This window comes from Anopheles marshallii, chromosome 2, assembly GCF_943734725.1.
Source record: "Anopheles marshallii chromosome 2, idAnoMarsDA_429_01, whole genome shotgun sequence".
NCBI lineage: Eukaryota > Metazoa > Arthropoda > Insecta > Diptera > Culicidae > Anopheles > Anopheles marshallii.
Genome location: NC_071326.1, coordinates 40,550,241 through 40,692,670, shown reverse-complemented (window position 1 = coordinate 40,692,670; position 142,430 = coordinate 40,550,241). Strand labels below are relative to the sequence as shown.

Below are 142,430 nucleotides of genomic sequence, written 5' to 3'. Positions count from 1 at the left end.
AGAACACCCGGGTTTTTTGCTGGGCTTCGATGTGATCAATAATACAGCCAATCGGTCGCGTAAATTCGCACGCGCACTGCGGCTGCTTACCCGGCGGACGCACAGCGAGGATGTCACGCTATTAAATCGGGTTCGTTTCTTACGCCAGCGTACAGCTCTAGCGAGCAGCAGGTGGTTTGATACCGTTACGGGAGACGGGGACGCTGCGTGACGCACTACCACCCGGCATTGTAGCAGCTCAATCGGTGCTGATATACCGGTTGATGTCATCTAATCTGTCCCATTAGTAACACAACCTGCCGGCAAGTCACAGCAGCGGACTCTGTGCCTATTACCTCCAAAATTAGTCAACGAAGCGGGGAACGAGCCGGGATGAAATATGTTAAATTTGTGTGTGTGTGTGTGTGTGTGGTTGAATCCACGGAATGAATTTTTATTCATCCCGGGGAAAAGTGAAATCAATCCCATCAATGGCTTCACTCACCCCGAAGAAAACAGCTCATCCGCTAATTTTGTGCCGAGTGTGAATTTTAAATCGAGGAAAACCGAAATCGAACCAAATCCGCTGCCTTACCAGAGCATCCCTGATTAGATCGGTCGTTTGTTTTCGTCGAAAGGTTTTAGCGTTTCACACTCGTTGTGCCATGGTGTATGGGGCGCTTCGATCTTCGAAGTTTTTTAAGGTGCTGGGTGGTGCTAGGGCAGCATCTGAAATTGCTTCGCCAAAGATTAATGATGACGCACCCGGGACGAAGGCACGACCGCGGTTGGAATTTCGTGCTGGATGCGAAAGTGTTGGTTTCGCAAAATAGTAATTTCTTCACCATGCTCCATATAGCGATTAGGGGTGGGAAGTTCATCAGCAATGGTTGAAGGGAAGAAACGCCGAAAAAATGCGATGGTCTTAGGTGCAAAAATTAACTCTTTCCCCTGCATTGGGTCGGTTGCCAGCGAAAAGGGCCGCACTCGTTTAGACAATGGAGTTTCGTTCGATTTCCACACCCATTTCGGAGGGTAACAACAAAGCCATTAACCCTGTCGGCCACCACGCTGAGACCGTCGATTTGGGACAAGCAAATAAGTTTGTGCAAATGCAACGTTTGCGGGGGGAAGTGAAGCTGCCGCTCCGTACTCTCGCGCACGCTTAAAGAACGTTTTCTCTCTCAAGCTGGTGCCGTTAAACATGCCGGCCAGCAAGATATGATAAGCTGCCGGAATTTGTAATGGTTCCGCAACGGCTAAATGGCTTATCACACGTACCAGCATTGACCTTATTGCTTCCCCTGTTTGGTTTCACCAGTACCGCGGGCACGGTGCAATCCGATAAGACAGCCGGTATCCGGTTCGGAACGTCCGAGCATGTCCCCCAGACAGTACTAAGCGTGTGGCCGGGGGGAGGCTTTATGCCTTATATTGCTGCAAAACACTTTTTGCACCGAAACGACCACGCCGTGCCACGTGCGGCGGGGATGCATATGAATGGAAATTGGTTTTTGCCCCCGTTTCATCGGGACACACGGTTGGAACACCGAAAGTAACACCGTTAACGAAGCGATAAACTGCTTTTGTTATTTCTTTCCTACAGGGGAGGAACGATTTTTTTTTCTCCTGTGTGTATGTGTGTGCATATGTGTTGCCATATGCAGGCTCATTAATCGGCTCACTTTCTTGTGTCCCACCGAAAGTGAGCTGAGGCGAAACAATAAGCCACTGTGCAAGCAACAGCAGCAGCAAACATAAAGGGAATAAGCAAGAAAAATCACCTCTCCCGGGAATATGGTTATAATTCGTTAAGTGAGATTGCGCCAGTCTGTTACGGAAACGAGGCGGCATGCTTATTGCATACAGCCGGATGGAAAAATGACCTTGTTTGGAATTGGACTCTGTTTGGTCGCGTTTGCTGTTCGAGATAACATTACATGCGGTAGAGGATGTTTAAATGTCAAAGTCGCTTAAATATTGTTCCATAATTTATTTCAGCCGGCTTATAATGAAAATGTTATTCTTTTATGTACTTCTTTATAACAAACTATACGAGTGGAACAGTTATTTATCTAATTGATCTTTGACCGAATGTTTTGTAGAATATTAGTTGTTTTAATATTTGGTTTTGCAAAGAAATTGTTAAAAATACGTAACAGTAGTCATTTTTAAATTGTAATTATTAAACTAAAGTGTCCAGCTTGTGCATAATGGTATCAGATGATAATTTAAGGCTACCTTTAGTGCCAGGAATACTTCGTGGGTAGATAAGACAAGCGTTTAGAATATATTTTAGACAACATTCAAAAATAAAATTGAAAATTAAACATTTTTTTTATGGATAATTGTACTTTAGACTTCAGGCACCTTGAGTTTTGAAGATGGTCCAGTAAAATTATTTTCTTGCCGTTTTGAGGTCATTTTGAGATGGACGACAAAAATTCATGCCACTCATGTATTAAGTTTTCGCATCCCTGGGATGTAATGGTTTAATACAATAATAATTTATTATTATAGTTTTACAAACAAATATAATAAAGTAACAAAATTGTGTTAAAAATATTTAATTTTAGAGTTACAAATAAGTTAATTTTTTATTTTTATAAATAAAATGTTCAGAAAAGTGCCATACAAAGGCATTTCCCACTGTGTATCTCCTTCAACTTTTATGGCGTCATTACGAAATCCACCAAAACGGTGCAGTTTATCATCGGAGTAAATACCATACAGGTAGATTAATTTTGTTCAATTAACCAGATAACCGAGACCATCTTCGGTTCGCCCGGTTTGCTAAGTAATGACAACAAAAAGGGGCAACCCGCATATCATATATCTTCCGCACCGGAGATTTATACGCCGGATAGGAATTAATCAAATCATTGTCCACTCAATTAAACGCACGTTGCGTGAATATCGTGATACCGTTAAGCAAACACACCGACACACTGCTGACGGGGTACAGTTTCTGTTCCGCCGAACAGCCAACACGGACCCGTGACAAGTGGCCAGCGAGGCCAGTAAAAATAACACTTGTTTTCAAACAAAACGTACCACAAATCGCAAACATGCATCAGTACCGAAAATGAATGACTCGAGATCGCTTGTCGTCGGATAGTGTCATCGGTATGATAACATCCCACTGAAAAGCCGGTCGTTCGTCCCGGTGACAGGTTTTCGCAGCGCTGAGCTTCAGAGTGCTTTTTTTTCTTGCTAGCTGCTCTACGCGATCCATTTCGCCGAACCGCCGCACCGTGTCGTATGGTCGCCCGCCGTCGCACACGATCCAGCGTGTTGGCAGATTTTCCGAACCAGGCTGATCGACGGCAACGGTATAAAATTACCACGGCTAGCTCGATCCAATTATTCGGGACACACCGGCACACCGGCTGGCTGTGGTGGGGGAAAAAAAAAGTTGTACACTTTCTAATTTTCGTACCGTTTTCGATCATCACGCCCGGCCGTTACTGTAATCGGGGAATCGGGGGTTAAACAAGAAAAAGTGAACGAATTTTAGCAACGGCCTAGACCCGAACCATATTTTCAAGTGCAAGCGTACAGCCGGCCCTTCGAAATTCATATTTCACGGACGTGTTTTGTGCTTCCGCCATTCCGGTGGGGCAAGTTCGAGGGCAAGTTTTCCGACCACGGACGGACACGATCCCACGTCACGTTCGTTTTCACACCTGAAGCAGGCGGCACTAATTAGGTTTCGTTTAGCCGCGGTGCTAATTGGTCTTTGAATGCGGGCAAATCGGACAGGGGGTAGAAAGAGGCAGCATGGTTCGCTAACTGAATCATAAAACATAAATTTATATGCCCGTAATTAAGACGTGCTCCTTATTCCCTCGGGTCGATTTGTTAGTTTGTTTTTCAGTTGATTAATGGTTTTGCAGCTTTGATTGGGGTGCCGATGGTACGTGTTTTTTCTTCTATATCCAAACGTGACGGTGACCTTGAACGGATGAACCGTGCAATTAGATAAGAGTTTGTGGGAACACGGAAAGAGGTCATGAAATTAATTAAATAATAAAATATTGCGCAATATTTTATGTCTGAACCCTTTTGAAAAAAATGGAACTGCATCTCCTTGTTGTTCTTATGCGCAAATATTATTAAACTAAGCTATTGATTTTTGCTTTTGCTATTGAAAATTGCCTGGCTGAGAGGATTTACTCTAACGCTAACACATGAACGTCCAAGATTTTAAATGACCTTAGATGTCAAACGGCTACTTTTTATTTCCGAATAACAATGTAAGTTGAGTATGCCAAAAAGGAACAATTTTGAATAATAAAATTCAAATAACACAATATAATATTGAACTTGTGAAGCAATATGGCTTTATAAATGAACAAAAATATTTAAATTCAACATGCCCTCCGCAATACTTACATTTCAACTCTGCAAGTGTAAGACGTTTGTGTAAGAATCTGATTCTGTACTAAGCTCCGACTATGTCATATTAAACCTCAAACACTAAAAGCAAATTGCTTTAATACAGAGTTTTGGAAATTCAATTGAGAAGGCTGGAATCATATCTCAATTCTTTTCAAACTTAATTGGAACATGTTAGGTTATAGGTGGAGCTCTCTCAAATGAGACTTCCGTCGTATCAGAATGCTTTAAAATTGTGCGGATTGAGAATGTTTCAAGCAGAATCCTTTAACAGCTGGAAAAATGAGCAAAATTCTACAATGAGCTCATCATATTCCACTTCAACTTGAAAAGCATTCAGTAATGAAATTGAAATTATCATTTTAATTTAAAAAAACTTATTGATAATTCTAAATTGAAAAAACTCTCTTAACTATTTGCACAAATTTTCCATCCGCTCACCTCAACTCGTACATTTCAGTTCCGAATGTGTAATTGTTAAAGATCCACAAGTTCTGAGAGAAAACGTTTATTTATATTCTTTCAAGCGTTTACAATTCCAATCCAACACATCCAATGAAAGGCTTGTTTGGTACGGAAGACGCTTGTATAGAAATGTTTACCTCTTCCCAAGCATCTAATCGACCTCTTTGTTAATGCTCCAGATGCAACGCGATTACAGCCAAACCATTAGAAGACCCAACAAAATGCATGTTATTCCGAAACGAGCGATTAGCCCTATCGGTTAACATTCCTGTGCCCTATAAACGCGTTCCAGCGCGATTACCGATAGTGTGACAGGAGTGTGTTCTGCTGGTAAACGATTTTATTGATACACCTCTTCACTGCCATCCCGTGTGTAATCCGACGTTCAGCCCCGTTGGTGCGAAGGTGTCCTCCATCCGAGTAATTCGTGGCCCGAGCTAAGCTTAGAAATAACAGGCGGAACTGAAAATTAGCGCCATAAAGTGGTGTGCGCCACGGAAAGTGCGGGATGTTAAAGAGACGGTTATGCATGTGGATTGCATCGATAGTGAAAGACGGTTTGGATGATTGGAGAGCACGAAAGTCTGGTGCTTTTAGCGCACTATCTAGCATTACGTTTCCGAGATACATTAGGAATGTTTACGACCGATCCGATCCGCGCCCCAAGACGTAGGAGCGAAGATCATCACCTTCGATTGGCGGGCCGGTGTGGTGTATAAGACCACCACCACCGGACGGGAAATCCACCCATGGAGATACGAGAGGTTTTCGAACGATGCAGTCCACTTGACTTGGCCACTCGCTGCGGTCGGTGTGTTATGTGGTGCAGATTGCGAGATCGATTGCCCATTTCCTGTAGCAGGTAGCGGGTTCTTGCAGATAAATTTATTCCACAGCGCACGGAGTCCCACGGCTGCGCAGGATGCTGCGACGGCTTGGCAACAGGTTGATCGGTTGTTTCATTCGCTCGCGCTCGATTCGGAGCACCCGGAGCGGTACCATGAGAAATCTATACTAGATCGTGCCAGGATCTAAATTATATGAATCGGGCCCATGGGTGGGGCGGCGGAGGTAGGGTGCGTCATGTGATACGCTTGTCCCGGTGCCTACCGCAAATGTTTACCATCCATGCGGCAGCGCAGTGTTCTGGCGTATCTTACACGCTGTTTTTCTCCTCCCGATACCCCGGGTACGACCTTTCAACGTTCCCTTGTCGGTCAATAAATCGTGCAAGCGTGGACCGGTTCACTTAGACCGTTCACTATTGAAGTAAAACAAAAACATTAAGTGTGCAGGAGCAGCGGCAGGAGAAAAAAAAAACAGACTAACAGGAATGCGTCGCCCAGATCGCTCGGACATTCTGGAGCTATTCTCGGCTCAACACGCTCTCGGTCGTAGGCAGGCCAAGCCAAGCCAAGTAGGGAGGGGGGTTTGAAAGTGGCGGATAAAAAAAGAAATTACCTGTTCACAGGTCGTCATCGTGGGCACCCGGCTCCAGCGCTCTGACGCGGCGACGAGTGCCTCCAGGTAACGAAGGTACGTGCAATGATTAATTAATGGTGAAATGTTGATGAGCGAACACCACCGGGATCGATCTCGAGCAAATGAACGAGCTGTACACGATCCCCGATCGACGTTCGACCTCGACACCAGGGCAGAGATTGAATCCCAATAGCCAATCTCGATCACATCCAATTTGCCTGCGATGCCATGAGCAAAAAAAAAAACGGAAAAGAATTTCATAATCAACCCGTTTCAGAGTGCAAAATAGAAAAAAAGGACGTTGAAGGGAAAACTAAAGCAACAAAAGAGCCGACCGTGTTTCTCTCCGCACACAAAAGAGAGTACATCATGAATATCTTTTTCTTTAAAATAAGCGGCAGAAGTAAAAGACTACTTACAGCGTTCTGATGGTGTTTTTTTGTCGGGGGAGGAAAAAAAAAGCACAACGGAAGCTACTAAAAACACCCACCCCGAACTTGATGTGGCGTTGGGTGAAATCAGCATACCAAAACAGGCAGCTTTGTAGCATCTTTAAAATCAAACAGCAAAACGAAAAAGAAAGTTCACAAAAAATTCGAATGTTTTATGTGCACAGAACACATCGTAAGAATAAACCCATATTTCTTCACCGATGGAGGTTCGTCGCTTTGACCGGCGTTGAAGTCGTTTGTACTGTTTGACCATATACAGCGCTCGGATCCTTTCTACCACGCAGCTAGAAAACCTGCACGCACGAAAACATCTTTTTTCGCACGTTCGTACTGTTTGGTTCGTTGTTCATTGGCGGAAATGGCAAGAAAGAATTGGCGTGCAAAATGTTATTGGTTTGTGCCAAAAAAAAAAAGGCACAACCAGATGATGCTTTGATTATATGCATTCAGGTCAGGGACAAGGTACCACGATAGGGTATAATTTGGTTTTTGGACGGCTTAAAAATCGTGTTAGTGTTTATCTTTCCTCAAACACTCTCACACACGCACACATATATACATATATGTAGGCATATTCCCGTATTGTGCACACTTCCTACTTTCTGCGTTTATCTATTGCTTCGCCAACCCAATGCCAACCCTGCCGTGGCAATCCGCTTCGTAAGGCGGGTTCGCGCCTTGTGCATTGAATGCGATTTTCGCCGTCCATTTCACCATTCACGCGTTGTGCGCCCCGTTCGTTCCGCGTTTAACGGAACGCAGCTTTCGTCTTCGCTGTTGGTTCTCCCATTTCCGCACCGATACAGCTCCATTTACGTGCACGGAGGCTAAAAATAACATCGTTCTGTACCGGGGTCTGATGGTTGATGATCCTCCGTGCTTGCTTGATGTCAGTGGATCACGCTGCTGGACGTGAAAGGGCTCGTAATCATACGGCACAACTTCCAGAGCGTCACTCGCCTGTTAATCTTTCTGCTTCCTGCAAACCATCGGCCATTCCCGCTTTCCCTCGGTATGGTTAACAAAGACCAAAAATTAAGGAAATGAACATAAATATAAAGGGAAAGGAAGCAACATTCACCGCGTGACGGAAGCAAACGAACCCTGCTTATGGCTAGGATAAATTTCATTGCGCGTTGCGAAAGGATTCCATTTGCACCTAAAAAGGAGGCGTGTTGTGTATCCAATTTCCAAACACCGTCCGATGAATGGCACGCAAAAGTGACAGGAGTGGGCCATCACTGGTTTGAGGTTAGACAGCTCAAATCGGATCATGTCCAGACGCCCAGACAACTGTCTGCCTGTGGTGTCCCGGTGGTTAGGCGGCCGACATCACGATTCGTGTCTGTTGTCCGGCCGAGTGCGCGTGTGTGTGATGCGATTCCAAAAATTTCCTTCTGATCCAATATGGGAATGGTTCATCTCGTGCCATTCCATTCAATACACATACACACACGCACACGCTTCAGCAAACGCAGATGGCTTCCGTTTGCGCTTAGTCATGATCTTTCCGCTTGCCTCACTGGGCGATTGCATCGGCAATCGGCTACCGCAGAAGCCAGTACATGATGTACATGATGTTCCGTTTTTACCGTGGTACCGCACCGGCTTCGCCCGTTCGCCACCCCGTTTCCTTTCGATCGTTCCCGTGCCCGTAAACCATTCCGGGATCGTAATTTCTTCTATTTATTACATTTTGCCCTACCCGCACCACTGTTGCTGCTGCTGCCTCCCTTGCACACCCGTAGCGTGCTCGAGCATTTCCTGAAAGGCCATCACACCAACCGCCGGGCCGGGATAGTCCTTTAGGTTTGGAAAACCGCACAAGGGAGCGAACGCACGATTTAATCCACTTTTCTTTCCACTATTTGTGTGGGAAAATGGCGTTCGGCATTTATCAATAAACCACTTTGCTGCCGTTGTTCCGTGGGATGGGAGGAGGGATTTCTTCGTTTTTTTCTTCTTCTCCGCATCTTTGTATTCTTCGTAATCGCCCCCCCAGGCAGCAGAAGGAAGCAGGAGTGGGATAGTTTAGGGAGGTAAGCGAGAGCAGTACGGCACAGCGGTAAATGTGGTGCATTTGCCTCGCAATGCAGCAATGATGACGCAAACGATCGGTTCGATCTTGTGCCGCTATGATGCTGCGCTATTGTTGACGGTTATCGGGTAGATGGGTAAGGAGTGCTTTTAATTTTTATTTCACGAGCTGTTGCCGCTTTTTTATTCGATACAGTATCATTCATGCGAGTGGGGAATGTAGCGAGGGGCAAACTTTTTAACCCTTCAGAACTTTGTTACATTTTTTGTAGTGAAATTGGTAATTATACTTTAATGGAAAAATCTTGTCTGAATGGGTCATCATCGACATCAACATGATTTTAAATTTCATTTTACAAATTCCAATTTAACCATCATTTTTCATACGGGTAAAACTAAATCAATAGATAAATAGATAGTGCAGGGAAATTTCATGAAAGTCGTTAATAAGAACGTAATTTAATTTATGTATTATATTTTACTATACGATACAAAATTATTCTCACTTCTTCTCTCCTGTCATGGCCTTATCGAATTGCAAGAAGAATATTTGAGATCACTTTCCAAATTCTGTACAGTGTTTAGAGAACATCTTCTATCGTCTACATCGTATCACAACTTCGACTTGAAGAATTCAATTCAAACTTATTATTATCTGACGTAAATTAAAGTAAAAATAAATGCAATAAAATTGAATCACTGGGAGCGCAATCACTCCAAAGTGATGCGCTTATAATGGATGATTTATTTTCCTTTTCGTCACATAAATTATGCTATCATTTGCGACAAATGTGATATCAACTTTGGTAACACTCCCTGTGTCATGTATTATGGGCATTATATTTAAAGCTTTTTCAATAACATCTGCCGCAATTGTGGTAAATAAAGACAAAGTTGCTTTATCCTGTGAGTCAAATAAAACTAGAATAACTTCAAATCAAACCTCTAGAAAGTACAGTTGAAGGCTAAAAGCTGTGTAAAAGCATACTGATCGAATCCCCTGCACTATTGAGGGTTATTTTACACTGTTGGCAAAGTTTAGAATAGCACGAAAAAATATAACTAGAACACTTCTTTGGCCCGACCATCTGCTGCAAGACCGAACGCAAAGAATGGGGTGTAATGAAAGTTTTAATTTCGTTCAAAATAGCGGTCCGTTTCGAGGCGACGAATCTTGGCCGATGTTCGACCGATCTTGACCGCGAACCGAGAACCTAGCCTAGCGCTAGCAGATGAACTCTCCAACATCCGTTAAATTCATTTCACGCTTGAATTTTTGCCCACCCCATTCAGTGGTAGCAAAAGGGCCAAACAATTGTATCATTCCCTACCTCGCTACCCCCCTTTTCAACAACAAAAGGATTGTAATTTCCTTCCAATTTAGTGCGAGTTTCGTCGTCCGTGTAGGAACATCATACGGGCAGCATCGGGGATTTTTTTTTACTACCGTTCGCTATTTTTCCGTTCTTGCCCTGGGTACGCTTCAAAACGGTACGGTTCCGGTACGGGAACAGTGATGGGCTGTGGAAGCGGGGCAGGGAGTTGGAGCGGTTGGCGATCACTCTATTATCACCATCATCACACCGCACCGGATCGTGAGCGGTCCGTCCTTCGCGGTGGCTCCCGGCCTTTTTGACGTAAGCGACGCCCGTAAATAGGGGACCGTGGTTGGGCGGCACGTCCGGAATTTGACCGACTTCCGAAACAGGGCCGGGTCGAGGTTGACGGCTAAATGAGCAACTCCCGCGCGTTGCATGATCGCTTTTGGGAAGCGTCCAATTCATTACGCCGACATCTTCATCCTCATCATCATCATCAGTGTCGGTGGTGGATTTTTTGGGGGAGTGAGATGATTGTTACACCTCCGAACCGCGCACCCGCTTGCAGTGCAGTTTGGGGAAAGTCGGACCCTTCGAACATGGTGGACCAGAGCGAAACCATTCAGGGCAGAGGGTGGGACGGTCCAAGTTTGACCGCTTAATTGACTCATTTGGGAATTTCGAGGCAAAAAAAAACGAATCGCTCGTTTAGAGCGGTTCCCACGTGGGTTCTCTCGTCTGCATCTTCCTTCACATGCTCGGCTAGCCCTCTCCCCCAACAGGAAAAGCTGTTAGCGTGCAGATGCGTGTTGCAACGAGCGAGCAGAAAAAGCAGAGCATTTGAAGTAACAAGAAAATGTTTCCTCCCCCCCATCGCCCCACAACACAACTGCATACAAAGCTCTGTTACAACCTCCGGCACAAAAAAAAAACACCAACTCAAAATCGAATTAGGAAGATCATTTCTCACGGGCGGGAATCCACTGTTAGGGAAGCTATTAAAGCCAACCGAGACGGCGACAAGCGAAACTCGGGAACTGGAGCAAGCGGGTTGCCGTGTCCGTACCCCCTGGAACGATGCAGCGAACAACATCAAAGCGCAAGCAGTTTTACAATTATGTAAACGTTTGTAAGAGAAACAAGCAATCGAGAACATTATTAGGGGGTGTAAAATGTCGGGCGCGGAAGTTTGTTATGAAGCGAAATAAAACCTATAAAAAAAACAACCCCTCCCGAACCGGCCGCGAGAGCCAGCTATCTTTACAACCACCCCAACTTTATATGGCAATAACCATTTCAAACTGCAAATGAAAACCGTTTGCCACATGCCTCCATCGGTAAGGTGGTGAAAGAGTCTTCCGGGAACTTCCACGCGACAAGTTTTGGAAGGCCCAGAAAACAATGAGAACCCAAACAACCTTGCTTTTCACCACCATTTTGCCACTCAATAAAAGATGGCTATCGCAATACTAGCGCGAAAAAGAAAATAGACAAGGGGAAATAACAGCAGCAAGATCTTTGGTTTTTAGCAGGGCCGAAAACCGACTGGCATGCAAAAAAAATAAAGGCAACATGAAGCCGAAAGAAACATCTCCGACCCAATTCCGATTAGCTTTGGCTGGAGTGTGGTTTGGGAAACTTTAATTTTATCGCTATTCTATTTTATGGTTTCGCGTCGTTTGGTGTTCGGTCGACTGTATTTTTTTGTTGTTTTATTTACTACACCCAAGAAGTCATCGAAGAGGATCCGTCTGTAGGCGCGATTTCCTTCCAGACGGTAATGTGAGTTGTTGTTGTTGTTTTTTGCCCCCTATTTCACCTCACCTTAAACGATCGATCAATTTTAGCGAGAATTTACAACGCGACCACGAATCCGTTACTCAATATTTAACCACAGCGCCAAGGGTGCTTTATACGATTGACACGGATGGCTATGCGCCATCCGCGAGTACCCCAAAACATCGGCAAATTAACGTGACGGGCTGGGGGATACTTTTTTTGGTTTTTGTAGTTATTTTGAACAATTCCCAATTCGTGTGGTTCTTTATGGTGATTTTAGCCCATCAATCAGTGTACCGTTGACCTACCTGCGAGGGAAGGTGTTTTTGTTCTAGCAATCGCAAATCGCGAGTGCATTGCGTGCGAAGTGTGTCGACGCTCTTCACCATCTGCACTGACGTTCGAGGACAAGGACAGGATGCAAATTACTTCCTCTTAAGGCTCTGCGTCATTCTCGACAGCATTCTGATGGTTGGGAGAGAGATAGGGTGATTTAAAATTATTATAATGTGCATATAATGAGCTATCTACAAAATATAGTCTGTAATGAGATTGAAGAATTTTTGTTCAATTATATTACGCAGACAGTCAATGTTCAGTAGATGGTTAATGTTAACGATCTACACTGTCGGAAAGAAATGTAGGAATTAAAAAAAAAACTGCATTATTACTTCATATATATAATGGATGACAAAAAATCAGTTACTTTTCAAGCATTTAGCGATTTACGAACTTGTCGAGTAACTCAGGTCAAAAGACGTCAAAGCAGTTGTGTAATGCATTAGAAGAATACGTATATTATGGAATAGAGTTTTTTCTTGTGCAACGTGTTTCACCAACGTAATGAGTTTCAGAGTCAAACTTGTCAATTTTGATAGTTTCGTCGCGAATCGCAATATCCGTGCCAATTAATTAGGGTCAGAAAAATTACCAATAAATAATATTAATAATTTAGTTCAATTTAGTATCTAAACACCTAACTGAACTGTGCTTCTGACATTTAAGGATAAACTTTTGTCGCAGAGGTTTTGGGGACAAGATGAAAATGATGATCCAAAGATGCATAATTCTTGAATAATATTCCCCTTTTACTTTTATTTCCACCACTGTATTTTTTTTTGCTAACACCTGTCATCTACTATTAAGTCTTTTCTATGTCACACGAAGCGAACCTGAAGGCAGCTTGGTATGGACATAAATTTACGCTGTATAAAAAGATCACCCTGAGAAAGATTGTTTCTAGTTTCCAGCGAAAGCGAAGCGAATGTTTTTAACATTCATTTTCTAAACGATCACGGGAAAGATCGCCAAAATGTTCATCGATTTGTTCCGGTGTCGGGGGCCGGTTTTTTAGTTGTTGTTTTGTTTTTCGTCTATCAAAATGACTACACAGCTAACCTGTGATACCGGCTTTCGAAAGGCACCAGCACTGTCCGGCCGTTTGATCTTTATGCGCTCAATTTATGCACAGCTTCGGGACGGGGCGGATCAGTATTGCGTCCCACTGCGGAAACTTCCCTGCGGTCGGCTAGTTTTCGGGGAATGGGGAGGATGAACGCGATGTTATTTTTTGACTTGCTTTCTTTTCGCTCGCAGCTCATTGTTGCTTCAGTCATCACCGGCCGCCGTTAACCAATGTGGCCCCTCGCACACCGGTAAACCGGTAGATCGAAACGATGCCTAGTTGTGGCCTAGGTTGAGCAGTCCGTGCGCATTTCGGTATGCTCCAGTTTAAGGCAGGCACATGCGCGTTTTGGGTTGCTGGCCTCCACACAGTGTACTGCCCAGCCCTGTGATTTGGCCTTGGGTTATTGTTTTTAGGCGCCACACGGTAGCGGCAGCAGTGGAAATGTATGGCAATACAACCACTTTACGCATGTAGTTACAGTGTGCTGTTGCTACCTGAACGCCTAAAGACACGCGGGAAGCTTTTTTGATGCCTTTTTATTAGTGGAAAAATAGCAGTGTGAGCTTAGCTGCCTAACGAGGTGGGAAAGAAAATCACCCTCATTTTTAAATATCCACGTCAACCATTTTCCCGCGCGTATATGGATCGGTCGGATCGTATGCGCGGTAGCATCAAGGTCAAAGAAATGAATGAACACGGACGTGTTAAATTAAAAGGAGCGGGAAACAAAATCCTAATTTTGCATATTTTTTACAAATGGAAATTAGTTTTTGATTCAACCTAATAGTGTTGATAATACGAAATATGAAACATGATCGTCTACAGGTGTTTATTTGCATAATTTAATCAGCATAGCGTTTTTTTAAATACAAAATCACTCTCTAGTGTTGCCCATTAATAAATTAACTCATCTAGATTTCGCTTGTCGTTTAATCTTCGCAGCTGATGATTTTGCAGCCGTGAAACGAGTTATGGCTGTTACTAATTTGACCACAGCTAATTCAAATCATAGAGTTGCTTTTGTTTTGCATTTCGTTTTGTGTTTAAATATTTGCTTCGTCCTATTGCCCATGGCAGGAATGAAATTTCAAAATACCTCACAACAAACAAAACATGTTTACTTCAGCCTTTCAAATAGTCTTCGGCGATGTCTCTTTTTTTCCTTGATGTTTAAATGTTAAATGTTTAAATGTATTGTTTTGTTTCGGGCGCGAAGTATGCTTCAGGATATTATCCTCATCACTGAAAGGATGAAATGAAAAAATTTCAAATTGAAATTTGACACATAACTAATCAACAAATGACATTTCGAAGGGACACGGATAAACCACACCCCGGATAAACGGCATGTTTCCGTATTTTTGTAATCTCGTGATAAGTAACTCGCATTGAAGCTTGCTTTTGTCACTCTGAAATGATATTTGTTTGTCTAATTTAACAAAATTCTTTACACACAGAATCTGCTTATTCAATAGCTGTTATTATTTTATCTTCATTAAATTTAATTTATTAGGAGCTTGATTTTCATTTTACTTGATTCCAAAATTAAACATTCCCGATTGAAATGTCTACTTTAATGAGATATTTTACCGATCGTGACACACAAGCTCAATTAAATCTCCTTGAGCAAAGTGGTAAAACATAAAGAAGATGACTCATTTAACTGACCGGTTAGCTCCACACATCGTTCCGAAAGTCCAATTAAATGCCCGGAATGCGCAATGCAAGCGGAAGAACCTTTTTAACAGAACTAGCACAATAACCTCGGCACAACAGAGCTGATTCCTTCGCTTAAGGTTTTCTGATTATCGCTTAGTAGGTTGGCCCCGTACCCGCACACTACCGCTACCCGACTGATTGGCCAACCACATCCTTCCCGATGACCCGGGCCCGTTCACTGCCATCATCACCCCGCTGGCCAGCATTGGCCCCCGGTTGCTTCCTGAGTCAAAGATGAAATTAGACGCCACAATGGACAATGTTGTGCATCATTATCTCTCCCGACAGGCCGATCCGATTTGTTTGTTTGCTACGCTCCTGCTTTCAGACCGTCCGTTTCCACAAAACGGCCAACTAAACGCCACAACCCGAACGCAGCGAAGCGGTACCGATTTCCGTGCCCAATTCTTCATGCGCCCAGCGAAGAATGTGTGCAAAGAAAACCCCGTGCGCAGGCTACTATGTTGCTTGATGGTGGAAAAATAGCAAACGCCCGAGCAGAAAGAACAAACCTAATAAATCAATCATACGGGCGCACACGCGGACCCCAAACGAAACCCGTGATGGATAAGGCAAAAAGGCTTCGCCAGCTGAAATGAAGAAAAGCGTATTCGATTTGGCATGTGTGTGTGTGTGTCGGTGTGTATGTGTGTTTGGTTTTTCACAATGCGAACACAAACGTGGTGAAAGAATCGTTTCGCCTGCCGATTTCCCGCTTCCCGATAACCACACATTCCCTTGGAGATTCTGACCCCTTCCCTTTCCTCGCCCTGTGTGCTTGCGGGGTGCGAGGGCTCATCAGCTTCCACACATCACCCGCGATCGGCCCGGATTTATTTCTGGCTCTGCTCGAATGGCCCACTTCGCATGCGCCTCGTGGGAGGGTGTTCAGGATGGTCAGCTGGGAGGAGAGCGCCAACCGTATGTTCTTTTGCTGGCCCAATGACCGGTGTACGGTGGTGGGATGCGAACGGTGGGAAAAAGGGGGAAGGGAAAGAGGGGGAACGGTACCACCGGATGGATGCACACCGACCGGCGCTTCTGGGCCGGTATAACATAAGAATCAAACAGAAAACATAGCCACACGCACAAGCGATGTGTGCAATTTTGACAAAACGACTGCTAATGAGCCCTCGATGATGGTCCTGTTAGGCAGGCCGATTCTATTATCTTCCGCGCATTGGTTCCGGTAGAACGAAAGGGAGAGGGGCGGTAAAGATGAGGCAAAGCGGCTACCCCAACGGTTTGGAAAGGGGAGTATGAGGGGTGGTAGAATTGGGTTATCCGAAGGCAGCCTACCTAAAGAGTGCGAGATTCGGCCAGCGGTATTTTTGCAAGGCAAATTTACAGACGAGAAAGAATGAAACAAACGTTAACTTTGCAGGCACAGTATTGATTTCACATGGGTTTTTTTTTCAATGTGTTCGCTTTTGTTTTGTTTAGAGAATTGAGAAACGAAATTCCGATGTTCTTATGTTTTTATGTAAACTCTGCTCACGTACGGAATGCTACATGAGAAATTGGCGTACACAATAGTTTTGGTGCGATCAGGAACCGCCAAAAGGTTATTATCCAGGAGGTTTTCTCTCGTTTCTGCATTCATGTTCGAACTAATTTGCTTTCTAAACATAGAGAATGGAAATCCGCAATTGATGTAATTGTGATTATCTTTAAATTTATGCTGCAATTTGGTTGCATTTTAACCGACAAACTACTGTGTGCTCGATTTACTATAATAAAAGAATAATTAAAATCTATGTTATCTATTTTTCAATAGATAAAATGCGGAATTGATAGAAAAATGTATCGTCAGACTCATTTATATGCCGTAGAAAAATATTACCTTAATTACTTTATTTCAAAGTATACAAGAATTAAACGGAGTTAATTTCCATTGTAATTGTGATTTTGTATAAAATTTGCCTACCTTTGGGCGCATAATATAATTGAGTGACTAATAAGGATTTTTCATCTCGAATTTTCTAATTTAACACTTAACGTCAGTTTATCAACCCCAGGAGACATTGACGACCTTTAAACACATATCCAACCGACTCCATAAGACAAAAAAGCTTCTCGAACACAAAACGCTCTTATGCTGGGCTTTGTCTTATTCTCATCCTAAAACTTGACCCTCTAGGAAAACCCATCCATGCACGTACGGTCGGGGCACACTTTCGGGGCACACTTACACACGCTTGCCAAACGGTTCACGTCAAACGGTGCGCGCGATCTTCACTCGCTTTTGTTCGTATCAGCGTCCCGTCATCAGCGTGTTATTGTCGGACGAGATTGATTGCAATAAATCTTCGCCTCGTCAGCACCAGACGGGCCCGGACCATTGGGACCACTATTAATGTTCTCGCGAATAGAGGTTAGCTTCCTTCACGGTGCTCGTAAGTATGTAGGCCGGGAAGGTTCGACGAGCAGGGAGAACAGCGTCGTGAGATGCTAAAATTATTTATTTTTCTTCTGTCGCTTACCAATAAATTCTTCAGCCCCATCGTGAGCGCTTCTGGACGGGGGTCTTATGGGATGATTTTTATGGGAATCTTAATTTTATGGCCCTCCTACCGAACGTGTGGTGTGGTGATCGATATCTAACACATTCCGATTTGAGCTTCGCCGAACACCCACTGGACATCGGACGATCGAAAGGGCATCAGTTTCAAATGTTAAGATCGTCATAATCCACTCGCTTTATGTGCTTCTTTGCGATTGCTTAGATTGATCAAATCAAAGTAAAAGAGCTGCTAAACAAAGCGAAGAATGAATGATCTATAGGGTATCATGCAGCAGCGACCTTGCGATTGTTACACGATCATTTCCACATCAAGAAGCTTCGGATCGAGTCAGTCAATAGACATATTGTTCGAATGTAAATTCAATCGCGATCACAAGATTAAACCACTCACGAGAAAATTCATTGAAGTATGGTCAGTTTATTGATTCAATTGAATCGTGCGCCTGATGTTGCACAGATGATCGACGATTGTCTGAAGGTCTTCTGCCTTTTACTGCGCCGATACACATCTGGATTTGCGTACGCGAGCCTCATACAATGTGTTACTGATGATCTAGAGAAAAAAACCCTTCGTTTAATAATACCACCCGATATAAAGCTTATTTGATTATCTTTCCGTCCATCAAAGTGAGGATCACTTCCTTCTCTAACAACATGTTTACCTACTTTGCGTTGTGTTTCGGCTTCTCACCTTGACGAAAAAAAAAACTACACATATTTCCGCTATAAATTGCACATTTTCGCTTTCGCTAACAAAGGCAGTTTATCGCACATCAAACTTTCCCAACTTGGGACACTAATCATCTCACCGCAACCGAAATTTTTCCAGCTCTCATTTTAAGGGTTTCAACTCCCTCCCCGGTGAACTAGCAACAAGGGAAAAAAAACGAGCCAATCAAGTTCCAGAAAAGGCGGCCACGATACCACGATTTGTGTCGATTAATACGAATTAGTGGCAATATTGCGCACCGCACACAATTGGATCCGATTCGGAAATGGCCAATCGGAATCATCTCGTTTGAACGTGATCCACCGGGAAATTAACCGCGTTCGTAGGGGCCAATTAGGGTGTGTTTATTAGTAACTGCAGCTAAAGTAAAAACCGCCGCCGGTGAGATGATGATTGGCCCCGAAAAGTGGTCGGGAATGTGTGTGTGTGCGTTTTGTTTCGGGGCGAATGCGAATGCAACGGCAAGGTGCACACTTTCCCCAGTTTGGAAAATGAAGAAATAACGAGTCAAACTAAATGTGTTTGATAGGGGCTAGGTGATGAATGTTTCGCTCTCGTTGTTGCTGGTGACGTTCAGGAAGAAAGTTTTCGTGTTGTTGTTGAACAGCTGCTAACGCACTGTTCGATTCGTGACTCCACCACTGCACCACTAACGGTGGAGTTGCTGAGCTGTAATTTATGGCTCGTTTTGGGGGTTAGATTGATTACCGGAGATGCCTAAGGCATTCGGATTCTGACAAACTTCACACTCAAACAGTAGCGTCTAGGAGATGTGAATGATGTCGGCAACACCACAAGAATTACCGCACCACAATTCGATCGATCTCCAATACTGCTCCTGGTCGGCAGGTCGTTCTCCCCTCCCCAATTCGTCATGCATCAGTGCAAATTGTCGGTTCTGCGCTATGTTTGACAGTTGGAGGCGGTATGTGCGTGTATTTGTATAAAGCGGCACGATCATCAGAACACCAGTACCACCGTTTCAAGATCGCACGATTCCACCCGACATTTTGCCCACTTTCTCCGCTTCGCTGCACCCTAATCCAATGGTGGTTTTGTTTCGCCATGGTTTCGTTTTGCAAAAAAAATTGAAACCCACCGAGTCCGGTGGGAAAACCTAATTGCCTTCATTAGCTTTTGGAGCGTCGGGCTTCAGCGTGTACAAGGAAAGCGACCAATTCGGCACAGTAATCGCGCGGTTGGTTAGCCGGTTGACGCTTCAGTACCTTCAGGGTGTGGGAAGGTTCTGCCCGGTCTCGCATAAGGTCGTGCGGCGGTACTTTGCGGAAACATGATCATGCCCGCAATGGTTCGAGATGAGAATTTTCGATTATGAATGCACCACCACCTTAACCTGTGATTTGTGTGCAACCTCGCAGAGGGAAAGCCCACAGGGTCACATTTAACGAGCAACCGCGTGCCTTTCTTCGGCGAATTGCGAAACCAGGCCGCACGTCAAGCGGCTTGACAGTTTATGGCGGATTACTGACTTCCGTTTCAGGTACGGGTGCTGGTGCACCCTTTTTGAACCGTGACAGCTCATTTGCTCTCCGTCCGTTTTCTTCTGCTTAACTCCTGCTTAACACACAGCCGGTGCTTAACACCCGACACAAAAGTCTTCTACAAGATGTTAAGCAATCTCTGCATCTCTTTGGGCAACATTGGGCGGACAACAGAGAAAAAAAAAGCGGAGCATGGGTGCATGTGCAACGGGAAACTCGTGCCCTGTCAGCTGAAACACCTGTACCGGCTAGCAACGACCCGACGCACAGGTGGGTTGAAAGGCCGCCAGAATATTTGCCCCGAGGGAACGGTTCCCTCAAGGTGATTAAACTGCCACCTCACCTGTCGTGTTGCTCTCGTTCGAGGCTGTCTGTCAACTTCCCGCACGGCGCCTGCACGTTGACGTAAGAATGCATACCAACCGAATGGGGGTTTTGAGAGAAAGGATTTACGACCGTTGCCCCCTTTTGTCAGTGTCAAACCGGCGGGGGCGGCGGGGGTGGGAGTGCTGGTGTACTGCATCGGGCGCTTTACGTTTGGTGAAATGTACTGAAAATGAATGCAGCATTGGGTTGAGATGAGCTCGGTGGACTAACGGTTGTACACACAAACACAAAGTGTCGATCCAGTTCCTGGTGGTGGTTCAATAGTCCCGTCAGAAGCATTAATCTGACAGTTACGACCAACCGTTCTAGCCGGTTTCGAACGAACGCTATTCCTCGTGCGACCATTCTGGGAGCGTGCGTCGTTCACCATTAATCATGTATGATTTATGGATGGCTATCTCAAATGAATAAACGATTTATAACACTTAATTATTACCAGTCTAAAATTGGATTTCCACAAATTCCTCCCCCAAAACGGATCATTTAACTCGTCGCTGGGTATCTTGATCCCGTACGATCGGATTCCCGGCTTCTTCCCTTCGCCGTGAAAGGAAAGTCTTTGTTTTGGTTTTTGGGGAATCTTATGAATTTTTATCATCTTAACGCTTAGTGAAATGTTGCTACGGTTCGCTGAAGACGTTTCATGGGAGAGGCGTCAATCCGCGACGGCATGACCACTGCACCGGACACCGGACCCGCACGGAAGACGTTACATTCGCGGAGGTTTTGTGTGCGAGGGTTAGCTTTGGTAGTTAATTAACCCCAAACTACGCGGAAAAGGTCATCGCTGATCGACGGCGGTACGATCGGAATGGACCATTCTGAATGTGATGGCCATTTAATGCTGTCCTCTTACGAGGTCCGTGCTGGGACGATGTTCAACATTTCCGTCCCCCCCCGGTTGGACGGTGGTCGTAAAGCAAAACAAATGCTGCTGCTTGCTGCTTGGTAATCAAATATTTCACGATGCACGCGACATTTACGAGCGAATCCTGATGAATCTTGCGGCACGGTGGAACGGGGCACCAAGCGGAGGAAGATTTAAACATTAGCCTCGGAAGGCAGAACAACCGCATCAGGTGTACGGATGGTCCGGCATCGGAATGGGCTGTCGGCATGCTAATTACGCTTACGAACGTACCGTAGGGAATGTGGCCGGCCGATGCGTTTCGTGGGGATATTTGTGCGGTTTGCTTCAAAAGCATCGCAACCTATCCCTATCCCAGAAGGAGAGGAGGTTCCGCTTCCCGATGGGTGCAACACATAATAACATGTGTTATTTTATGCACTGTTGAAGCGTGTCCGAAGGGGGCCGGGATAAATGTGCTGCATCAATCGAAACCCCGCACGGTTCCCTTTTACGAGACACGAGCCCGGGGAAGCTGCGAAGCTGTTGCACGGACGCGAAAGGTGCGTTCAGCCCGCCAAAGACCTTGGCAAAACGCATAGACGATCAATGGAGGATCAATGTCGTTCCCGGGGGATTGGTATGGTGCGATCGCATGCAACTATGTGTAATGCTGCCCTGCCGCATTACCAGGACGCGTTCCGCACCGTGCCAGGTAATTGATAGCGGTGATGATCCACTTTTGGCAGGTTCCGGGCCGTAGGATGGTTTACACACGCAACCCGGGAGTGCTGGCACGAAACGATGGTTTTACGAGTGCGGACAACTTACCTGGAAGATGTACGCTGTTCGTGTGCGAGCGCGTCAACACAATTTGTACAAGTTGTTGCCTTCCCTTCCTGCAGTTCAGTGACTTTGGTCGGGCGCACGAACCGCATGGTACGGCACACAGTAGGCATCGGCTGGTTAGCGAGCTGTCAGATTTCGGATCGCTCTGTTTGCTGAGAGTGAGTGAGAGAGAGCTGAGCTGTATGTTTACTAGATTTTAGTATGTCTGCTATTGTCATTAGATGTACTTAATCACGTGCTCCACACGTCATCACGCTCAGTTCCGCAGTTTCATTAGGCATCAGTTCCAGCGAATAAGAAACTGTCCAACCGGGACTTCTATGCTTTATTAGAGCAGATTTGCAGAAAACTACTATACCACTCACTAATGATAGTTGTATTTGTCACCCGGAAGTCATCAATCCGTTCGTGATGGTCCCGTGATACGTTTGTTGATTCTTGGAATAGGATAACAACTCGTCTAATACGGTTGTGTCTGGTGATTCCTGTTAATCTGACTACTACACACTTGTTCCCTTTGGTGAGCCTTCTTCAACGCCTTCCCGGGTGTTTAGTTGTCCGCTACCACAGATAGGCTCTGTTTGATAGATGTGTCGCGGTGTTCCCTCCACACTGCCGATACCTTGGGATTAGGATGGATGATGAAGCGCTGCAATGTGGTCTAAAAACTCCAGGCGAAGCTATTCGGAATGAGATAAATCGCTCGAGCGTGCGTCAGCAAACCTGCTATCGATGATGCACTAATTTCCCCCATCCTCTTTGCCGGCTGTGCGGTGGCCTGGTGCGAAGCTGATAAGCGTGGAATACAACACGCAAACGAGTCTCGGAAGTCTCATTCCAGTAGCCGAAGAATGTAGGGCTTTCGAGCTACTTGGCAGCTACTTACCTATGATCACCATGAACTAGAAATCTGAATTCCATGCGTAGAACGTTTTTTTTTACGAGCTATTGTTTTCGGCTCAAAAAAAAAAAACATCCCAAATTCCCAATCCCTTTACAGTTTTTGTTTTTGGGGGGGGAAAATAAAGGTTTCTCGCGAAGAACTCGCGGGCCCGGGCGGTGTGTTAGCTTATCTAAATTAATCAATTGAAATCGCTCCCGGTAACTGTTTTTCCTCCATTTCCATTTCTGCCCATTGTTACCGCCCATCTGTTGGGCCATGGTGCATTTGGGGTGGCTCATTCGTGCGCAGACAAACAGAGCATCGTGATCGTTCAATTAAAAGAAATTAAGAAAATTCAGCCCCAGATAAATGCTCAACACCCCACCCGCACTGCTTGAGGACGCTCGTCTGGATTGGACGATTATTTCCGAGCGAAGCGCAAACCCACACCTTCCTATGGGCTTTATGCTTCACTTTTCAGCCGGTGGGCCTGGGGAAATGGTCATAAAATTGTATTTTATTTCGCAAGCTTCAACACAACATCCGGTCTGGGCGGGTAATGATCCTAAAGAAGCAGTTCAATCGATCCGATCCCGTGGTTGGTAGCGCTCAAACGTTCAAATGCAAATTATACGGTACACAGGCTGAAGATCTGGATCGTAGTAACATTGAACTTTGGTTTCGATTTATCGTTTAAAGGTTACGCTTTAAAACGCCCAGCTCGGCGTATGGCAGCTCCACAAGCTGGCTACTGTTTTAGCTGCGTATGGGCGCAGTGTATCCAGTGGGAAGCGGTGGTAGCGATACATTTTCGCCTCACTTGGTTGATTGCTGCCCATTTGTGAGCTGTTAAGGTGAAACCGACGCTAGAGCAGCTACGGCCGCTAACAGAAGAAAAAGGTTACTAAATCGTTACTTACCGCTCCAGATTAAGATACCTGGACGGTCGGTACCATCTGTCTGTTTGCACTACGCCACCAGCGCCCGGTAGGTGATGCATCCGCACACGCCCACTACAGCCCTCAGCGCAAGGGCACCGACCGCGAAATGTTGCGATCGGGTGTCATTAAGCCCTGAAAAAAAAAAAAATAATACGGGCAAATGGTGCCCCGGGAAGGGATGGACAGCGCCCAGCGCCTGGTGATAATTTCCGAGCCTGCACATAATCCTGCTGCATGGGATGCGCCACAAAAGGGTTTTACGTTTACGGCGGATCTCATTAATCAGAATGTGGCAAATTATTAGGTAGCGGTAGCTTTATTGGCGGTTTTGCGCTCATCAGCCGTCACGAATGCGCGTGGCCAGGGCGTGTTCCAGCTGCTGCGGGGGAATAAGGGTTTTCACTCCCGATACGCGTGATGATGTACGGGACGGATCGGAGATAAAAACATAAACGATCACACGATCGCGAACCGGTGGTTCGTGTGCCCCGTCAGGTAACAGGGTGCTTTGCGCCCTCGCCGGGCTCGAAATGCACTCGCTGAATGGTGCAAAAATAAATAGAATAAAAGAGACGCACACATATATTGACAACACCCCACCAATGATTCCACGTGGAGATCGGGTTACGGTTTGGGTCGGCGCCATCACAGTCTTCACACCCGACTCCCTGCCCCAACACCCCCGCACAACCCAATCCGTCAATCCGTGCCAGCATAATGAGCGGTTTGGAGGTAATTCAATCACACTTGATTTCAATTGTCACGTCACGCCAAGGTCGTTATGGTCGAGTTATCTCGACCGCTTCTCACACTCCATGTGGCTTTGTGTGTGTGTGTGTGTGTGTGTGTTTTTTTTTCTTCTCATTATTTTCCTTTGTCCACGCCAACGATCTGCGCCAACGGAATGCCACCTCCAGAACGAAATGGGAAAAGAAAAGGAAATTATATATTTATTTTGTTTTTCTCTAACACCCTTGCCGCCGGGGCACCCTTACGACACGGGGGGCGAAGAAAACGAAAAGAAACACACACACACACACACACCCATCCCCCTCCGTAGGGAATCCGTTTTTATCGCAAAGAATAAATCGAAATCACAATTGCCATTTTACGGCTGAGGTCATAATCGGAGGGTGGAAAACAAGCTGCAGCTCCCCGCTGGTAGGGTGGAAAGGCATAAAATTGCATCGCGGCCCGTAATGATAATGGAAATGTGCGGTAAGGCTAGGTCGGTGGTTGTGCCAAGGTTGGCCACAAACGGTGGCAAACTACGGTAATGATGATGGGCACAATTAATTGGCTGCGGAAATATAATATTTTAAAGTAATCAATTATCGTAAATATATTCTATCGGAAGCGCACCGGTGCTGGCGTGCTGAGGGGGAGGGGGGTGATTTTGATTGGAAGGATATAAATATAAAATTAAAAAAGAGGAGATACAAGCGAGAATGCAATTTGCTACACGGCAAACGACTTCCAACAGAACATCCAAGCGGTTTCATATCAATCAAAACGATGAAGAACTGCCCACGTGGTGTGTGTGTGTGTGTGAGTGGCGTGCAAGATTTATAAACTAGAGCACCACGCTCGGGTCTGTTTATTGAAAAACGGTTTATTGATGAGTTGTTGAGGCTCTTGGAAGATGCGCAAGCAAAACGGTGGATGATTCCCGTGGGAAATAGGGAGTCCCTAGAGGGGGAGGGAGGAGATTTATGGGGGCGTTCCCTACCGTAACCGGCACAATTTCTAACAAATGTCTTCTCTTGCTCGTCCAATTACAGAAACAATTATCCACCATGACGCAAACGAGCCATCTGATAGCACTGTTCTGTCTCGTGTCGGCTGTGGCGGCCATCCCCGTACGTCAAAGCCACCTCCTGTCGGCGATGCAGAACATGCAGCGACAGTACGACGCACGAACGGGCAAGGGGTCGGCCGACTACCTACAGGAACTGGAAGGTGAGGCCGCCGGCCAGCAAGCTGACAGCGGGAAAGCATCCCCGGATGTGGACCAGAGTTCGTCCGCTTCTGCCGGAAGTCCCGAGCCACTGCCCACCGCCGTTCCTGTGCCGAATCTTCGCAAGAACAAGATGTTGGGTTACTTTGGGCTGTATTCGCCGGCGGCCCTGAGTGCGGCAGCAGCGGCGGCATACGCACAACCGTACGGTTACCCGCTGTATCACTCGATGCTGGACTACTACGATGACTATCTGCCGGTGGACAACTATCCGAGCTTAAACATGCTGGCCAACATGCAAACATACCCGCAGAATGTGTACGCCAACATGGCGAACGGGTTGGGGTCGTACCAGACGATGAGCAACCTTTCGCCCAACCTGCAGCAACAGCTCAACAGTCTCGTTCAGCAGCAGCAGCAGCAGCAGCAACAGCAACAGTCGGCTAATCCGCAGTTGGCCAACTTGGCTGGTTTGGATGCGAATGCGGCCTCGCTAGGAAGTTTTCAGAGCCTGGCCGCTAGTTTTGCCGCCGGCAATGACAACTTCCAGGGGTTGGAAGATGAAGACATCCTGTCCCGCCACAGTCAAGCCGGCCGGCGTCGTCCAACCGTGAAGAACTCACCGATCTACTACATCCGGTTGCCTCCCACGCCGTACATGTTCGTTCCGGGCGTCGGTTACATCTCACAACCCCCAACGATTCAACCGATGGCCGCACCGGTTCCACAATATCCACAGCTTGCCCCACCGCCCCCTGTAACGATGAGCCCGTTCTATCAGCTCCCGATCAACTTCGTATCGAACGGCAAACCTTCCGGCATTTACCAGTGGAATGGTGCTCCGGCAGCACCGGCAGCTCCGCCACAGCCAACGTTCGCCCTGCCCTACCCGCGCCCGCAGCGACCCGCCTTTGCACCGTCTCCGTTCATCCAAGACTCGAAGATCACGCACCTGAAGGGTCCGTTCCTGTTCAATGGACGACCGGAAGAGATTTTCCTGCTGCAGAACGCCTTCAACCCACTGTTCCAGAGTCCTCTGAACTCCTACTACTAGACATCGGAGAATCGATACAGCACCGGTACGGAACGACTGACGTCCACCATCTTGTGGTGGACCGAACTTTAGCTCGGAATGTTCATAGAAACGCATTTGGCAACTAGGGCCAGCTACGCGGCATTATTGCAATATCACAACTATCAAGCAAACTATACACACAACTAAGACGCCCGAGGATCGAGTGTGTCCCGTTGCGATAGCTTACATACTAGCGCTCGTTTAGGTTAGGCACGTAAGGGAAAAAAAAACTAGCCGTAAGGACTCTAAGCATCGCAACTAGCTTAGGAACTTCAGCGTACGGTTCCTAACACGTGAGTTAGCGGATGGCTTGCTGTATAATGATTTACTTGGAGAAACGTTTCGTCGATGGTTTGCCTGCTTGCTTTCTTACCAGTGTGGCAACACTGTTTTTTTTTTTTGGAAGAAATAAGATGAGACTTGACTGCAGTGTATTGCACTGTTTGACGGCCAATTTGTTCGAAGCGTGTTGCCAACTTTCCATAGAAAGCCACCTTTTTAAATTCACCCCCACACACAACACTTGGGCGCACCGCACACTATCGATGAAATGTTTCTTCGACATGACGGTATTCACCTTATTTAGCAGAAAAGACACAAACAAAAATACTCGTACTCGTGATCGTCAAACGAAGACAGCAAAGCGAGACTAGTGATTTAGAAGCGAGGGTAATATAAATTCGATAGCAATTAATATTAATAAACTAAAATTGAAAATAAACAACTGAACAAAGGAACAATTTGTATCCTGAATCATTTATTATTAAGAAAGAAACATTTTTCAAATTTTGTAATGGTAAGATGCAGGTGGATTGAACTGTTCCAGTTTGACAACCCGAAGATTTACAGTCCAGGGAGTTTATTATAATTTCAAAATAGTGTTGATAATAATGCTATCATTCTTTCAACTCACTTACGCCTCTGAGTCATTAAATCTACCCAAAACTGATGAAGTTGCACTCGAAGCTCAGAAGAATTCCCTGAACATGAGATTAATTCTATAGAATTTAAAAAGAAGATGAAAACTTAGAAGAAGTTCGTGAAGTGTACAAACAAATCTCAATCTTGTGCTCTATTACTTCAAACTCGATTATTGTGGTTATGTCAAGAAAATGACACCCAACAATCAATTTCGTAATAACATCAAACAAGTACGGAAGCGGCATGTCTGGTTCAAACTAGAAGGAATGAGGAATGAAAATGATTAGCGGGCAAAGGCACTCAACACTTTCAAACAACACTACTTAAAAAATGTATTGTTCGATTAGTATGTAAAGAAGAAATTTACTGAAAACTCCTCTCCGTTTGTCTAAGCGTAATAAGAATGAATTGAGAAATAATTGTGCACGAAAAATTAAAGTTGTTTTTATTATCCGAAAAATCATTCAAAATATTTTATAAAACGAAATAAAAAACGATAAAAATAAATAAAAAATAGTATCAAATATCGCATATAACAGAAAATAGCTGCGTTTTTCTCTTCATTCTGGCGTATAAAAACCCTTTCTATCAGAGTACATCTGCGTAGGCCTCTTAGTACGCCTAAAGGTATGCTATTGAAAACAAATTTTAAACATCCTGAAGCTAGGCAATTCGAACGCTTCGTAATTACCTACATGAAGCGTTTTTGCATTGAGTCGTCTGTATTGCCGATTGCATACCTCGTGGGAATCAGGAACACAGTGTAAGACACAGGTTTGTTGTTTAACATTATACTTACTGTAAGAAAAATTAGAAATTTTGTTTTAATTTTCACTAACTTTTTAAAATTTTAGACAATATATCATTGTTTCTGCATTTTTTGTACATTCATACACTGTTAAATATTTACTCATTTCCGCATTTTTGATATTAATTACTTTTTCATATTAATGATCCTCCAACATCTATCTGCAATCATGCACCAATAATCTCTTACGAGCATTTGCATTCAGTTTGGATGGTGCTGACATTTGTTTTAACGCACATTCAGCACGATCGAATAAACACGTTTGTCCGGTGATTCATAATAATAAACAATGAGCATGGAGAGCATCAAATTGTAAACAAATAGTTGATCTAAAAATAAAGAACATTTTGCATGATCTGCTGATTCAAAATACACAGACTTTTGCATGTTTCAGCTTCCGAACACATTGGATCTCTTACTTCCATTAATGCTAAGTAAAATATTATGGCTATGGTGTGCACAATCAGCTTCAAAACTCGCCCCAAACGTCGCCTACATAATTACCATTCCATCGAATGGTTAGCCTGCACCGCTTCCCACGCTGCCACATGCGGTTTTGTGTTTTGCTGTTTCCATCCATTATGTTCTTAACATTTTTGCGCGTTTTCCGCCGTGCTGGGTGTTTGTGCTGTCAGCATTGATCGCACACACACCAACACACGCGTTAGGGGATGTTTTTTTTTTTTAAAGAGATGCCGCAGTTTCGAGTGTGCCGGTTTGGGGAGCTTGCGCAGAACGCATTTTTGGTGCAATCTGCTTCCCGCACACACGATGGACGGTCCAAACTTTATTGCGTGTAGTCGTCGTTCACTAGCGGTGGTCACGGCACGAGAATCGCGGCACGGTTTCGGTGGCTAAAAATAATGCCAAACATGCTCGTGACTGTACGGCAACGCCGGAATTCATAGTTCGTAGCTGACCATGCTGGTGCGGAGTGTTTCGTTTCGTTCGTTTAACCGGTGGTGTTATTCGATGTAAGGTGTTTAGAGCGGTGATGATAACTGTTAGCCAACAACGCGGGTAGCAGCAAAAGTAATTCGCGAAAGTAAACGAAAGGAAACGGCCGACTTACTATCAACAAACAAAATCTTCGTACGATTACTTCACACTAGTGTACCGATGCACAATTATCGCATCTTGTAAACATACACTCACACACACTAACGCGGTGAAGTGCATCTCGGTCCTAACGCTGAAGAGCGACAGCCCGCGGGTGAATTGGTGTAGTATGTTTGTGTACAATCGGCCTGGCCTGGCTCGTCGTAGTTCGTGATGCTGCCAGTGTCTGCCACTGCTTATGGGCATCGTCCGCTGACACGCGATAATCTATAGGGGGAGGACGAGCGCAAAGCGCGGAACGATTTGTTTTGTGCAGAGGCGGACGCGCGCGCACACACAAATTGCCCGATCCACCAACCCCCCATTTACATCCCCCCCTTTGTTGTTCGGCTCCCTGCCGACGAGTAGCAGTACATGCGGCCCGGGCTGCCTGTGTCTAATCTTCCCTTGTCCGTTTTGGAGTCCTTCGGCGTGCTGGAGTAGGTCTGACTCATGGAAGGGAGGCACACGTTCGCTCCCCATGCGGCTATCTCAGTCTTTCCTACGCCCGCGGGAGCAGCAACCTTCAAACCAACAACCAAACCAACCCCCTTTCGCACAGACTGAACAGCGTTCATTGTGGTAGTGGAGCGATGCGCATTTTGTGTTGTTTATGCCAGTGGTGCTCAGTCGTAATGGCAGGCCTAATTTAAAACCTTTTACTGGTAGTACATTTTCAATAAAAAAAAGTTGAACAATTTATTGTTTATGTTTCGGGTTCAGTTTTACGTTACAAATAAACGTTAAAGAACAATTCATGACAAGAAAAAGTTTAAGACATCACTCGTAGTACATATTTTTCTTTAATACTGGTTTTGCTCCATCTATCTGCTGAAAAACACCTAAATCACGTGTTCACGTAAATGTTGTTAAATTAACATTAAATTTGTACACATTTTAAAATTGAATGATTCACAAACGAAAAAAAGTGACCAAATGGACCACAGACATTTTCAGTCATTTTAGCGAGTAGATCTCTTTGGAATTACATTTATCTTCGGGATTAAACAATGATACCGAAATTGTTGCATGACATTTACAAATATTTTCTATTGTATGAACTTCAAAACTGATATGAAAAGTCGATTAAATTCTTTTAAATTAATTTGGAAATAATCTATCAATAAAACATCGCTCAAAACGCTAGGTGCTTTTCTTTGATTATTGGATGGAATAAAATCTTAATTGTGATAATTAATTGCATAAAATCTTAATGTCTCCTACTTGCAAGAGTAACAACTCAGTTAGGGACAAGTCATGCCGTTTTTGGACTGTAATAAAATCTTCCAAATACATAAAACTTCCAATTGAACCAAGCGTCCTCGTGAAGACCCCATGCGAATAAGATAATATTTGTAAGTGCTTTCTGTCCGCGACTCACCTCGGTTGACGCCCACTGGCGCACGCTATTTACGTACGCGACGCGCCTATGTACGCAGCAGCTGGCAGGCACGAACAGTACCTACAATTACACTCATTGCATGTAGTAGCATGGGAGCTCGAGGGCAACTCGAAAGTAACATACATACCATTTCAATGCGCACCGCGACCATTACCGTGCAGTGCGAGAACGGACGAGCGAGAAACCAGTCCCGCCAGTGGTCGTCCCAGTACGCGCAGTTGCTGCTTTGATCCCACCAGGTAACGAAAACATCTGACAGTAGCGGTGGAGACGCACCGTACAGCACACCGAAGCCGAACAAAAAAAGATAAACGGCAGAAGCGCAACACGGCTCGAGAACAGCTTGCAATAAATATTTGTCCAACTGCGTCCGCTTTTGTGTGTTTGTGTGCTTCCTGTTGTTGTTGTGTTGCTGGAACGGGCCGGTTCTCATCCATCCGAATGAGGTTGGAGGTGGTCCAGTCCGGTACGAGTGCTGTCAATTCCGCTTGTGCAAGGCTGGGTGGATGTGTGAGTTTATAACGTTGGGTCTCAATTTCACAGGAACGTGAAGATCCTGTCGTGTAGCGCGCTTGACAGAGCCGCTCGGGTCCCAAGGTTTATAGCATCGGGTGGTCGGCACCGTTGGATCAGTTCGTTGCTCTTGTTCTAAAGATTGCTTACCGGGAGATGTCTGTGTGTACTAAGTGATAACCTGTACGGTAGAACCGATAGCATCTAGCAACGCGTGTGTGAATTTACGCGAGTGATTGTGTGAACGAGCCCGCAATTATATGTGCTGTAGTGGACGTGCCCGAAAGCCCGCAATAAGGGGCTACAGTGAGTTGCATACATCTCTGCATAAAGAATGTACCAAGACCGCACTGGTGCTGTTGGCGTAGTTTTTGGCCCCTGAGCGTACAAAGAACCGTTCAAGTGAAAGCAAAAGCGGCGAGGTGCGTAAAGAGTGGGTCGCAACGCTGTGTACCCGAGTCCTTTCTAAACCGAAGAATCACCAACCGAAAGTTCCAGCGCGTGTGGTACCAAGCGCGCGCGAGTGTTGCATTCAACGGTGCGCATCATGGCGGTGTGAGAAATTGGCTGGCGGTAAAAAGGTAAGTGCATTTTTGCGATATTTAAACCACAGGAAGCAGCTGAGCGTTACCCTTGGCGTTTAATGGCAGCGGTGGCGTTCGTGTGTGCGTGCTGCGGACCGAAAAACCGAAGTAGGCCGCTGAGGTGCAGTTCACTCCAGGTTTTTTTTTTTTCGAGGCGTCGCTTCAAGGCTTCATTCAGGCGTAAAGACGACGGCTTTGCAGGCGACTGGGGCCGTGTGGCAGAAAACAAACAGGTTCGCACACTGATCGCTTTTCTTGTGAAATTAGACCGCGCACAAGATGCAACTTCCTCGTTTGAGATTGCAACACGTGCGATCAGCTGTTCTCGCCTACTGAGATGGAACGGGAACAAGCCACGATTACCTCATCGCATCTTGTGCGAAAACGATGACGGAGGTAGGCTACTAAGCCCTATGCAAAACGGGTACGTTGGAACTACCTACCTCCTGCTTGAATGAATGCAATTCGCATGAATGCATCGCGTCTCACACGGTGTCTTATGCAGTATGTCATGATCGTGATGTACGACTGATGATCGTACATATTGTTGCTGATACTTTCCCCAACAAAGACACACGCTGCCAGCGGTTTGCTGTGCACAAATGGATCGTATGCAATAAGTCGTTGTCGGAAAGAGAGAGTAAGCGCTCGATCGCGTGGAATTGCTGTACCAGCTGGAAGGGAACCGAAAGGAAAGGAAGTCCTGAGGTGGGTCCCATTATCCCAAGACACTCCATGGGGCACCGGTTCGCTTTAATAGAATAATCGTTTGCTGGGCCGAAACATTGAATGGCCCACGCAGCTGTTGCGAACGTCGGTCTGGGTGGTTGGGGATTGCGAGACACATTTGTAATGCTATTTACCATCTACGATCAGACCCGCAAGGCAGCATAGGTGCCAACGGACAACCTCACCCCACATCCAGCCCGCACTAACGAACGTTGCAGCGCTGTTGCAGCCGTAATGTAGAAGCGACTGGGTACTAACCGGCACTAGCCGTGGTAATGGAGCTTTGCAAGCTCGTCTAAGTTCCCCATTCGCACGCGGCCGTGTCTTGGGTTGCTTTCGGTGTGCCGTCTTGCGCAACCACGTACGTACCACTCACGATCGCAGTGAACTCGAGTGTTCCTCTGGAGCATTCGAGTTGGAGGAGAAAAGCCTTTTAGGTCATCGAAACCGCAAGGCCCATCCCAGTAGTTGGGACCGCAATCGAAAAACGTTCTCGAACATGTACGATCCACTCGAACAACGCGAAACAATGGCAAACAACCGAAGCCGTACTTGCTGTAAATCCGGGACGAGTGTAAAGTTCGACCGCTTATCACAAAACTCAATGATAGAGTGTTAGCTATTTTTTTCACATTCTCCCGCTCTGTTCGCCCCCGTCCAGCATAAACATAAGAAACACTTCCACCAGTGGGACTCACATGTCCCAAAGGGCACACGTCTTCTCCTCGCTGCGTACTCCTTTATCGTGTCTAGGGTTTTGCTAATCTAGGCGGCGATTACGATTGAACAACCCCGCGAAGGATGTACTTTGGAGTTTGAAAAGCGCTTTAAATCCCGTCCGCTAGCGCTTTTCGCTCCCGCGGTGGATTACATCGGACCACCGCCTGTCACTGGCAGCCGTCGCCAGTTGTATCACCAGAAATAAAGCAATAAAGATTGGGGCTGGGAAACACAGCAAAAACTAAACCGCGGACATAAGCGGGCGATAAACGACGCATGAACAGGCCGGAAAAGGTGTACACAAAGTACACCGTCGGCAACTAGCGCGGTAATGATGACGAACGTACAGAGCACTGGGAGGAAAATTAAAGAAAGAGAAAAAAAACATCACCCCCAGTCAGATATCCAACGGTGGACGGAAAGGTTAGAAGTCATTTGGTGGACGGCTGCACCAAGGAGGGGCGCCTTTCTAGAGTCATCGAGTCATCGCATGAGTCGTTCGGTACTTGGCGCGCTCAATTGCAGAAGGATCTCGAGTGTTTGTGTACGTGCAAGGCTAATCGTGGCTGACCGAACCGGACCGTCACGTGGCCATCTTAGAGGCGCGTTAATGTGATTCGGAATGAAGATGATGATCGAAAGACGCAGCGTCCTGGGTAGCGTGCCGTTTTTGCCAGGTGAGACACCGGACCGGTGGACGGAGTGGTGGTGTTTCTAATTACGCTGGACCTTGAGCGCCTCCTCTTGCGGAGTGGTGGTCCGCTTCAATGCTGTAATGCGACTCGTTGGCAAACGGTATACCCCCAGCGTGAATGGTAATGTGCCGAACAAATGAGCATACATGCAATCCACCATTGCTTTCCACCGACAGAACCGTACGAGCCTCGAAACGGCAGCGTTACCCGACATTGAACGGTGTGCGGCCCAGCCGGTTGACACATTGTGCGAGAAATTTGACGAATATAGGCTCGTTCGGTTCTTCGGGTCGGGGTGAAGGTGATTCGGACCCGGCGTAGCTCCGAACCTCCAACGAAAGAACACGCGGCACGCACATTTACACATCGCGATTCGTGGCTAATTGCTATGTAAAACGGTGTTAGCAAATGTTCCTCTCCGTCTCGCGGTCCGCCACAACGGAAGCGTAATGGTTACAGTTCGGACGGAAGGCTCCCCATTTGCATTTAACAAGCCAAGAACAACGCAAGAGAAAATCGGTCCGAGCACATCGATGACGGCGGCGGTTGGGTTTCGAGGTTAGGTGTGACCCGTGCGCACTGGGACATAAATCAATTACGCTTATTAAACTGTCCCGGGTCTGAATCACCGACTCCTTTGCCCACCGGCACTGGACGGGGCGGTCTAACAATGGTTATTGATGGGCTTGGTGTTATTGAAGTTGTTGCGTAGAGGCCATCACAACTCAGCAAGGGAAGATTTATAAGAATGCATTGATGTGTTTTGAAGATTTAACGAGTGACTTAATATTTGCCACAGATTACAAACAACAATGTGCATGAAAGTGACAATGAGACAAACAGCAAATATGGTTCTATGTTTGCGTGACACCACTATCGAGGCAACACAACAACTACTGATTCACATTTGTAGATTTACTATCAGCTTAATAAGCAAAAAGGACATGCCAACTTTTGTTCCATGCAATATACTCAGTTATGACAGTTTTGTTCACCAGATTGCATACATTTGGGCATACATTTTTGAAGTTTAAACAGAATGGAGAAAAAACAAAATGAAACGGCGTGCTTTAGATCGTATTCGGTTTCTAAATAATTAATTATTTTTGTTATAAAAATGTACGCTAGACCCTGATTAATAGATAGATATTCAACAACAATTTGTTTTTATAGCTCGCTTCTGACATTTCCACCACTAAACTCCAACCTCCTAAAGCTATACTAACACTAAAAATAGTTTAAAGCTGTTTCTATTACTACTTCTTGATTATTTATTACTTGTTAAACCATTCGATGACAAATCTGGTTTTATATTGCATGCCACAAACACGTGCCATGCAACAAAGGTTACAAAGTACAAAGTTTAGTCATAAAATTCATCCCTAAGGTATTCGTTCGTTTTTTTCATATTTGAGTACCGTTTGTGATACAGCACAATGCTCAATCGCTTGAAAAACGGTGTTATCAGTGGGATGCATATTGGTACTTGAGACCGCTTATCTACTACCGCGTTGTTGCGACCGAACATATGTTGTCTCAAGTGGCTTTGCAGGAATGAGTCGTCTTAGCACACAAAAATAATCAAAATGGGGCATCTACACCACACGACGTGGGGAATGTGGAGGATCGGTATAATTAGCTGAAATGTTGGAAATTATAATATTTGATAAAAGTACAAACTACCACAAACTATTCGAGTTGTATTCGAATGTCTTTGTCTAGACTTTGAAGTTCATCCACGTCACTCCGTAGCGCACGTCATGCATCAGACCACACTGGGCACGGCTTCGACGGTAATAGCTCAACTCGTTCGGTTAATTACACCTTATCACTACACGCTCTATTCGGGTACGAGATTTCCTGAATACTTGCCACCAGACCTCATGCATACAATCTCGCTGAGAGAACTGATTTTTTCACGTAATGCTCGGTGGCAGACCTTTGAACACGTGGGGGTAGGCGTTGCAGGTTGCTAATACAGATTGGTGCCTCATTGGTAACAGCCTGCACGCTGCCGGGGTTTACCGGGTATTAATAATTTGTGCGAGAGCAATCAATGGCTTCATTAAACTGGATCGACTGCATCGACTGGATCCTGGGACATAACACGTGCGTTGTAAGCTGGCTAGATTAAGAGGAAATCTGGCCAGGCTTAACACGTGTAACTAACCCTTGCAACCTTCAGCATTATTTGTTGGTACGGGGAAAAGTAACAACTGTGCTTAATTGATACTGCAACGTGTCTTGTACGCTGCTTCCACACATTTTACTGCACTTACGCTTTCTTGAACTGGGCACCATATGTGGCAGATGTTAATTTTTGCATCTTCCCTACCGTGGCCGTCCATGACTTATGTTCCCGGCTCAACAACGAACCGCCTGCAACACTAGAGGTCATTGCCGTGAGGTTAAGTACACCGTGCCCAGTGCGAATAGGTCGGAATGCACTCTTGACCCATGAGCTGCACGAGGGGTCATTGTGTTGCGTGTTTCCCTGGTGTCGTCCCACGGAAACCGAAAAAACCGGACCAACGGACCTGCTACTGACCTAGACAGTGACCATTTCTCCCATGCAGTCCGGTTTTGTTGTGTTGCGCTTTGTGGGCCTTCTCGCGTTCTAGCATGGTTTATCTTTGGTTCGATTTCACCCCGGTGGGGTATGGAAACAGTGAGGTTTAATGGAGGGAAGTAATAATTAATAAATACACTTGTTGTAGTGTTTCTCCGTTTTAACGCATACGCACGGGGTCCTATGTTACCGGTGATCGTTTCTGCTTGTTGGATCGTTAATGTTGTGCATGATCGATTGTGTAATCAACCGCATGTAGCTATTATCGCGCAATCAATCACATCGGGCCATCCGACAAGTGCAACTACATGTCTATTTCAGGAAATGACTTTTTTTTCGGCAAATGTTGAAAGGTTGCAAGGCAGAAGTACTGGGCGTACTGGGGTAGACGTAATCGAATGACAATATGACCCAAATTCTAGTTCTCTTCTCAAAACAAAACTGCATCAACACAATAAATCAGTTTTCTGTCGTTGTACTTTCGAAAATAAAACGTAGAAATGTTAAACACAATGCATCATCTTACAAAATACACGATTAGAAAATGGTTAGACTTCATAGCGCCTGAAAGTATACTTATTTCACTTATCGATAAGCATAAATCTAGTAATCAAAGACAAGTCAACCATAATCTTGAGCAACTTTTTATCAGCCAGTCTCCGGCAGTAGCCTGGCTTTTTGTATAAAAATAGTAATTTTCAAATTAACATTGCCTACCTTCAGGCGTTTACGAATGGTACGAACGATAAGCACGGCTTATGTTTAACAACCCTGTTACAAGGTGTGTTGACACCAGAATTACAGATCATTTTTGCGGTTTTATTGATAGTTATAATTTTAATTTAACAATAAAAGCTACATTTTTATTATTTTTTGTAAGCACAAATGTGATTGTGAAGCAGAAATGCTTAATCCCAAAAGTCTTCTTATTATTCTTCTTTTTGGTGCTAAGACCTACTAGGTCATGTAAGCTCGTTTTTGGTTTAGTAGACTTATTTTAGTCCTTGCTAAGGGGGACCGGTGCTGTCCAGTAAAGACCGGCGCTGCAGTTTTAGATTAGAATGGGGAGTGCGAGCTAAAAGAAACGACTGGAGCGATAGGTGTAGTGTTAATTGACGTTCACTACATCAAATTGTAAACCAAGCATCGTGCATTATTAAATGTAATTGCTATAATCGACTAATGGAACAGAATAAAATAATGAACGATGGAACCTGATGACTTCTGTTGTTTCAAAACAATTCGTATCGCAGCAATAAACTTCCATTTTCCCCCATTTCCAAAGTATCGTTGTCATGATCACGTTATATGTTAGATAATCTGAACAATAAACGGTGGAAAATAATTACCCTCGCACACATTAGTTACCCAACGGTTCCGAACATCACGCCTAAACATTTATCTATTTGTTTATTCCCCTTTCTACTGACCTTTAACCCGGTCTTTGTGGGCAACATTGTTTCGAGGAAAAGCGGAGATAAAAAGCCTCGTTGAATGAACGCATTACCAGCACTATTTACGACGAAGATAGTCACTCGTGAGTTGGCATCGGTACGGTATTTGCATACGCGTTCTTGCATAATGTCATCGTCTAGCTTATGACAGCATACCGCGCGCCCCGGGCACGAAACAAAAACGAAACGGCTCAATTAGAGAACGGGAGGGATAAAATACAGCCAGCCAGCAAATGTTGCCTTTTTGCCATGCCAAAAACACCTTCCTACGAAAAACGTGACTCTGGCCGGCCGAATCTTGCGCAGCGCAATCGGAAGGCCATCTTTCCTATTGTGTGCGGTTTGTGCATTTCGGTGGCAAAAATGCGTCGTACCGCTTCCGCAAGGGTACAACAGGTACTTTTCGGTGTGTCGGCCGTGAGGTTTCCCTTGCCAACCCTTGCTAGCGTACCAGAAGTTACCGCGATGGCAACGCGATTTGGAGACAACAATGCCACCTTTGTGCGGAACGTTATTTACAGCTGGTGGAAGAAAAACAAGGAACTGCAGAATGGCAACATGCGCGGGAAGCATGCATGCGGACGTGTACACCAACCGTTTGACGAATGTGTTCCATTCTGGGTGACGCAGGAAGTATAAAGTTGTGAGCCATCTGTGTGTGTGTATGTGAGTCATAACGGCGTGTCGCCAATGTTGACTATACTCACCGCTCCCAACAGCCCAGTTCTGAAGGAACTCGCCCCTTATTTATTGCGCGTGTTTTACAGAATGTGTACCGAATAACTCTGCCGCTGAGCACTGAGCACCGGATAGGTTCAAACAGCAAACACACAGCCCCGTGATTCGCAAGGCCGGTGGGATTGTAGGGCAAAAAGAAATTAAACGAATGACTACACCGAGAGAAAGGGCGTACGAATACGTACGATCTGCGTAGTCTGGAGATTTTCGGGGAGCACATTACTGAGCAGTACTCTTGCGGTGTCAAGGTTTCGTTTGTCGAGCGATCTGAAATTGCTGCCTGGCGAATCTGTGTCAAGGCTTGCGAGATGGTAGTTTTCCGAATGCAGGGCATCAACCACAGTATGAAGTGGTTATTGATTAATTTAAATATTTCACAATACCTTAATTCCCCACCTCGTTTTTATCAGCTGTGAGAGAGTTTAATATGAGCTTTGCAATTGAATCAAGTGAGTTGAACAGGTGATTTGGTCGTTTGACAAGATCCCTGAGGCACTGAACGTGGGCATAACAAGTGCTTTTGGAGTACACCGCGTGAATTTCATGAAAGACCACGGACATCTCTTTCAATTTTTGACATCATTTGAGGTTCTCAGCATGCGAGAAGTCGGGTGCGGGAATGAGATTTATTCTCAAGGCTTGCTTTACCTCAGACCCAAAGCAATATTCCGTTTTACCGTCTCCGTTACCTTGTTAAATTATTTGTCTACAAAAGTGGTCAAAACGTGGAACATCGCCGGAAAAATGTAATAACAAACTATTCGGTGTACCATTGGTACAGATTTTTCTTCAAAAAGCTTATTGTCTTGGGTATCGATCGCCTAAAAGTATGCAATAATTTGGAGTAGGATAAGTCTTCCGTAGCTGGCTGAGTACATCCGGGCTAAGGTGACCTTTCACTGTTTGGAGAAGCAAATGTCTTCAAACGAATGTGAATTGTATCTTAGATTAAGCTACTTTTAGTTATAAGCCATACGGCCTGGTCATTCTTGTTGAATAAAAAAAGTCTTCCGTAGCCGACGGATGTTCAGGAATCTTTTGAGATAATTTTTGACGTTTCGTTCTGTCAAAATGTCTTTGCTCGTGGGATGACAATAGTCAAAAATGCCTTCTCGGGACTTCACTCATACATAGATTTGTCAATGATAATTATATTTATTTAATTATTTATCTCACATTTGCTTTCTCTTTTCCAGATGATGGGTTGAAGAGTGTGCTAAAGGACAAACAGCCTTTTTATACGCTTACTCCAACCAAACCGATACAATCTACACAATCGAATGTGGGTTGTGCCAATTCACCATACACACCAGCGCTAATGCCCTCCCGGTTGTCTGTCTCTTCACATCGGGTCGACCGTCACCAGCAAGATGCCAACCATCATATCAAAGTTCGCCAAGCGATCGTTCGACACGCTCGAGGGTCTCGGCTATTCGAGAGAACTCGTGTCCAAGGGTCTGATAACAGGTGCGGTCGCACTGTACTGTCTGCGCCTTACCTATCCCGTGGTGCGTGACAAACTAACCAGCGGTAAAGGGTCCAACGACGCCCGTACCGATGCGGCCCACCATCGCAATGAGAACAATAACCTCACCAAACAGCCACCGGACGATCCGGAGGCAAAGAAGGAACAGATCATCATCGCCAAGCGGAATCGGAAACGGCAGGCTGGCCGCCAGCCCGGACTGAACCTGGACTTCCTGTTGCAGCTGCGCCAGCTCGTGCGCATCATGGTACCGCGGGTGCTGTGCGAAGAGTCCGGCCTGCTGGCCGTCCACACGCTGTGCCTGGTGTCACGTACCTTTCTCAGCATTTACGTCGCCTCGATGGAGGGTGCAATCGTCAAGTTCATCGTGCGGAAGGACGTGCGTAACTTTGTGCTGATGCTGCTGAAATGGTTCGGTATCGCTATACCGGCCACCTTCATCAACTCGATGATACGCTACCTGGAGAACAAGCTCGCTCTCGCCTTCCGGTAAGTGGTTTCCCTTGGGGGCAATCAGTGTGAGTTCATTAGCGGAAAGCAATTGAGGGGAAAGAAACAAAAAAAAAACGACGCAGAACTGACCACAACCGCAGAGTAGCAGATTGCAGCACAAATTGCGTTTGGCGTAATGAGTAGCAGAGGTGCGATGTGATCCGGTTGCACATTTCTTGTCAGTTTCAGTCGAGGGACAAACAGTGCAAAAGAAAATGCCTCCAGTAGAATTGCAGTGTGTGTAGAAAGTCCGCTCAGGAGAAAGTCCTCCACACGGTGCTCCACAACTGTTGCGCCGGTAAGAGTTGAAATCTTTTGCCGTGAGCACGAGATAATGAGGTGGTTTGGATGTAATCAGCGTTGAATTTCAAGCTGACAGATAATGGGTGTTATCTACTAATCACAAACTATTGCCCCTATTACAGAATGGGAGCGAAGGTTACGCGAGCTAAAATTGCACGTCATTACATGCAACTTAAAATCTAAAGATTCGTATGATAAAACCCTCCCCCCACAGCACCACACACGTTTTCTATTTGCGTTAATCGGGAACTGCTTTATGCGGGTTTATTGCAATAAAGCATGCTCTGCTAGATAACGTGGGCCGTATGCTTCTGTTTAAATTTGGTACGTTATCGTGCTGATAAGAATTATGCGCTTGTGCCGAATCCGATCGATAAGAATAATCGTTTCTTTTGTTTTCGTGCCCGTCTATCCAAAACATTGATTAGAAATTCTCACCTTCAAATGATTTTGTTGATCAAATAAAAGCACGGTGTTGCCTTTATCATGAGATTACAGAAGGGGGTTCACGTTAATTGGAACTTTGACCTGAACCATTGTTGTGCTGAAATATTCATTTATTACTTCGGCCAGTGTGTTTTTCATGCGTGTTTTCCCCTTTGTTGCACTGATAAAACATTAAAAAGAACATCCTCACACGCATTCCCACATCCTATCCGTAAAATTTCTTATTACTACAGAAGAACGTCGATTATCCGGGTGGCCTGATTAACCGGCGGACGGATTATCCGTGACTTTAAAAATGGGATGACCCGGTGGTGTATTGGAAGCGGCGGCGCCGATCTTCACACAACAGGACCGGTCCAAAATCCCATCGGAACCAATCCTTCGTACGCAGAACTTACTATTCGGCTCGACCTCTTGAGGTTGTTGTGCCGAAAAAAAACATTGACAGCTGATAGTGTAATGTTGACTTTTTAACCGTTTAACCGCTTGAGCGAAACTTGAGAGTATTCTATAAAGAATTCATAAAGTTAAAGCGGCAAGTGGGATATTGATAGCAGCACCGGTCTTCACAAGACAGGACTGTCTGTCAAGAATAGACTTAATTTATTTATTTTATACACTTTAAGACGAAGCATTAATCACAAGCTTTTAAAACCATTCAGTTCTTATGCATACCACAAAAGCCTTCACACCTCAATACAATGTCAGAATGTACTGTTGTGGTTATTGTATCATTAACAAGGCTATTTCTGGTACAAGATCAACACTATTAATCTCAGACTTTACAAGGGCTATCGCATGGTTTCGCCGGTCTCACGACCATTCGGTTAATGAACGATCGTGAATCGTACCTCATCAAACTAACTGACCGACTACTTGCCAAATATAAATCATATAAACCATTATCAGTTCAATATTTGCTAGTAGGCGGTTGTCAAGAAGAATGTCATCCATTTGACAAGTATAATAGCTTCTAGACAGGGTCATGTTGTGGTTGATGTCAACGATTGTGTAGAACAGGGGTCTCCAAACTTTTCAGTCCGCGGGCCGCATTGGTTGAAAGTATGATAGCGTGAGGGCCACTTATACATTACAGGGTTTTACATTAGATAGGATATGGCGAATCCAACTTACTGAATCGCACGAACAGACAAGATCAGACACAAAAACTGCAAACTTTAATTAATCGCTAAAATTGGATATGGAATCGCATGCGCAATTTAGTGAATGCCAAATCGCTTGGCATGTTTACGTACAGGCGGATTCAAGTGTTGAAATACAAAATGAAGTTGTAAATTAATCACAAGTATTTAACATCATTAAACCTAAGTTTTAATGGATAATTTGAACAAACTTTGTTTAAAATGTCGTACATTAAATTTGAATATTCTATCTCAACTCTTGAATCCGGCAGATATGGAAACAGCCCGGCCGGATTTGACATTCACTAAATTGTGCCCGCGACTCCATATCCAGCTTTTGCGATTCAGTAAATTGTGTTGTGTTTCACTATCAATCTCCCAGTTTATCTTATAAGCTTACGCGATTCATTAAGTGGCGCTCATCAGATTCTATCTATTGCAAAACCCTGTATCTTCCGGGTAATTTAGAGAGATGTTGCGCTCGGGGGATTTTTATTTCACAATTTCTATTATTAAATATTGCTAACTATTTTAGTAATTAAATTGAATATTTAAGAAATATTACAACTTTCCCAAAATAGACATTTTCATTACAATGATAATATTAGCAATAGCGTCGCGGGCCGCACTGGAGACTCTCGAGGGCCGCATGCGGCCCGCGGGCCGTAGTTTGGAGACCCCTGGTGTAGAGGATCATTAAAGGATTTAGTGTTCAGTAAGGACATTGCTAATGTCTGGAAGTCGAAAAATGATACCTTTACCTGTTCCAGTAAAGGTTATAACCGTTGTATTTCAAAATGGTGGTTGTATTTCATTTTTTGTGGATTATTGCTCTGTCAGATATTTAAAAGATATTGACAAAACCTTCCTCGTATCTCCTTACAAGCTTTACAAGACAGCGATCGTGATCGATCAGTCAAGCTAAACCGAACGGCACAGATTTCTTTCTGCATACAAATCCGGTTTCGATGTACGAAGGTGTTTACTCAACTGCACTTTTCGAAGAAGAAGGAAAACGCGCAAAAATGCAAGTGCAGCAAGCGAAAAGCTTGTGTCTTGCAAAATCCCAATACACAGCTGGCACATGAAGTCACATCGCAACAAAAAAAAACGATTTTTCCTCCCATGAACGGTTCGTTAAGCCGCGGGAGAAGCTGAACAACCCGAGCCTATGGCATTTAGCCTGTAGTAAAGATCGCGTATGCTTCGGTATCTATCTGGTTTGCCAAACGAGCGAACGTGATCTAACCACTAATAAGCGTTCGCTTCCAGTTCGTTACTGCCAAAACCATAAATTCTCGAAGGCTGTCCACATTTTTTCCGCATCGATTGCAGTTCTTCGTGTTGGTGGTCTGTCGAAGTCAGCGAACGAACGGCACCAAGAGCATCAAGCCATCTAAACAAACTGAAACCCTCCTAACTTGCTAGGATTTCGTAACAAGCAACCGTTTGCAAAGAATTCTGCCAGAATCCGGCTCACCTTGTAACTCCGGTACGGGTAACGGAGCTGAGCGAAGACAAACCGTACGTCTGCATTCTGCCGCACAAGAAAGTGGTTTATAGGCGCGGGTTTTCTTTTGCTTTTCTTTTTGTTATTTCCAATTCGTGTACCAATTGAGCAATGCAGAAACCCCAGCTGATCCGATGGTCGTCGCCAATCACGGCAATGAAGGATATCTGCTGGGCACATGCATTTGGAGGAGGTGTTAAACGCTCCGTCGCGGTCAAAAACGATGCTGTATAATTTCTCACTAATGCTCACGGTGTGTTGATTTACTTCGCTTACCCAAAGAACAGAGACGCGTTTGTATTAGACGTTTGACTTGGTGTGGCATTAACTGCCGGGTATTATGGCTTCACAGCTGTTCTTTTGAAGTTGGCCAGCGGTGGGTTCGACTGGACACGTTCGAATCTAATGGATTGTCTGTCTTCGGAAGGTGTGAATGAATTGAAATGCCGTATCCAAATTGCTGAGTTCGAACAGGTCTGAATAGAGCTAATGTTTGGTGTGTAAACTTTCGCTTCTTTGGAATTATAATTATGCACGTCATAGGAATAACATACCGGTATAATAATTAGGTCAGTAGTGATAGTTCAGATGCCATTAGCAGTCACAAAATGTTCATTTGTGACGATCTCACTACGAAAAGTTGAAGGTCATGCGTGGTTTCCTGTTGCTGGGTTGACCAAATGGACAATAACCATAAACGCTGGAGTTTTCTCTGCGTCGGGCAACACTTACACGATAATTAATGTTTTATTTGAATGAGTAGGGCTTCACTTGTACCTTCCCTTTCTGTGTCCCTTAGGAAAAAGCTATATCTTTAATGAAAGTCCATGTTAATAGAATTTGGGTAATTTATTACGCAAAATCAATATTTCAAAGCCAATGCATGTTTTGTGGTTTAGTTTTCTGGGTGTAAGTTTTTCATTTTGTGCCCGAAAAGCAAAAACGGAATATAAAAAATATATTTCACTCAACAACTGAATATTTTCAGACGCGAAATTTATTCCAATTCTTGTAATACTCGGTTTAATGCATTTCACGCCTGGAGTTATGCAATTGTTTTCGCAAATCTACCGAATCTAAGTAATTCAAGCCTAGAGTTATGCAATTCGCTTTTCAAGTCTCTAGCTTTATGATCCGTGCAACTATGTACCTTATTCGCCAGGTTAGCTCTTTTTTTCGGGGAAAATATGCATAAATAGCTACCGTATACTTTCTTTTTATTTATTTTTTATCCTTTTATTATCCTTTCCAGTACACGGCTAGTGAAACATGCGTACGGCATGTACTTCAAAAACGAAACCTACTACAAAGTGTCGAACCTGGACGGTCGCATCGAAAATGCGGACCACCGGCTAACGGACGACATCTCGACATTCTCCAGCTCGGTGGCACACTTGTACAGCTCCCTTACCAAGCCATGCTTCGATTTGCTGCTAATCGGCATAGCAATGGCCCGTTCGTCCCGCCGAATGAAGGCAAACATTGTGATGGGTCCAGCGCTGGCAACGATCGTCATCGGTACGACAGCTCACATCCTGCGGATAGTGTCACCCAAGTTCGGACAACTCGTTGCGGAGGAGGCCAACCGGACGGGCTATCTACGCCACGTGCACTCGAAGATTATTACCAATGCGGAGGAGATTGCGTTCTACGGTGGTCATAAGGTGAGTCAGTGCAGATTGTTCGATGAAGGATGGATTTGAACGGTTTGTTTCTTTCCTTCCATTCAGGTGGAACACTCACAGCTCCAGGAAGCGTACTCTCGGCTAGTGAGTCAGATGAACTCGATCTTCACGCAAAAGCTGTGGTTCATTATGTTGGAGCAGTTCTTCATGAAGTACGTGTGGTCCGGTACGGGTATGGTGATGGTGTCGCTACCGATTCTGACCGTTGGTGCAGCGACCATGCCGGTCAGTCCCGAGCACAGCAACTTGATCAAATCGGACGAACAGGGCGTGAGTGAACGCACACAGTACTTTACCACCGCTCGCAATCTGCTGCTGAGCGGTGCGGACGCCATCGAGCGGTTGATGTCTTCGTACAAAGAAATTGTAGCACTAGCTGGCTACACGAGCCGTGTCGCCGGCATGTTCGAGGTGTTCGATGAGGTAAACCGTGGTATCTATCGTAAAACGACGCTCTACACCGAGGAGCGCAACCTGAACGGCATACTGGAGTTCCGCGATGGACAACCGGTCGCCAAGGGGCAGATAGTGTTCTCCGTTGACGCCAACGATACTAGCATCTCGCTGGAAAATGTGCCGGTGGTGACGCCCAACTGTGACATCGTTGTGCCAAGCATTAGCCTTACGATCGAGGCCGGTATGCATCTGCTCATTACCGGTCCGAACGGATGCGGCAAGTCGAGCCTGTTCCGCATCCTGAGCGGACTGTGGCCAATCTATGGTGGAACGTTGCGCATCCCGAAGTCATTCGGTGGAAGGCCCAGCATGTTCTACATTCCCCAACGTCCGTATATGTCGTGTGGCACGCTGCTGGATCAGGTGATCTATCCGGATACGCGCAAGGACATGGAGGCGAAGAAGATCAGCGAGGCGCAGCTGCGGGAGATTATGCGCATGGTGTCTCTGGAGCACATTCTTGATAGGCAAGTACAGTAGGTTGGTGAAATTCCAGTAGTTTCAAGCTAATGTAAATGCTCCATACACAACAGGGATAGCTTCGACGAAATACGGGACTGGAAGGACACGCTCTCTGGAGGCGAAAAGCAACGAATGGCCATTGCACGACTATTTTATCACAGGTATGCATTGAGCACTGACAAAACTTCTAAAGATCACTCATTTTGTACTTTATTCGACTTATTCTTTTAGACCAAAATACGCGCTGCTAGATGAATGTACGAGTGCCGTATCGATTGACGTCGAGAGCTGTATCTACGAAACGGCTAAATCGATGGACATCACCCTTTTAACCATTACCCATCGTCCTACTTTGTGGTACGTATCGATAATGTCTGCAATTCTCTTGTTACGTTCTAACCGCAACCTATTCGACCCACTCACCTTCCCACAGGAAATTCCATACACACATCCTACAATTCGATGGACAGGGTGGATGGGTGTTTGAGAAGCTAGAGGAAGGTGCCCAGCAAAAAGTTCCTACGGTAAAAGCCAACGCTTCGGCCCCCAGCAGCTAAAGGATCTTGCATTCAAACGGAGATACGAATGGAAATTTGTACCGACAGCAATGGGCCGGCAAATCAAGCGATACACATACGAACGATGAGATTATTTGAAAGTATTGCTATTAATATGTTTCCTTTCCGTTCGGTTGTAAAATAATACAAACAAGCATTACGCCAAAAATGAGTTAAAAAAAAAAAAGCAAGCAAACACAAATACTTGCGGACCCCTGTTCGCGGTTGGATGGTGTGTGATTAACGAGATAAATGGAATATGTTTTAGCAGTAAGAGGACTTTTACACGTTTCAAGTTCGCTGGGTGAGCCACTGTTTGGCAGCGGCGTTTTAGTTTTAAGGGCAGGTTGGGTTGATGTTTCGGCTTAGACATGCTGCAAACAGGTGTAAACGAAACATTTGTGAATAGGTACAATAGGAATGTTACGCGTTTTTTTTTACTGTTCGTACTTAGTGCAATGGAAAATAAAGATAACCAAATGAATAGTATGAAATTTTAAGCAACGTTTACCATTGTTTGCTTTTAAAAGTAGTAAAAAACGTTCTGTAACAATGGATTGTATACATTTTATGATTTCGTATGTATGAGCGCCTAAAGTTATGCAATGCATTGTACAAAATCAAAAACAAAGGTTGCTGATGATTTTTTTATCCGGTAACGTATTTGTTAGCACTATTATTTTGAAATTCTTAACAACTTCGTAATATACTTTCTCATATATTTAGTATTACAATTTAAACAAACACTTTATCCTGTTAGCTGTGGCAGCGGTTCTTCTAACATAAACGGTACTTCGGATATATGTCTTGTTCAACCATGACCAGCGTTCACCCCATTCGTCCAATAAGATTAAAGATACCTTTATTTACAAGCACTTGCTTAATCAACCCAAATAAGCACCACAGCGTTCTGCGAAACCCCGAAAGGCACACCGTGAAGAGTTTGTTGCGTGTGGTTTCGTTTGCTTGGAATGTTTTGCCACCTGTTAAAACAATCGCCCTCATTTGTTCGCACCTGAATACCGATTTGTTCGCTGAACAAGCCATAGATTCTCCCTAGCCATAGATTGGCCAGATTCGAGAATGTTTAAGTTTAAAATATAGACAGTTTACATCGTAAGTAATGCATGTTGCTCTTAACGATTCTAAAGATATGAGGAAGCATTTTGCAGCTCTGCACATTTCATCACACCATGCGCACAAACGCGCACTCCATACGCAGCGCTCCCATGCGGAAGGGATGTGATTGCGGGCTTAACAATAATTTAAGTACAGTAAATAGTAAAGCAGCACCAGTGCGTTTAGCATACGGTGCGTAAAGCGATAGACTGTCGTCAACTCCGGCCTGCTAGAAATGAAGCGATGGAGGAGCGATATTAAAACCTACAGTACTAATATTCATTGTGTTTTCCGTTTTCTTCTGTTTGCGACAGCAATAGCTTGGAGTATTGGTTAAGATATACAGTGTAAGTTTTCTTTAAAACAAAATCTCACTTCCTACACAATCTATAAAACGTTGAAGAAATGTTGGACAGTCCTTTGGAAGCAGTTTGAAAGCGATCACTAATATACCAGCGATCCGGCCCAGTGTGCGCCCTCTTCCGGCAGCGCAGTGTTTGGTTGTGGTCTGCCTTATTTAATCTCTCCCTTTCTCTATCTGTCTCGCTCTCTCTCTCTCTGTTAGTGTCAATCTTAGCACCTACTTCATTAGTCCTCTACTAGCACCAAACCCCGTTTACGCACCAACCACCGGGTGACTCATGATCTTCGTTCGGCTGCTCTTATCGCCCAGTATGTAGAAACTTTGCGGTTTGCCATTGCTACCGGTGTTGTATTTGCCACCGGTGTGCTTCTTCGCTTTTGCTCCACCGGTTTGCTTCTTAGCCGGTGCGTAATACGTGGGGAACTTGCGTTTGGCCAGCCGCGATTCCGATTCGCGCTCGTGCGAACCCATCTTGAGCAGTGACTTTTCGCGCGGTGCACCCTCCCACGGTTTGCTCCAGGTAGGGATTTCCTTAATGTCAATCAGCTCATCAATGTCATCATGGCGGCGCGAGTTTGGATGACGGCTCTGTTTCGCACCGAGCATCTTCTTCAGCACCGGAATGTTCCAGTGGTAGATGCGTGCCGGTTTGCCATTCGATTTAAATCCAACCGGGACCTACAAAACCGAGACAGCCAAAGAGATAGAGAGACTAGGTTAGCAAATGAGGACACGATGGGAGGATGGCAAACAAACAACAGCAAAAAAAGCAACCACACATGGCTAGAAATTGTGGGACTTCCTTCCTTACCTGTTTGCCAACGTCCGAAATGCTGTTGAGTGGGGCGTTATTTGTGTAGTAGTACGGGTTCGGGGGCAGCTTGATGACATACATGTGCGAATCGTCCGGCCGGCCGTAGTGCCGTGACTCCTCCGCCAGGCGCTTCTTGTGATGATTGGTAGCGGGACGTACCTTACCGAGGCCAAGTTTGCTGCAAAATCAAAACACCAAAACTACCGCAGTTAGCACACGCCATAGCAAGAGAAACTATTCACAATTGCTGTCATTCGTCCCAAAAAAAAAACGGTCGAAAAAAAGTTCCACCACGAAGGAAACCAAAAAGAAATGACGCACTCAGGGGTACGAGGCTTACGGGCAGGATGATTCTCGAACAGAAAATCAATATTTAACGACTTGTCGAAGACTCGAACCGTGCGCAAGGAGGCGATCTTTTGATGATGTGGTTCATGCGAGGAGCATTGATGCTACCGAGGCAAACGAAAACAAAAAAATGGCTCGCATGCCACCGAAATTCGAACCCATATCGTCAATCCACAGCCAATGAGGCATGAGTGTGCGGAATTTGTAGATATGATGTTTTCTCCATTTTTTTTTCCACCTCTGCCATTTTTCTGTTCAACGATAATTTCATGCAAGGTAAGTTTTTTTTTTTTGAGCATGAAAGAGGAGCTAAAAATGCGAAATCAAAACAAAAAATAAGCACATTTATGTCTGAGAGTTTTGGATCACACCGAGGTAAAGATCGATTCCAACAGGGAAACGGATAATTGTTGAACCATAGCGATCAAGTGTGTTTCTTATGGGCTTTAATATATTTTTATTCGCTTACAACTGTATGGAAAATAGTAGCAGTGGCAGATGCTTGATTACCTACCCCGGTTTAGAGCATTTGTGATTAGCAGTACCATACATGCGTCCCAGAACTCCCAACTGAACTTCTCTACTTTGTGCGGTTCTATCGCTTTTTTGTACTCTGTTAGTGTTATTGAATGTTATCAGACATTATTCTTGAATTAAAATTCATAAGGCCGTATTGCCAAAGGTTCATAATTTATATTTTACAAATTCATAAGAGTTTCGAGTTCAATTGGGAAAATTGAAGATCGTTTTGGATACTTTTTAAGTTAAAATTAAATCTTCCCAATTTCTGGACTTCGTTCACGTTGAAATAAGTTCTGTCCAAAACAAATTCAACTAACAAATGCTCCATCTTTGCATTTGTGTGAGTTGAGAAAGTTTTTTTTTTGAGAGAATCCTTCTCACTTTGCAAAAACTCCACAAGGTCGAGAAGATGTCAGTTTGGAAAGAATCTCGGAACAGGTTAAAATTTACAACTTTTTCTCAAATGATCTGCAAAAGATATAGATATTAACGTCTAATAAACAATTTCTTTAAACTCACCTCACCAGAATGCTTTCGAGTTCGAGTAATCTCCATATAATATTCTCTACAACAAAAACCCATTCCACTGTATGATGTCAAATAGTGAATCATTAAGATCAATTACCGTCCATACACACAAAAAAAAATCTACTCAACATGAATGGTACCGGTTTTGCACACAGCTGTATCGTGGCTTAAGAAAACGCTTGGCAAAACACCGGATCTGTTCTTCAACACGCCACATCAAACCGTCATAATGATATGTTTGAAACCTCCCGACGCATGCGGATGGATCGAGAATTGGTCAGGAAATAAACTGATTTACTGAGGCCTACCCCGAAAAGGGATACGGTTGTAATAATAGATCCAGTCCGTCCAGTTGTGCCCAAGTGAGCCGCGCAGAACCTGCCATCGTGTAGAATAATTTCCAGAAGAACACCACGTCCTAAACTTACCCGAACAGCTCGGCATTACTCAGGTCCTTCTTGGACGAAACGTCAAGCGATTTCGGCGCGAATCGATTAGCGTTCTTGTGCAGAGCGTGGTGACCGTCCAGCTCGTTGGACGCGCCGTCCATGGCGAGCGTCTTGATGTACGTAATAGGAGTGGACTTTTTGTTCGCCTTTCCCAGCCGGATCGCTTTTCCGGCCAGCACCGTCTGGGAGGCCGTATCCGCTTCGTGCGCCTGTATGGATTTGGTGCTGGCGGACTTTTCTGCCACAGCGCACCCGACCAGCACTATGCCGAACAGCAGCAGCCTGTATGGGGGGTGGAGGGAGGAAAGAAAACGATTGGAAAATAAATAACTTGAGCATATGAATAAATTTTGCTAGCTGTCGAACGGAAGAGGACGAACACGGCATACCACACGGCGGACGGATGGGAAATGAACACTTTACTGTCTTTAGGGCCTTAAATGGTACTAAATAGTGGCGGTCGTAGGTATCGCGGGCTTAGCCCGTCCCTTACGGGCAGGTGCGCATTCGCGCTCGATCTTTGCGCACCGTGCGTCGTCGAGGCACAAGGGCAGCATCGCAACAGCGCTGCGTGCCATTCGCCCCGGAGGACGGGAAATTTGCCATTTTACGCCACTCGTTCGGAACGCATCGTGAAGCATGGCGATGGCGTCTGCGAGACGATGACGAACGCAAGACGATGTCCACCTCGCACTCGACGACCGTTGCCGGCGACAGGCGCTGGTGGGGGGTTTGCGCTGACACGGTCGCTGGTTCCACACGGTACCGGTACCGTTAGTATCATTTGCCTCGGTCAGCTCTCGCGCGCGATAAGCGGCTTGCCGTGTGCAAGGTTCGTCTGCGTCGGCCGTGTTCTTTCCGTTCCTCCTGAAGACCGTCATTAAATCAGCCAATGTTCAAGAGGGGGTGGGGGCTGCCGAACCGGTGGTGCGCTGATAGCGGATTCGCAAGTGCAAAGAACCTGCACGGCGAAGAACCTGCACGTTCTGTGCGCCCGGGCGCGTGTCTCCGGCGAGCGTATAATCCGTAGCTGTTGTGTACTATTGATAAGCTGCCGCTTGTCGCACACACAGGACATTAGCACCTCGAGCGATGGAACTAAACCGAACGCTCGATCGGAATCGATCTGTAGATCGCGATCGGGATTTTTAGGTGCCCGGCGCAGGGATGAGGTTGTTACAATGAAGGAGGACGTTCGCAGCGATGGATGGAGACGGGTGCATTCCAAGCGCTGACCATTTGTGGTCATAACACCGCCTTTTTTATATGTGGGAAAAAAGGCACCCTTTCGGCCTCGGACGACGGGGGTTCCAGTTTTGGTCCCCATTCGATATGGGGTGGGAAATGCCCGGTATGGTACCGAACTGGGCGGTATGGCGGTCTAGGGCCGTTTCGAAATGGGAGTGAGAAAAAAAAAAGCATCCCATGTACCCATTTCCATTCCCGGATCTTCTTCTGCCCGTTGGTACGTGATCGCGATCAATCTGTTTCACAACCGCCGGACGAAGGAAGAAAAAAAAAATGCTAACCACGAGCCATAAAACCTTCCAGCGGAGAGAAGCAGAACTCCACTGTTCTCTTCGCCCACTACCGGGTCCCGCCAGAAGCCACCACAACCTGTCAGCATGTGCCGAACCACCCGCGTCCAACGTTCTTACCGGAGCTGCTTTTTTATCATCCACGTTTACACGATGGATTTTCGCGCTTTTCTGGCAATTATCGCGATACGGTCCGTGCGCGAAATCGCCCCGTAACGAGTTCGGCCGTTCTTGAGCGGCAAACCACTCACGTTGTCCATCGCCCCCTCGGGTGGGTGGGTTTGGTTAGGTGGTTGGTTGGGTGTATTGTTTAGACGCGTGGCGTTGTGCTTTTCTTTCCTTTTTTTTGTTACCATCTCGCGCTGAACCATGGAAGGAATTGTGGTTTTTTGTTTCTTCGTGCCTGTTTTTTCGGGTACTGTAAACTAGAAAAATCAGTCATCTTCTCCTTTTTCGAGAGTGTTCGCTTCTTCCATTTTTTTTCCCCCATCGCAGTGTTTTTCTCACTCGTGGAGCTTTTGTTCTTTAGTTCGACTTCATTTTTTATGGCTGCTGGCGCAGAATAATAGGAACTAGCTTCTTCCTATTTCTAATTTCAAACACCGCTCGCGGGAGTTTCGGGAGTTTCGGGAGTAGTGCCTGCCGTTCTTTTGACCTTTCGGCCGGTACTCATCTGCAAAACCGGGCACACGCTCCTCTGTGCCAGGTGGAACGAGCCCGGTGGAATAAGAATGTCAGGCTTTTTACAGGCATCCACCACAAACCGGGTGAACCTTTTCATCATGCTGTACCATTACGCGCCGGCCCTGCTTGGGTGGTTCCGTAAATGTGCCCGATCTGTCAGAGAGGTCGATGCTACAGCTACTCCACTGCCTCACCGGTACAGTTAGCAAGCACAGGCAACGCAAGCATGACACATTTGGAAGTGGAAGATTGCTGTCGTTTTCAGGCTTGATAATTGCCTCGGGACCCGAAAATCCTGACCCGTCATCGTTTGCCAACCGGCCGCGCGGGGTCCAATTTGTTCGCAACGAAGAATCAATTTAGCTGCACGAGGCACCGATTGTGTGTTTGCTGCGCAATTTGCCACATGTACCGGTTCGGTTTCGCGTCCTTAACTTTATTTCTGTACATTTTATAGTCCAATTTGTGCTGCGGTGATGTCATTTGATAAAAATTGACCACAGCCAGAGCCATTGGGTGAGTAATGCGAGTGGAGCATAATAGGTTTTACTACCGTTCAATGTGCTTCCCAGTTCCGCTGGGGAAACAGAAGCTGTGCTAGTGATGGAGTTTTATCGTTTCGAAAAATAACCGACGTAAAATATTCAGGAAAATTGACATACATGACTTACATCCTAAGGCAAATGATGACTAACGCTGCGTACAAAACCTAGTTGAGCAACCCGAAAGATGGTAATTACGATGATTTACTTGATATTACTTGAAATAAATAATTATGAAGCAATACTGCACGCAGACAATTAGAGCCAATTGGTCAACATTTAAACAATTAAGTAATTTGTAAATATTGAACGGCGCATACAGTAGAACCCTTGAACTTTTCACACTTTGAGAGTTTTGAATAATTACGGCCCCTAATTCTCTCATATCGGTTTATTTTTATAATTATTATTTAAATTTATTACGTTCTTTGTATTAAACATTTCTTCATTTGTTTATAAAGCATAAGCACACAAATGTGTATGTTTTTGTCTAGAAGAAAAGGGTATAATATTTTCATACATCTTTGTGCACTAAAGGATGAAATTTATAGTGCATTGCTTCTAAGTGCTAACGCCTGAATATATGCAACAAAAATTATAAATGACAAACAACGCCTTTACCCATTTCTAATTCATTTTAGTGAATTAGCTAGGAAGATGAAGCTAAAAAGTTGTAACACTATGGCTTAGTGCAACAAAATTATACAGAGGGCTATGCGTAGCAACTTCTAGATACTTAAAAGTGGAGACGCCATGACTTATAGACTTAACCCGTATTTTTTTTAGCCTCTAACAGTCTTAACGCATAATATCGCAGCGTAATATTTTTTTCCACAAAAATACACCATTTTAAGCTGTTTTTATTACACTAAAGTGACCAGCAAGTGTTGATTAGGGTCAGATGATAATTTAAGAGTGTCGTTCGTGTTAGGAATATTTAGTGGATTAATATTGGGTAGTTTATGTTGTGGTTTTTTAGTGTTCAAAGCTCGGGAAAAATGGGGTCGAAAAAAAGAGCATCCTAAATTTCGAATAATTGCATTATAAAAGATTAGCTTTAGATTAAAATTGTGATAAAATAATTGAAGACAAACCTTACAATAATATTTTTGCTAAGCAGGATTATAATTTCGTATCTCCAGGATGTGATGGGTTAAAGTTTTATCTATCAAGTTTCCTATTAGCATTTATTACAGTTAAAGCAATGTACAAGAATATTTTTCTTAAGAGCCAGAAGAGAGTTAAAATAATAAATAAATTTCATTGATACTTATGTTCTATTCTATGATACTTATATTCTATTATTCTATTCTATAGTTTCTTAGTTTAACCTTAACACAATATTAATAAACTTTATTTATTAGCGACGTTATTTGATTTCGTTCTATAGTGAATTAATGATGTATGTCGCAGGGAAAATTTGATAAAAACAATCCAGGCTGCTTTGGCTTTGCTTACAAGACAAAAATCCGTCGGCAATATGCGTAAGAACCTAATTATGCGAAACATTAAAACACATGTTGCTGGAAAAACAAGAAACCCTCGTGAACAGGAGTAAGAACTTAGCTATGCGAACGAAATTCTAATTGAATAGAATATAAATAATCTAATGTTCCTAGACAATCAAGAGTCGGACAGGTCAAGAGTACAATTCCGGATATCGTAAAGGAACAAGTTTAAACCCTGATACAAGGAAATTTATGAAAAAAGACGCCTATAAAAATGAGCTGATTTATTTTTGCACAACTATAGAGTATCGGAAAAGGTCCTTCTTATAAATCCACCTAATTAAAATCCCAAAAAATCGCTAAAATAAATAACCAACCTAGCTAATGAATTATAACCAACACCAACTCCAAACACTCCATTAGCTTGGTGATTAAAATTTCTTCTCTCCGGCAGCAAACAATTTACATCTGTCATCATTGTTTGAGCAATGGTCACACGATCACCGCGAAACAGCATCAGAAATAACATTTCTATTTAGCGCCAACCCCGATTCGACTGTGTCACCACCGCAACGCGGGATAGATTTCACCCCGGTTCTTCCACCATTAGATCCCATTCTGGTTGCCTCATTAATTGGGGACAAGAAGCTCCCAAGCAGACAAGACAAGCAGAAAGAAGCAACACGCCAAGGTTTCTCCTTTCTTCCTCGCTTCTATTGTCCAAAATGCTAAGCTAATCTATGCTCATTCATTAGGCCAATTAACGGACGACGGGCCTCCGGGGAAGAGAAAGGGATCTTTTTTTTGCGTGATTTCCTTCGTCGATAGAGAACCACCCCGGAACGGAAGGAAGGGTGGGCCGGATTTAGTGGCCTGGGAAGGAGAGGGAGGGATAGTTTTTCTGCCCGACCAGAAAGTGGAAATTTCTTCCGTTAAATAAATCATTTCTCCACTCACTTTTTTTTGGGCAAAAAAAAAACAATAATAAAGCGAGAAAAACTTTACTCCACTTTTACTGTGGTTTATGCTTAGCCGGCGTACGATGATTTTCGTACGCACTTTATTGCCTATTTCGCCAAACATAGACAGCAACAAAAAAAGCACGCCTGGGAGAAGTAGAACGACAACGTGAAGTCGGCGAGAGAAAGGAAGGAAAAATCAATCAAACGATCCCATCCCTCAATCGACACAGATTTCCACCGGTTTTCAAAGACAAATAAATAATGGAAAACGAACCACAACTTTTTCCTCTCGCTAAATAGGCAAGCACCGGCCCAACCGTCCCACCGATTCGGGACCGAAACGATCGATCTGGTGCCGCGTTTTAGTGCTTTCTCATTAGGTTTAGCTCGAGTGAGTTGTTTTATTATTTTCACAATTAACAAACGAACCATTCCTTTCGTCAGGGAATCCGGTTCGGCTGGGCGCATTGCGTTTGTCGACGGGAAAAAAGGGGCTTATTATGCTCGCCAAAGCTCGTATTTGATTGGTTGTCTTGCGACAGATTTTTGATAAAAGCCTCGAATGAGTACATGCCGAAGGAATTCGCTACCGAAATTCTATTCCCGAGTCTCGCACACTCCCTCAGAACTGGGCACGATCAAATCAAAGCTGTACCGTAACAATCATAAGAAGGGACGGGCTCAATTCGTCGGTTCACTCCTCTGATTTTCACTTAACGATCGAACCGGCCATAAAAATATTCCATCACACCGAAGATGCACTTTGGCGCATCCTTCGCCATCTTCCCAATCTTCCCAACACTGATCACTGTTTAATGACTCATTTTACTCTTCGGAGCCAATAAATTAAACGAAACCCCTCGATGGTGAACAAATAAAGCGATCGGCTGGAAAACGGGTCAATGGGGTTTGGCTTTTCCGCCGGTTTCCCCGGCCCGTCCGACCCACCGGCACCCACAAGGAAGAACGCCCGATAAGTATGCTTTAATGAATCTTGCCGATCGTAAAAAAAAAAACGCTCTCCCATGGTCTACCTACCATGGGATACCGTCCTCCGTCACGGCCACGGTGTCCCGTTCCTCCTGCCAGATGCTTCATTCTTATCTTACGCCGGCACACCTCTGTGTATGTCGCCCCATCACGCCGCCATGCGTTCCGAAAATCCGTTAGCGGCGTTCTCGTGCTTATCTCGTGAAGATCTCTGCCGCGAAAAGCGCGGTACTCCAGCCAACTCGACAGGCATCGCAAGCAAAACACAAAAACAGGCTACCATTTTTGCACGCCTCACCGTCTCACGCGGGGCGGCTAAACAAACGGGAGATAATGGCGAAATAATAATAAAAAAACACGGGAAAGATTCACGATTTTAGCCCGCAAAATAATAGATACAAACAGCCTGCGGGTGCTACTAAACGGGTGGGCAGCGGCTGAGAGAACTGCTAGAGGGCAGGATCAGCACACGATGGCGGGGTTTCGGTGTTTGGAGGCGAAACGCAACAAGCTCTGGCTAGCTTGTTGCAATTAGGCGATGAAATTAGGATGAGCTTATAAACGATCTCGCGTCACAGCAGGTGCGTCTAATGGAACTTTTTTTGTTCCCCCGATCGTCATCGTCACCAGCTGGCAATGTGTTGTTCTTTACCGGCGTTCCGTTGGATGGCGATGGCGGACGGTGTCTGTGCCCTTACTTGGCCTCCCAGAGATTTACAGTCTGACACCTACTACGCATCAAAAAGCGCGCAATTACCGATCACATGCGTTTAGTAATGAGGTCGTTGATCGGTCGTAAGCTTCAAACGAGCAGATGGGAAGGGTAGGGCGAGAATTGAGGTTGCTTAACTTGTAAGCAACCCTTCATTTTTATTACATCCATTTTTTCACTCAAAAGAAGTTATTTAAATGAGAAATTGATTGCTACTCTCCCACCATGCATTACAATTCATAACAAGAATTTTGTTGCTCTAACCGCATTGTTAGTAGACAAAACAATTTTTTATATATAATACTCTAAAAAGTAGTATTAAATATATTAAGAAAGGTTCATTTATTTTATTTTTATTTTTTTAATATAATTATAACGGCCGTATTATCAGTCCTAAATTAACAGCGGAGAGTACAAATTCCTTAAGGCATTTCCTCCTTGGCTAAGGAAAGGTTTACACTGGGGGATAAAAATAAAATCAGTAACTTTCTTCCATGGACAAAGATATTCTAATGCAATTTATATAGAGCTTAATGTAATGAAAGTTCTTTTAAAGGTGCTTCTTGTGTTGACGCAATCCACAATAGACCGTATCTGACACCTGACACAATGTAATATTAATTTCTTAAACTACTATCATTACATAAAAAGACTGATGTATTAGCAAACCTTTAAAAATTAAAGTTCTAGCGAGATTCGAACCACCATCTTTAGTGCCATAGAATGGCATTTAAGGTACGATGCTATAGGAGCGTCTTCTACCTCGATAGCTAAGAATAAATAAAAGTCCTGACAAGTATAACGCATATTATTGTTTAATTTTTGAGAAGATATAAATTCTACTGCACGATGGAAAGTTTTCGATCATAAAAGTGTTAGATATTCATTAATAAAAGGCTAATAAGCAATGACACTCTTTTTTTTGTATTTAATCATCTAAATCTGAATAGAAACTGGACGTTGCCAACCAACGAAGCAAATCGTATTATTAGAACCCAACAAAATGTCACTCATAAACTTTAAAATTGCAAAAAATCTTTCCAAACGATTTCAATTAACTTTCTAATGTAATAAAGAACATTTATGAAAATAACGTTTGCTTCGAATTCTGTCTCCTTTCTTCTGCGTTACAGAAGTGTTATTGTATGGTGGTGCGATATTGAAGACATTCAACGATGTTTCAGATACACGCACAATATTCTCATAATGTTGTTTAATTTATTCCATTAAAATGTTATCAGCTGAAACCGATTGTGAAATTTGTGTCCCGTTTTGAGCAGATGTAAAGTCGAACGAAAGATGCTTAACTCGTGCTGTGCTTCGTTCTGTTCCTTTCTTAATCCCATGCGAACCCGATCTACCGGGCAATGATTAATGCTTTCGCGGGTGAAATTTCGGTGTCAAAAATAATGATTCACGCGAGTGTGTGTGTGTGTGCTTTTTTTCTTAATTCGTTACCTCCCAAAAGTGATCCCCAGCCACCCAGCGGGGTGTGATGCCCTGAAAGCCAACATCCAGCGCCTAAATCCAAATACTCGATTAACCACAGCCGAGCAAAAGGCCCCAACCTGCAACATAAACGGGACACAGTTTCGCATAGTTTGTTTTACTCCAATTTATTCCACCGCGGGGTTGGTTTAATTTCAATTCTTTTATTTCTCGTTTATTTGATCGCAATCTCGTGGCTAAAATTGCAATTGCGGCCGATTTTTATTATGCTCTCCCAGGTCGCGGTGCGTGCAAATCTGCACCAAATTGGGACACACGATCGATGCAGTTTTTCGGTGGGGTTGGAAAAATCACGTTTTGACCGTGAGACACGGAACGGAACGGCAGGCTGTGGAGGATGTGGAGTGGAATAAAAAAAAACCACCCCTGTTGAATGCTCGATTCCGGTGTCTACCCCGCCGAGAGAAGATGCTATGAGCTGTCGATGGTTGGACGCGAGATATAATTGGCAAATGTTTCACCGCGTTCGGCAAGGCGGGGAAAAAAAAGGCACACGTTTGCTCCCGTTCCCGACCGGCGGTGGCAACTCCCCCCCCCGTGGGGTTGAAGGGAAATGTTATCGGGAGCCATCGGGCGATACCCCACGATCATCATCATCATCATCCGACCGGTTGTTTTCCTTTTTAAAATCTCAAACGATTTTCTATTTAATTCTAGCGTCCCGAAATGCGGACGTCGTGATGGTCGCCGCTTGCTGCCCGATCGGACTTCCGATTGCTTTGCGCGCGTTCCGTTAGGCTCTGGCAGCTCGTTAAGGGTGTTGATGCACCGCGGGAAAGAACCGGAGCGAGGGTACGGAAAACACGGGACGTTTAAAGGCCACAACGAAATGAAGTGACGAGATGGATTAATCATGGGCCGACTAATAGGGTGACGATCCACACCAGCCGGGGCGACTAACAAAGGGAAAGATTTGTGGAAAAAGGTACGCTTAAAAGATGGTAGAGCAACAAACAAAAACATGTGATCACACAACAAGAGATCGACAGTAACGGTGGGGTTCCTTTCTAAGCAGATCACTAGCAGGAGGACAATTTGCAACCAAATGTGGCCAGAAAAAAGTGCGCGAAGAAGAAAATGCCATTAACAAAATAAAACATTTAGTTAACCCATCAGAATTACAAATGGAGCGCGCGAGAAAAGTGTTTCGAGCTAAACAAACAAAAAACGCGTAATTGAAAAAGATAAAACAAATTCCAACCAACGTTCCCGTTCGGTGCTTTTGAAAGAAACAAAGCAAACAAATAAAAAAAAAACAAAACTCAACCCAAACTGCCCACAAAATTTCGCTTTTCTCCTCAGGCCTATCCGTGCAGAAAACAATCACTCTTGTGCAAACGTTATCAGAAAAAAAAAACATTCGAGTTTGCTTAATAGAAAATGGAATTCATCCGTTCACGGTGAACGTTCGTGTCTTGTGCATGCGTAGAAATACTTATAAATGATTCAAACAAGTCAACACAAGTTTTTTAACGCTTCAACGCAGCAAGCACAAACCCCCATAACCGAACACTTTAAACCGACCTCCACGTCACGAGCGCAACGCATTATTCCAGCGAATTCCCATCGTTTGTTGCGACTTCCGTATCTACCAGCCTACCGGCGCATCTTCACCGAACAGCACCGCCCGAATGACCCTCGCACGTGGGAGGGCGAAAGATTGTGGGTTCGTGGCGCGCTGAGAACCTTCAACCTTCGCCCGGCGTTCGGTACATTTCCACCATTGGTCGCTGCTCCGAATTCCGTGCATACACCGTGGCGGCGGGGGTTCGTCGCTTGGGTAATGTTTCCGGAACAGGCAGGAACAGGCCGGTGCACCCTTGGACAGTCAACCCCTATATCTCGCTTATCTAATTGACGACCAGCGAGCAAGACGATTATCAAAACGCCATCAGCCGCACACCGCTTGCTGTGTCCCCGTCCCTGGAGGAGGATATGGTTAAGGGGAACGCTTTTATAGCAGGAAAATTGGGTGGGAATTTCTATGGGGGCCCATTCAAGTATGGGTATGTGTCTTCCAGCGTTCAAAAAATTCACTTTTCCACCACATTAACGCACGGCGACGGTTCATCTTTCTTCATGTACTTTTATCATTCTTGCAACCCTCGCCCATTCTGCCGCACTTCTGTCTGCGACACCAACCACACCGTGGACCGGGTTTTAACTTGTCAACCTGTCCTCTGTGCCGGATTGCCGGACCTGAAACCTGAAATCCGCCCGAGCGCACACCGCTCATAACCATTAAACCCGCCCAGCACATCGTCTCCGTTGCCACCTGCCGGCCTGAAAACGGTACCGTTGGGTTCGAAACCGTCCAAGGAATGCGAAAGAAAATGGCAAATACGCAAAGAGGGTGCCCTCGCATGCCTTCGATATGTGCCTTCTATTCTTGCGTGTGGTTTGTCCCTCTTCCTCCCCCCCTCCCCCTTCTCCCATCATTTTTTTTTTATTCTTGGAATAACCCCAACGCTCTCACCCATCGGCAGAGGGAGCACGCAAAGAAGAAGCACGGTGCATTCGTTCCAACGCAGCCAGCGGGATGCGCAACAACGTCATAAAGGAAGCGGGCAACAACAACACAACCTCACACACTAAGATCTAATGCCCTTCGGCACCGGACATTCGTTCCAGTCGTTTGACCGTTGGTGCGAAAATTTATGGATTTCGTTTGTGCATTTCGTTTGCGCTTTCGGTACGGTCTCCGCTGCGGTACGTTGGTGGATCGTTTGCTTTGGCGTTTTTCGTTTCGAGAATATTAAATTCCCCAAAGTGCATCACCCAGCCCCACTCCCCTGCATCCGCATGCCGTTCCGCACACCGTGCGCCCTGCTGATCGAGTGCGGTGGGCGCCAATGCGTGCGAGGAGCGTCTTTGTATTGCCTTTCATTCCGAAAGTTCCGAAGAAACCCTTAAACCCCCCGCCAGAGCCCGAATGTGTCTGGACATACTCGACCCATGAATCATTTCCACTGCGTTACACGGGACGTAACGTGGGATGGTGCTGGGAAACCTGACCGTTCCTGCATTACTGGCACGTTTCCATTTTGCGCAGCATCATCGCGGAGATGAAACAGTGGACGATACCAAATTTCCTCGGAATTTTCGACCACCGCGCTGTTTCCCGTTCGGGTTGAGCAAACAGGTACTTTCGGAAGCTGCCGGGCTTCTTCCGGCCATTTTCCGACCTTATTCTTTACCGGTTTTGCTGGGACTTGTTTTTTTTTTATGGTGACGCGCATTTAGACGGTACTTACGGAAATTGATTGCCAAACATCGTGACACCGTCGCCGCAAAACGGGGCAAAACTGCGAAGCAAGTTGTTAACTGGCACGTTGGTAGCACACCGTCACTAGCACAAATCGCAATTAGTTGAAGCTATCAATTGATTCAAAGTGAACCGAAAACAAAAACAAAACCACACTTGCACCTCTTCGATATTTGCAGGCTAACCGTGAAGCTTGTGTTTCACACACTCGTGCCACACTGAATCTCTTGTGGAAAAATGTTACTGAAACAGGGAATGGAAAACAGTAATCTGCCACCACACCTTTGCTGTGCTTTCGACGCTTGCCCACCGTACGGTGGCGTAAGTACACTTTGCACAAACCGCTCGCTGTGACGGAACCGGCCAGAATGAAGTGATCGCAACGGTTAAACCACGCAGGAAAAGCTCCGCAAGGTAACGCACACGAACGTCGGGCGGCGGACGACAGTGGACGGGCGAGCGCGCGCGTACACGCGTGCACGGATCAAGTTTCGCCCGAAGACTGTGAGTGAGTGGCGTGAGTGGCCGATCATCTTCGTTGGCCGGTGATGCTGCGAGCATTTCCGTGGAGCAATGTTGAGGCAGCAGGGTGGAAGCGATCGTGAGTGATCGTCAGCGGGCGAAAGTCATCAGCAAAGGGGAGCTGTTAGAATACACAGTGGGAAGTGTTGGTTTAACGATGTTTTCGAATGTTTACGCTGAAATGGTTGGATTGAATCGCTTTTTTTTTCTAATTACTCTATTGTAATTGAAACTAAATTTCCGAAGCGTTTTAAACGACTTTCATTGATGGTTACTAATATCAAAATCCTGGAATATATTTAATTATTTTTTGGGAGGTCGTGAAGAGTTTTTAGGACGGCCTGGTATTGGGTCGGACCAGGTCTTCTCACGACAGGGACGGTCCAAAATCCCATCTGGGATCCTAACCTCCTTATGCTGGATTGACTATCTAGGGGTAAAAAAAGTCAAAGAAAGTAAGAAATAGCAGACTTCGAGACTTCTTGAGGTTTTCGTTCCTCAAAGTAAGAAAAACATTTATAGTAATGCTACAATTTTGAAGAATCATCATCGAACTTTTGTCCTGCTGGACTAATGGTTGACTATCCATCGCTTTAATGATCTTTTTCTGTACAGTCAGTTCAGGCTCCAGTGTGCTGGTCACGTCATGAGAATGACACCGGACAACCTAAAGACCATAAAGTACCTTTATGTCATCCACATGGTTAGAATGACTGCATGGAATGACTGCGTTGATGCGATCCGCCAGAAAGGCCGGGCCATTGGTTTGGCCGATTCGAACGCGAACGATTTAGAGGGCACCAGCCAAGACTGCGAAACGGTTGAAACGCCTGATAAGGAAGTATTTGTTAGCAATTCAATTGAAGGTTCAGTCTGAAATTTAGACTTTACAATTTCATTCATCAAGCTTTATCTTTGGCTGTACATCATGATCAATAATGATCTAATTTTAGATTCTTATTTTAGACCTGCGTTCTTCTTGAGGATACTGAGTTGACTAACCACTAAGACTGTCTGTGAACGAACTTGTTGCACGGTAGATTCCTACAATGTCATTTGTTTGCTGTAGCTCTGTGATGAACAACCTTCAGCAGATCTCACCAACCTCCAGTTTCGTTTTGCCTTTGCAAATATTAGAAATTCAATAGCTGAAGCATTATTTGCAAAGAAGACGCTGAATTCGAACATTGATTTTTCATTTTTAAATCCGAAATGTAAGAATTTTTTATTGTTCGACTACGCCCAAGTTTTCCTATAGTGCAAAGCGAACCAACACTCACCCGAACGCAATGCTCTGGAATGAAAAGACGCAATGTTTCATTAAAAAAAAAAGACAACTCTTTCCCATCGTCGACTTTTGCAGGTGCCCCTCTACGGAAATGATGAAATGTGAGAGCCCAACACGATCGCGCTGTACATCATGACGATGATGATCATCATCATTCTTGACTGCGGCGCAGGTGAGTACTGGCCGTACACGCTTGTTAAAACGCGGCAAGACGCGCATCTTCGCATATACTTCTACGCTTCGCGCATTCTCATCGCCCTGTGTCCGTTCCGTGCGGAAGGGGCAATTTTATGTTTCGCTTTTCTTTCCCGATTCTCCACCGAGTTCGTTCGCTGCGAGAAGCCACCAACGGACGGAACACGGACGCTGTTTGTGGGGGAGGGGGTGGGGACATAAAAGCATCAAGCAAACTTCACAACAACGGAAGAAATCACACATTGGCAGCGATGGAAAGGGGGGGTAGGTTCCCCATCTAACGTATCGTATCGGTGCGCTGGTTCTTGGTGTGGGAGCGTTATGGCCGGGAATGGGTGTTATGAGAAGGAAAGTAAACGCATCCCGAAAAAAAAAAAATGCATCTCCCGTGTGCGCATAGGCATAGGCTAACGATTGCCGGTGAAGATGATGTTGCAGTTGTACCACCACTCCAGGCGACGGTTTGGGACGCACGAGACCAGTGGGAAAGGTGGTGAATAAACACAAATCTCCAACAAAACCACGAACTAGGGGAGGGTGTAGGTCGGCTGCACACCAACCATTGGTAGGAACAATCCCGTCCGGTTGTTTGGAACACGTCGACGACGAATGGCGCTTCTGCATTTTCCATACACCACACCATTGCACCAAATGCCGGTGACCCTAGAGCCCGCACTTGAGAGCATCCCTGCTTCGCCCATATCGCGCATCCCTCGCACGTTGCGCGTTCCGCGCACGGTCACCACACCATGCCGGCCATTGTAATACTTTCCTCGGCCCATCGTCGAATGGAAGCCGCAAAACTAGGACAAGTAACCAAGTGGGCACGCTAGTGCTGACGGCTTAGAGATGGACCGTGCTTGGATGCTGCCGCACCGGGACTGGGTCTGGGACATACACGGATCGGTGTGATTGCTACCCGACTCGTGAGCATTAGCTGCAGCAGCAGCAATGATCACGAAATGCGGTCAGCGCTTCCAAGAATGGCGCTTTTGGGATGATTTGCGAGGATTATCCGATTGTGTTTCCAGCCCGGCTGGTGGGTTCCCACAAGCCACGACTTTGGCGCATCGCGGGGTGGCGTTTCGTTGATGCGGGCGGGAATTATGGGGTAGCGATCGAGCACGAATACTAAGCTGTTGGATGGTGAGAGAAAGCGAGAGCTCAATCGTTGCACGGGCGACACAGTGTTGCCCGAAGAAGAACGCACCCAAAGACATTAGGGGGACGCAAACTTTCTCGCCCTGCTCCAACTACGCCAACCACGATTGGTACTGGATCAATGAATAGCAACCGAGTGGTTGAAGATGAGAAACTTCTTTACCTTCTGCTTTCTGTCGCCGTACACCCTACATCCCTGCTCAACGACGACCGCATTCCCCGCCGGCCGAAAGATTCTCATCGGCATTCGTACGTGATCGTGCGATTCTGTTCGTATGCTGATGTTGGTTGTGCGGCCCTTAGCTGTTCGCTTGTTTGGCTAGCGTGTGTGCTTTCTTCAGCTGCTGCTTCGCCTTCCACACGCTCCAAAGATTGATCGATTTGACCGGCACTTCGATCCTATCCATCTCGTGCTCATCGCTCGCACCCATCGATTCGTGCCCGGCCGTACCTACGGGAAAAGGTCAAGCGGAGTTTGAAATATGGAATGACTTTTCCTTTTTGGCGTCAACAGACTCACACGTACCCGCGCTCCACGATGCGCTTCGTAATCTGCGTAAAAGTCTAAAAGGACATAAATATTCGTCGATCATCGATCGATTGGCCAGCGCACCGGTTGTGCTTGGCACAACGCACAGACACACACATTCGCAACGGCCGCACGAGAACTCGGTTGATTAGCGGGTCAAGCAGCACGACTCCTTTCTCTAGTGTTCTCTTCCGTCCACAACACCCGCGAGGGGGCACTGCCGATCCTTTTACGGGTGTTTGACCGCGCACAGCTTCAATCAAGCGTTAATTGCAGCGCCCATCCAACGGGCAAGCGTCACAGCCGCGCTGGTAGTGAGACAAAAAGTATGGCTACTCGTTCTGCAGCAAAGCGAACCATTCAATTGTTGTTTGCAAATTTTATGTGTCACATTCAACGCGTATACCGTTACGATTGAATTACGAAATTGACGGTGCGAAAATAGTTTTTGTTTCTGAGTGGCCGTGCTACGGGCCTGACTGTACTGCGGGGCTCGCGATTCCACATTTAACTGACACTTGACAGCTTCATTGTGCTTATCGACATCTTATTTTATCCAGCTCAGTGGCACTGTAAGTTTAGTGCGAATTATTCACTTAAAAACAATCCATGATTAAACACTTATTTGGTACAATTTTCTGTAAATCTAATAAACCGCATTTACCAAAACTTGGTGTATATTCGATATACTCAATATCTCTGCTTGTTCATGGAGTTGATTCTAGGCAAGTAAAGTAATTTATATCCAACTCAAAAGCTACTGGTACTATTGAACCAGATAATTTCAATTAACATTCAATTAATCCGCTAGGGTTCTGGCTGCCAACCAGTCTTCCTACCGCCTGGGGAAAGTTCTCTGCTCACAACACCTATCGGGGCGAACGAACTTGTATAGTTCCAGTACTCATATACGCTTCTAAGACATGGTCTTTGTCCGAAACTGACGAAACCCTCTTAGCCGCGTACAACAGGAAGATGCTCAGAAGGATTGATTGAAGGCCCCGTATGTGTGGAAGGACAATAGAGGACCCGCTACAGTGACGAGGTCTACGAGCTGTACGATGAGTTCACAGCGGATTAGACTCGCCAGATTTCGGAGGGTTACATGGACAGAGAATACGTGTTCTTCTTGGCGCAACGAACTCGAACGCCGCTAGACCGCGAGTACTTGTATGTGTGTTTGTATGCAAGTAAGTTCAATTCAGTTCATATGAAGAGCCTGCAACTTGCAACTTGTTTCTAGTAATTCAAGATAAGATGTAAAAGACCATATTTCTAGTCTAATATTTTTCTTCTTGGTTAAATTAGGTCATATGACTTTGCAAACCATCTGCTAAAATCTACTAGAATAGTCGAAGCACGTATGGGTATAGTCATTCTTATTACTTCTATGGGACTCATCTACATCAGCTTCGATCCACGATCTTCAAAGTCCACGCTCCACCTCCATGGATTGCAATCATTCAAAAATGTTTTATATCCCAATTCCATCCTCACCCGGATCAAGCTTATTTGTTTCCCTTCTACGGTTCCAATCAACTACGTTGTCCTAGATAGCACTGCGAACGAAAGTCAAAATATATCAGTCAATGTCAGCAAGTCAACGACACCCGGTTTTCGCTCTCCTCTTCCCACACGCTGTGCGGATACCACAAATGGTGGCTGTTCCCGGCAGGTCGGTGCTACCAATCCGGGGATGCATTCGTATGCATTCGTACCAATGCAGCATGCATAATGCACCGCATACTGCTACTGAATAATGCATAGGCAAGCAGATACGCGCAAAAAAGGCCGCCCACCGCCATGCTCGGCATAAACGGTTGAAGAGAAAGCCAAACTTATTATTGCACCTAGGAACGAAACTGGTTCAAAGTTTAGATCTTAAAACAAAGGTGCAAAAAAGGCCGCCTGTGAGTGAAGCTATTTTGTTCGATGCAGTTTCCACTAGCTCGGTGTATATCACCCGGTTCGTTCGTTTGCTTTGAATATAAGAAAAGTTAATGAGAGAAAGAGTTTTCTCACGGTGTTTCTAGCATACGCACTGTGCTGCATGCCTGGGACAGCAATTTGTTTCTTCCAAGTATTTACAGCATTTTATAATCGTTTGCATGATGATTGATGCAAACGGTTTATCGTTTAATTGCGAGCATGCTGTATGGTGCACAGCAAAGCGTTTTAACGAGCAAATTAAGCTAATGGAGAAGGTGTCGGTTCTTTCACAACCAGTAACATACGCTGTGAAAGTACGGGATGAAATGCGATTGTCTGCACAATCTACCTTTCTTTATTAGTTACCTTAACTCTACCTTCCTTCATGATGCATATTATCTTCAATGCACGATTAATAGCTAGCATATAATATTGTTCCAATAGCAAACTACTGCGGTATGCCAACAGCGGTGGATATTCTAAGATTTCTTCCAAGAGTAGTACATCTCAAGCGGCTTGTTAACCTGCGATAAATGAGATAAATGCGGTTAGCTAGTTGCTAGATACAAACGGGTCATCGCTAAAGGTGTATGTACCACTACCTTCCAGAATTTCTCATTCACTTGCTGAAGCGTCTGATTGCCACTAAGCACTACCAGCTGATTCGGTTGCTGTGCTATGTAAATGCAGAAGTTGAGCAACCGATACGTTTCCGGTAAGGCCGGATCCAAATCCAATGTCAAACGCATGGCCAGATATTTGCTCAGATGGTCAACTGTAATGAGAAAAAAGGATTCTTTAAGGCTGGATACATGGAGAACACAGGCCAGAGGAAATGCGTACTAGTTGCATTCGATGTAGTTTTGATGTATCGGATCGAATTTTCTTTCAACGCCTTCAACAACGGATTATCGCCGGCCATTTCCGTCGGATGCGGTTTGAAGACAAGCTCTATTTCGTCACTACCATGCTCTGAGTTTCCCTCGCCCTCCGTGTCAAGGTTGGAATCGTTCTCTTCCGTCCGCATGTCCATTTCGCTGTTGCTTTCTGATTCCTCTGAGCGTTCCGAGGTCATTACCGAACGGGGACGCTTGGCTTTGCTTGCTGAGCTTATATTCGAAGGGACCGGTGATGGAGTGCTCCGTACCGAGGGTGGATTAGAAGACTGGCGCATTTGGTCTCCTCCTGCTGTTGAACCACCACTTCCACCACCACCACCTCCGGTAGCAGGCGGACCAGCGCTACCTGTACCAGCTGTGGTTGCATTAGCGCCTGCTGGTTGGCTATCTTTACCTACTTCACTGGTACCGTTTGCATTTGCTGGTGTTGCGGCTGCAGGTACAGCGGTTGAATTCGATGACGAACTGGCATTCGACGGTCCCAAACCATCATTTTCTCCCTTCTGCTTTCTGTTCGGTCGGTTCTGTGACTGTAGCTTTATCCCTTCGTTGATCGAATGTACCAGTGCCTGCTGAGAGTGGCTTTGGTTAAACTTCGCCAACACTCGTTCCTGGTGCGCCTCGTACTCGTCCCGGCTGGGGTAGATTTTCGATATGAGCAGATCAAAGTTTGGATCCGGACGCAGTGATCGCTTCGAAACGAGCTTCTTGCGGCAAGTCGGACACTCTTTATTGCCGGACCGCAGCGCCGTAATGATGCAGTCCGAGCAGAACCGATGCAAACATTCCTTGGTGGTCATCGTTTTCTTCAGCATGTCCAAACAAATTGGACACATCAATTCGCTATGCAAGCTCCGGGGCGATACGGCAATTTCCGTATTGTCGGTGATGGCTTCCTGCGGTGTACGGTGCAGTTCGTACAGCGACAGATCCCATGTCTTGTTTTGCATGGGCTCGATTGAAGCCATTTCGGATGCTGCTTTTTTCTCAGATTTGCCGAAATTGTACCACCGTTCTGCACTATTTTGCAGCAACTTACAATTGTTTGTGACGAAAACAGCAACAAACACGGCCAGCACAAATGGCATCAAAACAAGAGTTTTTTCATCTTTACCCAAGGTGAATACAGCGAAGCTGAGAATGGAGCTGTCAAACTGACACGGAGTTAAAACTGTCAAAGCTGCAGACGGCCATCAATGACAAAAGGTAGAAAATTATAGCCGGGTGCGAATGAATTCATTTGGGAAATACATTCTGATATTTTGGCGGTAATGTTATTCTCAGAAAAGTGATAAATATAGGGTGCTGGATAGTATGATCTCTACCATATAAGTATGCTTTCGCGAAGTGATCCATGGGTCATGGTATGTGTGTAGAATAGTGTAGCAGAGCAGCAGTTGTGTGGTATAGTTGAGTACGCAATGCCCAATTGCTCGCTTAGATAAGAACTAGCGAATGTTCCCATCATTAAATGCACGTTGCTGTTTTGTCGATATACAGTCATCAACCTACCGTTAGGCCAGCTATTGAGGTACCAACTATGAACGTTTTCTTGAACACTCTATTCATTGCAGTTGTTTGTTTTCTCTCTAGCTACACCAAATTGTGATTCAGCTTCAATAACTAAATTCAGAAGTGTTGAAGCTACCGCCCTACGACAGGAAGCATGAGTGTAAGTAGCAGCAATCCGATTTATTTAGTAAGAAAATTCTCTATTGGTGATACTGCTCCGTTCTTTTTGCAGTTCCTAAAGTGTAAATGTGGCTGCGACAAGCTCAGCAAAGAAGAGCTGAAGGCAGTAATGTGTTCATGCGATAGAATACAAGATTTCTTAAAGAATCCAACCGCCCGACAGATGTTTCGAAGTGAGTTTTCTAGAGATGGGCCCGACAGTTACGCATCGCAACCATCCGGTTCTCAGAACCGTCCGGTGGGACGCACTCCCATGCTAAATGCCATCAAATATCTGGATTGCATCGAGGAAGCTGACAGGTTGCTTCGTGCGAATGATTTGAGCGATGAAGAGGTTCAAGACTTTGCTGATCGAGTCCCAGCTCGGGAGTTGAGTGATCAACTGTACGACAGTACTAGCACGAATCGTGCAGAAGCACTGGAAGCAATCGTGACGGAGTATTGGAATCGCCTTAAGGCAACGGAGCAGTACACAAAATTTTTGGAAAAATTGAAAACGGCATACGAGGGAAAAACTAGCATCAGAAAACAATAACAATGATTTGTGGATCAGGCGCAGTTTTCTTAAACTGTTTAACCATCACTGTTGCTCGCATCACTTGCTTAGTTTTTTTAATAGATTAAGCACTTACCTTCGTACATTTAGTTTACCAAAGAACTATTTTGGCATTTTTAATTTATCTGTAAATAGTTAAGTATTGACTCGATTACATCACATTTGAGATATTTTTTTCAATTAATTTAAGTTATTACTGCTTAACTTTACCAGTAGAGTGCCTTGTGCAAATGTTGGAATGTGTCCTTTTTGGTAATACTGCCACTGTTTCAATGAACAACCTGTACTTAGGAGGCAAAATATAAACTGTATGGAACAGTAAATATAAAGTGTTGCATGAAAATCAAACCATTTTATTTGTATTCTATAGCTTCATACAAATCTATTTGCTTATAGATAATTGTTCATGCACAGGTGAACAGGTAAATAAGGGTCGATGTAGATTTTGGTAGGCTGTATATGCGTACATGTACATGTGTGTGTATAATCGATAATACAAAGCATATCTTGTTATATGCCCGCATGGAGGTGCCTAAGGTGGAGCATCATTGCAAGTGGTTATATTACAGGTTCGGTTCAGTGTTTCCATTTCCCCTTCAAACAGCACGTCGTTGATAAGCTTTTGAGCCAGTATGTATTGCTGTTTATTCAGCGATAGCAGTTTGTACGCAATATGTTTACCGAAGATATCGAAAGAATCTTCGTTATTGGACGAAAATCTTATTCGCTTCCTAGCAGCGTTACTTTGCTGGTATGATTGCTGATCAAATGAAGAGAAATTTCTTTTTTCAGTTGTTGCAGAGGAGGACATACTGCACGATGAGTATACTCGTTCCTCCACTACTGACCCACAATCGTTGCTATCAAAAGGTGATTCATTTTCGATGTACTAAAATGAAAAGAATCCAATAAAATGGAGGATAAAATGCGATTAAAGAAGTTTTTTTTAAACATTTACCTCAATCTCAACGTGTTGTAAAATTTCTTTTATCGGCCGATGAACGGTTGCTGTAACGATACCGCTACCCTCGCACGATGACTCCACTTCCCTACTTTTTGATTCGTCCAAAAATGCTAACAAATCGAAATACCATAACGTTGGTTTGTACGCTTTGTCGCCGCAGCTTGAATGGAGCGATTTATTTAATTTGGTAAGCTCCCTACGGTAACATGTGCGCAGCACATTGATCTTCTTCGCAACTGTACTGCGGGTGGCATTTTTATCCATTTCTTTGTACTTCTGCACCAAACGCTCGTATGCTCGCTGTTTTTCATCACGATCAAGGTATTCCTTCACAGTACTGTCCCACAGACATGGGAAACTTTTGTATAGTAAAATAAACTCGGTTAAAATCTGCCGCTGCAAGGTAGCGGACATCGTTATAGGAGTTTGTTTACTCACAATGCAATCGTTTGACAGTCTTTTCAGGGTTGGAATGAAAAGAGATTTATTTACATTTTTAACCGTTTCATTGTACGTGCAATTTAAATGTTTCTTTTTGTTTCATATTACTTCACAAATTGCCGAATGGTGGAAAATGGATTGAAATACGAGGAAATTGTATGGAAGTGATTTTAAAAAATTTAGCATTTTTTGATTAAGTTTATCATGTATGCAGCAACCTTGACGAAAGAACGCTTTCCCAAATGTCAAACGGTATCAACGAGTTGTTTACATGAAAATAGTCAACGGAAAGGAGCGGCACATAATTCCTTCGATTTACTACAACTTTTGGGAAACAAATAGCTCTCTCTCTCTCTGCGTGTTTTACACAATGGCTGCTTCACGGGAACGCCGATCGAATGCTGGCCGACGGATGGCCACTTTGCTAAATGAAGAGGAAGAGGATGAGTTTTACAAAACATCCTACGGTGGATTCAATGAGACGGTCGACGATGGAGATTATGTGTAGGCTGAGTTGGTTGGTGCAAACCTGTAAACCATTTCCCATCACTAAAACCTTTTATTGGTGTGTTTCAGTCAGAAAAATGACGACGAAGAAGATATCATCGATTCCGACTTCAGTATCGATGAAAACGATGAGCCAATTTCCGACGTGGAAGAGGAACCGGCAAAGGGTAGCAAACGCCGCAAAATAGGCACAGTAACGAAGGCGTACCGAGAACCGGCACCGAAGAAACAGGCACCCAAAACGAAGGAACCGAAACCGAAAAACGAACGGCAGTCCACACTCCGAAAGCGGCCAAAGTTTACCGTGATCGATTCTGGTCGCAAATCGTTCCGAAAGTCAACTGCAGCCAAAACGGCCGCTACCCAGAGCCGGCTTAAGCAACGGTTCGAAGCGGAACGCAAACGAACCCGTGTCATAAGGACTGAGGAATATATTCCGACGCAAGAGGAGCTACTAGAAGAGGCGGGAATTACCGAAAGGGAAAATTTGAAATCTTTAGGTATGTTTCAATCAAACTGTTGATCTGAAAGCAAACGTACGTTACGATCTGCTAGTAGGTTTTTGCTTTTACAACAATTTCTATGTAAGATCGATTGTCTCATTTTAGAACGCTTTCGAAGGATGGAATTAGAAAAACAGAAAATGAGACCTACTAAAAAGAAATTTACCGGTCCAACGATACGTTACTTTTCCACTGCAATGCCCATCATCGAAGAAGTTCACGATCACAATACCGATGTAGATCCTCTCAGCATAAGCGATCCGAAGGAAGCGGACGAAATGAATGAGAAAACGTAAGCTATTCCCACACATAATTATGTCACGCAACCACAAAAAATGGTGTATCTTTTCATCCCACCCGTACAGGACGAGAGAAAAGTCTGTGAAACGAAACAAAAAGAAAACAACCGTGATGGAAGTAACTGGCCAATACGAGCGAACCTTTATCACGTATGAAAATGACATCGACAACAAAGTGTTTGAGTCGTACTTCCCCAAACCGGACACGGCTCGTAAGCATCGTCAGATTTGTGCCGTTACGCGACTGCCGGCCCGGTACTACGATCCCATCACGCAGTTACCATACCGGAATATGCAAGCATTTAAGATATTGCGCGAAGCGTACTACCAGCAGCTGGAAGAACGTGGAAACTTCGACAATCCGGACGTCGCTCGATGGTTGGAATGGCGCAAGAAGATAAAGGAATACCGGGTTACCAGTATGAACAAAACGCAGTCTTCCGCCAAAGCGATGAAACCAACCGCAACAGCTGGTAGTCCGGTGAAGTTAAACACTGCCACGCCTACGGTGTTAGGTGTCACCGGTACGATGAAATGATTTTATCATTAACGAATGGTAAGCACGGTAAGAATGTATTGCATAGTAATAAAAACATAACTATTTCGGAAGAAATCTCAATACTTTTCTAGGCTAAATTGGCAATTTATTTACTGTTATATGCGTGGTTGTGTGGTTTGTGGTTCCTTTAGCTAGGAGCGACTGCCATTTCGGACAGATTTGGTTTTAAAAAGCCACAGATAACAATGCAACTATCACATTCACAATCAGACTATCTTCCTAGGGTGCTGCGTCTAGATATCCCAAGCCTTGGCAAGGTGGCGTTACACTGCAAGCCCGGGTTTGGGTATGATTTTCACTTACTTTGCCTATTCCCAACCGACCTGTCTAGCTGTGGTCAACTAGCTATCTATTAATCAACGACATCAACGGCAACAAGTTACACGGATAGCGTATTCTAGACGAATGTGTGTATATATGCGGGAGGTGGTGGTGCCCTTTTCGCTGCACCATTAGCTGTGGGCGCAATTATGCTTGGTTACATACATGACATGCCCAAACGCTAGTGTTAAGCTGATGTGTACAGCTAATATATCTGCTGTTTAGCAATTAGTTTAAAGTTACGATGCATTGTAAAACACGCGCAACACTGTTTTTGCTGGTTGCGTAATCTTGCTCTCTTTAAAACACGTAAAATGGTATTATTCGTTCAATTTTGTAACATTTTCTATAAAAAAATACATGAAAACGAAGATAAATCTGTTTTACTTTCCTTTCCTATCGTTAACTTCATCGGTATGAACGGTTTTGCTATAATAGTGATCGATGTATGATTTCCTATGGACTTGACTGGGCAATGGTGATGCATGTTTTCTTGCACTGTCGAATGTTACTTATAGCTTCAGCTAACAGTCGTTTCAATTGATTTGTCTATTAAAATGGTGCACACACCTTCTTTTGCGACACAGATTGGCCAACGACTGAGTCAGTGTTGGGGTTGGTGGTTGTGAGGAAATTAGAGATAAATAGCTGGAACAGTCAGCAACATTGTAATGTAAATATCGTTTGAACAATTTCACCGATTTAACATTATTTAAACATATTCTTCTCGATTATTGCAAGTGAAAAGAGCAAACCATATGTAGACTTAATAATCAATTAGGAACCGATTAAAGTGTATAATGCTATTACACTCTCTCTTGGATGGAACTGGCCTTATGACAAAGAATCTTTCGAAATTACATTTAGAACATTAAAGATAATTAGAATATCAATTTAACCTAAAGTACGCAAGTCCTTCCGACCATTTGTTGTACTTGTGGCCGTAGGAAGCTTATTTGAAGCAGGTGTAAGTCGAATAAGGCGAAATAAAAAGTTACCAATTAGAAGTTGTCTAATAATCAACCAAATACAACACCAAGCTGACCAGTGTATTGCCTCTCTCCCAAATAGCCCAGAGTGAATGCCGCTGAACGTATTGATTGTTATCTTCTTATTAGCTTCGTTTTCATATCTCTATCCCACACGTACCACTTCCGCTTGGTTCTATTTTTATATTTCAAAAAAGTAAGCTAAATACTACCAACCATGAATAACGCTCAAAAATATTAACGTGTGAACAACAAAATACACCTTTCTTGTAGAAACATTCTACCATTTTAAACAACTAATCAATATATATCATCATCATCATTATCATCTTGTGTATACGGTGTATGTGTGGATTGAATGAATGGATGTGTGTGTGTGTGTGTGTATATATAAATACTATTCGTATAAAATAACACAACAACAAAAAACCCCATTGAAAACACCCACAGTGGGCACTACTGCTAAAAACCACTGTTCTCGTACATTTCGTTTACTAACTCGCGCCATCTGTCGGAAAGTTCTCGACCTACTAGCCTACCGCAACCACTTTGGCGAATACTATGCATCTTCACACACTCAAAACGAGTTTCACGCTTCCGTTTCTTTTCTCAAACTAGTAAAAATTGTGGCCATTCGTCTATGCCGGCTTGTCTCTGGGTGGGATAGGTATGATCGCTAACGAACCATACTGTTTACGTGTTGTTTTCTATGTTTCTTCCCCGGTTGGAACTACACTAAATTCTTGCATTTCGTTAAAACCTAATCGCCTACAAAGAATGTGCCACATCCTCCTGTGCTGCTTCCTGTGTAAAATGGAACCTAAGTAAAACCTTATGCGTGTGTCTTGCACTGGTGGATACGGTTTGCAGTGTTTTATCATTTTAGTTATCATTCGTTTGTTTCGTGTTTTCTTGTTCTTCTTCAAAATACTGATTGGGTGTAGGACTCAACAACTAACGTGTAACATGTACCTCCCACTTCCTCAATTTACTGACGCAATCCCTCTAAAACCACACCCCCCCACTGATAGGTTGCCTTTAACAACTTACGTTACTAATTGAAACACCCAATCGATCGCATTCCATACGCCTAAATTAGTACATACACACGAATGTCCCGTAGGGGACCTCTCAGTGGGGTACGAAAAAACCAGCGTACGAGGAGACTGTGTGTGTGTGTGTGTGTACACGCATGCGTGTACACGCATACACGTTAGTGTGCAGCTTTGTAATACTGATACATTTTGGCAAACATTCCAACAACTTACGCACATAAACTCACACACTATTGTATATGCCGGTAATAAACAATGTCACTGTGCAAAGGGTCACATTGCACGCCTTCCCTAACCAATCTCACTGCTATCAGACTACAAACGTTAACATGAATATCTTCACAGTCACTACTACTCTATGGACGTACTTAGTCGCTAGGTGTGTATTTGTGTGTGTGTGTGTTTGTCTCGCTAGTATTCCGACGCGGTCAGTATACCGCGCCGGGCGCAATGCTAGTTCGGAACAGCAAAACGGTGGTTGTGTCGATTTAACTGTAAGTGCATGTTTTAAAAGTTATTCGTTTCGCTTTGTTAACACATGGTTTCATATCAATCATTTCATCAAATGCTATACCCGTCAAATGTCCGGGAGATTACAACCCGGTCACTCCAGACCAGCAGCCTTTTTCTGTAGCGGTAAAATTCAACAATCAATTCAGTGTCATGCTTCAAAGTGCTAGTTTTAGAGAGTTGTTATAAAAAACTGGATCGTGTCTCCTGGCCAGATTGTGATCCACAGCTGTGGGTGGGTTTTTGCAAATTTAAATGAGTGTATCTTCATCCTGCGTTTCAAATAGCATCAGCAGCGAATGCTGAGATGACGACCGTCCGCCCATTGCATTGCCGGACAGGGAACCGTCCGGCGAGAGCAGCCCGGTTTGCAGGCTGTAGTTATCGCGATACCCGGATGTGGAAGACGTTTGCGAAACCGAATCCCAGCTCAGATCGCCGAGCGTGGCAATGGCCCGATTCAACGGTTCCACGTACGGTGGTTCATTGACGATCGGTGGCATTGCCGATGCTCCGGCGCCGGCTATGAGCGTACCGGTCAACCCACCCGGCAAACCCGCACCACCGGTACCCGGTACCGATGGGCCACCCATCGACAGACCGGCACCGCCAGCAACGGTGGGAATGTAGCTCGGTTCGTTAAAATTGTTCGACCGCATGCCGCGCCGATTGCGGAACGTTTTACGGCTCTGGGCGCGCGATCGTTGCAGCCGATGTTTGTTGTGATTCTCGCCGGAACTGTCGTCCGCGAGGCTGTCGGGTGACAGCGGTGTGGTTGACGTTTCGCCGGAGGAGGTTTTAAACTCGACCGAAGATACGAACCGCAAACGGGGCGGCTGGCTCTTCACACCGGACGCCTGCAGCGAGACGGAGTGGGACAGGTGCGGAATGCTACCGCCGATGTTGGGCCCATCCCGACCGACCGGCGTTGCCTGTAGATCTACCGAGCCCGCATCCGCCAACGTGCATGAGGTGAGGGTCAGATCGGCACTCTGCGTGTCAGCAATCAGACCAGCGTCACGGTTTGTTGTGGTGGTGGAGCTGGACAGGGATTCGCCTTTCGGTGCCTGCAGGGTTTGCTGGGATAGGGTATCGCTGGAGGTACAGATGCCGGTGCCACTGCGGGCATCTGCCTGTTGCTGCTGCTGCTGCAGCGATACAGGGAAGCCACCCGGCGGCTGCACACCGGTTAGCATCGATATAAGCGAGGGGCGCTGCTGATGGCGCACCGGTTGCTGTTCCGGTACGGGCGGAATATTAGGAATGTCACGCTTGGAAGTTTCCGTAGACATGTCCCGATCTGGAAGGTAAGAAACGGTAAAGCAAATAAGAACCATCGATAATATGGCAAGGTGTGCTCATACCATATCGTCTCGTTTCCAGTTCTTCTCGCAGTTCGCGCAACTCGCGCGAAAGCTCCAATAAAATAGCACCACGGGACTTGGTACCGCCCGTCGGTTGGGTGCCACGCATTCGTTCTCGTATCAAAAACTGCATATGCCGCTCATGATCTCCGATGGGAGGTTGTGAGATCTGCGCGTAGAAGATGCAAGCAAAGAAGTTATAATTCGTTTAAGTTACCCCACGCCCAATTCCAACTACCTTGTGCATGATGAACGGCATTAGCACGATGTACAGCGGAGTCCGCTGCGTCACGACAAACTCCAGGAAACTCCACAGCTCCGGTGCCGCTTCGTTGCGGCGCCCTAGGTCGCGCATCACCCGCGCAATCCGTGGCCATTCGTTGGAAAGTCGCGTTTCGAAGCAAATGCACAGTACGCGCAGTGCCAGAAAGGTGGCCTGATACAGCGAGCTGGAAATCTTCGACGGCCGTTTTGCGTCTCGGCTGCCAGTGAACGTGAGCGATCCAGCACGCAAATCTGCCCCGGTACGGTTCGTCTGCATACCCATCTGTGTCGTGCGGCCCGCCACGGGACTCATCGCGTTCAGCACCGCCGTCACCAGAAACGAAATGTCCGACTGCTTCAGCTCACCCACATCGAATATGCCCCGACCGCTGCAAACCTTCAGACACAGCGGCATCAGCAGATGCATCAGGAAGCTTTCCGCCTTTTCCTGCGTGGGGAAATCGGCACTGCCGCCACAAATTTGCTCCAGCCCGTGGGAGACGGAATCGATCGGAGACACCACCTGGAGGGCCACCAGCCGCACCACGTTCGAGCAGAAGAATGCCGGCGGGCTTTTCGACATCAGGGCGGCCCCGGCACCGGACACACCTTCCGGAAAGTTGCCCGGCTCGTTCACGATCAGATTCTGCACGTTCGTGAGCAGCGCCTTCATCTCGCGCCAGTGCAGGATGTGCGGATAGCGAATGATGGCTTCGGAAACGCCCTTCAGCAAACCGGCAGCTGCCTCCCAGTTTGTGTTGCGACGCACCGAAGACTTTTTCGAGATCTTCAGGAACACCTTATCCAGCCGACGCAGAATGGTAACCAGCGTTGGCTTCATGCCATGGTCGTCGGCCCATTCGGCCCTCGGGAAGATGCATTGCATGTACCGCTGCAAACCACGGCACGCCATCGATTCGCGATCGTACGGGGACACCTTCAGCAGCGAGTGTGCTATTTCGGCCAAGCGCACGTGACATTTTACGTCCAGCAGTTCCATCGGCTTGGGTTCGCCCTGTTTGCGAGCAAGCTCTGCGAGTCGGGTCGACGCTGATATGATGAACTCGCCGACAACCGAGAGCAGCACATCACGGGGACGACGATATTCACGTATCGTTTCCGAATCATCGACCGATTCGTTCAGCATCTTCGAGCGTCCAATATCGCTGACGTACTTGGCGTGCGACTCGTCATCGTAATCCAACCCCGGGGAGCATGGCGGACCGCGGGAGCAGTTACGCTGGCTTGATCCCTTGTGCTCTGGGCTATTGCGGAACGGTCCATTGTAGCTCCTGTAGAAGAATGAGATTTATTAAAACCGTGTCTGTACTTTCTTAGCTCAGCGACCGTAAGTGGCGCATGGAGTGGAACGTACTTCGATAAACCCTCGCAGTTATGCACCATGGTACGAATCGTAACGGCAAGCTGCAGAATAATGTCCCGCTCACATTTCCCTTCCAGTGGGATGTACGATGAGGATTGTATCTGCTGCATGTAGCAGGGCAAGATGGCTTCCAAAATGATCTGCAACGGGGATCGAGATTGCCTTACACCGCTTCCCGACAGCCTCCCAAAACATTTGCCCCACTTACCAACATCTGATAGCCGCGGGTACTTTCGGCGGAATAGGACACAACCATCACGCAGAGTGTGATGCAATCCAGCACCGTCACCATCTCATCCTCATCATGGTAGCAGAAATCGATCGCCTTCAGCGGTTTCGGCTCCTTGACCAACTCCGCTATGTTGAGCGGATCCGGCGAGGGCGTTTCCAGGCTGAGCAGCAGATTGAACAGACAGCTCGACTGCACCTTGTGCGCCTCGCCGTACGTACCATTCTCATCCGTGTCGAGGATGGCCGACACGGAACCGAACATTTGCAGTATGAACGGTTTCCGGTTCAGCAGGTAGAACTGCTTCACCGCATACTCGATCGTGGTCGTGACGAGCTTGTTCGTTTGATGGAGCGAGTACACCTGCAACATTGCCGGCATGATCATGAAGTAGCCGTTGGTGGAGAAGATGTTCTTAAAGTTGGACGCCGCGTTGATGAAGGTGGCCGTGACGTAGCGCATGATGCAGGAATCCTCCGAGTGGAGCAGTGCGGCCCCGGACAGCACATTGAGAAACAGTTGAATATCGGCGGAATAGGCAAAGTTGCCGGCCATCGCCTCGAACATGCGCGCTATCAACCGCACCCACATGAACTTGTGCAGCACATCCAGTCCGAGCAGTTCCTTGCCGAGCTCGCCGCCCTGGTGCAGGTCCAGGTCCACCTCGAGCGCTTTGCGCGGAAAGGATGGCAGCTTCATGAGCTCCTCGTGCAGGAACACTACCCGCTGCACGACCATGTCTACGTTCTTTAGGATGGCCCAGGTCAGATGTACCTTCCCGATCTCGACGAACTTTTTGCACAGCTCTTGGCGCTGCAGCGCGTTGAACGATTCCTCCGTTTTCATCTCCACCAGGCGCAGTTGGGGGTACTGCGATCGCTTGAAAAAGTAGAGATCTCGCACGTACCAGTTGGGGTTCAGAATTTGGTGGCTCTTGTAGTCTACCAGCACGTGCTGTGCATGCTTCTTCTCATCGATGCCGAAAAAGTCTAACGATTCGCTGAGCAGCTGCGAGAACTGTGTGTCTTCTTGTACCGGGAACTGGGATGGTATTCCACCTTCGTCTGCAACGCAAGCGTATTAGTGTCTGTCCGCAACTCTATCCGCTCAACTACCTACCTTCCGGACCGTGTACGATAATTTTCTTTGCCGAGGGCACATTGGCTGTCAGTAGGATCGATGCATCGCACTGCTCTTTGCGCAGGATCTGTTTCAGGTCCTTAAACATTATACCGTGCACGCTGTGCACTACCATCCAGAGTACGGACAGAGCAGATCCAACGAGCTGAAAGCAGAGGGGGAGATCTTCAAACACTGCTCTCTAATTGCATCACCCGGACCCACCTGTTGGCTGCATTCGTGTGTCGATCGTACGTAAAACATCACGTACCCTATGATGTAGTTGTACAGTGCGAATGCCGCCTGCTGTGGCAACCGCGGCACGAACCGGATCAGATGTCTCAGTAGCTTAAACATCTGATCCTGATGGTCGCGCGTCAAGCGTTCGAGCACGTAGCGCAGAAACAGGGCGGAATCTTCGACCAGACATATCCAGATGACCTGATATGCTATCTCGTACACGGCACAGCCGTCCGAGTTGACGGCGGCATCATCCAAACACGCGACGATCTGCATCACGGACGAGCACAGGCAGGACGGGAACAGCGAATGGGCCGCATGCATATGGATGGCCGACCTGGTACCGTCCTCCTCTTCCTCGACGTGATCCTCAGCAGGCCCATGATCGAGACCGGGTTCGTGTGCCGCCTGCTGCGTAATGGGAATCGTAGTGATGAGGAAGCTCTGCCGTTCCGAACGTTGTTTGTCTTCCTGCTGCAGCATCGCATGACGGATCGCTTCCGTTTGCTGTTTTTTGCGCGTCTTTGTGGCCGTCACCAACGAACGCTGCAAGGGAAAAGGGTGCATGAAAACATTCACTCCAAAGCACATGCGACTGAAACGCTCATGCCGCTTACATGCCGCTCCTGGTTCAATGTGACCTCCATGTCTTTGTTTTGCTGACGGGGCATCCAGGGTGGGTCAACCACCGGCAAGCTTTCGATGCCAATCTTCGGCGATGGTAGCGTAAACTCAATACCGGGCGGTGGCACCTTGAAAGAAAGGTGCGCGCCCTCCTCCATGCGTGGCCACACCTGGAAGCGGTTCTTCCACAGCACCTGGTAGCGCAGTATTGCCTGAATGCGGGTGTTGGGACACTTGTTCTTTAGCGAACGTTGCATAATGTCCGTAGCGGTGTTCGGTGCCTTCACCGAGGCCAGTATGAACAGGGCCGCGGAAGCAGCCGATACCTCCTGGTCGGTTTCCAGCAGCAGCTCCCACGCAATCGGAATGACCTCCACGAACTGTTCCTCCGTCAGCACGACCGCACCCTTGACGAGCGACGCAATGGGAGCGTGAAAGACGTCACGGACTTGATTTTTGATGTACTTTAGCACCGGTGGATCTTCCTGGTGGTGTTTCGGTTCGTGTATGAACGTTGAGTATTGGGAGGTGTTCGGTTCGGACTCGTCTTGCAGCAAGATCCTAATGGTTTGCAGATTGATAGAGACGTTAGAAGACGTTGAGCCAGCTAAAAGAGACAAAAGGCAAACCCTACCGATCCCGTTTTGTTACGCTGTCCTTGCGCTTGGAAGGTGAAGTTTGAGATGAGCTCTGATCCGACACCTTGCGGCCCTGTTTGGACCGGTCGCGACGCGTAGTTCCCTTGGCGGACTCGTTCGGCTGAGCGTAGGTGACCGGAGTAACGCCAAACTGATCGCCATAAACCTTCGAAAAGCGGAAAACAATGTAGAGTGGCGCCAAGCAAATGCGGGAAAAGATTATTGGTTTGAACAAAAAAGTTTCCCATCATCTGCCTCCTGTGAGGATTGAACTCACGACCGCTGGTTTACGAGACCAGCGCTCTACCACTGAGCTAAAGAGGCTTGTCGGAGGGCTGTCATTCGTGTCTATATATAAACACAGCAACGTCAGCGCATGCGTCATTCACGCTCTCAGCTATCGCTTCCAATTGAAATGCTTCCCCTGGATATTTTGTACAGCGGTACCGTACCGCTGTAAAAATGTTCCCAACAGTTTTGCAAAGGGGAAACAACCAACAGCCGGAGCATACACAAGCACAGTGGTAAGTCTCATGGACATTATTAAACGTCTTATCGTAGGAAAGCCATTCGTGGAATTGTTTCGTAATTTAACGTTTTTAGCGGAATAACTTGTATTGCCTGCTTTTTTTCATAGAAATTAGTTTTATGGATGGAAAAAAATGCTTTACCTTGCGAATAGCTCGTATCAACTTTGTAGCAGCACGCATATGCCGACGGTAGCAGTACGGGTGGCAAAAGTTTTGATGATCGCAGTAATAATTGAACGAGCCCAGGAAATTCGAAACCGATTTAAGCCACGGAAGGTTCTTGGTTGTTTCGTCGGAATCGTTCGAATCGCACGGAGATTCCGGTGGTTGGTCGTCGCTGTTGAGAGGAGTACGGCTTGAGTAAGAATTTAAAAGAATCAGATTGCCGAGATTACCTTAAGATGCCCGGCGACTCTTCTCCGCCACTGATTTGTCCCGGTTCGGAGTTATCGCTTCTATCGGAGAGTGACGATACCTTCCTTTTAGATTGTATGGAATCGGTACGCCGTACCGGATCTAGGAAAGAAGGGAAAATGTATAAGTTAATCACAAGCAAACAGCAACGAGATGCGAAATCACACACTAACGCTTACATTCATTTTCTACTTCCTTCAGATCTTTAGCACCCCGGCGAAGCTTCAGCGACCGTCGCTTGAACGAACCACCGGCCGGTGTGGCGGACGTGCCGCGGCGCAACAGAAAGTTCCTTGATGTAGCCAACGTACGCTTCTGCCCTTCTGTAAATAAGCATCATCCAACATCATTAATCGGTCCAACGGTCGGCCAACGGTGCCCTAAATACGTACGCTGTACGTTTTCCTCTCCCTGGATGGTAAGCGTTGTGTTGCTACTGTTTTCTGACTCGTTGTCCGGTTCCTGCAGTACGAACGAAATCTTACGTTCCGTCTGTCCGGCTATCGATTGTAGACTTTGCGCCGACGTTTGCGAATGCCCGCCCATGGAGCTGAGGGCCATGGACCAACGACGATTGGTTTCACCACTACAAAACACGGAACATCTTGTTACGGGAGAATACATCAGCACAAGTAGCAGTGGCGTTGTTACTTACCGACAAACTTTATCCCACGGAGTGTGCTTCTCCTTGGTGGACAGACGCGACGCTTTCGGTAATGTTTGGTACGTTTCCCTCAGGAAGGCAGTGATCTCGAGCAAAAGCACACAGGCGATCAGTTTCAGTGCCGGTGGACAATCGTTTCCGTGTGGATTGACGCTTGCTGGGGGAAAGACCGCGAATCAATTTAGGATTATGCACAACGACATCGACCTACCGACACGTACTTTCATCGAGGAAATCTTCCTCCTCGTCCTGCTGAAGCAGCTGTTTCTGTTTTTCTGGATCGGACAAGCTGGCAGCCAACTGCTCCGAGGTTAGTTTATCGTTGTTGATCATCTCGTTCAACCGAGCGCCTAATGCTTCGCCCCACTAGAAGTGAAAGACGGTCTCATTCGAGTGTTTGGCATGAAACACAGCCCAGTGATACGAACCTGATGAAACATTTTGCCAGCCGCACGTTGCAGAACGTGAGCACGACGCGTCCCGGCCGCCATGGCCGTACGGGTTCCCATTGCCGGTCCCGACGGTCTAAAGACTGGCAGATTTTGTTTCATCCACGATGGCCACTGTCCGCGATTGCACAGATGAACGAAGTGGGCACACTCGACCAAGAAGGCCGCCCGAGCAACAATCGGAGCCTGTGGCTGTTGGGGAAGCAATGCAGTTGGATGTTAGTGGTTTAATACGATTGAACGCCATTATCCATACCAGATCGAGCAATGCCGTGATCAGTGCGGGATCGGGAACTGATCCAGGGGCGCACACCTCCAACAAAAGGGCAAATCGAGCCATTCCTTCCCGAACCGGTATCGTTGGAATAAGGCGTCGTTCTTTCAGTACTACCACCTCCGATTCACGCGGCCCATCACTCACGTCCAGCGAGCTTCTTCTGCTGAAATCTGACGAACGGAAGGGTAGCAGTGTGTGGATGTGGGTTATTCGTGGTCCACCTGCATCTAGCCACTCACTCTACTTACAACTTCCACCAACATCCTCGGTACCGCCGGTTTTCTTCTTGCCCTTGCCAAGCCCCAACCGATTGAGGCGCCGCTTCGCCTTCTGGATCGATCGGCCGATGCCTTCGGTCGCACGGTTGCGTGTCTGGAAGTTGAGCGAACCCTTGCGCATGAAGTTGGCCATCGATTCCGATCCGCTCGCCGCCAGTATGCCCGACTCCAGGTCCACCGATTCGCGGTCCTTCGAACGCCGGAACCATCGCACGATCCCCGTTAGCCGACCGACCGAGTTACGCTCCGAGCTGGAAGTAGAATCAGATAGTAAAGCCCGCTCGCTATGGCGAGGGGTAAGGGTGGGCCGCACTTGCGGCCCCTTACGGCGCAGATTGCTTAACGGGCTCTGGCTAGCCCGGCTCGGCTCCTCAAAACCCTCCGTCTCTAACAGCTGCAACAGGAAAGGAACGATCTACGTGTTTAAGCATTTAACTTATTGAGAGTCACGTACACCAAGAGGACATTTAGCTCTACTTACGACACACGTCGAGGATGTGCTCTTCTTCTTAAACAGCAGCTTGCGCTGTGCCTTCTCATCCTGCTGCAATAGCTGGATGTCGTTCGTTGGCAGGTGGCTGTGAAAGTACATTTCCACGAATGGGCGTGGAGTTGTTAAAGTCTGTACGGCATAGTCTCCCCACCCGTCTTACCGTATGACGCGCGTTGTTTGCATGTTTGGTGCCTGCTTGTGGGGGCGTGGTGTAACAGCCAGAATGCCGCTAAGCGCTACCACACGGAATGGACCACCGTGGGCCCCCTTGACGTACGTGATGAGCTGACGGATGTCACAGTAGAGCGCGAGGTTGTCCTGGGATTTGAGCTCCTTAAGTGACTGCACCAGCCGGGTCGCCAGCGTCTTGAAGATGGCCCCGATCAGTTGACTCTCCGTGCCGCCGGTCAGTCCGCTACCGAAGTTCGTCGCGTACCCGCCCTGGCCGCCTGATATACCGCCAAAGTCAGCGTTCAACGATTTTATGCCAGATGATCTCTTATGGTCTGAATCAGGTGAAGATGAAACACATATACGTGCAAGCTTTCTACTTCGGACAAGCAACAGGAAACGTGTTAACATATAGTGAAAGTGTGTGTGTGTTTGTGTATATAGCGCACAATCAAATGTAACGGAATGGAACTGGTTACGATAAGGATTCATTCAATTATTACGTAACGCAAAAAAATGACATTTTTCGACCCGTTCCGAAATAAGTCCCGTACCGAAATAATTTGATACGGCCTGGCTGTTCTAACGAAACAATAAAAAAATCATCAAGTAGATTAGATAAAAATCCCTGGAATAACTTAATTTACGTAACACGTTACGTAACAAAAAATAAAACCTTTCCCCCCCCCCCCCCCTCCCCTTCCTTCGTTCAACATTATGTAACAAATCGTAACGCTGGTACTAACCCCCTGTCAGCCGTATCAGCGTTACGTAATAAATGGATGCTCCCTTATAATAAGATAACTTTAAACTGCTTTTCTTTTTCTATTTACAGAATCAATTCGGTTCGCTGCTACTACACGAAGCATAAGAAAGACAATAATGAGGGCATGTGGTATCAGTACCAACGGAAAGGTGAATTGGTGAAAGGCACAGGGGAGGAAGAGAGGAACGGGATGGAATATCTACCAAGTGGCAAAAAGGTTTACGCTTGAAGAACAATACTGAGGAGTGAGTCGTACATCAAGGCATTACTGCAAATGGATGATTCCCGATCGACAGCCGATCAACAGATTCGCGATCCGTCCAGCTCAATACCATCCGGAATGCTATTACAAAACGGCACTAGCATTCGTTGGAAGCTTTACAGTGTAAATTTTGAACGATACTAGATGAATAGATAGCACACAACGTTAAGTAGTGGAGAGAGAGAGAGAGAGACACAGTGGATAAAAGAGTTTACACATGACAGTTTAGCGACATAGCGTTCCAACGGTTATATGGTTCCAGGGGCTAGTAAACGAAGCGGATAAACCTCTTAAAGAAAGAGTGTGTACAACACCGAGCAGGAAAGAAGCAATAACTGAGCAAGGTTCTGTAAACCTGCGCGCGTGTTAGTATCGGACTGGGGCTTTGCGTTTACTTACTCAACGGTGACAGCAGCGAGCTGGGATCCACACAGAAGCCGAGGTACGCGTGGAAAAAATCGGTGATCTCATGTATCGGCGATTCCTTGATGAAGGCACGCAAGTTTGCCTTCAGGATTTTCCCATTCTGGCGCAGCAGTCGCGATAGGATGGAGTTGCAGGTGGTACGTAACACTTCCGCCGGTGGGCCACGGTTTGCTGAGCAAAACAAAAACAAGAGGATGTGAATGATTAAGGAATATTGTTTCATTTCAGAGCTACCGACCAACAACGTACCATCATTACAACCGTGCGGACACCCGAGATGCATAAACGCACGCTTCACGATACCAATCGCAAGCGAATGCGCATGGTCACCCAGTTTCAGTACGCCCAAATCCAGCAGGATCTCGCAGATGTTGAGACCCGCCTCCAGCACGCGCAACGTGCAGACGCTCGAGTCACGCTTGAACACACAGTGCACTGCAAGCAGGACGACCTCGTAGTCGATCGTACCCTCCTTAGTGATGTAGAAGCAAGAACCGGGTGCTTCAGTTTCATCCGAGATGCATGTGTAACCTTGTTACGGATGAGACATAGATTCAAAGATCAATGATTCAAGCATCCGGCACATCGACACACGACTATTGCTTACCGATGTGAGAATCCGTATGTGATCGTAGCATCTGTGATTTAAACATTCCTGTACTACCACCAGCACTGAGTGCGTCCAGCTGAGAGTCAATGGAACCCTGTCGCTTCATATAATCCGGTGACGGGGTCGGCGTGTGCTCCGTGACGGTGATTATCGGATACTTAGGCGTTGTGCTCGATTGTCTCGATTGTACGTTCGATTGGACGTTACGTATTACCTTCGGTGGTGGTTCGATGTTGCGATGACATCTATGGAGTTTTGGAACGGAACGAGATATTAACAAGGGGCATTCGCTCCGTAGGACACATCACCGTAACGAATAAGGAGGGTCGGAAAACACAAGTAAACATTAAAACGCTAGGGAGCAACAACTAGAGGAGAAGTATCGAATTTTGAAAACTCAAGAATCTTCCAATCAGCTCCGTTCCAGTGCCAACAAGCATGAATTTGGTGAGAAAGGATTCCGTACTTGATGAAGGTGCACGAACAATGCAGGATAGTACAGCGGATAGTGTATGGGGTTGTTTCGCTTGTCGAATGTAAAGAAACTTACCCGCCATCAATGAGACAGCTGGTATTGTTTTTGCAGATGGTTAAACGAATAGATACGAGTAGTGGAGTAAAGTAGAGATAGAAAATGGTTTTATATGCTTCGATCTTACTACTAACACTTGACGATTAGATGAATAAAAGCGTATGATGCGAGGCACACATACACACGAGATAGTGAGAAAGAGAAAGGGAGAGAGTTACATTACTGATTGCTGAGGAAATAGACGACTAGGTAATCGCTTTAATTTGGTACTACTTTACGAGACACCTTTACAGTGAGCAGATACAGCTAGATAAAGATCATTTTATAATGGATCACAAGAAAGTAGACAGTTCAGGTAGGTTAGATTGATTGAGCAGCGATGCATAAAGTGGCCTCTCCTGCATACAATAATGACAATGATCCACTGATGTTCATGCGGATGAGAGTGAAGTGGTCAACAATTTGCGCTCACGCTACATACCTTAAACTGGGCATACTTTTCCCCTTGACGAGGTTCGTTGATGGTGCACGTGATATCATCGACGCCGAACGGGACAGTTGTCGTTCGCCTGTGTCCAAGCTGCGATGACACTCCTGTAGGAGAAGCCGTTCAAAGATGTTAGTTGGACAAAGATCAATCCGATGGATCAATTGCAGTCAGTGTACCATCTGCTGGAGTCGCTTCCCGTTGGTGTTTGCATCGAGTCCAATCTTTTCCAAACCCCGGTCCGATTTGGACAGGATGCGTGTTTCGATCAATGTGCGCAGGTCGGCCATCTTGACGCGACGCTTCTTTTCGCTACCCTTCCGTTCGCCGAGTGGACCAAGGGACGACTCATCGGATGGGAGTTTGGAGACGTAGTACGGTGCGTCTGCCAGCAGGGCGGGGATCGGTGGATCCGGTATCTCTATGTAGTCTTTGTTTGCTGAACCGATGCTGGGACTATCCCGGCTACTGCTCGGACCTTGGTAGAGCGAAATCTCAATCTGCGGTATGGGTAGCGAGTTCGAACGCCGCCTCGGGTGGGATGGAAGGGCGGACGTTTCTTCACTGATGTCACGCAGTCTGCAATGAAAGACACCGGATCACATTTGGTTCGAGAAGGTTTGCCGAGCCTATGGACCATAGGTACCGATTGTAGAGGTAGTGTAAACTCCAATAGACACCTTCCTCTTGCCAGTGCGAAATGAACAAGCAACGCAGTACGGCTACATCAAGAAAGGTGGCAGCTATGACATCACACTTGTGGCCTTGCGACATTTTTGGATCCGTATCGAAGGATTCCCGCTCCGTTGAGGAACTTGTCTTCGGTTTTGAGTCTTTCTGCAGGAAAAGAGACGAACGTTTTTTTGAAAGTGGGCATTGCAAAAAACTCCACCATCCTTTCTCGTTCAACTTACACTATACGTGTCAATCCTATCGAAATCGAAGCTTGTAGGTTCACCGCGGTGATCGGATTGGTGCAGAGGATGAGGCCTCGTCCCAAAGCCGCTGCTGGTCGGTGTTTGATGTGCGGAAGGTTTGTTGAATTTGGCACCGTGGTGCAGAAGGCTAGCGTCGGCCGTATAGTACGATGGATCCGGGACGCCACCATCCATCGGTAGCCGAAAGATCACTACACGCTCCTCCTCAATACTGGACGCCTCTTCCGGGATGGTTTCCGGAAAGACGGAATCTTTTGGTGACGATACGAACGACAGCTCGTCGTCGTGCTTGATGTTGCCGGAATAGATGCTCGGTGGTGATTCAATGTTTTCCATTTTCTCTGCAACGATGTTGGAAGGGAGTGGAATTTGTTTTAATTTCATCCTGGAGAAAACCACCCTGACAACATTGTCTTACTGGGTGAGAACACCTCGGGCGATGGAGTAGTGCTAACGGAGCTCAGTAAATTGCGTGCCTTCGGTTTCACCGGTGCCGTAAAGCAGGGCGCGTTCGGTGCCCGATACTCCCACATTCCCTGCCACATTTTCAGCCCATTTTCCAGCCGAAAGTTTTGGAAGTCGGACTCCTTCAGCATGTGCGCGATGGGTGCGAACAAAAACACGAACAGCTGCAATGGAACCGAACGTGCGCCATTAGCTACAAATGAGTCATGTTCATTCATGTGACCCTGCCGGAAACTCGTACCGATATCGTTGGTATTGAGAAGAGGTAATTGTTCGTCGCATTATCCTTGTCAGTTTCGGCATCTGCACATTCCTCGGCAGCAAACAGCAGTATCCAGTGAAGCGTATAGAGTATCTTGGTTTCGGCCGACCCGAGCGCCTGCAGATCTTTGACACTGCGAAAACAGAAAGCGAATGGGATAGTTTCAATGAGGCGTCGACTGTCATTGATTCGGGATTGTTACCGGTTGTGCATCAGGGCACCGGCACAGTGTATCACGTGCGGTAAGGCAGCCTGCACAATGCGCCATCTTGGGATCGATTCCAGCGCGGACGTTAGTGATGGTGAGAGTCCAAACTGTATGTTCTGCACAAGCACCTTCTCGAAGGACTGAAATCAAGAGCAATAGGCAATCAGTTACGTGTGCTAATGGTGTTGCAGTTACAACCATCCAATTACCTTGCACGCTTCCTTCAGCTCCTGTGGATGAAAGTAAGCATTAGTAACGATGGCTTTTTAACCAGTGAAATGGTGAAATATGTTGTTAAGTGTTTGATATACAAATCATTTTTACCGCATCACTATGCAATATACGCTCACAAACCTTACGAAAAGTAATACATACACACATTCATGCGCCGGATACCGACAAAACAGTACGGTGCTGCAAGCAGTTTGTAGTTTGATGGTAAAAATTGTGTGAAAGCTTACTTGTACGAGTCACTATTTAACACAACGATTCTAATTTACATGTTGCACACGCAAAACCCACTACTTAAGCTAACCCAAAACGAGTGTATGTTTGTGAGATTTAAAAAGTAAATTATAAAACCACAAGTAAAATTGCCAATATGATAGTAAAATCCATTTTGAACAGAGAATTGCATACATTTAGGCGTTTTGTTTGCCGAGTCGCATGTTTCGTTGCTTTGGTTGTAATTTGCGCCTAAAAGTATGCATTCCTTACGACACAATATGTTTTTTTTGCATCGTTTATTAATGCTTCTTGGCCTGTCATATCAAGGCTGCGAAGTAAAATGTGTTTTTGTTTTCTTTAATACCATCAAACAAAGCCTTTAAATGAATATTACCGTGATGTTTGTAGTGATGTAGTGATGATGGATGATGAGTGATGTAGTGAAGATTGAGATTCAAACAAAAGCGTAACTAAAGTGATGGATAGAAAGACGGCTAAGATGGAAAACGTTTGCCAGGAGGAAAACGCAATTAGCTTTTGAAAAGGATTTATCTGAAGGAAAACGGCATTATGGCTATTACTACGGTGCTGTCGTAAACAGTCCTATCGACTAATAGTACTAAATAGTTATAATCTAGGGAAGATGATAAGATTTGCAAAGCAGCATTAGCAAAATGTGTTGTATAGCCTGTTGGTCGATAAAGAAAACAACGGCCCGTGTGGATAAGGATACAAATCTTACGACTAACATCGTGTGTACGGCACAAACGAAACAGCATCTACTACGTAAAGACTCTACGCCCGCAGTTGGTCTACAGTACGCGGAATGCTAGGTGGGGCAACGGCACTAATATTTGCAATAATTCGGAAGCTATTATTACGAAACGAAAATGTATCAAGCATGAGCTTTTTTTGTTTTGCAACATATCACATGTAGTTATTTACACTTACATGGTGTCCGGGTGCGTGTTGACAGAACTATCGTACACAAAATTTTGTATTGCATCGTTCGAATTGAGTAATTGGGGAACCATGGTTTTGTTTTTTTTGTTTTGGTTTTTTTTGGGGTTTTGTACCATAATATGGGGTTTGATTTTTAGTTTGGATCGCATAATTGTGATGATCATGTGAGGGAGTTTCGTGGGAAAGTTGGTACGGAGCGCGAGGCAAAGGTTGGTTGTTGTTGATTTTTGTTTGTGTGAGTGTTGTTTTCGGTTTTGTTTTGTTTGTTTTGTTTGTTGCGAAACGCAGTTGTTTTTGGCACACATGATGACAATAGCGAGATACACACACACGCACAAAAAAGAAAGAAAAAGAGAGAGAAAAAGAGAGAAGAGATTTTGTTTTGGCGGAAATGGAGAAAAGAAAAAAGAAGAAGAAGCAATAGAACCAACATCAATTCACACCGGCTATGTATATATATATATATATATATGTATATATGTTCGAGGGGTATTTGGCAAATGGTGGTCAATGGTGTTGCATGATAACGTTTCCGATTTAATTTTATAATCGCTTTTTGTTTTTGGTTCGTAATGTCCAGCACTGCACATTATGTACACCGATCAGTCACACTGTTAACACACATGGAACATTATGAGCGCGCGTGAACGAGGAAGTCCCCGTTCGAAACAAAAAAACAGAAAAATAACCGCAAAAATGAAACACAATTAATTGACACAAAAACAGAACGAAAAACAGGGGCTCGAGAATGGTGGAAGCAAAACATAATGTAGTGTTGTTCGTGTTGTAAAATTAATAACACTTAATGGTGTGTTAGCACATTCCGCACATGATTCCGCACCGGATCAGCGGAATCGAACCACTTGTTCGTTGGCACACGAAAAAGAATCAGCTGATGATTATGTACAGTTTGCATTATTGAAGACTCTGATCATGATGATTATTTGCATGTTTAATGTTGGAACATATTTGGTTGCTGTGTGTGTTTGCAAACGATTCACTGCTGCCCTAACCGGCCAGTTTCGCAAATGGGGTCACTGTTGTGGGGTGAATTGTTTGGTAACATGCATACGTACCATGCAGCTGGCCTCGTGCAGTTTGCCCAACTTTGGCCGGATGAAGGGTGCTATCTGTTGCCACAGGAATGTCTGCACCGGCACCGGGACGCCCAGATCCTGGAGGCCCTCGTCGATGGGGTTAGTGGACGAAGCGTTCGCCATGGTGATGGTAACAGGGTGGCGATGAGTTTCTGTCCAATGGGAGAATTTGTTGTAAGTTGTTACCTTTAAGCTATTCCTAACCGGAATGAAGTTCTCATTTCCCAGCAATACGAATTACAATCCACAATATTTGCAAAAGAAAATTAAGGCCAAAGAACCATTACGAATCATCAGAGGTTCACGTGTCTTATGACAGTTGACTAAAGATTCAAAGTACTTTTGACTTCAGAATTAAGTGAATTCTCTTCTGAAAAGATTCAATAAGGGTAACATTACGATCTGTTCTGTGGTCAGTTTATGTAGCAATACCGCACTGGTATGGGTGTGGATCCGAAGCCTCTCGAAGGATAATATAGGCTCTTCATATCCTACTCTGACTCAGAATGTCCACGGAGTACAGAACGCTAACATAGCTCTCCAAATATTTTAGCTTGGGTGTACGGGGAAACCCAACCTCTTGGGGAGATGGGTGTTATGGCTAAATTGGGGGGGGGGGGGGGGGGCGTCTCTTTTCCATGCTAGGGGCAGCGAGAGAGGCCTTGCAAGTCATCCCCAATACCGCCGCAACGAAAAGTCAAAAAGTCTTTTCGAATCCGATTAACGGCTTCGACATCCGGGGCACGATTTTCAACAGATCTCTCCAATTCGTAGGCTTCGCGGATGATATCGACAACATCGGACGGACATTTGCGACGGTGTGCGAGGCCTACACCCGACTGAAACGCGAAGCTGATAGGAATGGATTCAGGATCAATGCAACGAAGAGGAAGTGCCTGCTCGTCGGAGGATCTGATCGTGATAGAGACCGACTCGGAAATAGAGTATCAGTTGTCAGCGACGATCTCGAGGTGGAAGCTCGGAGCTAATATCCTGACAGAAGTCAAATCCGAAAGGATACGACGGTTGGAGGACATGATGAGGATGCCAGACTCATACCCTACCAGAAAAGTGCTCGTCAGCGACCCGTTCGGCACGAGGCGTGGAGGGGTTCAGTGAGTTCGGTGGTTGCATCAGGTGGAGATGAACCTGTCGGAGATTGGGTGCAACCGTGGATGGAGGAATGCAGCTCTGGACCGAGTTTCTTGGAAGCGGATTGGCGACCTGTCGGAGATCAACCAACCTGTCGGAGATTGGTTGCAGCCGTGGAATGGAATGGAGGAATGCAGCTCTGGACCGAGTTTCTTGGAAGCGGATTGGCGATCTGGCCATGTCTAAACAACGTGCTCCGCCCTGAGCTGGCCAAGAAGAAGAAGAAGAAGAAGAACATTCTCTCTTCTTGGCGTAACGTCCTACTAGGTCATGCCTGCCATTTCTGGCTTATTAGACTTATTTTAGCACGTAGCCGGATAGTCAATACTTGCTACGGGGGATTGATCCGGATGGGATTTTAATCTGGTCCATTCGTGTGAAGACTGGCACCGCTACCATCATGCCACCGTACCGCCCCTAAGAAGAACATTTCGTCCATAAGTTTATGTTCAACTCCCTGACATAAGATGGAGACATAACTAGATAATCTGATGTCTTAGTGGAAAGATCTCGAAAATGTTCCTCTTCTTCGACACTTCAACCTCAAAGGGGTCTTCACCTACTATTAATGACATTAACTGACTTTGATTACGCGCAGTTACCCAGTCAGTTGTGCAGACAGAGGAATGATCAGCATGAGATCTCGTACCAGTCCGGACGAGTAATCTTGGATAATTGTGGAATGATTTAATTGGGATTAGTCCTGATGAATCAAACTCTCTGTCCTGTCTTTCATAATATGGAGAATTCAATCTAATGTCATTCACATATTTGGAATTAGAAGCGTTCTTAAGATCTCTTGTTAGACCATTATCGACCATGGATGGAAGCGTTGTTAAATCATGCTATATCTTCTAGGCTTAAAGATCTACGAGATCATGCCTATAATGACTCTTTTGATGTATGTAAACAAAGCAACCTCATAGTCACAATCTTTGCAACTGAGGACCATGAATTGATCAGGTTAGATCCAAGATCTTTGGCGTATTAGACCAAACGCTAAGGCATCTTAGGGACTGCCATGCCTTTCCTAGGGGCTGTATGTTAAATCATACGTTAATAACTAACTTATAATGCCAAAAGCAAGCAACTAGTTTCTACCAAACCAGAAAAGGGAGATATAACCTAGTAGGTCGTCACGCCAAGAAGGCTAAAAGGCTAGCCATAACTTGAATCTGTAAGTAACAGTTTGAAGAATCAATCATCACTGGGGATCCACTAAAACATACATTGTTTAGACACAAATTGTGCCCTCACGGAGTGCTGTTAGAATGGGCTATTGAAGGCTTTCTTTATCCTTTCGACAATCGATAATTTGCTGCTAGCGTATAATGACATAATAAAGTTTCCACGTTTCCACCTAACAAATGAACTCGGTCCGTCCAACGGCCAAGTTCGTTCGGCGTTCAAGAACAACAAATTAATTTATCCTCAATCATGAAGCCACCGTAATTGCATTTGGGGCAGCACCGCTACTGCTTGCCAAGTTTCAAACAACATGCGCGACACAGTCTCGGTACCGGACACGACACGCGCTACACATGCATCAAGTAGTTGAAATGTCCAGACTCGCTGCTGCTGACATCACTTTTTTATCCCTCATTGAACCTGTTGAGTTCGATGCCGTCGTACGGGGATGATGCTTTTGCAAAACAAACACAAGCCCCAGCTCGGGGTGGCTGAGAGGGGGCGAAAAATTTGGCACCCGATATGTATGTCCACTACTGCTGTTCACGCCAAAGCCGAACCGAACCTATCCGATGGCCAGCAACAGATGATGAGCTCGATTTTATGCGCCGCCGGCGCAATGGGGTAATGAAATGCGAACGGCGATAATCTGATTCGATTTTCATCGATTATGCTGCTGTTTATGTTTTCTTGGGCAGTTTTATGTGTGTTTCGCCAGTGTGGACTCTCCCGTCGGGCACTGGCAGTTGCATTGAAAAGACATATCCAAAGCCATGGCGATACACTTTGTGCTCGGCTGGGCACGGCACGGACTGTTCCGGGGGTTTTTTGTTACGATGGTATTGGTGGGGCTATCGTAGCACTAGGTTTGCTTGTGGTGGTAGAATTGTTGCGATGTGCCATTGCGTTTGTTGATACCGTTACGCGGAACCGGGCGTCTCCATCGATGGGTGTGTTACTTGCGAGAGCGCGCCGGGAGAGCGCCATCAAGTGTCAAATTCAACAGGTGATTTTATCGATCCAGCAGCATTTATCTGTTCGGGCTGGAAATGCTGTTGTTGTTGTTTGTTTTTGTCAGCACGGTTTAACCTGTGGGCCTGTGCAGCAGTGCGCGTTTTGGGCGATACGTTTACATGGCACACATCAACACCAACACACTGACACCACATGTCAAGCGACTGGATGAGGTGGATGGATGGTCTCCGGTCTGTACGACCTGCCCAGTGAGATCAAAGCGTGGCATGGTGGCAAGGTGAGCGAAGCAGTGGAGGAAGGTGGACCATGGGGATGGCGCTGGCAGGGAAGCTTTCTTGGGGAGTGGTTCAATTTTTACTGTCTGTGGAACATAAAAGTTTTATGTAACACACTTGAGTTTCTCGTACGGTACCGTCGATGGCTTTCGTTTCGATTTGCCCGGTACGTGTGGGTTGTGTGTTTGCAAAATTGCTACCAGCGATTATTATAGCGTGTACCTTTTGCTCGGGGCTCCTTTATGGAGAAACCATTTTATCACGCCCATCAAAGCTAATCAATGCCATTTTGTTTGGTGCTTTGGTGTACGGTCGGCGATGAGGAGCAATTTTAAAGCAACGTTTTGTATGTGGCTAGCAATTGTTTGATTCAAATCAACCCAACTGCACCCATTTCACACACTATCACGATACAGCCCCGTTACAACTTCCTGTTGTAGTACATGGCCGCCATATTAGAAAACAGCAAAATGACCAAAGGGAAAAAAATCGAAACGATTTCAGCAACACACAAATCGTGAGTGGCACCATTTACAGGACTTTTCACAGATTTTCTTCATTTCCACTATTAACCATTTCACGCATTGCTCCAGAAAGCAAGCAGCTGGATAAAATTATATAACCATTACACCGTGCAGATAAAATCCACACACACACACGCAGATGGTGTTCGCCTGTGAGCTTTTCTATTCCAACTTCTTATCATTTATCAACATCGGGACGGAAAAAAAACTCATCGCACAGATTTATCCACAACTCCAACACCTCACACACGACAATGCGCGTACCGCAAAGGCTTACCGAAACAGAAAATTTACATGTTCCACACAACAGAACGGGTGAAAAACGGCGAAGTGAAAACGCAACCGAAACGGCACCCCCGTCCCGGGGCGATGTAATGGCTGCACTACTGGAAAAATTGTTGAATCTGAGCGAAATTTCTAGCCTGACCGAGGCGGCTCGCGTCGTGCCTGTATGGCCGACCCCGTTCGTGACAGTTGTGTGTAGTCGGGAATTTGGGAGCATTTCCGTTCCGCTCGCAGTAAATGGACGCGCCTGCGCGCCGGGGCCCCGTGGATTTTGGAGGTTTATTTACAAACAAATGCACGTGATTCTGGCGGGGGTTCGAACCGGGCATTTGTGCGTCTGTGTGTGTGTTTTTTTTTCTCTTTTTGTTTTTTTGTTTGGCTGGCGGCGTACTGAATTTAGATTGCAAATGTTTGCTAAACAGGGAACAGTACGGACACGCGCGTTTCCTCGTGTGCGAGTGATCGTACGCTTCCCGGAAAGTGCGAGTGCGGACGGGTTGAGATTGGATTGAGCGTTTAACTGAGCGAAACACAATGGAAAGCGGTTTTAAGTTTTCAGTTCTTAAGAACCTTATTTAATGTAAATGATAAGTAATTTGCTTGCGGTAAAATATTATCTCATTAGCGAAAAAGCTATTGTGATTTAATTAGAAACCAGCTTCAAATTGGACTGTTTACCAAATTCGGCCATTCCCACCAAACATATTTGCAGCTACTCGTAGCACAGTCGGTGCTCACCTTCAACTCTAACTACCTTGACACTTTGACAGTTCATGCTTAGTAGATGGCTCTGATTGCACCGCTGTTTGACAGCTCATGGACGTGAAATCAATAGTAAACAAAGCCTTTAAACATGCAAACAGCAAACGAAATGCTGAAAATGATCATTGGGAGGATTTATTATCGAAACAACGTATGAATTTGATAAAAAAACGATAAACGAAAATGGAAAAAAAACGATTAAAGATAATTGAATTCGGTAAAGTTCGCTTTGAATGTTATGTTTAATATGCATTCCGGATAATTGCTTGTAAACTTGGCAGAACGCCAGACCTAGCTAACGCAACTTTAAATAAAATTACTAGCTTTTATTTTAATTTGTTAAAAACAATCAAATGTCACTACTCAAAATTAAAAGTCAAAGACTCAAAGGTATTGAATTGCTTTTATGGCTGAGATTTTTCTAAAAAAGTTCTGTTCACAGCTTTCGAGTGCCATTAGGGTGGTTGGTGGTCTTATTTAAAACGTTATAATTAGCCAATTTCGAAGTAGTTCTTACGAGTTGCTCCTTCTAGGCGATTGTCGGCTGGCCAGATGCAACAGGTATTGACAAACAGTTTCACCAAACAAGGTGCATCTAGTCCAGGTGCTTCTCCACTCTTTGGTCGATTGCTTCAACATTCAGGGAACCGCCGGGATCACTTTATCTTCAACCTTCATCTTTAGGATACGCCGCATTTGACGGTGATTAGACGTTCTCTGTTGTGATGGCCACTACTACTTGGCACTCTAACCATTCTAAAGATCGGAGAAGATATAAAAGCAGTCAGATCGCACATGACAGGCGAATACGAAGAGTTCGGTTCGGTGTGCAGTTTGCAGTTTGAACAATACCTTGAAAGCAATTGCCTTACTGTTTTGATAGTGGTCGTGACAATGATTGAATGATAACGTTGTTAAATTTGAGCCGAATGTTGCAGGATAACTTCGTCATCGGCACAACAACCTCAAGAGGTCTGGGCCTGCCATTTATGGCTTTCTTTGACAATATTTACCCGTAGCTGGATAGTCAGTCCTGCGCACGGGGGTTTGGTCCGGATGGGATTTTGGACTGGTCCTGTCGTGTGAAGACGGGTGCCAATACCAATACACCACCGAGTGAGATGAGAGTGAGAGCTACAAAGCACAATACAGTGATGGGTTCTCCTCTAGGTGGGTGGGTACTCGTATGAAAAATCGGTAAAATTTATCGTTTTTTATGCTCACGTTACTTTAACCAATGTTTGATTTATTCACCACAACTGTCGACGAAAGCACCGCATGATTAGGTCTACACGGCCGTAACTGATCGACGAAACAAAATGCAAGCAAGTCAACTTTTAATATATAAACGATATCGAGCAGGATAAAATGCTGACTGCGATCGATCAACATTAAGTTATAAGCAACATTGAAACAACATAAAAATACCTACTGCGATCGATCAGCAGAAAATTAGTATATAAGCTAGAATAAATCTTTAATAAAGCGACTTTCAAACCAGAACTCTACAAGAATTAGTGCTTGATTGTACTCGCCAAGTCGGGCGGTAAATCCTCCTGTCTTGGGTCTTTCCCAACGAGTTTAGATTCGTTGTGGAAACTTAACAACCACAACTCCAAACTAAAGTAGATGTCGCCATTGTGACGCTGGCAGAGCCAATCACTCTCAAACGTCCATTTAAAGTAGTGCATAAACGCGTCCGGAGCAGTTCGGTGCGTGGCAGTTTATTACAAGCAGCAATACAATAAGGAATGTTAGATGTATTCGTTACATTTGCACCGTTCACGGAACCACCTTCGTGTCTGCGGTGCGCGGTTTGCAATCGTTCGTCGGCGTGCCACTTTTCTCACACTGCTGGTCATCCTTCACGAGCGCTTCGAGCGCCTTCGGTGGCATCCTTTTCGGCAGCACCAGTGCTTTCTGGCGGGCCGGCATCGCATCCAGCACACCCTGCTCCATCAGCTTGTTGTTGATGGGGACGCGCGACAGCAGGTGCTGCGGCACCACATCGGCGTCCTTGAAGTCGTGGAAGTGCTCCCGCTTGTAGCTCTGTACCGTCTTGAGCAGTGGCAGTATGGGACGTCCCTTCACCTTAGCATCGCTGATGAGATCCTGCGCGTACTGCAGGAAGTGGCGGTTCTCCTTGTCGGCGTGGTCCCGCGCGTACCGCAGCTCGGCCGTGGTGTCCGCTTCGCGCCGTTCGCGCACCTCCTTCTCCACCATCTGGCCGAGCAGCAGCTTGCGCTGGGCGTACGTCTTGACCGTCTTGTCCGTCACCTTGTGCCGGTCGAACCCGAACGTAACGTCGATGTTGCGCAGCCGCTCCTCGTACTCGCGCCGGGTCAGCACGGCCTCCTCGGCTTCGCGTTGCCGCTGCCACTCGATCTCGTCCAGGTGGGCCTGCATGCGGGCTGCCTTCAGCTGCTTCTGCTGCTCCGTCTGTTCGCGCTCCTTGATCGTCGCGATGCGATCCTTCTCCTCGGCGGCATGTGCCTGATTGCGTTCCTCCCGGGCCAGCGCCGCCCGTTGCCGCTCGATCGCTTCCGTGAGCTGGTGCGTGTTGTCCCGGAAGCGGTGCTTGTTCACGTGTATGCCCTGCTTGAAGCTCGCTATGTTCTGCTGCCCATCGCAGTAGATCTGCAGCAGCGCGTCCTCTATTTCGGACTCACGCCTCAACCGCGCCCGTCTGTCCTCCGCCATGCGGATCGCCTCCAGCGCGTTCATGCGCCGCATCTCTTTGCTCTCCTCCAGCGCTTTCCGTTCGCGTTCCTGCTGACGGCGCATCTCATTCTCGATCACCTCCAGGCTTTGCTGCTCCTCGGTGATGAGGTCCTGCTTGCGCTGGCGCTGCTGCTGCTGGTTGCGGATCATCGTTTCCTTCAGCTCGCGCTTGTAGTTATCGAAACGCTGCCGATCCTCCAGCAACCGATCGCCGTGCGACTTCAGCCAATGGTTTGCCTGGGACAGCGTTTGCGTATCGACCGACTGTTTGCGTATCTGCTGGATCTGTTCCTGCTCCAACCGGAACTGACGCTGCAACTCGCGCCCCTTCAGCACCTCGCAGAACTTGGACGCACTCTCCAGCACGCGCGGTCCTACCTTGTCCTTCTGGATGAGATCTTCCGCCTTCTGGATCAGCTCCTTCCGCTTTATCTCGTCCGCTGCCTTCAACTCACGATAGTGGCGCTGATCTGTGAACATGGAGGAAAACACTCGTCAAACCCACAACCTGCGGTGCATCTTTGCTGCCGTACCGCGTACCTTCCTCCACCTTGGCCTTATCGCGGCGCAACCGTTCCGCCTCCTTCTTGTCGCGTATGTTCTGCACCGTGTTTTCCCACGTGCTGGTCATCCTCTTGGACCCATTCTTGAGGTACTCGCGGAACTCGCGCTCCTGCTGACACAGCACCTCCGTCTCCTTCTCGGCCGGACTGGTAACCTTCTTCCACATTTGATCCCACTTGGCGCTGCTCAGTATGACCGCCTTGTTGGCGTAGCTCGGACGGTGCGACTTCGGTTCGGTCTGCTGGTACAGTTCCTTTATCATTGTCGCTCGTTCACATGTGTGGCTACCGCCAGCAGATCCAAACCACGTACTGGAGATGGTCGCGATAGGTTTGTCTCACCCTCGGTACCATAGACCGATTGGGCACGGTAAACAAGTTACCCAGGGACACCGGACCCCGTTGCCATGCGGTGTTGCCGGGGTGAAAGCGGCAAATGGAAACGGAAGGATGGAATGGAATGCAAAACAAAAAAAAACTCCCGGCTGCCAGTTTCCGGAAGCTTCCGAAAACGTGCTCCAAACTCGCTCGCGCGAACGCATTTGATGGACAGGTGGAAAAATTGAGCGTGCTGCAGTTGGTGCAGTCGATGCATGATTTTTGTCATTTGCACGCCTCTGGGGGTAGCGTTGTTCTGTTCGCAAGCCATATATTTGCATACGTGTGCACGACGTATCGATTGGTGTGTTTTGTTTGGTAATGAAAATGGCGATTGGAGTTCAGGCTGTTGCTTGCATAAATGCGGGTTTAACCTTGCTTTTGCTGGAGGTTGACGATCGATTCACGTTTCTCTTGTGTCTTGCACATGTTTGAGTTGTTCAAAGTACGTTCTAAAGACTATTAGTCACTGTATCATTTTTTATTTAACACTGTGTTCACTGGTCCAATATATTATGTAATATTAATTTATGTATTATGTTCTCTTGTAGCAGTATATTTTACATAAACCAACATTACAGTAAAATTTAAAAAAAACAGTTGATAACAAAATCTTAACTAGCAGAAGCGAACCCAAGCAGATAGATTTTACCTCTGTGACACAATTCAAGACAATCATCAACCTGCCTTGTGGTGTACATTCAACACAGCAACATGGTTTGCCTTAAACTGTGCCTCATTCTGTGATATCATCTGTTTATGTTGGTTTACATTAGGTGGTTTAAGATTACTCTGCAGTTGCGAGCTATTTCCTACTCTGATCCGTGATAGTGCGTCTTGTACTCGATCGAAAAAGACAAGATACTGTGCTGAAGTTAAATTATCTTAAATTGTGGCTCATTTTGTGATATCATCTGGTTTGGTTGCTTAAAGTAGCCAGTTCGTTTGTTGTTTACTGTTTCTTTTGCGATAATGTTTGTTTTTCTTCACACACCCATGGTAAAGGAGATTGAAAAGAAGGACATTGTAGAGTTATATTGGTATCAACAAGGGCGCGATGTTAATGTGCTATCGCACAACCAAATCAATATCATAATCGATTCATTTGAATATTGCTATTGATAGGGGGGAATTCCCAGGAACTACCTAAACCATCTAAAGGTATCGAGTGGCGACTTACTCTCGCTAAAAACAATCGAAAGGAAAATTCTACAATATGCGCCCTCTTTCAAAATTTACACCGTTTGGCCTTCATAAGCAACAGTCTCAGCCCGTTGGGGGGAAGATTTCATTACGGTACAAACGAACAAAATGTCGCAAAGAAACAATCGATAATTTAGGTTGCGGACAAACTGTGTCATCCGCGCATAAGCGCCAATCTGGGACGGGACGGCCACTACCGGGGCCGTTACCGACGTCAGTTGTCTGTTTTCGTACCCCTCCATATATCGTCCATTTTTTTTCGGCTGATAAGAACTGCCACGTCGCCCACATCCTGTAGCTGGCAGTGCACGGGTGGCAGATTGGGTTGAATCTTTCCTGTCACTACCTATTTCTAGTGCTTCTGCGTTATCGCGCACTACGCCGTCTGTATTGGTGATGGGTTAGTGGTCGCTTGTCCTTCGTCTACGCTTTCCTTCCCTGCCTTGCGCTACGCGTAGAGCGAGTCCTAAGTCTCGGCTGTGTGCGACGACCTCCATATTTTCGACCGGCTCAAAAAAAAAAACCACTGCACGCCACCGAATGCTCGCAGCAAGAATACAGCGGTGTAGTATTTATAGAATCTGTGCTACGCAATTTTCGCCTCAGTTTTGCTCGCCGTTGCGGACCATACGCACACGCAGACACGGTTGGGACGGTGAATCACGGAGGTATTATTTTCGTACATTCCGACACCGGGTCGGGAGCGTTTGGATGGGATGCACGGCGTGCACGGGCGCACAATTCCGTGCAATGGGAGAAGAGATTGGGATGAGGGTGTTGCGAGATGCTGTAGCATATACAATCCCCACGAAGATATCGAAATACAAAAAAAAAAACAACCCCCTCCCCCGGTGGATGCCGCGGTACATGAATGGGATTGTGGCAGGTTTTGACGTTTGGACGGTGGTGCCCTTTCACGCTTCGGTGCGGTTTTACGAGTGGGTGGGATGTATGTGGGAACGCCACAACATACCATTATTCCATCTTACAGGTGGAGATCACTATGGTGTACGTGATGCGATAAACCTGGCGCACGGAAAAACGACAGAGAGAGAGAGAGAGAGAAAGTGCGCCATAACGATAGATGTAGTTGGCAAGTCCAGGGTGGGATTTTATTCCCTCAAATGTGGCTTAATTCCTCGCCATATATCATCCGTGCCAGTGTGCGACACAATCACTAGCACCCGCTGCTTATTAATGGAGGATCATTTATTTTTGCATCAACGCAATCGTGCGTTTCGGTTGCACTCAAGCCATGCTTTCCCCCACATTGATGGCAATTATGGCGTTCGGATGGGCATCGACACGATCGAGCCACATGCGAGAAGATGCCGCAAAAAAAAGAGACGTTTAATTAAATTACAGCTGACCGTATTGATGCTTGCAGACGGCATGTTCTAAATATAAGGTGCGCGGCGAAGCGCATAGAAGATCGGTTCAATCGGTTTATGCTACGATTCTTGAGTCAAAATTTGATGTGTAGCTTAAGGAGGGAAATGTTTCTGATCTTAGTTTTGAAGTAATTATCTTGATAAAAAGATTATTCCAGCAGTTTAATGTAAAGGAGAATAAAGTTGTATAATTATGATCTATCAATTTTTGTATACACAACATAAAATAAAAGCTCAGTAACTCAGTAATGACTCAGTAAAACAACAAAACTAAACGGGCACTTGTTTACGCTGTGCCATTTTGAGAGGTGGTGAGGTGTTTTTTTTTAAACAAATTAACCTACCAAGGCCGCATATCTCGTTTAGAATTTTTCTACAGCTCGACTTACAAAACTTCACACACCCGAAGGTGATATAGAGTTTAAGTGCATTGGTTTCCCATAATATTAATCGTAAGCTAAATACTCCCTCTGCTACACGAAACACCAATAACGCCATCTATCCGTGAGCCAAAGGGTGCAGCAGCACCGGGCGGTACGATGATCTCGTAAATTCCGATGCAACCAATCATCTTCATTCCGGGCAGATGGCCCAACATAGTGGCCGGTCCGATGCCAAGGATGCGATCGCACATTCATCCCCGTTGCGGTGCGCCTGTTTTACCGCAGACTCTCGTAAAAATAGTCGCTGGTCGACGGTTCGCCTACATCGCGGCCTCAGATCCAGAACACTCCGTTTCGTGGGGAGGACACTGGGGCAACCGGGGACTACCGGTGGGTTGCGTTCCCTGCCCCGAGCGGACCAACTGCTAGTTCTTCGGCCTATGTAATGATCTGCTACTGGCGGCACGGTTTGCCTTCAGGGATTAAAAATAGACCACGAGCAGCGGCACAAACGGTGATCGGCAGCGCGCTTAGAGAAGATGCACGTCCGCACGGTTCTGGGCAATATTGGGGTGTGCTCGTGTGCGGAAATGACGGAGCAGGATAGAGCTCTACGGGTGTGCCGAGAGCTGGAACGAATAGCAACGATAACGCACACTGCCTGTGTGCTGTGCTGAAGTATGAAAAGGTATTTTTTGGCGTGAAATTAGTAAACGACCGAGCGAGATATGAAACACCGGCCCACGAGAGTGAACAGCCCAGAGGACCAGAAATACATGCCCCATAATGCGCCACCGAGAGAGAAGAAAAAAAAAGGCAGACACGGGCAGGTTCATGGGACAGGACGTCAAAACGCCAAGGGGGTAGCCTAATATGCCGACGTTAGAACGTCGGAACGTCTTGCTTGACCACAGCACACCAACACACCCACGGTGCGTATTGGCGAGCGGTGTAGCGTGGTAGTGGCGCGGCGCAGACACCAAGCAAAAGGCGCATGTCCCGAACCGGTGGTTTGTCGGGAAAGGCGGACCGATCTCGGGTCGGGCCACCTAATCGTACCGTCTCCCAACCTGCGAATGCTAAATATAATTCGTGAATGTGATCACTTCAGTGCTCTGTGAACAGTGGTTTGGAATAGTACGCAGTTGAGTCCGAGTCGGTCCGCGAGCTACACAAGATCACAAAATGGTGAGTTCTGGTCCCAAGGCACCCAAAAACCAAGACAAACCAGTTGCCTGCAAAACAAAAACCCCGAAGATAAGCGCATACAGTGTTGCTGATAAGTGATAAGCGAATGCGAATTTAACAAAGTTGATACTGTGTTGCGAAAGTTTTGCGATTAAAAAAAAAACAGAGCAGGCATACCTCTGCCCGAAGTTGTGACCTTATATGGAAGTTGCTAGATGACGTCTAGCGCCACCGTCAGAACGTCGTTTGGTGTTGACGAAGAACTAGCAGTTCACTAACGGTTCTATCTTTCTCTCCCTTTCGGTGTGATGGGATTTTCTTCCCTTCTCCTCGGGTTCCGGAATGCTGTGCCATTTCGCTGATGTGGCTTCCAACGATCCTAGGCCCACGATCTGAAGGATGTTGAAATTGAGAGTGAGTAGTTCGATCGCCCGGCACGGTACGGGAATCTAGTGTTCGGTGGCAAACAAAAACAAAAAAGCAACAGATGGACGACTCGATTGTGTCCGGTGATTTGCTAACGGTTGGTTTCTGGTTTTTCTGGCACGCAACCTTACAGAGGCACAGTTCGTCTTCTCCGTCTACGATTGGGAAGGTTCCGGCCAGATGGATGCCATGGACCTTGGCAATGCTCTCCGCGCCCTGAACCTGAACCCAACGCTTGACCTGATCGGCAAGATGGGTGGCACCCAGAAGCGCGGTGAGAAGAAGGTGAAGTTCGAGGAATTCCTGCCAATCTTCTCGCAGGTCAAGAAGGAGAAGGAACAGGGCTGCTACGAGGACTTCCTGGAGTGTCTGAAGCTGTACGACAAAAATGAGGACGGCACCATGCTACTGGCAGAACTGCAGCACAGCTTAACGGCTCTCGGTAGGTGGACGGGGATCTGGTCGATTCGAGAAATGGTCTATCACCGTTGCTAACCATACCCAAACACCGTGTTCGCTTCCCCCTTTAGGTGAGAAACTGGACGATATGGAGTTGGACAACGTCTTCAAGGACTGCATGGACCCTGAGGATGATGACGGCAACATCCCATACGGACGTAAGTATCCACCTTGAAGGCGCCGGGTCTCTTACCCTGGAAGCAGATTCGACCTAAGTGTCTATGGTGGGACACCCTGTACGGGATCTATGTAGAACCCTGTAACTGTGCTAATCACAACGATCTATGTCTTTACATGTACTCATCCCTATACGATGGAACATCGATCGTATAAATCTCTTGTAAACCTACCACACATACCACACACCCTGTGTTAATGATCCACGAATACCCTAACCGTTACAACGTCCTGTTGCGTGTGTGCGTGTCTCATTTGGATGGCTCTGGATTTGGATTTGACGCCACTACCAACAGCGTTCCTCAAGAAGATGATGGATAACATGGTTGTCATTGACCACGTTAAGTAAATTCATCACACACTCAATTGTGTACTTTTCAAAGTCTCCACTTAATGTCATCATACAAGCAAACACACACAAAAGAGTATTCGTAAGTATCTGTTGCCCATTTATCGCTGTCGTTCGCTTTGCCGCTTCGATTCCACACATCTTCGACTCACATCTCCATCGCCCAGCAACGGGGTCCGTGCTAATTTTGTTTTGTGCTAGAACTCTTTCCATCCTTCCTCCTTCCCGCCTGTGTATCCTTCACATCCCATCCTTTCCCTCCACCCGCTCGCCATCCCGTCGCAGCTGCCCGGACTTGTGTGGGTAGTAGCAGGTTGCCAAAAATGGGGTGGGCGAACCGCAAAGTCTTCTTGCGCCTTACGCAACCGCTTCTGCTCATGCGCGCTCATACGCGAACTAATAGGAATGCAAAAAAAAACCAACCCTGCCACGCAGCATGTGTGTGCGCACGCAAAAGAGTAAAGCCTGTGCGCGATGAAATAACGATCTTTCTCGGTGTTTTTTTTTTCCACCCCATTGCTATTTTCAGCATTTCTTCAGAGATTGTGTGACCACGCGCCGTAATCGAGCTATTTATATAATACAAAATATCAAAAGAGAGAACAACATCTTCACTATCGGAAACAAGACAGACAGCAACGATGGAAACAACCTGGCGAATTTGACAACATCAGCAACACATCTGCGAACATCAGCAAAACACTGAGTTTTTCCAGTTGAAGTCAACAGCAGCAGCAAAGTGAAACCATAAACAAGCAAACAAACAAAAAAAAAAGCAAAGAAACATATGCGAAGCAAATGCAAATCTCGTGCCGCATATGCTAACCGTGTTACAACAAGATCGGAAACATACGGAAGCGGTTATTACTATTTTTCTGTTAAGATTTAAATAAATTTCTACATAAAGAGGTCATCGTGGTGGTGGATGTGTTGAGTTTGGTCCGAAAGCTACCCATTAAGCGAGATTGCTCTTTTGCGGTTTCTGCCTTTCAATGAACGATTTTAGTAGAAGAGTTTGGTTAACGAGCAAGAAAAAACAGAAATAATTGAGTATTTAAGGAAACGAGAATAGTTTTAAAATTACTAAATACTAAATTAGTCTTTTTTTAATAAATCTATCATTAGTTTTATAAATAATTGCTCAAAATTTAAAAAACCTTGCCCATTCATTCAATTTTTTACTCGAATCACGCGTTTGGCATAATTTATAAATCGTAATCGTTTTATCGTAAGCTATAATTGCTCAACAGCTCATGCTTTGCAATGTTATGCAAATATTGTAATATTGTAATAATTATGCATTTAATTTTTTTCACTTTCTCCTTATTTTATTCTTAATTTAAAATAATGTTTGTTTTTGTTTGTAGAATAGAAAATGCAATAGAAAGCTGAAGTGAAAGCACCGATGCAACATTTTCGGGAAGCTTCAATTTTAAGCGTTTCCTTCGGGCTACACTTGCGCCACCTATTGGCCGGTACAGCAAGCAATAGTAAAAGTACGTTGATTTTTAACCCTTCGTGTTCAAACAGCACTTCAATGACTTGTTTCGGTACCGGGGCGGTTGAATATAATTCTTTTGAGTGCTTTAAGCTTAACTTTGGCCATAACAGACGATATTATCTAGTTTTTAAGCATTTTTTGTATCAAATTACGTACCTGAATTCTGTAAAAATGCTTCAAGAAAACAAGAAACGCTTCGAGTGTGAGGAGCCATTATTTTATGTAGGCACTTTAAAAAATTTAATTATAGTCAAAATTTTATTATATCAAAGAAGGCAAAAAAACATAATGGACGAATAAACATAATTGCAAACTTATTTTTGAACATTTATTCGAAAACATAATTACTAATGGCATTTTTATAAATGCGCATCACATCCGCAGACGAGAGTGATAATGAGTTTAATTATTACGTTCTCGCCTGCTGCGGCCGTGAGAAGCATCCGTGCCGTAGTGAGAATGCTCGACACTTCTTGCCTGCATCTCACCACACAGCGCGAGAAAACCATAGACCGTTTCCCACCAAAACGCATGCGCACCTGTTCCGCGGGCATCCGTCCAACTGGCAGCTCACTGCTCATCAATGTTTTATCACTCGCTCTTCCGCGGTCTTATCGGGCAAGCCCTAAACACTTTCCAGCACGGCAGCTCTCACTCTCACCCCAGACAGTCCGGTCCAGTCGGTTTGCTCTACACAAAGACATTGCAACTCCAGCAACCCTCCGGCGTCAAGTCGTTCCGTTTTGGGGCCCGTTTGTACCCGTCATTCAGCAGCTTTTCTGCCATCCGGCCGCAAATAAACGGTGGAAATCCAATCGCGCAATCGAATCGTGTGTGTTTGCCCGTTGCATTTCAAATTTGTCCCCTGTGCGAAAGGTGAGGACGCCCGACGGGTGAGCGTCGAAAACAACCCAACCCCACTCATACTAGCACCAAGAGCACGGCGGACACCCTTGTGGGATGCTGCATCATTTGGCTGCCATTTGCGTTTTGCATTTCGAATCTTCAAGCACGGGCGGGCTGCTCCCCGACGGTCAGCAGTAACACGGTGGTTGCTTTGGAGTGTGGTTTAAACAAGTGCGGGGTTTTGATTGTGTGAAGCGCATCGGCGGCAGGAAACGCGCCATACTCATCCATTTTGGAACTAGTTCTAAGACGCACGGCGTCAAGTAGGGTAGGGAAATTAAATAATTATAAAAAAAAACCCACCCACACACACACACATACGCTTTGTTGTGTCCTAGTGTGACAGTGCCCTAGTCGTCACATCGCCAATACGAAAGCGGCCAATTTAAAAATAGTTCTCGGTTACAATCGACACCGCGACTTTGAAAAGTAGAAAAACAAAAATACGCCAAAGGTTGTCGGTAAATGTGAAACGTGCAAATACGCCACATACAAAAAGCACAATACAAAGGTAGCAAAAAAAAAACAACACTAAATAAATAACAGGCATACATACGGTGTGCGCGTGTACGTGTGATTGTGTGGGCATTTAGGGAAAAAGTAGTGTCGAGCGCGATTCTAGAGTGTTCTCTAGAGCCCGCGCGCTCTCACCATTCGGTCGGTTTTTTTTTGTTGCGGTCGATCGAGTCACGGCATCAAGAAAGGCTAAATCAACAAAACAACAACAACTGACAGCCAGCAGCGACCAAGCCAGTGGCAGACAGCGACACAAAAACCACCAGACGTACCGTGCGTCTCCATCGAGATAAACGGATAAGAGAAAACGCGAAGTAGACGCGTACCCTCACAATCTCATCTCACAGAAACGGAAGCTGTGCAACGTGAGAAAAGAGAGTGAAAGAAAAAGAGAGAGAAAAAACGCACACACTTGCACGGAAGAAAGTCCTCCAAGCACCATGGCGACAGCAAGTGAGAATAAAGGAGCAGCAGCGCCTCTACCGGATGCTGCGAGCTTACAGCGCCATAATACAGGTATGGATTTGCGATGATAAGATTTCCCATTAACACACAATTGTGAGCAATTTTTACGCTTTATGACTATACCCTGAAATTTCTTCAAACTTCAATGAAATTATATAGAACATACAGTACAGTAAGTACATGTAGTTCCCGAGATACGCGGCTACCCTTATACGTAGGTTCGATACGCGAAAATTAGACAGCTGCGTTTGATTATAGCACAAAATCGAAGCAAAAAGGGTGAAATATTAGTCGGAAATAGCTTCTACTTTCATATAAAACATTTGTCCTTCATTGCTACTAATGTTTTCGTTCAAAAAGTGGTTTGAATTTCTGAATAAATCAAGGGCAGAGAAGGATATCGACCTTGTAACTTTGGAATGTAAACGATATTGCACCAGGACTCGAGATACGCGAATCTTTCCCGGATTATACCGGTCCGCCATAATAGCAAATCTCAGGGACTGCCTGTACACTGAAATCCAACGTAAACAAACAATCTGCCATAAATTACTAAAATTTGACAGATTACTTAAAAATCAGCTATAAAATTTAAAAGATCACTACAATCTGCTATAAAATTTGACAGATCACAATAAAGAAACTCTGCTATGATGAAACTATGCTGAAGTAATAGTAGACATACACAATGATCGTACGTAGTGCAGCTGTGTTTTCAAGAGCGGACAACAATTTCTTTCACCCGCTGTTTAGCTAAACAAACCCCCAAACCCCCCCCCCCCCCCCCTCCGCGGCTATTCTGTTGACGGTACCGGTACCATGCATGCATACTTGTAGCGATTGATTAAATGTACTGATTATGCCGGATTTTGACAAGCGTTTGCATTTGCTCGCCCGGACCGCAAAAGGGTGACCTCGACCATAACCGTATCAGTGATGATCGTTCCGTCCGTACAGTTGATAGCGTTGGAATTGGACGCCCACTGCCGCCTGTTGACCGGAGCTGACTTTAAACAAGTTTACCACGCTCTAAGGGGTGCTCTAAGTTGCTCTGTTCCGTTGCTCTATGCTTTGTTCTAGTTTTTGGAGAGTTTACACACCGGATAACACTGCGCACCGCGGAGGTTGGCGTTAGTGTGCGTGGTATCGTGGCACGCGACTGGGGCTCCTGTTTGGTGAATGAACTTCCTTGTTAATGACACTAAAGCGGTAGTTTATAGCCGAAAACAACGGTGACGTTGCTAGGCTACCGGCATTCGTTTTTTTTTTTTGTCTTTTGGCGTGAGGCGGAACGATATGCATTCTAATGACCGCGGAGCCCGGTCCCGGTTTATGTCTATGACCCACCCCGTCTGGCTAAACCCTCTACGCCCTCTACAGCGAAACATCCAGCCCAGCTAACCGAATCTGAAATCTAACCTCACCCATCCTGTCGCTGCGTGCCCATACCCCGGGGGGGGACCAGGACAGCAACATATTGATTTCGTTTAGGCGCGTGGAAACATATCCAACCGGTTGGTTTGAGACTGCCTTAAAACAACCAAGTTTCCCGTTTGGCAATACATCCCCTTTTGTTGCCTCGCCCGTGCCCGTGCCACGGGATGAGGTTGTGCAAGGATTAAACGTTGCTGCGTATGGGGCGACCAGGTGCAAAAGAGAAGACAATCAGGCATTTCCCTACCACCGGATGTCTCGCTGTGCTAGCGCGGTTGGGCAACAACTTACTGCCACGCGAATGGAGGTAGAAAAGCCTGGACACGGTTTACGCCCGCAATAGTCCGACGGCACGCGTAGATTGTTTCATACGGGCACTGGTGACTAGTTTGTCCCGGTGCTGTCAGCGTAACTGTCGTGCCTTGTTCCGGTGTGTTGACGAAAAACGCGAGATCTGCGTCTGCTGTTTGGTGATCGTTGGTCCAGCACATTAAGGTATCGTTGTGGGGGACTCGACTCAGTGGTCAGTTTTTTTTTTGTGTGCGGAGTAAAACACAAAATACCGTCCGCGCCTGGTTGTGTGCGTGTCCAACAAGTGGTTAATTAAATTAGACTACACCCAAGCTTCGTTGCTCTAATGACGCTCGGACTAATGTCAATGATGTAATTGGTGTTTAAGTATTGCTTATTGGAAAGGTTTCACCGGGCAGTCTCAAGCCTTCCCTGCCCAATTGTGTACTCCCCCCACCTGGGCAGTGATTTCGGACCGATATCGATTGTCAACTGCACGGTGCCATCCTTCGCCACGGTACGGTCTAAGTGAAAGTGGCAGATGCCTCGCGGGAAAGGTTGCCCGCCCGGAACAGCCCAATAGCGAGTGGGCCTTACAACAGAAATAGCCCTTCCACATCGATTTATTTCGCGTGCCGTCAACCTCTTCCGTGTAGTGCGGTCCACACCAGCGCCGTTTCAGCCTCTTGGTGCGCTCCAGTGCCACGCCAGTACAGATAAGGCGTGGTCTTGATCGTTAGTGACGATAGCGCTTCACTCATTAGTTTAATCGATTTCGAAAGGACTGGCAACCATTTGGGGCTTAAGGAGGGGGGCCATAGAGAAGGGGGACAGGAAGAAAGTTTTAAAGATAGAGAAATTTTTATCGTAGAGTAGAAGTAGAGTACATGACCTCTTTAATAATAACTTGTTGAGATGAAACATTTTACAACACAGTTTACAAACCCGTTGACTGATCATGCCTTTTGTTATGTTTCTCTCTCCCTTGCAGGTATGTTCCTATCCACTTTCCTGAGGACCATTTAAATGAGAAAGGATGTTCAACACAATGGAAATCGATTAACCTACCTTCACAGTCATCATCATGCACAAATCATTAACGAATTATTTCATTTCAGATTACTTTTATAGCAACCCCTGTATCAGCCTAGTTTTCCACCAATTTTCAGCAAATAAATCTCCTTTAAAAGCCGTCAGTCATTACGGAACCTACACTGGGAGGGGGTTCCAAAAAAAAAAAAAAACGCACATCCTTCGCAATTATGAAAGAGATACCCTAAACAGTAAACTCCACATTGCGTGACACCCGATCCCGACCGTAACAAAAGTATCGCGGGTGCAGTCATCCCCTATCTGTCCCGCACGAAGGCGCACACCCCCTTTGGGAATAAAATAACACCCACCCTCCCCAAAAAAAAAGGAACAACCGTGATTCTTCACCCCACAAACAAAAAATTGTGCACCTATGGCTTCAATTATGTTGCTAGCGAAAAATAATCGATGAGTGGCATAATCGCCGGTCACGACAGGTGATCCACCTCACAGGACGCGATACGCTACGGGGTCTCTCTCTTTGCGCCATTTTTGACACAGTTTCTTACCCCGTTCGGTGCGCGGGTTCGGAGGATAAGGTGCGAGATGAAAGGGGGTGTTTTTTTTTTTAATGGAACCCGTTAAAGCGCAGCCAGTAATGCCAAACGGTGTGTAATAAGCGTGTTTTGATGTGTTTAGCGATAGGCAATGGTGGAGCATTTCCGGAGTTTGGGGGCGGATGGGCGGTGAAAATTGGTTTGTTTTTATCGGACGACATACCACCACACGTGAAACTTACCGTTCCATTGCAGGAAGAACTAAGTTGGATGACTACTTGGATATCCTTTAGGTTCGAACGGTAGTAGAGACCTTGCAATCCACGGTTCCTATGGTTCCTTTCATTATTGGCCGAAGGTCTAAATCAGATTCTGAATGAATCTTTTAATCGAATTAATTCGAATTCGATCGAAACCAAATTCAGATTCATGATTTTATATTTTTTGATTATATAAATTATGCAATCTTTTTTTTAAATACATTTTTAAATAGCCCAAGTACTACCATCCCATCGGTTGAATAAATCAATTCAGAAGTACAAAAAATATAATTGTTTGAAATTCTGGCACTTTATTCAGCTGTTGATGAGATCCACAAATCTTCGGATATTCGTTATCTTTAGCAATTCATGAATATGTTGCCAATCTACTCAAGATTTATATGATTTTTCAATTCAGATTGATATAACTGAATGGTCTGAAATGATTTGTTAAGCACAACGTTAGTCCCTTTCGCATCATGAGGTCAAGCACACAGCACAAATCGAGGGATCAAATCCTGAATAAATCAGACTGAAATTGAGACGAAATATGAATTAAACGTCAAATATTCTGCTCCATCGGTACAACAACCTTAAGAGGTCTAGAGACCCCTCCTATTTTGTCTAGAGACCTTTGTCCGGATAGGAATTTCGACCGTTCTTTTACCGTAAAGACCGTTGCATCTACCGATGTATCACCACCTAGTTGGCCCGAGGCCGAGTATTAATAAATCATACAACCAGGGGCGGATCATACATATAGCGGACTAAGCTATATGGCCGCGGAGGGCCCCGAGATCCAGAGTTTTCCGAAGAACCTGGTTGAATTAACGACAGAAGAAGTAGAACCGATAAGGGCCCCTCATGTAGGGCAGGGTAAGGGGGCGAAGAAAGTTGACATCAAAAGTGCCCCAGTGTGGGACCCCAACTAACTTTCCGCTTAGGACCTCGAACCAAGTAGCTCAATCCGCCTCTACATCATCTGAATGAGCTAGGCTAGGGTAAAACAGTTATCAAATTCTCCTTTTTTTGTTGGGTAGTACAAACCTTATCATAATAAAGATTTTGGATAAACAAATTGACTTAGAACAAATTGAGATTCGAACCCAGGCCCCACACGTTACAAAGTTGAACATTGCCGTCTCCGCCATAAGATCACTATCGATCGGGGTGTGCTTTAAACTCAATCACCTTTTACCGCCACCAGTAAAACCTTTCGTAAATGAAATGTAATTGAGCAACCGCTAATGATACCAATCTTTGAAATACTAACTAAAGCGCCATAAATGATATAATTGGACGCAAGCTACAAGCTTCGTGAGCTGTTTAGGATTGCTGTGTAGGATAGATAATGACGGCAAACCCTTCAAAAGATGAACAAACGAATGTTCGCCTACACGTAATGGTTCGTTGGTTAGTGAATTAATTAATTGAGGAAGCTACTTCTGGAGCTAATTTTCTTTCTAGCAAAGCAGTGAGCGCCTTAGACGATCGAGTCAATTAGTTGCGTAGGCTTTGCCTAGAGCTACATCTTCCAACGTCTGGCAAAAATGTGCAGTGCGTGGTTTTGTTCCACAAAATTTCCAACAGTAAATTAATTCATGGTCACCCTGTGGCAACATTCTTATTCTTCCCTCGGGTCCCCGCAACCGTGCAGGGAGAGAGAGAGAAAGAACGATTCCTAGCCCTACTTTCTTTAGCCGTGCGGTCTCTTCAGCGAATACCGAAACCGTCGGCCAGGTCGGGCCGAGTTTGTTTTGATTTTTCGCCCCCCCTCGCAAAAATTCACCCGCAACTTGGCCACCCGCACCACCACCATAGCGATGTCCTTGTGCGCCGACGCCACCGAAGAAGCAGGCAACCGTCTCCTTAGCATTTTGACAAAACAAGCAGCGGGTTGTGCTTCTTCGGGTCGACGGGTGGGTCCCAAAGATACCTCGGGCCATTCGGTTCGCGGTGAAAGCAGTCAGTCTTTGAAGTTTGGTGACGCCGGGAGGACCTTTTTTCCCCGGAGAGCGAGCCAAAAAAAAAGCCCCCGCCGGAGCCACACGTCGTTCGGCCCAGGGCGCCTAGTGCGGGCGGAAGAGGTAGGACAGGTTGGAAGGAAGTTAGACCACAACGTAAGGGGGTCCCAGCGGGAAGATTCGATTTTAAAGCTGTTTTTTTGATTTTTGAACACCTACCCGTAGGAGTTGTCAGTATTTTCCTCCCTTCCCTTCGTACACCCGGCCAAATTCCACACGATCGCAGGACTGGTACGGGGTGCCGGAGGTAATTTTTGTTTCGGCTACTGTAACATTTAAAAGCCTCTTGTTTTTGCCTCCCTTCCAAAAGTTCCCATTTGCGGCTTGTAGTCTGGTACGCTCAATACACCGATTTTGAACATATACACCGTTTGGGTAATTTGCTGGTCTACAAAAGAATCAAACGAAAAACCAAACTTGGATTAGTACCCCGTTTTTTCCCACGACCTGCAAACACTGGTGCTTAGAGAGAAGCACAGTCCCTTAGAGTCTCTCACCCCTCGTTTCTAGTTGTCCGCACAATCACACACACACACATGTAACCCGCTGACCGCGTTTCGTTTTGTTCGTTTGTGCCCGTTTTCCGCGACAAAACCACGCTGACGTGCGCGAACTTCATCGAAGTGTGTCGATTTAATTAAGTGATAGGTCACCGCCGCATCCCTTTCGCGCGTAGGTAAGGCGCGCACATCTGGTTTGAACTTTTCTGGTGCCGATTTTGGGGAAGAGGGGGAGGTGGGTGCAAGTGCCAGTGAGTCGTGCCTGAGGTGCTAAAACAATTCACAAACACTTTAAAAGTGGAAAAGAAAAACAATACACGAAGTAGTACACATTAGTGTAAAGCAATATAAGTAGGCGATGAACATGGAGTGGAAGGCACACCGGTGTGTTGGAACGTTGTGCAGGTGATTGCGTACGTGCGTGTGTGTGTGTATATAATAATTTGTACAGCGTTGTGTTTGTGAGAGAATGAAAGAAGGAATTGACGTGATTTACCTGAGTGACCTTCTTGCGTGCGGCTTTCATCTGTACGAAAACCCCCATTAGCTATCGGGTGCCTAACAGCAGGAAAAGTGTGCCTTACGTGAAGAACCAGAATGAGGTTGATTTTGTGCCGACATACAGCAAAAAAAAATGTGTGCCCGCTAGTACGGAGTTGCGTCCAGTGGTAGCCATCCGTAAACGAAGCAAAGAAAAATCCTCCTATCATAACCATATTTAAGCGATCCGCTCGGTGGAGTGCGCCACTGGGGCGCTAACAGTTCGACGCCATTTTCGGTATGTTTTAATTACGATACGGAACATCGCTTGGCGCTGCCATAATCGGTATCAAACGCCACCGGTATGGGATGCGGTACACTTTAAAGAATGCTCCGTGCGCCAAACAGGCCAAATGTGCCAAAATGTTTGCGACTGCGAAACACTTTAACTTCCCGTTCAGGTTTGTACGTGGAAGGTGCTATTCCATTAAAGGAATTCCCGACCGCACACCGCAAGGGTGTGTGATACGTTCACTCGACACGCCAACCGTCGGCCCAACCATGAAGATTGGAAATCCAAAAGCCAAAAAAAAAACAAAAACGAAACAACACCTAACGTCCGTTGCGAATGGCTCGCGAACGCTAATTATGAGCTGTGAAAAATGAAAAGTTTCACCTCGTTTTGGGGGGTTGTTAAAACGGGGCGCAAAATTTAAGCTACACCTGGCACCCGGCGCGTTCCTCTAGTAGCCGGATGGGTAGGAAAAGGAGCGAAAGAAAAGCACGACAAAAGCAAAAACAAATACATTACATCGCTTATCCTTACACGCCGAGCGTGGTGTGGGTTCCACAGTAAAATTCCACCGCACATGTTCCTTTCGCCCAACGTAAGTCATCATATCACGCCACGTGGCGCTGTATGGGGGAATGGGGTAACAATGAATGTGCATGTGAACTGACCCTGTTTTTTTCCCCCCTCGGTCCTGTGTGACCATATAACATAAGGGTCGCTCATCATATTTCGGGACATGTTGTCTTTTTTGTTTGTTTGTTTACTCAATCCTCCCCCTCTCTGGGAAAGCAAGGATAATAATGCAAACGGTGGAAGGATCTATCGAGCAAGATCACATTGCGACTACGGAGGGTGGCCGTTCGTGTGTTGCCTCGTAAAAGAAGTATTTACTTTATGTTCTGGAGTGGAACAGTGAGGGTCCTAAGGAACCCCCCACCCTTCGCCCCAACATCCTCCCACCTACAAAGCCCTAGCCATAGCCAGGGTGGCGTGTCACCGGGTACTATTATTTGGCAAAAGTGTTCTACACCCACCATCATGAAGGCCGGCCTAGATGGAGCGAAATCGAATGCCGGTGAGCATTTATTATCTCGCATAGAAATATGACTTCCACTTTGCATAAATTTTATGTATATTCAATTGATCAAACATACACCAGCCACGGACCCCGGCGAACGGTGGCACGACCGACCGCAACCAGTATCCGGGCGATTGGTGGTTCTTGAGAAGTTCCGCGAAGATACCGAGCGAACGTTCGTCGATTCATGCTTGTCCTTCGGCGGAAACAACATCCATCCATATACTGCTTTTCGCGAATATCATTCGCGATTTGTAGTACGACCCCTACGGTGGGGGTGGACCAGCAACGGCAAAAAAAAAGTGACAAACTTTAGGGCACCAATACTGTGTCTTCGTTTGCGATTGCATGCCATCGTGTCCCCCAAAATCCCAACAAAAAAAAAAGCAATGCACGTTTCAGCAGTCGGGATGGATCTGCCCGGGCGGTAGGTGGATGCGAGATGATATATATGTTTGCGGGCAGGTGCCAACCAGGTCGACGAAACCAACCCACCTGCCCCTCGTTCCACGAATGTCTGTCAGCGCATGGGACCGCGTACGTACGTCGGTTACGGTTCCGCGCCCGGTCCGGTGGCGTGACGGCCACCGTAACAACTAATGATCAAAACGTCAATACTGGTGGCTGGAACATCGCGGTCGCGGTGTGTACGCCCGTGCCGTCTTATTGCGGTCTTATCGTTAAATATTTCAACACCAGGCAGTGCTATCAACCGCTCTGGTTGGTTGAATATTTACTGAGAATGTGATTGATATTTCCATTAATTCTCGATTAGGATCACAGAGCGTGCGTTACGATGCGCCAAAGACCGTATTAGGTGGGGCGTCGAAATATATGTTACGGCAAATAGAGGCATTAGGCGTCTTTTTTATCTGTTGTAATACGCTCTGGCAAGACCATTTCTTCATTGCGTTTCGAATAATGAGGTAGATCATCCCAAAAGTTAGAAAGCTTAAGCTTAAGCCGGTATGTGTCAAATAATCGAGCAGATTTCGAGTGGCGAATCGGTAACGGGTTGCATCAATCACATATGGACATAGATTTTTGACATAAAGAATTACATTAGGTATTCTGTACCGAGATTTTCAGGATATTTATTTTTTATTTTAGTTTAAAATTGTATCTACATTTTTTTTATACATAGATACTTATAATAATTAACCTTATTTATACCTCAGTCAATTAAGCCGTCTCAACAAAAAAAAAAGCCGGTTCAAAAACCTTTATGAGCTTATTAATCCTACTCGGTATTACATGTCTTTCAAAAGATTGGTTCTCAAGAACTCAAGAATTCAATCCGATGCTGACAACTAACCCGTCACCCGTCACGCCACATGTTAAAAAAAATCAAAGGATTATATCTAATTCGCTCTTTCGTTCTCGTTCGTTTAAATACTGTGATTAAAGAAACATCACAGTTTTGTTGTGTTGTGTAAGTTGTGTTCAAAGTAGGCGGTGTAGTTGGTATGCGATCCGTACGTAGCTAAAACTGGTGTATAAATAAAAGGAGAAATCACATGCATGTCACATTTTCGAGTGTTCAGTGTGTTAACTGACACACGTTCGAGTTTGAAGCATGATCCTTAGAACGACGTTGCGAATATATCCGAAGCATTTTACTGTATCAACGATGAAGAACATGGCAAGTGGAAGACACTGATACGGCCGGACTCGAAGAATATAATCCAGATCATGACGGTCATGGTGCGGCACTAAAAAAACTTTTTTAAACAGTGATTGACCATCGAAGCAGCCTATAATGCTGATAGATTGATAAGAGCTGGACGAATTATTTGCTGGCTTCCCGTCAGTATGGTTATGACGTTCTCATTACGAGCGATGATTGCTGTACCATGAGTAAGCCAGAGATCGAGAAGTTTAAGGAACGGACGTTCATGGCTTTGAAAAGAAGAGCTATAACGAACTAACTGGCAACGCTTAGAGTACGGAGGTTTCGTTGAACATGTATTTCCATACACCTTGCGTTGTCGTGTGAAAACTTCTTCGAATCATTCCCCTCGTGCTATAGCTGTATTAAGGAAGGACACCAATCAAAGAAGCATACTTCAGCCAAAGAAATTGTATAGCACTCTCAAGCATCCCATTATCCAAAACTGACATTCCAAATGGTGCAGGTAATTAAAATCTCTGTTTGTTCTTAACAGCACATGCTTAATTTTAAAGCAGTCGGTGAATCTCGAATCTAACAGAATGCCAGGGCCTTTTATATAAAATTCCATGTACAACGGTAAACCGCAACGGGTTTAATTAAAGTAAAGGACTACAAAATGTTAGTTACTCTAGATCGCTTAGTTTGGGTTCCGTGTTGTTGAAGTTTGACATCAAACGGTAAAAATGTATAAATGCAGGAAACAGTTCCATGAAGTAGAAAGTAATACATCACCATATTTTTTAAAAGGATAGAAGCTACGAGGGTGAGCTAAATTAAATGAGCTTTCGCATCACAACGCAACAACAAACGGTATGTTCATCTGTATGCTATTATAATCGAGAGAAATAAACGGAGGACGCAAACTTCGGTTCAGTTTTAAAGCATAATTTATGTTTCGTGTTATTTTCAAGGCAATATTTAAGTGATGTTTAGACTTTATAAACTGTGAACTGGAAAACTGCAAGTAAATTGAAATAATAATTTACCTTTTTTGATAAATTTTTTTTAACTGATTTTTTTATAAAAATAATTATTGTTAAACACCAGAACACCAGAAGTTTAAAAAAAACTTATTAATCATGCGTATTTATGTATTTTTTTTTCCTTTTTTAACATCCTAAGCCTATGGGAAATATGGCCTAACCTAGTTTAAACCTGCTAGAAAAATGCTTTGTTTTGATATTTGTCGAGCAGCTGTCGAGCACTTTCATAAGCAAAACAATCTAACCATCGATTCCCAGGCTTATCTGGCTTGGCAGTTTGTATGGGGAGCTGTAAGCTTTTAAGCCTGGAAACGTCAAAACGCATACAAAAAACTGGCTTATCCCGTGATCTACCCCAATATTGGAACTGCTAGGACACACACTAACGTTCCTTCTTTGTTAAATGATTTTATTGTCAAAGCGTAATGCAGGTTTGCCATGAAAAACAGTTAGAAACAGTCACATTTTCAATACCGAAATGGGGTTTTTTGTTCGAACAATGTGCCATACTTTTAGGTAAACCCGGCAGTTGAAATCACATACGTATAACAGCTTTGCGGAGTAAGAAAATGACAAACTTGCGGTACTATTTTTTGCGGAATTGTGTAAAGACCTCTGTAGGTGTAAATAATTGTGTTGCGTTAGGTTGTATTATATTGACCTGCTTGATTTATCACTTTGAAACATTACAGGCGGACATCTGTTGTACAAACCTCTTCTATCTGTTATACAACTTCTTGTACATTTCATTAGTTGGCCTACGCTCCAGTAAATAATTACTTCACATGTAGATCGTTTCCAAAACTAGAACTGTCTCATTTTTCTCTGTAAAATGAGTCTCCTTTATAGAACACCAACTTTAGTGTATAACACGAAACTGTTATACACCGCAGCTAGTAATCTAGGATAGCTCCGCTAGCTCCAATACGTACTGCTGGTGAGAGCATACGATATTGAGGAAGTTTCACCGCTCAATAACAAACCACCTCAACGGATGGGTCACGGATTATGCCCACTCAACACCCTAGACACCCGCCCTATTGTAAGCATTGTACATAATGCAGCCCTTATTGCTTGCCACCCCCGTAGCTATACAAAATGGAATGGATGTCGATGGGTGGAACACAATAATTCAGAGTACAAATCTGACCGTTCCATCCCACTTCCAAACCTGGCCCGGCCAAATATGTCCCACGGACCGGACAGCAGGGCCACAAAAGCAATTTAACAAAGACCAATAGGCACATCATGTTTGAAGTGCATGAGCATATTTGATGCGTTTCCTATTTCTAAGAGCAGTGTGTTTTGTGTACAGGACGTGTGTATAAAGAGCAGAAGCAGCAACAAAACGAGGGCAACACGCTTCTAGGATAGGATTGGTGAAAAACGAAACCCGAAACCACAGCCAGGTCCTTTTTATGTCCTTTCAGTCCGCAGTACGAAGCGATCTGATTGTCTGAGACGCTGAGCGGCTGGGTATACTTGTAGTCCGCGGGGTACACTGGGTAGTCCGCGTCAAAGATGGACGTGCGTACGGTAAGCTACTTGTCAGGTGGAGTTGAGCAAGCGATGGAGTTAAGCCACCTGCAAACGAAACAGGCGGGTGGGCGAAGCGAACGCGTGAGTTACTACAACCGTACCGGGGCAAAGAGGGCGATTTTGAACGACTTTTTTTTTCTAGAATACCTTTTTTCTTTCACTCTATTCTTTAATGGTCTGCCATTTCGAGCAGCATCTCCGAGCAGGTTTTTTATTGTTTCGCATTATGCTTACCACCCTGTTCTATGTCTTATGTCACAGAGCATCTCTGGCTCCGAAGCTTCAAAGCAACCGACAGTCGGTGGGCCAATCCTTTATGCGCCGAGTGTGGTTGGTGCTCAGCTGCGTCCACAGCCCGTATCGACTGTACCGACCCCGGCACCCGTCCCTGTGCCTGTTCCCGCGTCTATTCCACCGGTCCGATCATCTCAACCACCGCAGCAGGTCCGCTTTACTTCCGAACCACGTGCCGAGGTTAAGTTTGCCCCAGCGGCACCGCTAAAGACTCCACTCGTACGTCCTTTGCTACCGGCACCGCAACCACAGCTTCAGCAACACCCGCGCGACCTAGCAGCACCTGCCGTACTTCCGGCACCGATCACACTCCGACAGCCCATCGTCCTCCAGCAGGCACCGTACGCGATGGATCCTATACGGCCCAACCCCGGTATGCCTCCCGGTGCACAGATGATGCGGCCTCCGGCCAACGTTGGTCCACCAAGGACGGGAACTCCGACGCAACCACAGCCACCCCGCCCAGGGGGTATGTACACCGGGCCACATCAACCACCGGGCGTCCCCATGCCCATGCGGCCACAAATGGCACCGGGTGCTGGTGTTCCTGGGATGCAGCCAGGCATGCAACCGAGACCTCCGTCGGCCCAGGGCATGCAACGTCCACCCATGATGGGGCAGCCGCCCCCAATCCGGCCGCCCAACCCGATGGGCGGACCACGGCCAACCATTTCTCCCCAAAATTCGAACCTCGGCGGAGGAATGCTGCCGGGTATGGGAGGACCCAGGCCACCGATGCCCATGCAGGGCGGTGGGGGAGTGGGTGGCCCCACCGGACCTCCACAGGGTATGAGACCGAACTTCTACAACCGTCCAATGGGGCCGGGTGATCCCAGCAGGCCTCCCTCCGGCAATGACATGGGTGGATCAGGTGGAATAGCTGGAGGACCTCCATCATCTGCGACTCCATCGGTCGACGATGACGAGGACGTTGTCATTGGACGAGTTCCAGCGGACAGTTCTTCTGCGCTTAACAGCCCCAATCCCGCGAGAGTTCCGTCGCGTAACTTTAACATGCCCGGTCTACCCTCGGCGGCGGGAGTTGAGCGGGAGAAGTCGATTCCGTCCAGACCTCCATCCGTAGCAGGTAACTACGGTAAGCCCGGTACGAATGAGTTTGAACTCGACAGTGCATCTGGCAGGCCGCTTCATGCGCTGAAGGACTTTATTAACAAGGATCCTTCCCGGCCGGGTCAATCGCCCACCCAATCACCGTCGCCCGGTAGTCAACAGTCCCTATCGCCAGCAAACACGGACGAGAACTTTAGCTATCGACCCGGGCCCAAGCCGGCCTCCGGGCAACCACAGTACAAGCTGCAACCACCACCTGGAACACGTCCCAGCGCGCAAAGCCCTTCGGCCACCGTTCCAGGTGGTCGTCCCGATGGGGACAAAGTTACCTTCCAGATACCGAACGGCGGTGCCAGGGAGGGGTCCCAGGAGTGGAACTCACGTTCGAGACCTCCGCAGCAGCACATGATCCGGACTGGACCGAAATCTTTAACGGCCGACCAGAGTAAGCCACCGACCAGCTCATAACCCAACCTAGTTATCGATTTCATTCAAGAACATCCTTTCTAGGGCAATGTCCACTATTACCAACCGCACAACGGTTCGTTACTAATGTCCTTTTCCTTCTCATTTTCTTTCCACCCTGCCTGCTAATTGGCGAATCACGCTCCAGAAGGTGACAACGATAGCGGCGTTGACGAGTACACTCAGGAAAAGGTAAGTTTTTACACCGGCAACCAAACCCGGGCACGCAACTCGGGACCCGCAACCACAACCTTGATGCCACGCTACGTGCAAAGCATCGGACAACACAGTGGAGAAAGCAATTTCTTTTTAATTTCCCGCACAAATTGCGTGTTTCTGGGCAAGCAGCGCTTACTTTGTTTGCAGCGTGCATATCTTGCGCCTCGGAACAAAGTTTGTTGGGAGTTGTTCCCTCGCCAGCACGGGAAAGTCGCGTTCAAATGTTTGGCTCGAAGACATTTTCACCTTGCGGATATGGTCCTCCAGTTTCCGGTGCTATCATGCTGCTATGCCACGTGGGGCAGTAATGTTACTTTAAGAGCTGCAATGAACATTGTCACATTCATTTGCGAAAGCGGTTAAAGAATGTACGGAATTGGCACGTAAAGAGCTGCCGCAATCTGAATAAAATTAGTGTGCAGCAGTCACCGGACATCACACGCGACTTGAAGACTGTTGGAGTTTTCTCTACTGCAGATGATGTCTATTTATTTCTTGGAAACTTTTTAAGTCACTGTCATAACATTTCAAATCTGCTTTAGTTTGCATCCTCAAAAGACTTAACGAAGTGTCAGTCTTGTGATTTCAATCCACCGCAGTCTAGGTAATTTAACGAAGTTTATGGTGACAGATAGAGGTGGAGACGACGAGATCCTTGGAGACCCTTCAACTAGATTGTTTGGGTAGCTTTGCAGCTCGGGTCCCAAGCATTTGCTCGATTTGTGTATCGCCTATGGGTACAGATACGGTTTTTTAACGTGTCTGGTCACAGCGACCAATGTGTACATCAATGAGTTTCACGAGTTCGTTCACAGAAGATTTTGTGGTAATATACAGGGTGTTCAATAAGTTCGAGAAAAATTTCAAAAAAAAATTAAAAAAAATAATTTTTAATTTTTAAAAGGAAGGATTAAAGGAAAAAGCAGTACTTCGTTTTCCTTCGCGAGCTTCACATGTGGTTCGAGCTAGAAGTAAGCGGCACGTACGGCTTGCTTGGGAATTTTGTCCGAGATTCGAGAATTACTATCTCGAACAGGTTGAATCCGATGTCCTTTTATGAGAGTTGAGAATCGTCATCATACAGAACCAAACGAAATGTCGTTAGATTTCAAAGCATGAATGCTTGGAATCCATAAAGTGTGGTGTCCAAAAATCACTTTCGTGCGAACGTGGAATCGTTTAGACCAAATTCCCTTAAATTCTGTTGCTCCAACCTACTGGAACCCCATGGTGCTGATCTCATTTGTGGTTTCAGAGACTGGAGGCAACAACCTGCACTCAGAACTAATCATGAAAATGGGTTTTCAAAGAACACCACGGGAAGTGTCTACGTTTGGAGATTGCGCCTCAAATCATCACGGATTGAATGCGTTTTGCGTTTGAAAAGCGTGGGATATTCATGTTGGGTTCAGGAATGATGTTCCATGTTGAATGTTGGTCATGTTGTACAACATGTGGGTGTTGCAGCACCAACAGAAATAGTCAAAAAAAAAATAATTCTCGAATAATATATTATCAGAACTTTATATCGGAACAGAATATGAGTATGGGGCAATAATGACGTGCACTTGACGATGCAAATGTGTATTCGAACTTATTGAACACCCTGTACAGTTTTCACGTGTATATTTACGTGCTGGACCTTCGATTAGGTTCGATTGAGTTGCAATTTCCTGCATCGTGAGAAATTGGTTTAGCTCACATATTTCAACAAGGTGTCTTGGTTTCTCAAGATTCAAGATATAAATTACTTCGTAGAGGACGTTACCTAAGAGTTTCACATTGTACCAACTCCACACAATCTCTTGATGGCCTGGCGTAAGTTCATCCGTAGGTTTCCTTGTTGAATCAAACTCAACCTAGACCTTGGTGTAGGTTAATAAAATGAGACAAGCCGTGGTAAAATAAATTGAGCATATTGGTATTACTGGACATTTTTAGAAGCTATCTTGAGCCTATCTGACTATTAATTCAGTTGAGTACACCTCGATAAAACTAGGAATAGATAGGTGCAATGAAGAGTATTGTTCATTGTAAATTTATCCACTTTTTTGCAGAGTTGAAGGGTGAACTGGTGGCACTGATAGCAAGAGAATGCCTAAAAACTCTGATAGTTGTTATTTTTCAATTGAATAGTTAATATTTATTGTATTATTACTCCAAATTGTTTATCACTCGTATGTCTAGAAGGTCGTTCTTTGAAGCATATTTTGTCAAAGTTCATTAATCCCTTATGGGCCATGAATTTGTAAGTTCTATTCTATAAAATTTATGATTATACGATAATCCGATTGACTGGAATAGATAGTTTCCGTTCGTACTAACACCACCTCTACCCGGACAATAATGCTTTGATTTGTAAAACTAAACAACGACCAGTTCGGGGAAAATGATGATCGTTCATCCCATGCATTTTCCGGCAATAGCGCACCCAAATAATTACTTGCTAGACGAAGAAGTTCGCCTTGAATTAATTTCCAGCTACCCAGGGGAGAATATTGGATAGATTATTATTTTTAGGTCGTACTGTCGAGGGCACGACATAGACCTTCGGGATGGCGTTGCCGAAAGCGATACCACAAAAACGCAGTCGGGTGTGCCAACCGTGGTAGATTATGATGTTAAGCGTTGCCAAAAACAGCACGGGGTGTCTTCGGCCAGGGGACAAATTCAAGAAGGTCCCCCCAATGCAGACGACTGCAGTGCAGAGTGTAGAACCGATCGCTAATAACGATCGATCGCATCCACAAGTTACGCACCACTAGTCAGTTATAAGGCCGGTGAGCCTCCCCCTTTATGCTCGCGAGTCACGGGCAAGACTTCGCCAGATGAATGGATCGTTTGGTCCGGAACGCTCCGGTGCTGTTTGCCGAACCGTTTAGGAAGTTTTGTCGCGGCACAACCACAACACGGCGGAACCCATCCCCCCACAGTTGGCCGAAGGTGACGAACGAACATACAATAACGCGGAATTCGATTCGTAGCCGTGATCGTACCGTTTGCGATGCCGCTGCAGACGCTGGTAGGTCCCCATAAATGGGGCCACACAAACATACATTTTCTTACCCATCTGCTGGTGTGATACACACTGGTGGGGGTGCTCGAGTGTGGGTTGAGCTTGTTTTAATACAGTTGGTTCGTAACGCTCCCGGCTTCCCGAAACGTTTTTATTTCCAAGTGCGCGAAATTGAAACGCGATCAATCAATATATAGCTTTAAAAGGTAGTAAGATGGTAGTAAACGGCACGGGAACGGACGGGGGGTGTGAGAGGGGACGGTGTCGAGCCGAAGGGGATTCGGTACCGTACCCGAACCGTAACGAGTGTGTCACTAATCTTTCCGCGACCATTTGACAGGATCGTCCCAATGCGCTAGCATCGCCAGCGTCGCCACTGAAGTCGCCGAGCAAGATACCGGGACTAGCCAGAAGACCGGAGAACATTTCGTCCGAAGCCCGATCGCGGAGCACCTCGAAGCAGCGCGCCAACGCGAAAACACCGGAAACGCCCTCCGAGCAGCCGCTAATTAAAAGTAAGCCGCCGTGTAACGTGTTGTGTTTGCCGTTGCTAATGCGAACGTGCTGTGAATACTCTCTCGTTTGGTTTGTTTCGTTGTTTCGTGCCGCACAGAAGTACCAATGAACAAAATACAAGTCGGTGGGACACCATCTCCGAATCTGAAGGTCGTCAAGTCGAAGATTGGGTCGCTGGAGAACGCCAGCCACAAACCGGGCGGCGGCCATGTGAAGATCGAAACGAAGAAAATCGACATTAAAGCGGCACCACGGATTGAGGCGAAAAATGATGCGTACGTGCCGAAGGGTGGCGATAAGAAGGTACGTCCGGCTAGGACTTCGTCCTGCAATGTGTGTCTGTTTCAACGCGTTCTTTCCCTTCACATGCAGATTATAAGCACAAAGCTGCAGTGGAACGCGAAGCCCAAGATTGGCTCGATGGACAATGCGAGTCACAAGCCGGGCGGTGGCGATAAGCGTATCGAGTCGATCAAGACCGACTTCAAGGAGCGGGCAAAGCCCAAAATTGGTTCCAAGGACAACATTACGTACAAACCCGGTGGCGGTGACATAAAGGTAGGGCGGTAATGGTAACCCAAAATTAACCCGACGGTACTGCACAATAATAACCTTCTTGTTCGATTCGCATCCTACGCAGATCGTGCACCAGAAGCTAGACATCAAGGCGGAAAGTAAGATCGGTTCGCTGGACAACCTTAAACACAAGCCGGGCGGTGGCGATAAGAAAATATTCGACGACAAGGAGTATCTGAAGAACATTGAGCATCCGATCACGCCAAGTCCTTCCACACAGGTAAAGTCTGGCACGGGCTCGTCGGAAAACTTGCTCGAGTAGGGCGGTGGGGCGCCGCGTGGTGTGATGGTACCCCGTACCAAGGCGGGAGTTCCACACCAGGCGGTTTTCCGCCTCCTCATGCACACGCGCTCTATGGCTCTCCTGATCGCGCCAATCGCGGACCGTTCCGCGGGGCCTGTTTGGTAAAGCAAAACGCTCCACATAAAACCATGCCCAACCATGCCTGGTAGTTTGGTTTCAACTTGCCGCGATACTTGCTAAATATATATATTTGTACTGTTGTGTTATTTTGTATCCTTCCGTCCACGTTATGGTTTTGGTAGGCTGGTAGTAGTGCATTTTTTGTCTTTGCCTATTGGTTTTTTTTTCTTCGCGATTTTGTCGATCTCTTCGTATAGATTCCAATGGCGGGCCCTTTATAGGGGCTCGTGTGCAACTTCCTCACTCGTGTAGGTAGTGTGAAAATTTGTATAGTTAGAACAAAATTGGCACAGAAAAGAAACTACTTCACCATAAGCAATCATCCCGTTAATTGTAAGGTTGTTTTACGAACCATTTCTAAATGTTTGTTCCAATCTGTTTCTACTCTTTCCCAACCGATCGCATACCGATCACGCCCCGTAGGACTATCTGTACAAATTCTATTAGTATTAAGCAGAACTCTGTACGCGGCCGTACAAGCAGCATCGCCTTCCAAAGCTCTGCATAGCTCTCCAAATATACACACACACACCCGCAGACACAAAAACACACAGCTCTAGCATGCCCTGATGTAGGCTACTCCGGTGAGCGCTACCGTTTCCTTCCTGAGCTCGTTCCGTCCCAGCTCTAATAGTTGAATGCTAATAGCTGAAAGGCCTTTTCCGTGAAGCGCGCCGTAAGTTATCGCTCTGTCGAACATTTTCCACGCGTGTTTTAGAGTTTGTGGTTTGGTTTTTTTTTGGCGTGTAACAGTGTGACCATTCACCGTGAGCTACGTAACGATAGATACATTCCTTCTCTCATACGCATAGACACAGCGTAATCGCGTCCGTAGTCGTCCTCCTTCCGTCGGCGCGTCTTATGCCATATCCCGATCCCTACCACGACCGTTTGCTCCCGTGTAGTTGTTTGGTTTTGCGTGCGAGTGTTACTAATGCGATCAACCGTGAATGTGTTTGGATCAATTTCACAGCCCGATGGAACGGAAGAATGCAGCTACAGTAGCAACACCGAGCCCGAGCTGGAGTAGATGCTTTGCAAATGCGTTGTGCCCACCCGCAGCTATCCGCACGCACAGATACTGCTGCTTTTGCGTCACACGGGCAATAGACTGTCGGCCTGGCGGGTTTACGCAGTAGTACTAGCCCAGTAGGCACTATTCCGGTCGCGCTTGCTGCACATACCCCTGCACCGCGTGTGGGCGGCGGCTGGTTTTTTCCGTTTCCATTTGTGTTTCTTTTGGGTTTTCTTCTGTTCTTCTGTTTACTAAATCAGAGAGTGGATAATGTGCGTTTTTAATGTGTGTTGAGTTCCTTTCTACAAAATTGACACCCTCTCTTTGCCTAACTGCGTGTGCCCTCTTTCGGGTTTACTTGGGATTGCTCCCTGTCCCCTCTACTTCTGCTTTTAGTAATATTAGTTTAATCTTATTTTTCCTTATTGTTTTCTTCTATTTTCTTTTTGCAGCCAACTACTCCTATTCCATTCTAAATTGGAAAAAGCGTTTCTGTTTGTTTCGTTGTACGTTAAGAACACGGTTGCGTTATGTTTGTGAAGACTTATTGAGCACTATGTTTAGCCCGGGTGTATCGATATTGAAAGCAGTGGGGTACAATTCTAAAAAACTCGTTTTACACATTTCTACTGTTGTTTGTTAACTAGTTGATTGGCCAACCATGTTCAGTAATGTGTTATTTAATTTGTATCGTAAGCAGTGCGTTCCTCTTACTTTCGTTAAGCACATTCTGTAGCGCAATAGGCACAAGCAAAAGTCATTTACAGAACACATCAACACATTAAAAAAAGAAACATTCGAAACCCCTTTTCCTCCCCCAGTGTAGGCGTGGGAAAAGGCATTACAGACAAGGAGCACAGTAGAAACTGGAACAGATATGTATACTAAAAACCCGGTAGTATTACAAGAAATAGTTAACCATAGACACGGAAACGTACGAACGGCAAAGTTATGTTTGAGTACCATTTTGCAAAACAGCTTAAGCAGGTTCGGTAAAAGCATCAATACGGATTCGTTTACATACAAATGTGCTAAATGATCATACAGTTATCGTTTTTTCTTTGTAATTTTATCTTAAATTGTGCACCTTACAATGTAAAACCAATCGCATATGTCAAGTATTAGTGTAACGTTCATATAATCTAACATTTTTTTCCACACTAAATCGCACTCGTTCACGCAACAGCTTAACCTACGAGATGATAACCAGCACGGTTAAAAACGAAACGTGAGCGAAAATGAAGGCAACATTCACATTTGCCAAGAATATATAACATTCTTCAGCAGTTCCCATTGCTTTGGCTTTGAAAGATTATGAAATCTGATTTTCGCTTACTTTTCGCTTTTAATCGTTTGCTAAGCTTCACGTTGCTGCTTCCGGTGCCATTATAGCGCAAGGCGAAGACTAATGTTTACCATTACCGTAATTGTTTGGAATGCTTACAAATCGTCTACAACAATGGGACATTACAATTGTCGATTTCAGTTCAAACATACGTAACTGCAAGAAACGAACGTGAACAGCGCAACTAGCACGTGTCCCGTTGCCGACCGGGGTTTGATGGGTTGAAGTGAACCATATATGAAAGTATCCGATTCGTGTCAGCAATCCTAAAAAACAAAAACAAAAAAAAAACAACATTAATACAGTTAATGAGAACAACAACAAAACATAGAGAAAATCCTAATGGATAAATGGTTGGAAAACAACGGAAAGCTGAACGTGTCCTAAGGCGAATTAGAAACAAACAAAACTATAAAAGTTTACCTGATTGAGTAGAAAAACCAAACTTGATATATTACTATGATACATAAAGGGAAAAAACCCATACAAATGGAGTAAAAAAAACAAAAAGATGAAATCAAAACTGAATATTACAATTGGGTAATAAACGTGTATCGATCGGAAAACTGATAAGCGTCTGTGTGAATCGTTTCAACACACCCCCTCCCTCCCTCCTGATCCCGAGGGTATTGTTGCGACCGAGTTGCGTATTTTTTGGGGAGTTTTAATTGCCGAAATGTAGTGCCGCCTCCACTTCACGTCAAGTCCAGTGGTAGTCGTTTCAGTTCCGTACAGCGAGTTCCTCATTGCGTCGTCTTCCCCAGCGCACCACAGCAAAGTAACGCAACGCCGTAGTGTGTAGAGTTGTTGTACCCGATTGGCGAGCTAGCTAGCGTTCGCACTGTACGCCAGGACAAATCCACTCCAAACGTGGAAAAGCCCTTCAGTATTACGTTGACGGTACATGCCACGCACCTATACCCGCCGCACATACCCCCTCCGCAGGCAGATCCGACGGCTCTGTAATACCGTAATTCCTTCTGGCTTTCCTTTGCAAAGATGGCTCTCCCGTAAGTGCATGTTGTATTCCGATCGAAACCGGTACGTCCCCAGTAAGTGTAGCGGTTGTGAGCGTATTGAGTAAGTAGTTCATTCGATCAGCACCATTCACCCTACTACTGCCATTTTGCATATTCAGCTTGTAACTGCCTCGCCTAGAGGGAGAAATGAAAGGATTTTAAGACAGCACATTCATGGAGAGGTTTCATTTACTCACCGACACACCTACGGGTTGCAGGTTGCGTGTTAACTAACGCCAAGCGTTTCCCTTTCCACTTGCATGGCCACCACAAGCGTTCCTCTTCGATGCGCCGGATGACGGCGAGCGTGTCCGGGGTGGATCTCTGTCGCAGCATTGACTACGAGCCGGTACGGGCACCTCCGTTAGCGACAGCATCACTCACCGCCTCGCTGTCTATTCCGTCCGAGTGTATCGTACTGTCCGTGGCCAATGAACCGAGTCCCGAGCGGAAGGTACAGAAGCTGGAATCGGCCCCATGTTTCATACGAAAGGATGGTCGCGCCATACACCCGAAACCATTCCGTACATATTAGAGAAGGTTAGCTGTAATGGGTGAGAAACTTCACAAAATTAAACATTCACGACATTGGGAAACATATAACGCGTAAGGAAAAACACTCAACAGCCGTACAATGCTTATTACAAATCGAAACTTATCTTGAACGGCGAATCGATGTTTAGAGAAACAGTGTACAAACTAGGCTCCAAAACCTTCTCTTCCACACTCTAGCGCCAATTACCATGGCTCGCAAAACCATTCCATTAACCAGACTTTAGGGTTACCAAGTCTCTCAGTAGTTAGTTTTAGCGTCATAGGCAACGGACACACCATTTGTTATGCTTCGTTTGCATGTTTGCAAACGTTTGTAGCTTAGTGAAACTTAGTGCTATTTGTAACGATAACTTCCATAAGCAAACAACGCGAGGATCTTCCCACTGAACCAAAACGAAGCTCAAATTCTAGCGCTTGCCCTAAAGTTAGGGTACAAACGAAAATCGGACAAAAACTATAAACGACATGCTGAACATCTTTTCCCAGTTGAGAGAAAATTTGAAATCAGAACCGGAGACGAGAGAAACAAAATGAAAAAAAAACACACACACACACAGATTAGACACATATTACTTCGCCACTGTTTTCGGTAACTGAAAACAGGGCGATAAGTAAAGGAAACGACATCGGTAACACGGCCGAGTTTAAATCTCGATCACAACATGTACGCGGTCTTATCGGTAAAACACGACAAAAAAAAAACAGCCAGATTTAAATCGTCCGTTGCTGTAATGGGACTTAGCAACAAATCGAGAAACAATCGAAAAGTAGAAGCACAGTTGGGCACACAAAAGCGTACGGGAGGTAGAGTAGCACTAGGACCTTATGGTACGGTTTTTAGTAAATTTGTTTTACATATGCCCTACATTATGTAACAACTGCAGGCAACGATCTTCGACAGGAAAAAAAATCACCTTTAACCAGTGAAACAATACACTTAAAACCCTACATAATACTCCTCCCCACCATAGTGAAACAGCGGATTGTGCCATCCCAACCTATTCGAACGCCTTCTATTAGGGATTCTTTCACAGAGCCAAGCAAAACTGCACCTCTCACGATACGGCAAAACGTTAATGGAAACTAGAACACGAGGATTAGTTTTTTTTATTGTATAGCAATGCAAGATGTTAGTACGTTGTTTCGTCCGTTTGTTTGTTCCTTCCTTTTTTGTTGTTGTTGTTGTTCTTATCATGGCGCGAGCGCATCTATTGTGTTTTTGTTTTCTTCTGTTCGTTTGCTCCCCGATAGTTCAATGTTGTTGTCGCGTTGGCATTTGATTAGATTTTCGTTTTTGTTTTCTTTTCTATAATCAAAAGCAAAATAAATATCAAATACAAAACGAATTGTATTCAGAACACGCGTAATCTATTGTTTCTTTTTTCTGTCTCTCTAGCCAACTCTTTCTTTCTCTCTCTCTTTCTCTTTCCATTTCCCTACATCACACGCTTATGTTTACACTTGTTTGTTTTTGTCTCGCACTCTCTCTCCTCTTTCGAAAATTACAACACATCCGAAATCACGGCGATAAATGCAGCTTTGCGGGGGAGAGATTATTCGTTTCAGGACCATCCTAACAACCTAATCGTAATAATAATACAGTGTAAATCATTCGCTTACGCTTGTTTTAAATATAAAATTATTTAAAGAGAATTAAAAAAAACTCAATATGGCAGCCCCGGCCACACACCGGCTCATCGCGATTTTCCGAACCGGTGCTCGTAACCGACACCGGCACCGGAATACCGATCGGCCATTGTGTGCATGCGTGTATTAGCAAAGGACTAGGATATGATGGTGATTCTTTCGACTCTATTCTCCGTGCAGAACGAACACGATTGAACCGAGGATCTGGTATTGTGGTACGTTCCTTGGCGTTTTAAAATTTGCAAATAATTGACACTATGTTCAAACACAAACCCTTGTTTTGTTTGGATCGATTTCGGGAAGGGTGCTTCTTTCCTGGCAGTATTATATTGACAAACATATCTCTTTTCGTTCATCTATCAAGCCCTATCCCTACAAGAGTCCTGCGACTAGACACTACGGTTTCATCTACTACAGAGGCTATGTTGCGTTAGTAGGATTGTTTTCCCTTTCGTCGGACTGGCTACAGAAGCTACGCCACAGGTGCAGCCCCCGCAACCAACACGAACAGGGGGAGTGGGAAGGTTTTGAATGGGAAGAAGATGTATATAAAAAAATGTATAGTATTAAAAAACCGAAACACCGGCACAAAAAAAACTATGATCAGATTCCGCGCGTACACTTAATTCCTAAAACGAGTAAAAATAGTAAAAACACTTTGGCTCACTCTGCTCCCGGTTCTACATGACTTTTCATCCCCATCTGTCCCTCAACTTCTAGTGAAGCGCGGCCACACAACATAAGCGTTCTCAGACGGTCTGAGGCAGCGTTTAGTAATTAAAAAAATATATATACTTTCGATTCGGTAGATATCATGGATGTGGATGTGGAATGAGATTTACTCATGAGATGTTGTGCCTCTCGGTTACCTTCACCTTTTTTCCAGCTACGAATCGGAACGGGTGTTTCGTAAGGAGAATAAAACAAAAACCCCACACAGAAACCCTTCCGGTTGGGAAGATGGTGCAAGGCCGATGCACTGTTTAAATACAAATGTCTCCCTTTTTCACCTTTCTACACTATTCTTTTTGTGTCCATTGCCTTGAAAAAAGCTCTTTTGATTGCTTGTGGCGATTAATATTGCAAAAATAACCTGTCCAGGTCGGGTGAATAGTTTTGCTGCTGCTGCCACTGCTGGTTACTGCTGCAGGCCATCGAAGGAAAAACAAAAACGAAGCGTTTCCCTCGACAAAAGAAAACCCGGTAAACTGCTCAACAACAAACGGGATCATTAGAAAAGCGATCCAAATCTTTGAACTACTAGTACGACACTGCGCTTCGTGATGCTGTGTCGCATTCCCTTCAACAGCAATCGAGTTTTTTTTTTTTGTTTGTGTTTTGATTTTGTCAATTCTCTTCTCTCTCTTTCTCTTTCTCTCGAGTTGAACTATTTGGGGAACCGTATTGGGAAAATAATTTTAAAAAAACTTTAAGTGAGGTATTTTCGGCTGGTTGGTTCAGGGTAGTGGACATTACTCCTGCCTCTTCGTCATAAGCATTAACGTAGAAGGAAGTTCCTTCATTCTTCCTTATCCCTTCATCCGCCCCGTTTCATTGCTTGTGCGATTGCTTATCGCGCCTTACACTGTTTGTTTCGTTACTGTTGTCCTAAAGAACGGTCGTCGCATCTTTGTAGCAGTTCAATCTCTTTTAGTAGCTTGTTTTTGTTTCGTTGATTCTCTTTTCCCCACTTCCATTCATTCGTTATCGCTTTAGTAGCTCAATCTTCCGTTTAATGAAAATGGCACACACGCACTGCTCGCTCCGGAACGATCAACCTCGCTTTACCTTCGGTTCGATCAGTTTTCCGATGCATGAGTCCCTTTCTCCCTTTTGCTTTTTGCTCTCACGGTTTGTTGTGTGGTTTGGTGTTTGATTCATCAACCGTTTTACGATTTCGATTCGCCATTCCATCCATCACACTCGTTGCGGCAATCGTTGTTCACACTGTGTTCTTGAACCGCCTTCTCAGGGTGTTGTTAGTTTTTTGCACTCGTTTTTTTTTTTGTTTTAAATTGCTTTTGTCGATTCCCCTTCATTTCATCTCGCAGCACGCTACCGCGGCCATCTAAACTTATGTACACTATTTTTCTCTAAATGTATGCTCGTTTTGCGTTTTCCTGTTTCTTTGTTTGAGTTGCTTCACCGGTGTGTTCCTCTTCGTCCATCTACCAGCTACTAGTAATGATTTGCCCGCTGGTCTAAACACGGACGCACACTACATCACAACACATTTTCGTTGGCGTCGTTTCAAAGGCTCCGGTCTGAGTACGGCCCGTACCGCCTCGTCAAAGACTTGCTTTAGGCCTCGCTGGGTTAGTGCCGAACATTCCATATACTTTACCGCCCGTATCTTATTCGCTAGTTTTTGACCCTGTTCGCGTTTCAACGCGGAAAGACCCTGCTCGGCCAGTACGCTAATTGTTTCGCGATCCTCCCGCAGATCGATTTTGGTACCTACGGTTAAATAAATGATCATTACGATTGGTTCGGTGGACTCCGATGTGCTCGGGAACACTTACCAACTAAAATAATAGGCGCATCCGGGCAGTGGTGTTTGATCTCGGGATACCACTTGGAGGTAACATTTTCGAACGAAGACGGGCTGGCCACACTGTAGCATATGAGGAACACGTCCGTCTGTGGGTAGGACAGTGGCCTTAGCCGGTCGTAATCTTCCTGTCCAGCCGTATCCCACAGTCCGAGCGATACTTGCACGCCATCCACCACCATTGGGGCGGAATAATTGTCAAAGCTGGGTCCATGAGGGAGTAGTATGAAGAGAAAGCAAGCTTATCAATATGCCGTCGACTACGCAGCGGCTGTATTTGAGCGTGTTTCATCTTTACAGATGGCGATGATGACACATCGTTCACTTACACCGTGGGTACGTATTCGCCGGGAAAGCTGTCGGTCGTATAGCTGATCAGCATGCACGTTTTCCCCACCGTGCCGTCACCGACCACCACACATTTGATAGGTCTTCCCGATGACATCTGGATGGAAAATGTGACCATAGGGGCGATGGAATAGGTTCAAGAAAATGAGTAAATTAATTCATCCGATCGTACCACTCATAAACACACGCACACACACACACGCATGTGCGCCCACTACATGGCGACAAGCGGTGAGTAGGCCAAAGAGCGCGGCTCATAGCTGGAACCGGAAGAACAATTTTCCGACACCACAACTGCACTGTCACGCATGAACGGGTTTTCCCAATCTTCACATCACGTACAATCCTACCCGGTGACTGAACCGGTGGAAAATAACAATGTATCAACAAGCCCACGAGTAAAACTTCTCCAAATACAAGCAAAAAAGGAAAAACACCGATCATGGGACAACGCCTGCCCTCGCGTTTTGTGGCCCAATCGCAACAATTCACCCCCTCGTTGCGCCTACCTTTTGTGAGCCTAAAACAAACTGGTAACACTATAAAATAAAACCCAAACACCTAGAACAAATATACCGCACACGAAACACACACACGCACGGGGGGAAAAACGAAAAAATGCAGCTCTGCTTTGTGCACTCGGAAAATGTTCAACTTTTCATTTACTTTCGCTGCAGCTACACAACAGCATATCTTTCTTCTCGTGGGAAGAAAAAAATCACAAAAATCTCCGCTGGACACAATACAGGGCTCTTCAGTGCGTTAAGGTTAGTAGATAATATTATTTCCTTTTTCAAAAATTAGTTTATTTCACATTTTTAAATCAATTGTCATTTTTGGTAACATTACATATATTCGCTATAGCAAACTGACGAAAACTTTAATAAATTACTCGTTTTTATCCAAATTTTGCACTGTTTGGTGTTATAATAACACTGGAAGAGCCCTGCGCTGAACAGTCCTTTCCGAAATGTCAAAATTAATGGACGCCCGGCAGGGCGCTCCGTCTAAACTGAACAGTTCAGTACTCCATACAATGCCTGTTCGGATTGTTGTTTCTGTGAAAACACATGTGCAATTTATTTTGTGTAAAAATTATGCAAATGTTGTGTAACTTATGTGGGTTGAATATAGCCAACTCTTGAAATATTGTGGTAACATCTCAGGACAGGGTTTTTTCCTGGGACAGCTGATATTCATCCCGCTCAAAGCTTGCAAAGTTATTACCATGTTTCGTGCAACATTGCATGGCACAGTTTAGGTTCCGTACGCAATATGGTTCCGTACGCGAACGTATTCGTTCGTTCCAGAAAAATTAGGTTCAACTTCAGCAATTACATTTAATTCTTGATTTATTATTTTCTCTCTCCGAATTAGCTGATGCTTGAAGCTGCCCTCCTAAAACGAACAACTATTTAACAAAACATTAGGTGAGTATAATTCCCGAGCTTTTTACATGAATCGCTGATGTCTAGAGCATTGAAAGGTAAAATAGTTTCAATCCCTGTTTAATTCCATGTCAGCAGTTCGGCTAGTTACTTAAGCTGATTAAACGCACCAAACATAATATTTCGCAGTGCACAGCAAAAGTGCGACAAATTTGCTCACCGCACCACACAAAAATGAAAGATTTATTACTTTCGGGATTTGCCAATACTTTCACTTGCACTCCGCTTGGCTTTCCCGCCGAATATATGGGAAGTGAATTTCCATTTGGTACTTTCGGTATGAGGTTAGGGATGAGATAGGAGAGAACGGGCTATAACAAACGCGCTTTGGAAACTATCCGTAAATGTCGGAAATTCTTCATTACTATCTACCCAGAACGTGTAGCGAAAGTTTTCGACTGTGAAATTTCTACCAAACTCATCAGCAAGTACAAAGTTTTGAGTCAACGAACACGGTGCTACTAAAGCTGTTAAAACGCGCATCAGTTGTCGGAACGAAGAAACTGCAAAAATAAAAAATAAATCCTCGAAAGTTATTCCCGTCCACAGCATCGATCCTCCCCAATTCGTAGACCAAACACTCAAGCAAGTGAATCGGCGAACGTCCGGCAAAGAACGCATCCCGCACACTATTTTAGGGAAGTGCGGAAGCAAGAATGGTCTGCAGCAATGTGTCTTCTGCTGTGTCGACACGGTTCCCGTGCGTACGGAAGCGAATTCAACGAGACGGGTAATTTATGGGAAAATAATTTTTGCGAGCTGTCATCGATGTGCAATACTTCGGCACGCAGTGGAATCGATATTGGGTGCCGGAAATTTGCCGGACGAGAACTTTATAGAGTGTCCAGAACAATGTTTCTTAATGTTGGCACGAACTTTATCCTATCCTTTCTTTGGACAAAAATATTTTTAGTGGATTATCCTGCTTAAATTTTTATCAAATTTTAGTTTCTCAAGCAGGAGCTCATCAGAGCTTCTTATTTGAGAATTGCAATGACTTTGAATCACAATAAAATCTACCAATTAGATTATAAGAAAAACAGTTCAAAAGAACATAATCCAAAGCACGTGAGGCTGAAGGAACAGGTGAAACTTTTTGTAGAATTCTTTCTTCTAGTTGAAGGAATGTTTATGATGTCCCACTTTGCTAATTTGTTTTATCCTGACCCCTCGA

The 142,430-nt window shown here is 45.6% G+C and overlaps 12 protein-coding genes and 1 non-coding gene across 13 annotated transcripts; 6 read left to right on the top strand and 7 right to left on the bottom strand.

Annotated features, from left to right (window-relative positions):
* Window positions 1-25,497: 25,497 nt before the first annotated feature.
* LOC128708477 (uncharacterized) lies at window positions 25,498-26,712 on the top strand. Its single transcript, XM_053803456.1, has one exon. It carries the CDS (start codon window positions 25,498-25,500, stop codon window positions 26,710-26,712), a length of 1,215 nt encoding a protein of 404 aa, XP_053659431.1.
* A 13,622-nt stretch (window positions 26,713-40,334) lies between these two features.
* On the top strand, window positions 40,335-47,504 carry LOC128710015 (ATP-binding cassette sub-family D member 1). The gene is made up of 6 exons (XM_053805057.1): window positions 40,335-40,939; window positions 45,597-46,008; window positions 46,075-46,952; window positions 47,019-47,108; window positions 47,179-47,304; window positions 47,381-47,504. Exons 1-6 carry the CDS (start codon window positions 40,335-40,337, stop codon window positions 47,502-47,504), a joined length of 2,235 nt encoding a protein of 744 aa, XP_053661032.1.
* A 1,735-nt stretch (window positions 47,505-49,239) lies between these two features.
* LOC128717959 (uncharacterized) lies at window positions 49,240-66,085 on the bottom strand. Its single transcript, XM_053811636.1, has 4 exons — window positions 65,937-66,085; window positions 51,628-51,930; window positions 49,799-49,979; window positions 49,240-49,665 (listed from the first exon to the last, which is right to left on the bottom strand). The coding sequence occupies exons 1-4, from the start codon at window positions 66,083-66,085 to the stop codon at window positions 49,240-49,242; spliced, it is 1,059 nt and encodes a 352-aa protein (XP_053667611.1).
* A 3,316-nt stretch (window positions 66,086-69,401) lies between these two features.
* Window positions 69,402-70,789, bottom strand: LOC128719239 (E3 ubiquitin-protein ligase RING1). Its single transcript, XM_053812862.1, has 4 exons — window positions 70,288-70,789; window positions 69,766-70,242; window positions 69,525-69,697; window positions 69,402-69,446 (listed from the first exon to the last, which is right to left on the bottom strand). Exons 1-4 carry the CDS (start codon window positions 70,787-70,789, stop codon window positions 69,402-69,404), a joined length of 1,197 nt encoding a protein of 398 aa, XP_053668837.1.
* A 698-nt stretch (window positions 70,790-71,487) lies between these two features.
* Window positions 71,488-72,048, top strand: LOC128717958 (uncharacterized). The gene is made up of 2 exons (XM_053811635.1): window positions 71,488-71,493; window positions 71,566-72,048. Exons 1-2 carry the CDS (start codon window positions 71,488-71,490, stop codon window positions 72,046-72,048), a joined length of 489 nt encoding a protein of 162 aa, XP_053667610.1.
* A 553-nt stretch (window positions 72,049-72,601) lies between these two features.
* On the bottom strand, window positions 72,602-73,447 carry LOC128717957 (uncharacterized). Its single transcript, XM_053811633.1, has 2 exons — window positions 73,028-73,447; window positions 72,602-72,958 (listed from the first exon to the last, which is right to left on the bottom strand). The coding sequence occupies exons 1-2, from the start codon at window positions 73,445-73,447 to the stop codon at window positions 72,602-72,604; spliced, it is 777 nt and encodes a 258-aa protein (XP_053667608.1).
* Window positions 73,448-73,844: 397 nt separating this feature from the next.
* On the top strand, window positions 73,845-75,321 carry LOC128707680 (vacuolar protein sorting-associated protein 72 homolog). Its single transcript, XM_053802638.1, has 4 exons — window positions 73,845-73,978; window positions 74,051-74,481; window positions 74,590-74,776; window positions 74,850-75,321. Exons 1-4 carry the CDS (start codon window positions 73,845-73,847, stop codon window positions 75,319-75,321), a joined length of 1,224 nt encoding a protein of 407 aa, XP_053658613.1.
* A 3,147-nt stretch (window positions 75,322-78,468) lies between these two features.
* On the bottom strand, window positions 78,469-94,941 carry LOC128709660 (protein unc-80 homolog). The gene is given in 34 exon segments (XM_053804666.1): window positions 78,469-79,517; window positions 79,582-79,750; window positions 79,820-81,137; window positions 81,221-81,369; window positions 81,438-82,522; window positions 82,578-82,743; window positions 82,803-83,363; window positions 83,435-84,074; window positions 84,076-84,245; window positions 84,751-84,946; window positions 85,005-85,125; window positions 85,203-85,346; window positions 85,416-85,609; window positions 85,679-85,844; window positions 85,909-86,053; window positions 86,116-86,328; window positions 86,393-86,583; window positions 86,662-87,106; window positions 87,173-87,269; window positions 87,345-87,690; window positions 88,783-88,980; window positions 89,059-89,340; window positions 89,417-89,664; window positions 89,970-89,987; window positions 90,433-90,545; window positions 90,618-91,017; window positions 91,085-91,275; window positions 91,353-91,717; window positions 91,795-92,005; window positions 92,083-92,236; window positions 92,306-92,451; window positions 92,521-92,541; window positions 93,710-93,736; window positions 94,798-94,941. Coding segments are annotated over 34 exon segments (10,083 nt in total).
* On the bottom strand, window positions 84,332-84,403 carry Trnat-cgu (transfer RNA threonine (anticodon CGU)). The gene has a single exon. It is a non-coding gene; the product is annotated as a tRNA-Thr (tRNA).
* A 6,820-nt stretch (window positions 94,942-101,761) lies between the features above and the next one.
* On the bottom strand, window positions 101,762-103,526 carry LOC128707883 (trichohyalin). The gene is made up of 2 exons (XM_053802840.1): window positions 103,241-103,526; window positions 101,762-103,170 (listed from the first exon to the last, which is right to left on the bottom strand). Exons 1-2 carry the CDS (start codon window positions 103,524-103,526, stop codon window positions 101,762-101,764), a joined length of 1,695 nt encoding a protein of 564 aa, XP_053658815.1.
* A 4,210-nt stretch (window positions 103,527-107,736) lies between these two features.
* LOC128709638 (myosin light chain alkali) lies at window positions 107,737-109,991 on the top strand. Its single transcript, XM_053804643.1, has 5 exons — window positions 107,737-107,806; window positions 108,190-108,220; window positions 108,366-108,674; window positions 108,763-108,849; window positions 109,747-109,991. The coding sequence occupies exons 1-5, from the start codon at window positions 107,804-107,806 to the stop codon at window positions 109,779-109,781; spliced, it is 465 nt and encodes a 154-aa protein (XP_053660618.1). The 5' UTR covers window positions 107,737-107,803; the 3' UTR covers window positions 109,782-109,991.
* A 14,738-nt stretch (window positions 109,992-124,729) lies between these two features.
* LOC128710445 (basic proline-rich protein) lies at window positions 124,730-135,242 on the top strand. The gene is made up of 8 exons (XM_053805498.1): window positions 124,730-124,828; window positions 125,009-126,557; window positions 126,726-126,769; window positions 130,153-130,327; window positions 130,426-130,631; window positions 130,701-130,886; window positions 130,969-131,124; window positions 134,982-135,242. Exons 1-8 carry the CDS (start codon window positions 124,730-124,732, stop codon window positions 135,240-135,242), a joined length of 2,676 nt encoding a protein of 891 aa, XP_053661473.1.
* Window positions 135,243-139,127: 3,885 nt separating this feature from the next.
* LOC128718877 (ras-related C3 botulinum toxin substrate 1) lies at window positions 139,128-139,905 on the bottom strand. Its single transcript, XM_053812493.1, has 3 exons — window positions 139,790-139,905; window positions 139,432-139,664; window positions 139,128-139,366 (listed from the first exon to the last, which is right to left on the bottom strand). The coding sequence occupies exons 1-3, from the start codon at window positions 139,903-139,905 to the stop codon at window positions 139,128-139,130; spliced, it is 588 nt and encodes a 195-aa protein (XP_053668468.1).
* Window positions 139,906-142,430: the final 2,525 nt, after the last annotated feature.

Bases quoted from the DNA above. Each gene is read 5' to 3' on its own strand.
- LOC128708477 (XM_053803456.1), top strand. From the start codon at position 25,498: ATGACGCAAACGAGCCATCTGATAGCACTGTTCTGTCTCGTGTCGGCT.
- LOC128710015 (XM_053805057.1), top strand. From the start codon at position 40,335: ATGCCAACCATCATATCAAAGTTCGCCAAGCGATCGTTCGACACGCTC. The intron at 46,953-47,018 runs GCAAGTACAGTA...CATACACAACAG, and splicing joins CTGGAGCACATTCTTGATAG to GGATAGCTTCGACGAAATAC. The intron at 47,109-47,178 runs GTATGCATTGAG...TTATTCTTTTAG, and splicing joins GCACGACTATTTTATCACAG to ACCAAAATACGCGCTGCTAG.
- LOC128717959 (XM_053811636.1), bottom strand. From the start codon at position 66,085: ATGGGCCGAGGAAAGTATTACAATGGCCGGCATGGTGTGGTGACCGTG. The intron at 51,931-65,936 runs GTATGGAAAATG...CCCCCCATACAG, and splicing joins ATTTGGTGCAATGGTGTGGT to GCTGCTGCTGTTCGGCATAG. The intron at 49,666-49,798 runs GTAAGGAAGGAA...TCGGTTTTGTAG, and splicing joins TTTCGGACGTTGGCAAACAG to GTCCCGGTTGGATTTAAATC.
- LOC128719239 (XM_053812862.1), bottom strand. From the start codon at position 70,789: ATGGCTTCAATCGAGCCCATGCAAAACAAGACATGGGATCTGTCGCTG. The intron at 70,243-70,287 runs GTTCGTCATCGA...CCGCAACACCAG, and splicing joins TTTGGGACCGTCGAATGCCA to CAAATGCAAACGGTACCAGT. The intron at 69,698-69,765 runs GTACGCATTTCC...TTCTCATTACAG, and splicing joins AACTACATCGAATGCAACTA to TTGACCATCTGAGCAAATAT.
- LOC128717957 (XM_053811633.1), bottom strand. From the start codon at position 73,447: ATGTCCGCTACCTTGCAGCGGCAGATTTTAACCGAGTTTATTTTACTA. The intron at 72,959-73,027 runs GTAAATGTTTAA...TTTTCATTTTAG, and splicing joins TACAACACGTTGAGATTGAG to TACATCGAAAATGAATCACC.
- LOC128707680 (XM_053802638.1), top strand. From the start codon at position 73,845: ATGGCTGCTTCACGGGAACGCCGATCGAATGCTGGCCGACGGATGGCC. The intron at 73,979-74,050 runs GTAGGCTGAGTT...GGTGTGTTTCAG, and splicing joins GTCGACGATGGAGATTATGT to TCAGAAAAATGACGACGAAG. The intron at 74,482-74,589 runs GTATGTTTCAAT...GTCTCATTTTAG, and splicing joins GGAAAATTTGAAATCTTTAG to AACGCTTTCGAAGGATGGAA.
- LOC128707883 (XM_053802840.1), bottom strand. From the start codon at position 103,526: ATGATAAAGGAACTGTACCAGCAGACCGAACCGAAGTCGCACCGTCCG. The intron at 103,171-103,240 runs GTACGCGGTACG...CCATGTTCACAG, and splicing joins TAAGGCCAAGGTGGAGGAAG to ATCAGCGCCACTATCGTGAG.
- LOC128709638 (XM_053804643.1), top strand. The intron at 108,221-108,365 runs GTGAGTAGTTCG...GCAACCTTACAG, and splicing joins GAAGGATGTTGAAATTGAGA to AGGCACAGTTCGTCTTCTCC. The intron at 108,850-109,746 runs GTAAGTATCCAC...TGCTATTTTCAG, and splicing joins CGGCAACATCCCATACGGAC to CATTTCTTCAGAGATTGTGT.
- LOC128710445 (XM_053805498.1), top strand. From the start codon at position 124,730: ATGGACGTGCGTACGGTAAGCTACTTGTCAGGTGGAGTTGAGCAAGCG. The intron at 126,770-130,152 runs GTAAGTTTTTAC...ACCATTTGACAG, and splicing joins ACGAGTACACTCAGGAAAAG to GATCGTCCCAATGCGCTAGC. The intron at 130,632-130,700 runs GTACGTCCGGCT...CTTCACATGCAG, and splicing joins CGAAGGGTGGCGATAAGAAG to ATTATAAGCACAAAGCTGCA.
- LOC128718877 (XM_053812493.1), bottom strand. From the start codon at position 139,905: ATGTCATCGGGAAGACCTATCAAATGTGTGGTGGTCGGTGACGGCACG. The intron at 139,665-139,789 runs GTAAGTGAACGA...TCATGGACCCAG, and splicing joins GGCGAATACGTACCCACGGT to CTTTGACAATTATTCCGCCC. The intron at 139,367-139,431 runs GTAAGTGTTCCC...ATTTAACCGTAG, and splicing joins TGCGCCTATTATTTTAGTTG to GTACCAAAATCGATCTGCGG.